Below are 142,996 nucleotides of genomic sequence, written 5' to 3'. Positions count from 1 at the left end.
CATACAACCAAGAGGGTTTTTTTTTTTGATAACCAGTGATGATAAGTACACCATGCCTTAAAACGTTCAACAGCTACAGTTTAAGGCATTTGAAGTACATGAACTCTGCAGGACAATAACTGCTATCATTTTGCATTACTCATTATGGACCAAACTGTCCAGTGAGAACCTTCTTTATACATTTAGGAAAACCTCCTGTTAGGCTCATTACAACTGCTTTGTTACCATTGTGCTGCTCTCCCAAAAGTGTTTCATTATCCGTAACCTTTAAAGATTGAGCTTGTAATTCTCAGTAATTTCCTACACTGCAGCATGCAAATCAAATGTTACTCATGTCCACCATTCTTGTCCTCTGGAAGACTACAAAAATAACGACTGCACTGACCTATGGTTTTATCCCATTAGGACACTGCTGTATCATCATCATAGCATCACACCACAGTTGTGTCTACAAGGTCGGTCCAATCATAGATGCAACTGTTAATGAAGTCTGAAGTAATTCTTGTTCAACAACAAGTAAACTGCTGTGATGGATTCCTGAGTAATTCCTTTTCTCCAGTGATGGATTCTAAACTCACCATTGGCCTGATTGTCTGCTGATACTTGGTCCAGGATTAATGTCAGACACAGCAGCACTCTGCTAAGCTGCACACAGATTCTTAACAGTGTCTGAGAGCTTTGGTCGACCAACTGAACATACTTCTACCACAAACTGAATGTTTGTCAAGGGGATGTATAACAGAAATACTATTATAAGTGATATCTTAGTATATTTTGAAATGTATCATGCAATTTACTACATTCCTGAAGTATAGCCACTGGACTGACGTTCAGTCAAAAGCAAAATATGCTCACTACTAAGGAGAATATACTGTATATACAGTCAAGTGTTAAATTATAGTTATTAGTAACTTCTGAAGAATGCAAATGTAAAGGTTTTATTATATTTCCTTCATAAGAACACATAAAAAAGTAAACTTTTTTGGAAAAAGAAGCAATACTTTGCTGATTCTTAAAAGCGAGAAAATGTAACTTTTTAATATCATATATATAGTCAAATATCACTTTGGTCTCTTACAAATAAAAGACCAAACTCCTAAACAACAAAACCATCCTGCTTAATACAGTTTACTCTGTATTTTTACTGCCACAGTCTGACATGGTATGGTATGACTATAGCTTAGGGTGGCTAATGTTAGCTAACATTTAGCATTATAAAGTAATTGACCTTTTGCTCAGTCTCCCCTGAATGGCAACTGTTTGATGATAACTTAGCAACCATTAGTAGAGCAACCATAAGAAGTAGAAGGACGTGGAAGTGTCACCACCTGAACAGCATTTATTTTCACGGTTTCACGAACATGCCTTAAGTCAATGAAAAAACTACCTTTCATGAGACGTTTCATGAAAGCTAAACAAGTCAATAGTGGTATTTTATGTAGCAGCTTCAGTTAATATTAATTATAAGAAGGTAGGCTTGATAATTGCAGTTAGCTAGGTTTATCTATTAAATTTGTTGGTAAAGTGAGCAACACTTAGTTGCAACCATGCTAGTGCACCTGATTTCTATGAATGGTAGCTGGCTCAACTAGATAACATGACTATCTTGTACGCCTCTAAACAAAAACTGAACATTATAACCTTCACGAAGGTACAATTGCATTAGTTTTATAGAAACGTGCCATAAAGTGTATAAATTAAGAGTAGTGGGATGGGATTTTATTTGCAAAGCCATACACAATCAATGATTTACATATTTATCACTTGGTCATCAAATTAAAAACTGCAACCAAACGTGAACACTTTTTTAGGTTCATAGGAACTTGTCCAATAACTTTTGGTCCTCTGAAATTGGCAGTCTGTCACATCAATCTCTTTATACATCTGAAAATACCCACAAATTTAAGCTGAGAGTTACACTTGAGGTCCATAGTCATGATATAATTTCAGATCTATGTCCTTTGATGTACTAACCTTAACACAGTTTCATCTTTCTGTACTAGTATCAGTTCACTCCAGCATTGACAGGCTCAACTCGACTCAAGACACAGTCTCTTTTGGGGCCTATGACATGGTCTGCTTCCAGTGGTGGAATGTTACTAAGTATATTTACTCAAGTACTGTACTTCAATACAAATATGAGGCACCTGTACTTTACTTGAGTATTTCCATTTAATGTAACTAATACACATTTGTCCAACAGCTTCAGCTTGGTTACTCTACTTTGTACTGCACAATGACTACTTTTACTTTTTATACTTAAAGTAAATTTTGCTGATAATACTTACATACTTATGTAAGGTTTTGAATGCATGACCTTAACTTGCAGCGGAGTATTTTCACAGTGTTGCAATAGAACATCAGCAAAGGTTCTGAATCCATCTACCATGACTGTCTGCTTCTGGCAGTGCAATGCCCTCATCCAAAAATACAAGTAACTGCAGTATTACGAGGGGTGATTGATAAGTCTGTGGCCTTCAGCAGAAGGAGAAGAGTTCTGCAGCTCTCATTACATGCATGTGCAGTTCAACTCTATTAGCATGCCTGGCGAACCCGCTTAATACCTACAGTAGTCACATTGCATTAATTCCAAGTAATATATTATTAACTGATTTTGTGGGGTTATAGGTTGAATGAGAAAAAAATCTGTTTAGGAAATTCTAACTCTAACATTCTCTGTAATGGAACTGGATCCAGATGCAACCATATCTCTGTGTGTCTCTATCTCGCTGTTTATTGGATTTGTCTCGTTTATTGGAATTGAGAAGTTTACACTCCAGGAACCCAGGAAAAGTTGTTACTCAAGATAGTGTAATGTATGCCAAAGTCAGTGGTTAGTCCTCATTCCCAAAGCGGTTAGAGGAATTCATTACATTAGATATTGAATAGATTGAATCACTGTTGCCACTGACTGATTCAGTAGATTTTAGCAGTGGAGCTCCTCACTGGTGACAGAGCTCTGCTGTCAGCTCAGCTGTGATTCACAGTACGTTACCTCCTCATTAAAAGTTTATTAAAAGACAGCAAACACCACAAAAATGATCATAATCTAATAAGTCTGTTGTAAACACCAGGCTGATGAGATTATATAGGTTGGTTTTGTACTGAACTGAATGTGACGGCGACCACAAACAGACTGAAAGTAGTTCTGAACCAAAAATCTGCTATCATTATCACTGTAAAGGTTGAGGTTGAAAGGCCTATTATGGCAACTGTAAATAAGCAGGGGAGGAGCTGAGCAAGGGTCAACGGCTACTTGTAGCCACGGTGGCTGCAAAAGTTACATAGGCTCGCTTTAAAGAGTAAAATTTCTTTTTGAATCTGGCTGGAATGAGGTGCATGGCAGGAAATAACAGAAATAATTGCAAATATAGAACAGGTAGAAATAATGACTTCAAGGCAGAGGGACAAAACAGCACTTGAATGAAGCAGTCTCTAAAATGGCTGGGGACGCATTGCAGTTTTAAATGTTCAGGAATCTTCAGGAATCATTTGTCTTTTTAAATAAAGGCCAGCCACAGCATGGTCAGGGCCATCACCAGCAGCCCTGACAGAAAGAAAGACATCCGGGAGTGCTTGAGCCTGGCCGGGTTTAGCTCACATGGGTTAACCAAGTTCCCCCCTTCATCTGGCACACTGATAGCCACCTTTAGAGCGTGACCATGAGCTTGATCTTCCTCCTCTTCCTCCTCCTCCTCATCATCATCATCAACCCAATCAACCTCACTGTCCTCCTCATCTTCTTCCAGCAGGCAGTCACGTCTGTACAGCCGTGGCCCCCCCGGCACTGGGGACAAACTACACGCTCTTACCTTGTGTCCAAACAGAGACTGCCTCCCTCGCTGTGCTCAGCAGCGGCAGGCCAAGAGAGACAGATAACAATGAACAGAGAAGTGGAATATGGTCAACTGACAGGAGACGGAAGAAGGGGGACAGAGGGATGAGGAAATGGAGGAAGGTGATACTGGAGGGAAGGTACAAGAAAGGAAGGCTCTGGAGGGTATTTAGCAGGGAGGGGGACATGGGTTTGTCCATGCAGTCCCCTGCAACTTTCAATAATGTTTTTAGAGGCATTGCCTGACAGAAGAGTGTTAACATACAGTTCATAATTTGCATAGTTACTCCATCCGCTAGCTTTGGGGAGCCACATGTAAGTGTCAAAAGTAAGCTCATACTCCAATTGTGACAAGGTTAATATGTTGGGTCATATGAAACTGGATAAATCTGGTTCTCACTTCCAAAGTTTCCGCTTCCACGACTACTACAACAGAATAAAGATTTTCAAGATTTACTCATCGCATCAACTTGCACCTTAGAGGCTGTTCAGAGGAACACAGGAAAATTCTCGTCTATATCAACTTGATTCACATTTTTGTAGCTATCTATTAGAACACTGTACTCCCCAAAGTAAAAAGAAAAAAAGTCTAACAGGGTCAGAAATTTGAGGCAGTCCAATCAAACAAGTTATTAGAAAGCTAGATTATGAATTGGCTAGCAATAACCTAAACTTCAAATAGAAGAAGAAGAAAATCATCTTTCCTTGATGTTTTGGTACAGTAATTACAATGACATATCTGTACAAGAAATATCTCCTGGAGAAATAATCCTGCAACAGAAATTTCCAGGTTAGCTGGAGCATATTAGCAGAGATATTCTGTTACTGTACCAGCCAGTTAATGAACTGTGCAGACAGGTAAGATAGTTAGTTATTGATATGTTATTAATATAATGATAACATCTAGTTTTTCAGAGGGATGCATTAACGAGCAAGTTGAATGCAACAGCTGCAAACCCTGCACTGTACGGCAATGCAGATTAAAGCAAAGCTGCAGTGGCTATAGATGGTTCCATATGAAACCAGCAAACTGTTGCATGGAGACAGACTGTGTGATCACAACCTACTCCTTTCACTTTCACTTTCAAGCAACTAACCATTTCCTAAAGCCCTACCCCCAAAGAGCAACTGTCCAGTCATAGTTAAGCAACTGTAACTAGACAAAGCAGATCAGATTTGGATTTGTCCACATAATGTACACTAGTATGCAATATGGAGCATCTAAAGAATAGGGAGGGTGTCTTCATCATAACCAGTGCATTGTGTTTATCTGCTCTTTGTAAAGTTAAGTAACATTGGCACAGCTGGATTACTAGCTTAGCATTAATACAACAGTCATGAGTTAGCATATCATTAATTAACGTAACACTACAACGTTACATGGTAACTTTAGTGACTCTCTCTGGCTATTTGTGGATTTGGGAAAGTTTACCCAAGACAACTTTACCAAACACATTGATTAAACATATTGTTTCTTTATATGTTGATTATATTGGTTTAAAACTTTTTTTTTTCTTGTGTGGCTCACGTAGCCTTTGCCACTGAATACACATTTAAGACCCTTTTGCTGGGTTCTCATTTTGCTAATCATTTTAGATCTTTAAGTCAGCCAAAACCATTGAAAAGGTCTCCCACAGATGGAGTTTTCAACAAGCTCACACGAGCTAAACAGTATAGCTAGAGCTGATGAAATCTGGTAGCCACAGTTGTCTATTCACCTGGAAAAATCTATAGTCACTGACTAAAAATGAGATGCCCACTTTCGAACAAATCAAGGAACGATTTTTTCTATTATGATAAATTTGGATGGCAAATCTGCCACTATTACCATTATAAACTGTGTACAGTGCATAGCAACAGTAGCCAAGGGAAGTGAGGCTTATTATTGTTATTTAACAATCATTTTTACCCAGTGTAAGTAAGCAACGATTGATCAGCCAAAGAAGGAGGAGAACTATCAACTGATTTATTACTGGCAACGTGCCCTACATCACAGGGTATCAAATGTTCATTTAAACATTGACACCCAATCATTAGTCACAGTGCGAGCACGGTTAGTCTGACAGAGTTAGTCTGACACTGAGGTGGTCTAGTCAGGCTGAACCTTTGACAGAGAAGTGGTGGAAGAAGGGGAAGGAAAGAAGGAGAGGAGGATGAGTGCACTGAGGATTAATAAATCTCTGCTCCCTGGTGGGAGTAGGACAGGCATTCTCTGACAGCTAAAATGCTAGCTAGTGCAAACCATTTTGGCAGTGCAAGTTGTCTAAATGCCAACAGGAAGGAAGAAACAGCAGAAAAACAGACTGGGCTGGCAAAACCATAATATGTCAGCTGCATTGTTTTACAATGTACCAACAGGCTGTCGATTATCTTGGCATCCCAGACTACAGGAACTGTGGAAAAGCTTGCCATGGAACACTTTTTAAAGTAATTCTGCACTGCACTCAGTGGGGGTAATGAAGTATTGCACACAAGGCAAGATCTGTGTTTAGCCAGCAAGAATCTAACAGCTCAGGGAGAATCTGAGAATTTTTAACTGGTGGATGGTGATGCAACGGAGGCTATTTCTATTTTTTCATCTCATGTGTCATCATAATTCCTAGCATTCAGCAATAATATGAAATTACCAAAAATTTTGCCTCGGGCTTTCAGCAAAAAAAGTGCCGTTACGGCTGGATTCTTGAGTATTAGAAAAAAAAAAAAAAAAAAAAGGAAGACGTCATTATTGTGCAGGACCCCATGTCTGGGTTAGAAACTGTGTCTTCAAGTTGTGAGAAGGGGAGAGGCAGGAGCCAGAGGGAGACAGCAGCAGGTCAGAGGAGTGAGATCCTCTCTGACCTTTAGTGTCTTTGTCTGATCGCACAAGTAAGGATGGTGTAGGCTGTGGGGAAGGGGATGAAATTGGTGGGGTTTTCACAAGGCCCCCAACAGGCCCAGACTTCAAACACGAAGGGAAAGGAGAGGACGACAGACGTGGCAGAGATACAAGACAAGAGACACAGAAAAACACATAAAGACATCCAGGTAGGGATAGATACAGGGAAGAGGATTGGAGGGCAAGACAAATGGGGGGGAGGGAAAGGGGGAAGGGGGGGTCAGTCCTCTGGCTTCTAATCATTGTTCCTTGGCTAATTTTTCCAGTGTTCTTTTGCTCTTCAGTTATTCACTGATCACACCAAGCACAAGAGTCATGCGAATCTTCATCTTCAGGATTAACCTAGCCATGCGATTGACTGACACCAACATCAAGCAGGATGACAAAGCTAGCAGTAGCCATTCACAGAGCAAAGGCAGTGATAAGGGGGGAGTGAGCTTAGGGTTAAAGGGGATGGGATCCAGGACGAGGCTCCTACAAAGGTGCCAGTATGCTTCAAACGAAGTGGCTGTCGGATTGTTGAACAGCTCTGAAACCCGCTTTCCCCAAGACCTTTCCAACTTCACCTCAGCGTGTCTTAGCAGTTTTTGTAACTTTTCCAAAACCAACTTCCTGAAGTGACTGGACAGGTGTGTTCAGTACCCAGTATTTAAAATCTCTCTTATAAGCTCTCTTTTTCCATTTTTCACACAACTACTTCTGTCACTTCTCTTGTGAGCAGCAAAATGCCCTGTTCTTGAAAAGAGATTGTCCCAAGGTGTCCACCCTTGTCCCCACTTGTACAATCCATCAAGTCTCTTCCCAAGTGCTGCCAATTAGAACATGTATAAACACCTTTGCCTTCAGACACCTTCAGGCAATACTCCTACAAACTGGCTGGTTTGAAGCATACTGAACCCTTTATGTTGCGGCTGAGCACAATCCGTTTGAAGTTGGAAAGCTGCTTGTTAACAGCAAGCCACGGCCATAGGCCCCCCCCGGATGCCATTCAATCTATTGCTCATGAAGAAATGCTGGACAGTGTTGACCTTCTGCAGCCCGTGCCAGAAAGCACCAGATCAGAGCACCTTTACCTCAGACACGCCACCAACTATTCTGTGCGCAGGTACAACTGCGGACATCCTCCCCTGCACACATACACACACACATGCCATCTTCACATTGGCAAAAACGAAAGAAAAAATCCTTAAGTCCCTCTGTGACTGCAGTTATACAGTAGTCATGCTAAAGCAGTGGAATGATATGGAGAAAGCCAACAGCACCACCAAATGGAGAATCAGTGTACAGATCTAGATGATGAAATACATTGTGACCATCTGCTATAAGGACGAACAACTACAACACATTTATGTTCAATACTACATTATGTATGTGTCTTACCCATAACATTCCACCATGCGGGTCCTTACATATTCAATTAAACATTTTAAAATAGTGGAAATATACACCTGAAGATCAGTGGGGGGGGTGGATGAGCAAATGTGGTCGTCTTTGTGGTGATTTGATTCATGATTTTTTTTGGGATTTGATTTGTTGCAGAGTTTTAATGGAATGGAAAGTAAATTTATGACCCTTAGAGGGATCTGTACAAATGATATGATGATGAAAATAATAAGATGATAATACAACTGGTGATAGCTCCCTACTATGAAATTTAATCACTGTCCCGGTCAAAGTATTTTTATATCCTGTAGACTTAGCTAAAGCTACCGTTAGTAGCATATAACCTGCCAGTTAGTTAGCTGGCATTCAAAGTTGCCTTAACTCAAGCTACAACTCAGGGTATTATTCAGTAAATACCATCGTTTAAAGGAATTGTCATTTTTTCTGTCTTTTTGGAAAAATCCTTGATTGACATGTTAGCGAGAGTCATGTGATGAGAATTCACCTGAATGCACCTGTAGCCTAACGTAGCACCTCTCAGAGTGGTACAGCTCAAGGCCCAGAACCCGAGGGAAGCTGCTAGCATAGCTACATTACATGGTAAAAGAGCTTTAAACTGACAGGGGGTCTATATGGATGACCTGACACTGTGGATGAGGTCGCTACTGATCAGCAGTACTGCTGCGGTGTATTTGCTCCTGAGGCTGTGGGACTCACCGCTGGTTGGAGCTGGCCGTTGATGCTCGCCGTGCGGAAAGGCGAGTTGGTGGAAAGACGCTTGTCCCACTCGCTGGGCCGAGGCTCTGGCACCGACTCCATGAAGCTTCTCTTCAACTCACTGATGCTAGTGTGGTGACGCATAATCTCAGTCTGAGTCTTATCCAGGTCCTTCAATGAGAACAAAGAAGTCAGGATAGGTAGGCAGAAGGGACAGAATGAGTAACAGAAGGAAATAAGTTGTAAGAACAATCTGCCATTCTTTCAATTTGCTGGCAAATTATTCTTTAATATGCAGTGTGGTCTTGAGCCTGTCTATTCCCACATGACATGCTTTTCAGACAAACCGCACAGCAGACTGAGCTGAGGAGAGCCTCCTGTGATCTGTGATCCACATTTCAGCCCGCTGAAGATCTGGTGTTTACAGCTAATTCCAAAATTTCCCTCATGTGGGTCATGATAACAGAAATGAAGCAGAAGGACTCCTGAGTACTGGTTACTAATAAGGCACCGGCTCACTGGTGCACAGATTATGGCCTTCATCAGTGCCACTGAGAGCAGACACAGAGAGGAGGCGTCGTGTTTCTCTGAAAAACTTGCATGTGGTGAGCAGGTCTGAGCAGGCGAATGGCGCACACATCCAACCGGGGTTAAGTAAATGTGTGGGACAAAGGCAGCATACTAAGGAAAAGGCAAGCTAGTCTGCACACTGAATAATCCAAGCTCCAAGCAATTACAGTCATTTAAGAACGTCTCATAGGTATATGAGACATAGGTGTATTCTCATAGATATTGACCTGACAAAGACCCTGAAGGTCGAAACATTGTGTCATTAAATTTCATCTTTTTTTTTTTTTGCAGTACTCAGCGTGGAGACTCGTAAACATAAATTTGCTCGTACTCTTTCCTTTGTGATCAAACAGCTCAACAACGACTCTGTGCTCAGCTTGCAGTCTGTAAGCCGGAAGCAGCGCCAGCTCACGGCCTGAAGCTAAGCTAGACCACACATGTCCTGAAGCTCCTGGAGATACGGTACGTTTATATTACAGTACGTTTATCGGCCTACTTCCCAAAATATCCCTCTGTTGTTTAATCATGTCCAGCCATCTGGAATAGCAGTGTGATGGGAGGCCACCAAGATGTGGGCTCAACAGGAGAAGCAAACACATACAGCACAGACAACTGAAGAGAGGGAGGTGACATGTCACATAATTTCCAGGCTGGGGTTGAACACAGAAGCCACATATGACGTGGCTGTAAAAAAAAAAAAGAAAAAGACACTAAATAAAGCTGCAGAGTTTTCTAATAATTAACTGTGGGTTCATCAATATGGGCGACCCCTCTTACATTACATGTGGTTTTTACTGCAGCTTAAAAAGGACTGAGTGTTATCAGGCTGTAATAAGTACATGTCATCCCTCTCTTCTGAAATCACTTGAACTCAGAAGCATAGAGCGTTAACACAGCACAGCAAAGTGGTGACAGTAAATCTGGGCAACAGTAACACAGAGTCACAGACAGCAAACACAGCACTGTGAGGGTGTTAAGGTCCATGTAGTAAAATTAATGAAATGAAAAGAGACTGGAAGGCCTCGGTGAATATGAGCAGCAGTGATCAGAATCTGTTAGTGACATAACTGAGACAAACACGACTGGGAAAGAGCAAAAAAAAACTTTTTCTTTTTCATCTCCTCTGACATTTTGACATCACTAGTCAAAGCGTTTTAGCTGAGGTTAGATCAGTAGTTTTTGTCACTTAGACTTCACGTGAAAAATCTCATTTTTGTTATAACCTGTCCAGTGAGAAACATTTTACTGCAGGATGTGAGGAGGCAGTTCTGCAGCTATTTTTGATTGTTTTAGGATTCGCAACTGATTCATCAGCAAGGCAAAGTTTGCGGTATGGCATTTAAAAGATGAAAGCATTTAGCAGGCAGGATGGGCCTAAGGAAAATACACTAGCCTGTTGCCTTATGGGAAGATCCAGTGATCCAATGTAATTGTAAGGGAAAGGCTGATACAGCAGCTGACTAAAGCATGGGCCCTATTTTCGTGGTGGTGCAATGACCAGCACTCATACAGTTTGTTAACTTCACTGACCCTGAAATGTGCTTTGTGCACCTGAGTAATGCACAGTGCACAGTGCACAGGTGGGGAGTTGGTTCAGATGAAGCAACACAGAGCGAGTTGTTGGTATTTCAGTGGAAAATGTGTCTTAGGCTGAATTTTGAAAATGTGCAGCAATGAGGGAATAAGACTTAAAATCTAAATAAGCCATTTTTAACTAATCATTCCTCAGCCAGTAGAGGCGTTTAAATCGGCATGAAAAATGAACAATTATAGTCTTTAAAGCAGGAACGTTGGCAAATCCGTCTGCATTTATCTGTAAATGAGTACGAGTGATTCTTCCAGTATCAGTCGTCCACAGCTGCTTCATACTGAATGAAAAGCTTCTCCTTCAGTTCATTAAACCCCTGCAGCCTCTGGAGGCAGCAAGTGCCATCACACAGCTGTCCACGGTGTTTACCTTTATTAAACCATGTGTAAATGACACCAGGCTGCTGCAAAGCAGTCCCAAACTGGTCCATCATGGCCCGGTATTCTGTTGTATAAGTGGGAGATTTTACATTTTATGACCTGATGTGAGTGTTTATGAATTTACAGTTTTTTTTTTATTATTTTATTTCCATCATCATTGTGCAAGTTGAATAAAAAGCCACAGCACCTGCCTCTGGCTGTGCGTTTAAGGTGCTCTGCATTCAGATCACAGCTGTTTCAGAGCAATGAGATCAATGATGCCACCTGCTGAGAGGGAATTTATTAATCCCCCCACACCTCCCCGTTTATTTTCCACCTCACCCGAGGTCTTTTGCACTCTGGACTTTCGCACGTACATGAAGCAAAATGGCAAAATAGCAGGTGCCTCTTAGAGACATGGGGTTATAATAGAGCCCTCGCTGAAAATAAGCACAGGCAATATATTTTTTACTTTAACACCAAGTGTATTGTGAGCTGAGCTTATATTTTAGACAACTTAAAACTTTCCCAATCGTGTGTTTCAGAGAAGGAAAATTTAAAACGACACAGACGATGTCAAAGTGAAGTGAAGCTACTTGCATGAGAGTCAGAGAGGAAAATGGTGCATGCCAAGCCTTTAGGGTTGAGCTGAAAACAAGGCGAGAAATGAAGAGAAACAGAGGCGTCAAAGCAAAAAAAAAAAAAAGAAAACCGACACCAAGTCCATGCAGGAAGGAAAAAAGAAAAAACGTGACAGCAAGCAACCAGAACACATATCTGAAAACTGAAGATACAAACCTCCAGCATTAAATTGCTATGTCTGATATAAATAGTTTCACCCTCAAGTTTCTTAGCTCTTTTCTGTGAAAAAAAAAATTGGGGAAAAAAAGGGGGAAGAGCTGGTGGTAAATAATGCAGCATCAATACAGATGTTTTAATATTTGATTCGCGATGGAATCCAGCGAGCAGCAGCCGACGGTGGCGATGACATGAATCACAAAAAAAAATTATATATATAAATAAAAATAAAAGCATCATGGGGTGCCGCAGCTCCCAGTGTGCCCAGCTCAGCCAGGGGGGTGGGGGTGGGGGGGCAGAATTCAGGATTCAGCCACACGCACACAGCAGGTTGTGTGTATGAGAAGCAAAGGCGGATACACACTGTGCTGTTTGTGTTACAGTTACATGCTGTGCATGCAAAGGCTGCTGCAGTGCAGTGTACAGGAGGAGGAGGAGGAGCATCAGTGTACGTCTGCTGGAGGAGTCACTTCAGGAGTTTGCAGATTAAAAAAAAAAAAACATTTACTATTTTCACATTTCAGCTTCTTCTTCTGTGTTTAGTTGAACTTAAATCCCTCCCTCGTTCTCTGGCTGGCAACAGATACATTCAGATTAGGTGTGTGTACAGGCAAAGGGGGTAAGACTGCAACCTGAAAAAAAAAACATACAAGGCCATTTGGCCACATTTTCATTCACCATCACCTACAGTTGCTATTTTACTGGCTAAAGCTTTGTGTTTGGACCACAGTGTCTAATGTCTGCCACGCTGGCCTCTCTGGTCTGTGTTTCCAGGCATAAGAACTCCATGTCTCCCTCCACTTACAGATCTGACTCTGACTCAGAGTCTGACTGTCAGACTGCAGCAGAGCTTTAACATCCAAATCCTGTACCAAAGCCAGTCTGCACCAGCTGCCTGGTTATAGACTCATAATAATATACTACTAATAATAATAATATTATAAACACTGTTATTGTAATGATAAACATAATAATTATTATTAATGTTGTTGTTGTTGTCTGGTCTTAATAATCCCAGAAACATCTGCAAAATCCTGGAGGGACTGATTCAGTCAGGACGAATGGGACTGATCCAAAACAAAAATGAACAGTGTGGAACATCCAAAGGTGTCCTCCCTCCAACAAAATGTTATTTTGTAAAATAGTATGTTTGCTTCTGGAGAAGGAGAAACCAAATTTCAAACCATAAAACATGTTTTTTTTTTTTTTGGTTTGTTTGCTTTTTTTTGGGGTCAAACAGCTGCAAAGAAAGAATAACAGCTTCATTTCTCCTTGGTCCAAGAGCAAGCTGTTGTGCAGCTGACAGGATATGAACACGCCTTCACAGGGAAAAACCAACATCCAGAAATCACAGAACAGTCAGGAGTTTAAAGCACTTTGGGCTCTCTGCAAAGAAAAAACAGCACGTCTGTCAGACGACAGAAAAGCAAATTAAAAGTGTCTTGATGTGTAACGTGATGCATGGATGAGGATGGTGAGTCAGCGACAACAACACCAGGTCGGGAGCATGCTAACCTTCCTCACTCGCACCATCTCCGTCTTTGTTTTGTCCTGAGGAGAGTGCTGCTCCCCCCCACCAAAGGAAAGACACAGTTACTAGAAGGTGCAGGCTGTATAGAATTATTTCAATCTCACTGTCTAGTTACTGGTTTAACTGGTTCAGACACTGCTTCAGTCTGATCATGCATCGAGCGAACAAACCTGGCTCTTTTTCTCTCTTTCCCCATTGGCCGCGGTCACAGAGGGGGAGTGCCTCCGCTCTCTCCTGGCCACTGTCTGGTAGCACAGACAAAGCTCACACATCAGGATCAGTTCCAGGAACAAAACCTTCCACAAAACACTCCTGTTTCCATATGGAGTTACAACAAAACCTTAAAACTTTTGGTGGAACGTCCTTTTCGTTAGCACTGGCTACAGTGACAACAAACTTGCTTAGTCTAACAGGCTCCATGAACACACAAACTTCATCACACAAGTTCATCATTCTTTTGCTTTCTTTCTGTCCACGTCCCTGATTTCTGATTATAGTGATGATAGTGACTATAGTGATGTAAAGGAGTGTGTCCACTACCTTGATTTCTGGAGTGGACTCCGGTCTGGGGCTGTGGCTCTTGGTGTGCTCTGCTGGGTGACTTTCCCTCTTTACCTCCGCCTTCCTGTCCGCAGAGCGGCGACCTTTTGGCGTGCGGCCATCGTGGTGGTCAGAGCGAGGCAGGGTGGGTAGCAGTGGCGATGGGGACGCCTCCCCCGGAGACACCGGTGACATGACAGGGGCGCTGACCGGACGAGTGGATTTGTTGTCGGGAGTGGACACCATGGCTGAAGTAGACAGAGAGGAATGTTTGAGCTCTTCGCCCCATCTCTAGCATCAGATGCCCCTTCAGGCGACTGTCACCTCACATGCTAACCACTGCAACACCATGTATATACTGTATCTGCCTGTGAGATTGATCATTTCGCTCATATTGTCATTGGACAAATGGACATTTGTCCAGTTCTTTGGTTTATGACCAAATACCTGTAAAACGAATCCCATTGCCCCAGAGATGTACTTTGGGTTCAGTGCTAATTAGCAAGTGTTGGCTAGCTAACGTGCCAAACTAAGATGGTAGCATACCTTCTAAACGTTAGTGTGTAAGCCGTGTCACTGTGAGCATATTAGCACTCCGATGTTAGCATTTAGCTCGAAGCAGCACTTTGCTTCACAGAGCTAACACGACTGAAGACCCTTCAGTCTTGTTGTCTTCATCCTGAGCAGCACATCTGGGAGATGCACTGCCCGATGGCACACAGCAGCACAACTGCTGTTTCAAATTCAGAAGGCAGCATCTCTTAGAGCTTTGTGGGGAAGATAACTACATCCAACTCTGACCGACTGTAAACCATGGAAATGGGAGAGAGAAACACGAAGAGAGAAAAAAAAAAGGCAAAAAAAAAAAAAGAAAAGGCAGATATTAACGACAAGAGGAGTTTCTGAAGACACTCTGTGTAGCTTAGCTTAATCCACCATGACTGGTCTGTGTTGTCAGCACGACTTGGGAAAAAAAAACAAAAAAAAAAAACAGATGTTGCTCACTAAGTACACAAGTTACATAATGCTCTGTTCCAGATGACAGAGCTGTGGGGTGGAGAGCAATGTGTGATCAGAAAGTGAAGAAGGCAGAATGAGAACAGAAGGAAAACAGAGGAACCAAAAGCTGAAACATAATAGACAAGAAGTTCGATGTAGACAAGCTGCTGCCACGTGAGCAGCATTGTTCGCATCCCTGCCTGTGCCTATTGTGAGTACCTGGGAGATGGAGCACGCACGTAAAGTGGGTTTTTAAAGCTTTTTTTTTTTTTGCTGATGCTGTGAGAGCAATAAGAAGTGGACCAAAACTGTGAAGCTGTGGACCAGACAGCTAAAATAATGAGCTGAAATGTAAAGCCAATGCAGAGCTTTTCACACTGTCACACTATTTTCCACATTGTCATCTGATGCCTTTTTATTATAACAATATCTTATCAATAAATTTGCTTGCCTTCGTTATATCACATTCACATTTACTCCCCTCCACCATTCAAGGGTTTGAAGGATATCTGAATAAAAATACGGTCGGGCCTGTCAGGCCTGACTCACTGACAGAGCTTACAGAGAACTGTGATCCTTCCTCATATCGACAGTGCTGCAGCTCCAGTGCGATGGCCCGTTTACTCATACAGAACATTGGAGATGAGAGACAATCACACTGGTTCTACTTTAGGACTAAAAACGAACTCAGTGGTGCAATTTTTACATGAGGGAAAAACAATATAGTGCCAATCAATCACACTCACTTTGCTTCTCTTGTTAAAACAGAAGCAGAGAGTCGTTTTCCACTACATTCAACTGCTTCAAGCAGAGCGGAGGAAAAGGCGAGGGCTTTAATGGAAGCCACTGGGACTTCATAAAGAAAAATGAAAACGAACACACAAACTTTAGGTTCGTGAGAGACAAGAGAGAGCGCCCATCTTCGTATCTGTACGTGTGGACACACAAAACCCACAGTCTGCTCTAACGTTCAGATGGAGTCAAAACGAGGCTTCAGCAGACTAAACAGACTAAGCAAGTTTCTTCCCAAATTAGGTTTTTAAGGAAAAAACCTCCACCCTCCCTCTTTCAGCATTTTTTCATTGCCAAAACAGACCTGAACACAATACCCACGATAAACCTATTCGAGAAAGCCACAACAAAGGCAGCCCCTCCTGCTGCTGAGGCCTTATATATGCTTTGGAGAACAGATTACAGTGACCAGTAACTGTCAGTGTAAAGTATATGTGGCTTGTGAATGTAGGATTAAGACAGACTTAAAAAAAAAACGGTTTAATTGTAGACATGTGGCACTAATTTCTGAGGATATTACCATAACACTCTAAAGGAACCTGAGTTAGACCACCAGGACAGCTGTGTTCTTAAGGTGGGACAGCGTACCTCCGTCCAGGCTGCGAGAGTTCCTCTTGCTGGAGGACCGCTGGAACAGGGGAGCCGGTCTGTCGATCAGAGAGCTCGCCTGTCTGGTCTGAGCCTGAGTCCGACCACTGTAGCGAAACTTGGAGCCCAGTGCCAGGAACTTCCTGGGAGTGGTGGCCATCTCGGTGGAGGTCAGCCTGCACTCAAAGAACACTGATGCTGATCATCCTGATCGGATCACACATCCTTCCGCCATGTGGACAAAAAGACTTAAAGATGCCCCACCTGAAGAAGGTGTGATGTTCTACACACACTTTCCACAGCTTCTTGGCTGCCTTGTAATTGGGTAGTTTGAAGCCGATGGCGCTCTCGTACTGTTCCACCTGTTCAAGAGCAAACCGGAGTCAGTGTTAACCAACGAACAACAGATTTTAGGGGTGGATGACTATTTGTTGATATGAAAACACCCGTACCTCCGATGGTCTTATTTTGATGAAGAAGCTGCTGCGTTTGTACGAGACCTTGAGGACCTTGGGCCAGGGGAAACGGTTGATCCTCAGCTTGTCTTTGTAGACCATCAGACCGCTGGAGCAAACCCCCAGCATGATGTCGACACCGTCCAGATCCTGGAAGAGATACCAAGAGAGATTGGAACATCCTTGCTACCGCCAAACTAGTATGCCTGAAGGGGTGGGGGGGTGGGGGAACTGTCAGACGACATAATTACAAATGCTAAAGATGCCGTGCATTAAAACAGGTCCTTGTACGAGTCCAAATCTGCTGGACTGATGACATAAATTTTACATTTGTTCAACTCTAAGACTTGTGCAAAGTTTTCCTAATAGCAGCTGTTAGCACGCGCCATGTATCTGCAGCAGTTGTTTTGTGATGCAGCTTCCTTGCACTGCTCACTATACTCCACAGGGGGGCAGTACAGTCCTGTAAAACATCTTTCCTTCTATATTTGGTTGAAGTCTCTGCTCTGATGCAAACAGATTGACCTGATTCCTGCTGTAAAACCTGACAAGTCACATGTCTTCCTGCTGTTCACGCACATTCTGTGATGCACGGCATTAAAAATACTAGCAGACAAAGCTGCAAACACATTGTGTGTGTCTGTGTGTTTTTTTTTTTTTTTTAGTTCCCACATCACACACACACACACACAAACACACACGTTTAACATTTAACAGCTGAAGAGTTGTAGCTTCTCACCTTGGCAGGGTGGAGGTCCACTCCGTACATAGAGAGTTTCTTGGCGTTCTCCAGGAACATCAGGTCCGCCTGGGCCGGACTCATTGACCTACAGCAACACCACAGCAGGAATCCAACAAAATCTTTGGTTACTGTGACATTTTCATGGAGAGCAGGGGAAGCTGTCCTTCCCCCTCGTCCCTGAGTCAAGACACCACTGGTAAAAACATCAATAGCCCCTGAGATTTTGGGTTATTTTGCTTCCTCAGCATGTCTACTTTCAGACTACTAGAAAGAAAATATCATTTAACATACATGTTAAGGTGTTTATTTTATTACACTTGGTCTGTCTGCATCTGTAGAGTTCTCTTTAATTCATTAAAAGTTAGAATTCTACATACTACTAATATGACAAAATGAAACAAGACTTTCGAATCTGGCTTCATCTAATGTTCAGATTTCTGGAGATTTATGCAAATCGGTGGATGTTGAATATGATAATGCATCATTTGCATATATAAATATAAAATTTAAGAAAACTTGTAATTTAAAAAAGTATGGTCTTAACATGAGTAATCAGCTGGGGGAAGTTTCATGGTGATATCTGTTAGATAATTTAGTTTTTTTTTTACCCCACTCACCTGCTGTTGAGTAATTTCATTTGTGCTACTTTCAACCTTTTCTTCAACTTTAAAAGTGAGAGTTCACTTCACTACATTTATCTTATAGCTGTAGTTACTAGTTACTTTCAAACTAAAAAGTTCTGCACACATCATCCTCTTATAAACCAAAGTGTAAAGTTATAGAGAAACGTAAAGTAGTATATTAACACACCGCCAGTGTTAGCGTTCTGACCTGTACGTATGGTGCAGCTCCATCATTTTGTCCTCCAGCTCCTTGGTCTGACCCTGGGCCATTTTCATGTCCTTGGCATAACCGCTGCTGTGCACCTCGGGGTCGTACTCGCCCAGCTCCGACTGCAGGGCGTAGGAGCCCAGCAGGGCCAGGGTGACGAAGGAACAGGGAAGGCGGCCCTGCAGGATGTCCTTCCGCAGCTGGAGACACAGGTAGTACCTTCAATGCACAAACAGGGATCACATGTACTATGTATTGAAATCCATTGACGTGGGTCATCTGTTATCTCGTTCATCTCTCATCTGCACATGCCTCTGTAATGTCTCATCACAATATGTTTGATTCATTTATTAAATGAATGAAGTAAAGTCGAGCAATCCTAATTCTAATCCCTGATGATTCATTTAAATTAAACTTGGTATAGAACGGGGAAAAAAATCCCATGTACTCCTACAATAACTGCAATGTTAAAATTCGCCTTCCTCATCTGGAGAAATAAATCTTTTCCACATTGAGCTTTTGATACGATAAACTCATGAGGTACCTTGTTATGTCCTCGGACAGCTGGGCTGGGTCCGGTGGGTAGAATTTCACATTGAAGGTGAAATTGAAGTCGGCACCTTGAGAAAAAAAAAAAAATGATACTGATGTATTGTATTGATGAAATAACTGTAAATTAAAATGTATTAGAAACATGTTACATAAAAAAAAAATCAGAACACAAGATGTATTTGTGGGTAAAGTTGAGCTCACCTTGCACCTGCCTACGGATCTCCTTGGTCAGGTCCATCCAAGTCTGATCAAGAAAATTACAGATGTCGGTTTGACATCATCAAACACTGTTAATCTAACTGTCAGTAACATCTACATACTGTTTAAAGAGCTGTTTTTTTTCTTGTCTTAATAAAATACTGAGGTTGGATTGTTGGGACTGATACTAACGAGTGACTGTTAGAATCCGGCTCACCTTCACGGTAGGCGTCTGCCAGATGGCCAGGCCGTAGTAGTCCTTCTCCAGGAGGTTGAGGTGGTCACACACCTTCATGAACAGCTCATGACCCGTAGCATGTTTCTGACACGTACACAGACAGAGAGGGAACGAGACGGTGGTGAGAACAGTGAATGGAGCAGTGGTCCAGTGGTTTCCTCCCTTGCAGTTCTTGCCGTTTATTATGTGTGTGTGTGTGTGTGTGTGTGTGTGTGTGGTCTGATTCTACGTAGATGGCTTCCATGTCTGAGGAGGGGGATGTGGTTGGAAGTGGCTGGGATTAGGTGAGAGTTTAGAGGTTGTTTAAAGTAGTCCCCTTAGTCTGGGTGAGAAGTTCATACAGAGGGTGGGTTTGGTCCATGGTGGGGGAAGTTCCAGTGGCAGTGGTATGTGCAGTCAGGGTCTGGATATTTTCTGCTCTTCAGGCTCTGTGCTTCAGCTCATTCAATTTGGAATAAAGTCATCTGAGTAGGCTTAAGCGCCCAAACTGATAGACCCAGGAGACCAACTCTTGTGGATGAGCACGGTGAAGAAGAAAACCCCTTTAAGACTGCAGCAAGCGCTTCTTGTGTTTCCTACTTTATTTTCATTTCTCACCTTTTTCAGAAACCACACACCTACACACAAATATAAACTCAAACCTCTGACAAAGCTGCTTGCCTGTACACCCAGTTAAAAGTTTTTATTCTGCAATAAAGTTTTTTTTTCTAACTGGAACTTTTGGATTATTTGCGATTTAACAAGTCACTTCAGGTGGTGGGCTGTGAATTTCCAGAACCTGAGTGTAGGAGAGAAGCCGCTGTCAGCCTTTCTTTTAACCAGGCTGTTGATGAGGAGGAAGCGTATGCGTGGGGTGCCATTGTCGTTGCAAATCCTCCTGTGGGTAGTTGTGGCTGAATGGAGATGGTTGTCGCAGTGTTAGTGAGGATAAGATTATCAGACATTAACAGGATGTGAAAATGTTATTTCCCCTTTCCTTCTCTAACCAGATGATGGTCTCAGTGAGTGTTCGAGCCATCCTACCTGTTTGCAGGGTAAGCAGTCCATAAAGAGTAGGTGGTATATGTTTAAATGGTAGGTGCTTGATGTTGGAATGATGTAGGAATCAGTAGAAAGGGTTGTTGTGTTTTTAGCCCTTGAATCGTGTCCTTTCCCACATCTGCCCATTTATTCTTATTCTCTTGATATTTCATAGAAACAAAAAAAAAAAAAGACCTGTAGGCAGGTATGAACACCCCATGGTCTGTCAAGCCAATGCTAGTCAGACCTGCAGACCCACTGGTCCAATGCAAGTCTCCGGCTGAGAGCGGCACAGACACTGGGAAACAGTCCACCCATCATGAGTGTCTATGTGTTCTACATGCGACTCACGGGTTAGAAGGAGTTTTATATAGTTTTGCAATTTTGCGAAAATAAAATTCTACGTAAAAAGGGGAGTGGCTTATATCATGAGATTCAGCTAAAGTCAGGGAATGTACACAGACATAAGGTTTCTGAATGTGGGAGATACAGGCCAAAACAGCTTTACCTTGATTTGATTAAAGCGCCACCTGCTGATGAACATATGTCATTTTTGCTCTCTGACATGTGCACCGCTCTCTGCCTCCCCTGAAAAATTTGAATTAAACATGTTGTTCTTACATCCAGCTCACACTCGTACAGAGTGTCATCCAGCAGGGTGACTTTGATCTGCATGGTCTTGGGTCGGCGGGGGGCTCTAGGAGCTTTGGCCTCCTCCTCCTCTGTTGTCTTCTCCTCGTCCTCTCCCTTGCCGCCTCCTTCAGGACCGGACTCCTTCTCCTTCTCTTGGTCCTCCTCCTTCTCCAGGGCAGCCGTCTCTCCTTTCTCCTTGTCGTCTTCTTTGTCCTTTCCACCCTCCTCCTCCTCAGCTTCTTTCTTCTCCACCTGGACAGCCTGACAAAGACAGTTTGATTACAACGCTGTCTCCACAGTCCCTGTGAGAGACTTACCGCTGAAGACATTCAAGTCAAACTGGCTGTCTAAAGTCTAAATGGCTGTAATGTAAATATGGACAGTATAAAGGGGTTTAATACTGGACAGTGTGGCAGAGACACAGAAAGAGAGCAGGAAGTAACAAGCAAATGATCTAGCCCAACTGTGGACTCACTGCTCAGGGCATGTGCTCCCATATGGTACGCAGCCTAACCATTTAGCTATTCAAGTGTGTGTGTTCAAGCACAGTATTGAGTTGTAGGTCAAGTCAGGTTTTGGTGCTCTGAGACTGGTCTGCCTGTGCTGTGTTTGTCTTATATCACCCTTATAAAGCCCTCACCGTGTGAACAGAACAAAAGAGCTTAAATAAAAAACAACCCATGTAAACCCTCAGCAGGGAAATCAATTCTAAAATCCAATTCAAATAGAAATAACACATTCACCTGGTAAAATCACTGCATTTTTCTCCCCCTCACATGAAAAGTACAGTAGCTGCTTATATCAATAAAAAGTATCAATGTGAGGATGGAGATCAGTGATCCAGGTTCTGGTTTTACTTAGTATTAGATGAAGCCCCCATCCTGCTGACAGGATCGAGACACAGCATACAGGCTGACCTGAGCCTCAGCACTGCTTACTGAGTGCTGATCCAGGGCGACCTCTCCCTCCGTCCTCAGTTCAGGTTCGGGGTCGGCGATGGGGGCTTTAGCTTCTTCTTCTTCTTCTTCCTCCTCCTCCTTGTCCTCCTTCTCTCCCCCCTCGCTCTCACACTGCGAGCGTCTCTTCAGGAGGGAGGAGAAGAGGCGGGAGAGGCCGCGGCCGGCAGAGTTGCGGTTGCGAGGCCGGAGCTGCTCCTCCTCCGGTGAGGGCGGCCTGGCGTCCTGGCCGCCTTCCTCCTGCTGCCTTGGCTTCTTCTGGTGACTCTCTGCCTCGTCTGTTGTCATGGCAACAGCTGCGGTGGTAGAAGACAAAACCAAGTTAAAGAACAGAAACAGGCCTGGATATATGATAATCCAGATAAACAGATCAAACATTGATATCAGTCTGGTGATTGTGAACACTCAGAGCATATTTTCTACTCAGTATGTGATTCACATTGGAAAATTAAAGGCTGAGACACGCTGACTTATGTCCCTAAGTCGAGCTCCAGTAACACTGGATCCTACATTTCCCATCATGCAACTCAATGGTGCCATTCCTTAAACCATCCATTTATTAGAAACAAACTCCATGACCCCAATTCACATAACACATTAAAACCTGAAATCTAAAGCCCATAACCCTGATGACATCACTCGAGTTTATTTATTTATAACAGCCTGAGTAGTCCTGCTCATGATGATAAAAAGTGGAGGAGTAGCCCTTTAACTTTTAAAGCCTTACTTTCAGTGTCTTATCTTTAAGAACATTCAGTAAACCGTCAGGAGGAACCAGGGTTTGGTTTTTGTTGGGCCCTACGCTGGATTAATTTCAGGACTGAGGCCAAAAGTGTGTGCTACCCACAACAAACAAACAACTCCATTATTTTATCTCTGTGTACAGCTCACACACCTCCAGCTGCTGCAGAGACCACGACACGTAGCGCGCAGACGACCGGGGGGAAGGTGCTCCTCCTAACAAGTTCACTATCACAAAGACGGTGAACTTGTTAGGGCAACACGGTGCTGCACGCTGCTCCAGACACACAGGTGAACATAAAGAGACACAGAGATGGTTTATGTTCCCTCTGAGCCTGCACTTGAGCACGCTGTGGTAAATTACAATTCCAGCAAATTGTGTGAACCACTGCCAGCAACTTTCAGACCCAGATGAGCTGTTACCAGGAAGCTAAAGCACCAGGGCATTTTAAACATTTAATTCTCTTCTGTGCGGCAGCATTTTAAGGCTACTGTTGATTTCATATCACCTGGATTTCAGTCACAATTTCCTTAAATGTCTCTGGAAAACCAATGCATTTGACGTCTCCTCCTTGACTGAAAAGTCTATTTTCAGTCCACGTGCACTGGAGGCTCTCGCTCTCTCTCTCTCTCTCTCTCTCACACACACACACACACACACACACATTAAACTGAGAGTTTAGGTGAGCACAGAGAAACTTTCCTCTCTTCCACAGATGAATGTGAAAATACCCAGACATCATTAAGGAAGAAAGAAAAAAAAAACTTTTTTGAGTGCGGAGCAACTCTGACAAACTGCCGATGATGCTGAGGAACCAATCAGATGGAGAAGCCCTACTGGCAGCCAATCACACGAGTCAATGACCACTGTATTTCACAAGTAGCAAAGTCCCCCTGAACCATATCAGCAGCCTGTGTTGTCTCGACTGCAACTTTATCCTTCACAGATTTTAAAAGCACAAGATGTAAAAATAACCTCCACCACTGACAAAGCTTGGCATCATCTCCTTCTCATCACACTATTTTATTGCCACAGGGTTAAAAACCCTTGTCTCACTCTGACCTGGTGCTAATGGCAGCACTAAACCCCAGAGACCGCTGGGATTCTCACTCCTCTGCTAAAACATGCATCATCTTGTCATGATGCGCTCCTTCTGTTCTCCGTCGTCCCCTCACACAGCGACGGCTCTTGGCTCGCGGCTGACGTGGCCATATGCGAGCTGACTGCTCACATATTTACATTTTACAACGCCTGCACACGGCCGATCCGCTGCAGCAGAGAAAGGTGGGCGGCTGCACGGGCTGCGTCGGCTGGCGGCTGAAACACCACAACAGTCGGGCATGCCGTTGCCGCGGCAACAACAGCCACGTCAGAGAGGAAGATTATCGAAGAGACACAAACATATGAAAACCTATGCAACAATAAGCTGCTTTAAAAAAAATAAAATCGTTGAGAGAAGAGAGGTGATCAGTTTTTTCTGTAGCTGCAGGGCTGCTGTCTTTACAAATCTTTTCCATCTCAGCGATAATGCAACACTTTATACCAAAACAACTGCTTTTTTTGATATATTAATTTTGGAAATAGAAATAGTTACTTGAATATTTTCTTATTTATGCTGTTTTGCAATTGTATTTCACTACATTACAGTTATCTGACAAGTTTAATCGCTAATTACTTTCCAGATTAAGATGTTATATGCAAAACATGAAATGATCAAAGACGCCTAACCGTAATAGCACGTGATGTGATATTACTGAAAATGAATGACATCAAATTGTCAACTTTCACCTTCAAACACAAAATAAATGGTGTTAGTAGTTAGCATCATTTAAACTAAACTACAGCTAAATGCTAATAGCTGCTAACGAACCACATCCATGACGCTAACACGCTCACAGTGACAATGAGTTGCTGTCAGCTGAGGAGTTAACTGAGGAGCTAAATATCATCTACGTACGAAAAAATTCATGGCAGTCCATGTAATAGTTGTTGACATGTTTCGATGTACGCCCCTTTTTTTTGTTCTGTCACGTGTCCACCAGGAACAGGTCTTCTCCATTTTTATAAGCGTACCTCTCTATATTAGCTCTGACGGACGTGTAATGCAGAGGCATTGTTTTTTTTCTGCAAGCACCTGTGTCATCTCCACAGGCGCTCGCTCAAACATCACAAATCTCCTGCCGTCTATGTTGTGTGACTATGAAGTTTTTCTCTCAGATCGGACAATATGTTGTATGACTAATTGTCTTAAGGCTGAGATACACAAAGGCAATACTAGTACAATATTTTGATGTATCATGGACAGGGTGTCACATTTTCCCCCCATAATTTAGGGGAAGGTCCAAAAAATGTATATATTCCCACAGAGAGCTTTGCTTCTTTATTTCATATGGTCCTTTAACACTTCCTTGTGTCAGAGGCAGATGACCCATTGTTGCCTGACATGTTCAGCACACTTAAGTCTCCTGATACGACACTTTAAGGTACACTAGCAGATTGAGGGTGGACACAAATCACAGCTTGCCAACACATGAAGTTCCAAAAGCTGCTGGTCTGCAGCCTGCAGCGCCCAATGGATGCTGGCACAGCCGCATAAAGAGCTGACAGGGCAGAGAAAATTGAAAGCTTGGGCTCCACAGCTCCAGGTGTCCTCAAGAGTGTGTAACCAGAACTGCACACAAAAATAAAGTAGTTCACGTTCCGGGGGTTGGCTGTTCACTCAGCGTATGGTCTAAGGCAGCAGTCTGGAGCAGGTGTCACACATAACACAAGAGTCTGCAGCTTTTCAGTCGAGATAAGCACTACGGCTCCTTGATATATAATTGTTGCCTGGTTGGTGAGATGTAGTCCTGGGAAGTAAATAATGTTCCCGTCATTAAATCTCCTGTGACAACCAACATGGACTTATGTTAGATCAGTTTGATAGATCAGAACACATGTAGTTTAAGTAGATGGGACATGGGCCTACAATATAACAGGTTATCTATAGTATTGGACAGTACAAAGGCTCTGATCAGAGCAGCACATGAACAGGCCCTAAGCATCAGATAGACCACACAGTAAACGGGATCCAAGGTGTCTCTGAGACAGTTCAGCACATAGTAGCAAGGTTTGACATCGGACATTGAGGGGCATAACCAAGCAGCTGGGATAGATGCAAGTACCATGAACCATGATGGGACATGGCACCAAAAATGGATGGCAACAAAGCTGAACTAAGATCCTGTGGGACTTCAGGTTCCAGACTGGCAAGCAGCTGCTGGCCAACCAACCAGACCACTACGGTGGTTGACAAGAAGAGGGCAACTTCAGCACCAGGGGCTGAAGGAACAACTGGAGCAGATGTGGAAGGTGAAGACCAAAGTGGTCCCCAGTGGAGTGTTAGGAGCTGTAACCCCCAAACTGGGAGAGTGGCTCCAGCAGAGTCCAGGTATAAGGTCTGTCTAGAAGAGTGCCGTCCTAGGATCTAGCAACATCTAAGATACTGACCCGAGCTTGAGGACGACACACATAAAACTGATATCTTAATTTTTTACGCCTTAAAATCGATATTAGCATCTGACTCAAAAATCATTCAGGCTGTGTTCTTGTTATGTCTTTGTGTGGTTTTCCTGTTATCTGCTTCTGCTTCCATACCAGCCCACAAGCCTGATTTTGCCTTATTAAAACACCACTGAATCAGCCTGCCTGTCTGTATCTGGGTCCTTCCCCTGTGTTCCAGGCCTCAGCCATGACACTCTAGAGCAAAACAGGTCACTCAAATTATTAGTAATCATCCTCTAGGGACCATGACTCCATAGCTACATAGCTAAATTCCATGGCAATGTAAAGACATCCAGATTTCTCTGTTTTTTTTGACCAATGGGAATGAAACCATCCCATTGGTCAAGGGTGGTTTGGGTAAGGGTCAAAAAAATGTTTTTTACACTGAGCTGATGTAAGGTCAGAGGTTAGAGATCCCACCCAGATGTTGACTCACTGTCTATCTAGTACACCTGTGTATTTTATCTTTCTTTATCCATCAAAGGCTCAGATAGTGGAAAAGATCTTGCCTTCAGTGTTGAGTAACATCCAAACCATCGACCTGATTTTTGGGGTCAAACTAAAGGAATGATGTGATTGTATTGTTTGTTTGACGTGGACCAAACAGTTTTATGATTTCCAATTCAGATTCTTAGATTTGGACTAAAAGTAAGGCTTGGTTCAGAGGTTAAAACTGAAATGCATTTGTGGAAAAGCAAAAAACATGCTTAAGCGTATCCGTGTTTCTGATTGTGCGGTAGCTCGTGTCAGAGTGCGGAAAGTGAGCTTAAGGACTGGAAGCGGCTTTAAATTTAATCTGGCCCTGTGTGGGATTAAAGGCTGCTGTGTGCTGATGTGGAGGCCAGAGGAGGCTGGATGTCTATCAGTTACGGGTGGACACCCCTCCCTCCTCTCGCCCACAACACACACACACACACAGTGCCGCTCCGCTAGCATGCGCTCTGGAAACAACCCAGAAACTGGGAGTCAGCCTGACCCAGATGAAATCAGAGGCAGGGAATATTTGATGAAAGACACAAGTGAAGGAAAAAAAAAAAAGCCCTAAAACACACAAAGAGCTGAACCACAGCAGAGCATCTGTGTGGGGAGAGGGCAGTACGGGGTCACGCTGCCAACTAGGCCCGAGGGATAAAGATGCTGGAGACAGGAGGCATCTGTGACAGCGATGGAAGTGATCAATATCAAGGCACAGCACAGCTCTGAACCCGCACAGTCCTCACAATGTCTTCATCCGCATCAAAATATCCTAATGATGTACAGACAATGCTTGACAATGCAATTTGACAGACTTAAACAAACCCAGAAAAAAGAAAATCCTCGTGGTCAAAGAAGTCAGTGAGCAAACTACGTTCGCGTAAGATGCAGGTCAAGCTCCAAAAAAAAAAAAAAAAAAAAAAAAAAACCCAAGGTCAAGAATGAACTTTGACACTCACAGAGTGAACGGGAAACAACAAGTATCACCTATTTGGAATAAACAACGATACAAGTAAAACAACTTCATGCCAGCACACACAAATCAGCAGTAGTAGTAGTAGTGCTCAGGTTGAGGAAGTTTTACGTCAGTGTCTGAAAGCCTGCATGATCTGCTTTGTTCACCCGAGTTCTCCGGAAATGACGAGCCGACAAACGCGTAGAGAGTGAAATAAATCAGGAGCGGAACGATAAATATAGACACAGGTAATGAGGCAGATGAGTCATGAAGACAAAACTAAGCACCCAACGTCCATCGATACTGCACACAGACAGGTGTTTTTGTTGGTTTAAAGCTGCTGCAGGTACACCACTGACATCTCAGACCATGAAAACATTAAGGAATGGGCCTTTAAGTCAAAGCTGCAGCTGGACTGAGGTAAACATCAGCGTCTCAGCACTGCGCCATGCTCGTACCAGCTCCTCCACCAGAGTAAAACCCCGTTAGGCCTCAGCTATCTCACATTAGATCATCTTCACAGTCACCTCGGGGGGGGGGGGGGGGGGGGGGGACACAACGCATGTTTGACATGTTTGATTACCAAAGGCCACTGACTGAACTAAACGTGTGAGAGCTGCAGTGATGATGGATATTACAGGAGCGAGTTCACACCAGTGTTTTCCTCTAATTAAAACTGCCATGTGGGTCAGTCCCGTCCAGCTCTGATGAGAGCTGTTGCAAGCTGAAAGTAGCTAATTCACAAAACACTCGACACTCTGCAGAGCAACTTAAAGGAAAAGCACCGTCCTTAAACGACCCGACAAGAGTGAGCCTGACGTCTGGGCAGGATGATTTTCACTCAACGGAAAGAAACGAAAAAAAAACATAGTGAAAAACGTAAACATGTTAATGAGGACGTGATGTGTAGGAGAAAATGACTGAAACAAGGAAAACCAGAGACAGAGACGTTACGATCGGGTGCTACACAAGAACGTATAAATATGATGATGATGATGATGATGATTATTAACAGCAGCTGAGTCCTACAGTCATCCACCTTCAGCACAAGATGATATGAATATTGCATGATGATATAAAACAGTATGAGGCTTTCCACAGCTTCAATTAGAAACCACTGGCTTTCAGACAGGCACATAAAGTGTAATAAAAGACATAAAAAGAGAAAACTATTTCATATATTTAAACTGCCTCATACACCAGTGTCCACTATAACTGACAACTCATAAATGCAGCAGTTTCCATTTTGACTGGGCCTCGTAACTAAGTACACAGAAGCAATCAGAGATGGCTGTAATTTGGTTCAGAGCTATGATCCTTATGAAATCTGTGTTTCCAAAATGTGACATAACATGACAGAAAACATAAGAGACTATGAAAACAACACGTCTCTTTTTTTTTTTTGCGGCTCCTGGATGATGAGTGAAAGCTGCTAACTTTTCCCTCTCCCTGCAGAACAAATGAAAGCACATGAAGTGTCCACGGCCAACAGTCTCCATGATGATTCTACAGTCTGCTGGGAAAAACAGATGACACCGACTAACGCCTGCTGCTCCCACTGGATCAGACACGGATAGCATGAAACCTGATTCCAGATGACTGATTAAGATGATTAACGCAACAATTAGGCCTATTCATTAAAAATAACAATAAATAATTTTTAAAAAATCACAAATATTAATGATTCTGTAATAATAATATGAGAAGTGTCGCTGTTTACAAAGAACTATCTGCTCTGGCTCATATCATCACAGCATCCCTGTATTACCACACATTATGTTCTAACAAATAATATTAATACAAACACTTTATTAAAGCTATTCCTGATTTTTCCTTCCTCGTCTGTTCCTTAATGAAAAGCAGCGCGTTTGACAGCGGGAACAATAAAAGGGGCGGTGGGTGTACCTGTCTGCAAATGGCGCTGAATGTGAAAAATGTCAACAAATTCCCTCGGCAGCGGCACAGCGTGATGTCCAGAGTCACTCACCCCGCTCTGCTCAGATCATCCAGCGGGGGAAACGGCTCGTCGCGCGAAGGTGTGCAGAGACGGTTCACGGCGCGCGGCTCGTGCCGAGCATCAGTTCATAAAGCGCTAATTCATCAACGTTATCAGGCGGCGTTTTAACAATGTGTTTAGGTTCCAGGAGCGAAGGCTGTGTCCGTGTGCTACGAGGTGCCCTCAGCGTTGTCTCACAGGCGAGACAGAGCAGGCGCGCTGTGCGTGATCCCTAGGTCAACCTAAAAATCTCTTTTCTTCTTCTTTAAAAAAAAAAAACTTGTTTATTACTTGATTGACTACAATTAATAAATTTATTTTTAATAAATGAAGCTCTTTAATTTGAAGACCCATTAGCTGTGAGTCACTGAAAGTCCAAATCACAGAGCTCTGAGTTTGGAATGAGCTGAGAGTAAAATAATGTTAAGTATAATCATAACCAATGAAAATCAATAGATGAAAAAAAAAAACTGTTTTAAAGCTAGTTTGCTGAAATCCACACAATTTGATACATTATTACTTCCAATATGATTTATAATAATGAATATAATGTAAAACAGTAGACCAGACCACCATGTGAAAGTGATTTTCTTTTTATCTTTGTGTGTACAAAGATTAAAAAATACACAAAAATGTATACAAAGATTTTTTTAAAAAGTGAACATTTTTCACAGTACTGGTCCTTTTACTTAGTGCTACAGTGATATATACTATGTACTTTTCATTATGTATTTTATTTACTGTACTGGTGCACTAGAAATATCAGTACTATCAGTACAGTGTTTTTTGTGCATGGTTATATTAAACAAAGGATGACACTGTACATCCAAACATGGAGGCCCATTCATTATTTAAAAAATACACTGAAAAACGTTCCCTTGCTCCCCACGTGAGAGCCCACAAGGCTTGAGAATTTGTGTGTATCTCTGACTTCACCTGACTGTCTCTAAATATCCATAATTTTTTGTCCCAGTGCCTTTTCATAATCGATTATATATTTTGTTGGGCAGAAACAGATGAACAGATACACAGACACAACCATCCTGTAAGACAACACACAGGGCTAAGACACCCTTTCACACACCCTTTGGCTCCCCCTTCTTTGTACAGCAGGGTGGAGCTTTGTATGTAATAAGGCAAGTGTATTTGTGGGATCAGCCAATGGGAGCAAAGCAGGGTGCAGCCTACTCCAATCACAGCTCTGGAAGCTGCTGTTCATGGCAGAGCTCCACCATCAGTAACCAAGGATCCCTGTGCCATAAAAATCAATGCCTCCATTTTCACTCAGCTATTAGAAACAGTGTATCAGTGAAAGAGCAGAGCTTGGATGGAGGTTGAAGGCATTTTAGGATTTATTTAGAAAGGTGTCGCTGTAGGCCCCCGCTTCTGTCTTTAACCGATGTAACGCCGTGTTTTATTCTATGGCAGCCAGTGTGGAGTGCTGAGAGGATTGGAGATACAATCCCACACGTGTTTGGGCACCAATCGTTACATAATAAACTGTAGTAGGCCCACATTCACAGGAGTGCATGTGAAATAAGGTTGTGTGATCTGATCCGGCATCACTCACATCCTCTAAATAATGAATAACAGTAACGCAACCTTTAATGACAGGGACAGAAACAATAATAAGGAGCTGGAGAGGTTGTTGTTCACAGTTACAAGACACTGCACAGCATACTCAGAGGATCAGAGGAGGAAAGTGCTCACATCCCTGAAGGAATCTTTTTTTTCTCTCATTTTGTGAAATAAAGCTCGTTCACATTCACAAGAGTCAGGAAGTAGTTAGCCAAGCTTAGCATAAGGACTGGAAGCAGGGGGAGACAGCTAGCATGGGTCTGTCCAAAGCTTAAAACAAAAAACACCTACCAACATCTCTGGAAAGCCCTATCAACACTATATCTGGAGGTGCTGCACATAAACACTGTCAGCTTCAGCTTATATGACTGAAAATCCTTGATCCTGATTAACGGGCAGGTGTTAGCATCCAGACACCCCTGACACAGGTGTTTGCAGTTTTAATTTCTAAATCTTAGGTAAAGACGGCAACAATGAGGCTTAGCTTACAACATGTTAGAATTGTGAAACTAAAAAAAAACTAAAAAATAGAATAGTTAAATAGCTGCAAAAAGACAACTTTGCAAATTGCAAAATTTTAAACCATGCTAAACGTTCTATATTACTTTGAAATCATGACAAGGAGAAAAGAAACTTGCTAGCTATGTTGAAAATGGCGGTCCACTGTACTTAATGATAATTAGAGCAAGTACTAATGAACCTTTGCTAAACAGCGGCCACTGTTGTTCATTAGCAATTAGCAATTTCAGCTTTGCTAACATCAGTATCAGCTGCTGGTTATACCAGACAAAGTAAAGCTGTGGCAGCAAATCTCCTGAGTAACAGTGTATTTCATCATGAATTCTTATGAATGAATCTTTGGTTTCCTTCTGAAATGTGGTCAAACTACGAAGCCTGAAAACATGGAAATACTTTTTTAACCATGCCTCAGTTACCAACGGTACTGAAGTAAAAAGACTTTCTAGCTGACCAAAATGAAAAACACAACATTTGAATCAGCACCAGCATGCACACAGAGACATGGCGTGGGTCTCCATGAATCCAGCATCATGGTTATAATCAGCATATCTAAGCCACTTTGGCTGCTTTTGTCTGGGGAGTGGTCTGTTCAGCAAAACGCCCCCTTTGCATCAGCAGTCTGTACAGTCACATCTTCTCACACATTCGCACACACACTCCTTCCCCCCATCACTACACAAAAGGCCACCCGTTGGCCCTGGCAGCCCCCTTCCCCCCCCTTCACTATCACTAGCAGCCCCCCCTCCATCCAGTGAGAGGAGCAGGTGCTAAACCAGACTGTCTGCTGAGGTGAAGTGACAGCATGGAGCACGGCGGCTCCCCAGAGAGGAGCAGAGAGAGAGAAGACCAGAATCCAAACACCAACACCCCCTCCACATGTCCAACCCTTCCCTCCCTGCAGTGTCCCACCAGTATGTGGACAAAACATTTAAAGTATAAATGATGTCTGGTGTAGAGAGGAGCCACAGTAAAGATGACAGCATTAGGACTGATGCATCATCCTTAGTTAACCTTTTTAACACTGTAACTCATGCTGCTCTGCCAAACACAGTCAAAACCCACTGAAATTTCAAAATAAGACTTATGAATTATGATAAGACTTACAGGAAAGTGTGTATAAAATAAAATGTATGAATATTTCCATTATCTCCAAATTAATGAGACAACCTTTTCAAAATGTGTGTATTGGTAATATTCTGTCAATGTGGTGGTGCATTTAATTTGATATTTGTCTAACTGCTGTTCTGCATGTGCTGAGTAACAATGGCTGAGATGTCTTTTGCCAGGAACAACTGCTACAGAGTTCAGGTGTATATGTATTTTATATGTATATATATATATATACATATATATATGTATTCACAGGTGGGATTTCACATCTTGAATGTAAGGTAAATCCCGTTCCCCCTGTGTGAACAAAGCAGTGCTCAATAAGCTTCTGCTCCCCCTCCTTCTTCTACTTGACATCTGCTTTGTGGCCTCCAGCTGAGCATGTGCTCTTTAATTGCCTTCCTCCACTTCCGCTCAATTAACGCCAGCGCCAGCGAACAACAACAGCCACCAGGCCAGTCGCAGCGCCACGGCAACAGCGAGCTCGAGGGGTGCGTTTCTGCCGAGAGGAGTCGAAAAGTGACTACAAGAGGTTTATTGTTCACCATAAAGCTTTAAGGGTCAGAGATCCCCTGCTGTGACGACACCGGGGGCTTTATTCTGTTGGAACAAAGATGTCCGAATCTTTGTGACATTACAGGTGTGCACAACAAAAACAAATTAAATTTTTTTTTAAATACCTGGAGGCACTGTGACCTCACGGCAGAAGCCGGGTCACTGTAATGTTACTGTCTCTGCTGTTACATCAGAGAGTATGTGAGCTAAAAATGAACTGGACCATCTGCTCCTGCTGCCTACCTTGCATTACATCAGCAGAAAGACGCTGCATGTATTCAACTAAATATACAGATGTGTTTGTGTGTCTGTGTGTGAGCCTGAACATGTGTCATGTACTCAGGACATATGACAGTGTAGTCTTGTCCCACTTGGGACTGCTACAACATCCAGCTTATTTTTAACTGTGTAAAGTTCTGTGACAGATGTGGAAACAGGAAAAAAAAATTGAATTTGTGGCCATGACGCACAGATGTAGTTTGACTGATGATGTACACAGCTTTTATCATTTTGTATTTGTAAAACACCCAACAGCACATTTGCTTCTTGAATACTTACAAGAGCTTGGACCTTACACCTAGATAACAACTGTGCTGAGCAGGGAAGCATCTCAGGATATTGGATCTGTGCTCAAACAGGCTGTGCTGCATGTTGCTATTCATTAGCCAAGAGCTCTATTGAGTGTGCATCATAAAGACTACAACGCCGTGAGCTGATGAAGACTTCATCCTCCTCTCACTGGGCTGATCCGTACAGTGTCCATCATGACTGTGGTTCATGAGTGTACATCTGCCTGAAGGCTGGATGTGAGTAAAGGCTCCGCTCTCCGTTGGATCAGCGCGTGGACATTTGATGATGATAATCCACCCTGAGTCAGAGACCACCTGTTCATTCATTTGTGCTGCCAGTCTGCCCAGACACACCGACAGAGGCCGTGCTCTGTGGAAGCAGCACTATGAAAACAAAGCCACTGCACTACACTACAGACAGACACGAGCTCTCAGAACTGTGTGAACTATTATACATATCATACAACTGAATAGCACAGATACATGTAAGCAGCATGTTCATCTTGTATCTGGTTTAGATGAACAGCTTTAGATACAGTTGGGTTGTGGGTTGATGATCAGCTCATGTCTCAGGTGTAAAGGACTTTCTAAGGTCAAATGATTGCATCCATGTAAAACCACAATCTCCTCATTACAAATAACAGTATAAATTAAGGAAATGGTGAGAAAGAAAGACATGAGTGAGGCCCCCAGGACCAAGGGCCCGCAAATTGCCAAAAACCCACTTAAAGAGCAACTTCACACCAGGTGAAAATAAAGTTAATTAATACTTAGCAGCAGCTGATCTTGCTGTTATCTACTGCAGTGATCTGGACATGTCCTCAGATTGTGTCTCCCGTACAACAAGGCACAAACTGCTAATGTGGTTATAACGCAGCAAATCCACCTGCTGACTTTGGAATCACAGTGCTCAAAATATCTTCCTGCACCTGTGCTACAATCTCCTCCTTAATATACCTCTACTCTGAAGTGGGATTTCAGTGCAGTAATCGTTTCCAAAGTGAGGCGACGTGAAGTACAGAATACGTAGGAACACGTGTGAAGACATGATTCATTATCACCACCGTGCCTCCAGGACCTCTCTGTCAGCATGAGCTCTTCGCTGACAGCACCGTGTCCCAATTTACACCTCAGCAGCAAGAACAGAGGAGCGGTCAGGTGAGTTCACCTCCACCCTGCTGACGCCGTGCTCACTTTACAACTGAACCTGAGTCAGCTTTTACTGAGCTAAAGTGGAGACAGACGTGTGAACAGACTCAATCACTGCACGGTAACGTGAAGTGAGATATGAGGTCTTTGCTCAACATGTCTGTAAATTCATACAGGAGTTTTAACCCAGACTTTCTCTCTTCGAATAGTTAAAATAGTTCATATGTGATGTTACTCACCATCATATCAGCGACCCGCAGTTCAGAGGACATCAGCAGTCGCAGGTCCAGGAGCGTGAAAAGGTAGACCAGAACACAAAGAAAAGAAACAGCACAGAATCAGTCACGACGCACAGATATGTTTCATACTTTTCCTGACCTCTAGTAGATCATCACTACTTTTCCCTACCTTACATTGCTGTTTTGTTCAGGTCTGTATACACTCTGACACTCTTCCTGAAGTTTCCTTCATGTTTAAGAGTTTGTAAGTTTTTTCTTTTTAGCCACATCAGTCTCATCAAAAGAAAAAGATGAGACTGATTAACGTTTAGAGTGTCCACCGCATTATGTGAGGCAGAGCGTCAAAAGTCACTGAGGTACGTCGCTCTGAGTCGTAGCCGTGGGAAGCAGAGGTGCTCAAAGTGTTGCTGCAACGCCTACCACCATGTGCCTGAAGCATATTTGTATCTTTTTTTTTTTCCCCTGCACACCCCCACCTCTAGCAGTTCCTGTCGCTGGTGATGTGTTTTAATTACTGTGAGCGGTGCCAACTTTCCAGATGGTTTCCTATAATATTTTATATAGTCAGCTACAGTGACTTGTCCGTAGGCTTATCAATGTGCTGTGACGGGAAGGTCTGGACCAGATCCAGACGGTCTCTCCAGCATTTCCAAAAATACCTTTTCAAATCCAGTATGTGTGCTGATAGTACACTTCTTAACTACTTCATGCTGTTTTCTTAATCTGATGCAACAAATGAAACAACCAAAAAAACAAATTCACCAGTCTACCCTTGAATTTCACCCAAACGTACTGTAAAATCAAAGTTAAATATTGACAAAATATATTCCAATATATTAATATACTGTCATATGTTGTAATTGGTTTAATAGGCAGCTGAACCACAGCATCCGATGCCTCTGTCCTACCACCTCAGCACAGCCATGTTTGTCTGAAGCCAGGAAATTACCAAACAGGCACAGCCAGCGGCCCGAATAAAATCGCTTTCACCCTAGTGCTGACTTTGCAACTGCAGGAAATTAATTAACTTCAACCCTGCATGAAAAAGCATAGCCCACTCGTTTATTTAAACGTAGCCACTCCATTGGTGCAGCAGTTTGCCAACGCACAGGGTTCTGGCTCAGTAAAAACACTGAACCAGCTAGTGACACTACAGGAAAAGTCAAAGAATTCCTATTATTCCTATTATTTCCTATTATTCAAATAAGTCATTCCAATTAGTGCTCTAGGGACCCTGAATGTCTGTAGCAACAGTCAATCAAGAATCAAGAATCAAGAATCAAGAATCTTTATTGTCATTATGCAAGGCACAATGAAATTTTGTACAGCAGCTCTTTGGCACAAATAGTAACATAAAAAGGCTTATTTAAAATCTATCTAAATAAGTATAAAATAGAATAAAATATAAAATAAAATAGGGATAAAGAATATGATGAACAGTGCAACAACATATAAAGTGACTGGTATGAATAGTCACTCTGAACCAATCATAACAGTCACTCTGAACCACAAATGTAAACCTCATGGTGGCACAACAGGAAAAGTCATGGGATCATCAAAGACAGTAGACAGAAGACAGACCAACCAAAGGACCAACCAACACTGCCATTCCTGGAGCCCCTTGCATGGCTAAAACTGTATGATAGAATTAGATTAGATTAGAATATGAGGTCTATAGTCTCGTGACTGACAGCCTGCCTCCTAGTCGGCTAACCTCCGGCCTGCTATCCTCCAGTTTGCCTCCCACAGAGACTCAGCTGCCTGACACCATGATTGATGCCCAGCCGGGGCCCTCAGCCAGACCCTGAGTTGGCTGTTCCCCCCAACATCCTGTCTGTTCCTGCATTGTGGGTTCCAGCGGAAACCTCGCCTGTTCCTGCATTGGGGGTTCCAGACAACATCCTGTTCTTGCATCAGGGTCACAGCCAACATCTCACCTATTCCCAAATCTGTTCCTGAGTGGGACATCCCAGGTGATGTCTCGCCTGTTCCCAAGTCCATTCCAGAGGCGGCAGTCCCAGCCTACACCAAGCCTGTTCCTGAGCTTGTTCCTGACAAGCGGCCATCCCAACCAATGTTCCACCTGCTCCTAAGGCTGTTCTTGAGACAGCCGACATCAAGTCTGTCTCCTGAACCCCAACTGGAAGCCCCTGCTGACCCCCTGACTGATCTCGACAGCCCCAGCTACACATAAACAGACCTCTCAGACCATCAGTCAGTTGTTGTCTTTACTGACAAAGTCTATTCCTGTCTCCTGCCACCACTCATTTTTCTCCGTCCCCATCTTCTCCCCTTCACCTGCCATTCTCCTTTTACCCACAAGATGTCCCCAGACTTTTTTTCCTGTTCCACTCCTTCACCTGATTTATATTTGTAAGAGCCAAACAGATGAGCTGTGATGCATTCAGGGATAAGTGTATTGCCAGCAGTGGAGCTGTAGTGCTCCCTGATGGACAAACAATGCAATAGCGACTGGCAATAAAATAATTCTAGTACCTGTCTCTGGCTTTCCATTATTTTAATTTCTTGTCACTTATTAACTGTTATAAATGCCAATACCGATTAATCTGAAATTAGCTCAACTTGACTCATAAAACTGGACCACTGCTGTATCGGTCAGGCTCCACAGCAAATGTGCAGATACCGATTAGAGTTACTACTAATAATACAGAGAAATACTTAGTGCTGAGGAACATTCACTAGAGCATCAAATCAGGATTAAACAGTTCCACTGAACACCCCCCCCCCCCCCCCCCCCACCCATAAATAATCACTTCCTGTTTAATTAACGTTTAATTACATCAGCCAGCTGTTTTAGGAAATTACTGGGCTTTGTTTTAAAAATGAAATGAAACATTTGTGAGCTGTTACTAAAGATTCAGGTCTTCAGTAGGAATGAATGGGTTCGGAGCTCAGGGGCAGACAGTACTGAGGCCAGAGACTGTATAAGACATGGACGTAGCACCCGTGACTTCACCCACTGGTTTCGGGGAGTCGGTTTTGTGACCAAACCATAGGCATTTAAGCTGCGCCATCTTGGATTTTAGTGGGAGTGTACTTTCCTTATTTAGCGAAGAGGCGGTTACTCTACGGGTCAGCCGGCCGAAAACCCAGCCACTTAGCTCGGAGCAACCGAGCTAGCCTAAGGCTAATCAGCTAGACTAACAAGCTAAGCGGCAGCTACACGCAGCTACATCCACCACACGCCAGTCCCCGAGTCCGACCCGACAAGCTCGACCCCGTATAAAATGTTTAATATTTACCGGCTTTCACCGCTGCCTCCACCCACTATCCACTTACAGCAGTACACCGCCGCTTACTGACGGAGCTGCTCTGTCCATGCAATGTCGGACTTTTTAAACAGAAAAATGAGACGAAATAAAATTGTAGCCTAATATTCCCACAATAAACGGACTCTGAGAGCACGGAACACACCGCAACAGCGTTCCTAACATTAGCTGCTCCGGTCCTCTATCTGTATCAGCAGCGACCAGAAATCGGCAATTAAGCTAGCGGCAAAATATGCTAATACATGCTAATTAGTGCAAACATCCAGGTAAAATAGTGAGAAATGTACTTACCGAAAAAACTGCAACACAGACTCCTTCGACGGTCGGTTAGTACAGTCCACACTACAACAAGCCATACTGTCACAAAAACCTATCCGGACATTGGCAAACAAACACGAACACTGCAGCCGCTGGAGCTAGCCGGAAGCCTCTGGATGTAGCCGCCTAGCCCAGCCGATGCTTTAGCAAAGAGCTAACTGCAAGAGCCTGTCTATGGGCCTGTCACTCTACGTAACCACGCCCTAAATTATTTATAAATAACACTAAAACGGTTGTGGTACAAAAAAAAAAAATCACCCCCCCCTCCCCACACTGCTCACGAAGGTGGAAACTATCAATAGAGACCAAAAACAAAAAATGTACCAGGCTGTAAATATGTTTTTTTAGGCTGTAAAGTTGGCTATTTTAACATGGGGGGGGGGTGTCAATGGAGAATTGCTCACTTCTGGAGCCAGCCCCCAGCGGCAGCCGAGGAACTGCAGCTTTTTGAACGCAGAAGTGATCCTCACTGCTGAAACCTACAACTCCCCCCCCCCCCCCCCGGTCACCAGATGTGCTACATTTGGTGGTGATGGTTTGGCAAAATTTGATATTATGGGCCTCAGATGCACGATAAGCATAAGACAGAAGGTCTATGAGCTGGACTGTCTTGAAGACCTGTCATTACCTGTCAGGTAAGACCCTCCTACCCTCATAGTACTGTTTTTTGTACTGAGAGCCTTTTGGGAGGAAGGAGGCCTACGGGTCATCAAAGGACCAGCCTTCACGGAGGAGGATCCAGCCCCCTGAACTTGGACTCAGCTTACTCGGATTAGAGTGATCCTTGTGCCTGCAGAGAGAGGCCTCAAAATGGGATCACCAGCGCCGGGCTTTCATCACAAACATTGACAATAAATATATTTTTGCTGAGTCTGATTCCACAGGATTCCCGCTCTGATGTCTGCAGTGCTTACATCTGCACAAACAGCAGAAACCCTGGGCTGTGTCTCTATGCAGGGTGGCTGGCCTATCAGAACCGTGTGGGTGACAGTTCAGGCATTTATCGTCTGCTGGGAGTGACTGTTCACCTCCACACAGACCTCATATCTACACAGAGACTCAATTCACTATAGAAATGACACCATTCAGAATCATCTTACCAGCGTAAACCACATTTCTTAAAGTTGAGGAACTTATTTCCTATTATTCTAATCGACTAACACACACCGACTAAGAGTAGGTTGAATTTACCAATCAGATGATTCATTTCTGCTCTTTGCTGATTGGCTGAACAAATGATTTTGGCTGATAATGCAATGCAGTTTGTTGAAAGCTTTCAGGACCAGATCCTCCCATATCAGTAACATCATGCAGCTGTGGCAGACTCATGAAAAATGCATCCACTACATGTGTATGCTTTTACTGTTATTTTACTGTCGCAGACCATAAACACAGTATCATCAAACAGACCACACAGCTGGATCAGTACCTAAAGCATCTACAAAATTCCCACAGATATTCAGCTGACCGCCTTCAAACTGCTGCAGCAGTTGTACGTTTACAGTGAATATGACACAGGAGCACATCACCTACACTTTGGCGAACAGTCACCAGTACCTGAGAGCCTGACAGCCGCTCTGCACCGCTTCTCCGCTGCCAGATGTCGGTCTCTTCCATTCGCCTCAGCTGGGTCGGATTTGGGCGGATAATCACACGGACATCACCTGCAGCTCACCATCGCATCGCACACACAAACACACACCGGGTCCGGTCCGCCCAAGCACCGCGGAGCCGCGGGGGAGTGGCAGCCTCGGGCTCGGGAAATGCTGCGTCAAGCTGCCGCTGTCAGACCGGAAACACGGAAGCATGAACGCAGCCTTCAAATACCCACAGACGATAATATGGGCTCACGCAGAATAAACACTCTGTGCTGATATAATGTAAATATGGACTGATATATGTGGCAAAATGATGGAGAGCTCTGTTAACTCTAACATTTGTGCTCAGTAGCAGAAAACATTATAAATACAGGTATATACACATACATGAATGCATACACATATAGAGTTGTACATATGATTTTTAAATCCATAAAACTGAGATCTTTAGAAATTTCTGCAAATTTAAAATGATTAGAAATTTAAAAATTTAAATCTCTCATTTACAAAAGTCTTCAGGACTTTGTAGAACCCTCTTTGGCAGCAGTTACAGCTTCCAGTTTCTTAGGTGAGTCTCTGAAAGCTCTGTACATCTATAGATTTGGGCAGTTTATCTCAGTCTTCCTGACAGATCCTCACAGGCTCTGTCAGGCGGGATGGGACGTGTCTGTGAACAGCCATCTTCAGGTTTCGGCACAGGGTTAGAGTCTGGGCTTTGGTTGATCCATTGAAGGACAGTTAGAGATTCAATTTTTTGTTTCATCTGTCCAACCACTTTACCATGAAGGTCTGACTGATGGAGTCCTGCAGAGATGGTCGTCCTCCCAGCAGGTTCTCTGATCTGTACAGAGGATTTTTGCTGTTGTTGCTATTTTGGTGTGTGTTTGTATGTATATATGTGTATATTTCGCTGTCCGCCATGTTTACCTTCATTAAATCAGATGCAAACATCACCAGGCTGCTACAAAACACACACATTAGACAGGTTTATAACTCGACACACTGCTGTTGGTGCGGGAGACATGGGATTATCAGATCCCTTAATCCTGTGCGTCACAGCCTCCTCTCCAATTAAAACAACAGCTCCTCATGGTTTGTTCCTGAAATGCAACATGAGGCAGACAATGATGTGTCTCCTTATAAGATATGATGTAATGATTTACAATGTGAAAGCTGTAGAATTAGGACTGATCGTATGAACTGCTTCAGCCTTCAACTGTTAATTGCACCAATTAACAGTTGAAGCCACATCATTTGTGCATCTGGCTGCAGATGTGTGGCCTCGTGTCTCCATGTCTCTAGCTCAGTGTGAAACATGAAATAAGAAAAAAAAAACCTATGAAAATAAGAAAAGATCACTGTCTTCCACAGTGATGGGCTGCACTGCTCCCTGCTCCCTATACTGAGCAGCTGTAATAATACATTAACTGTGTGTAAATATTGGGTCATCAATCAAAAGAGACATGAAATCCACCCGTACCAACCGAATGCCCCTTTTTTTTTCTCTCCTGTGTGTCTGAACACACAGAGTGGAGCCTGGTCTCTGCATCACCGCCTGCAGCTCTAATTCACAGTTGCTCTTATGTAACACACGAGACCTGCTGCTGCTGCTCCTTTTCATCTCAAATTCACCGAAGCTGTTTTTAGAGAGCAGCTGACTCTGTGCTTTCTATTTTCAGCAGCAGGAACAAGACGAACGTGCTGTGTATCTACAAAAATATACTTTTTGTTTATTGAAAAAGAGGCAAAAGTGCAATAGACAATGACTCACTTGCATCTCAGTCAGGTGGTTACAGTGAATAAAAATAAAAAAAAAAACACACACAAAGCAATATGGTACAGTTGCAGAACTACAACACTGTGTTAAACAAGTTGCATAAATTATAGTACAAAACTGTACACAGTCTTACAGTATTTACACGAGCTAAATTTGCCAAATGCTAAATTTGTCCATTCGTCTTTTCTTTTTTTTTTTTTTTTTAAATATACAGTAAATAGAAGTAACAGCAATTTTAGCCGTGTTACGTTTTTCACTGGTCTTTGGACCATACCGTCAGAATGGGAAAGACAAAGGACACTGAACTAGAACCAATCAGCAGATAGCAATCAACCTCCAGCCTCTGAGGACGCACATCTGTGTCCCAACAGACTAAAGAAAGACTAAATGTGTTGTGGTATTTTAAAAAAGCTAGCAAACCTAGCTAATGTCTGTACAGGTAGAGAGTGGCCATGTTGTCTTAACTTAAAGTCCCACTTTATGTAGTTATTTCAATAGCCTTGTTGAAGTGTCCTATTCATCCTTTGAGACTTTTGTCCCACAGTGCTATTTTTTTTTCTTGTCTTGAGATCACGACTTACGTCACAATGTCACCGTCGTTCTATCTACTTTCTTTCTGTCCACTTACTCAACATGCTGAGTCCTATGCAATAGAATAACATACAAAATGGCTGCACTGCGTCCTGGTCTGCTGTTAGTGAACACATATTTATCTTTGCATATGGTAATCTTTTCAGAGGTCTGACCCATCCCTCTATAATTGTTATATTAAATATAACATTTTGATGCAGAGAGTCTGATCTGGTCTGCTTCCATACTTCTTTGTCAGTGTGTTTGTCCACCAAATTGCATGAGTACCTTTACTGGCAGACTGGTCAGAAGGTCTGGGCGGCCATTGGAGCTGCATCTTAACATCAATTAAACAAAGGCTAAACTAAATCAAAGGAAATATTTCTTTCTATCTTTCATCTCGAAACTTGAACAGCTGAATTCTTTTTGTTTTTTTCTAATTCTGAGGCTGGGACTATATTGTTTGTAGTTGTGTCGGTGTTGTTTTTACAAAGAATCAACTTCCTCCTGATTCCAGCTGTTGTAAATCTTGGCAGGACTGGGGTCATTTTAAAGGTTCTTCTTCCAGTTGAATCACCTCACCTCAACATTGGGGTGATCATCTATACAGCTGCCGTAAAGCAAACCAACAATTCAGCAAGAAACTGCTGTTGTCTCTTTGAGAAGAAGGAATGACTTAGTGACTTATTGCTTTAAGACTAGATTACAGTTAGGCATGTGGTTGTAAGGGTAGAGGGTGGGGTTGGTTGAAATAAAAGGTGCAGTCCTGATTAATACATATGCCGTCACATATCATTCTCATAGTCCCCAATCATCCTCCGAGTGTTTGACGCCAGGAAGATGTCGTTATCTTGAGGACAGTCATGGTGGCAGGAGCAGGTCTTGATGAACATCATCTTCTTTGTGAAGACGTCTCCATCTGGGCAGTGGAACTCCACCTCGGCTGTGATCGTGGTGTGAGGCGTGCAGCAGCGATTGTCCGTGCAGACACCGCAGAACTTCGGTTTGTACAGCCTGGTGCTGGAGCAGCCCGACAGCTCAAAGCGCATCCCACGCTGGGCCTTTGGAGTCCGAATACATTTCTTCCCCTTCTGTGGGACACAGGCGATAATCAGTGATTTACAGGTCAGGATACATTTTATGACAGCGACCATGGCATCCAAAATAGCCATATGAATAACTGGATGAGTATTAATGGCACAGCTCTAGAACGCTCTAGACAAGACAAGAGAGACACCTCCTGTTGCACCTAGTTGATGAGCCATTAGTCCTTTATTGTCTGCACCATCCCAGAAATAAGTAAATGCTTCTTCTTTGTTGTCCTTCCATATTTTAGTAAACAAACTGACCTTGATTTCTTTCTCCTGTTGGCTGTTGCAGGGTCGGACCATGCAGATCCTGGTCTGTCTCTCCAGCTGGCAGCGCTGGTTGTCGTTGGTGATACGGGATGAGATGGCCATGCCACAGGTGGCTGAGCACTCACTCCACTCTGTAGTCTGGACTATACAATTATCTTTGGGACTCTCCCTTAGCGGCCCGTGGGGAGACGCCTGTCTGAAGACTGAGACAGGACTTGAAGAGGGCAAGGGGTGAATCTGAGAGGCTCCTACAAGAAGAGGAAGAAAGGAGAATGGACAAAGAGGTGCAGAGAGAGAAAAGAGATTAGTGTCATTATTGTTGCAATATCACTCCTGGCCAGCAGCAGCAGCACTGAGATTGAGATGATTAATCCTTAATCCGGGTTAAGATTTGTGGTCCAGAGTGAAATGTCTTGACAATTGTTGAGTGAATCAAAGAGTAATTTGAGAACTTAACGCCCTACAATTTAATATAGCATCATCATCCGGTCTCAAGTAGTCAGTCAATGTAAATCATGCGTCGCATCTTAACAAAGAATCATAAACTCATAGCAGTCGATGTGACAGAGGCGACTGACCGGCAACCACCGACTGGTAGTGGTGGTCCCGAGGTGTCTGCTCACACACCCACTCCTCACAGCATTTCCCAGGGATCTGGATTCGCCGTGGGTAGGGGCAGTCAGGGGAAGGAAGCCGGATGTCGCTGGCACACATTGGCACACAGCCGATCTCTCCGTTCATGCACACACAGTGGTGCTTACAGCTGGGCTGGAAGGACTCCCCGCTGCGGTAGATCACCCCGCCGAGGTCGCATGTCTGACCGTCCTGAGCTGTACACAGACAGAATACATGCAACACTGTCACTCCTTATTAATGATGAACCTATGGACTACCAGAAGATACAAATGATGATTAACAGGGCCCTGGTTTCCTCCAGACATGATGCTTAGAATTGAGTCCCAACAGTTCAGTCTTCAGAGACTTTGTTCCTCACAGTCTGTGAGTCCTTTAGGTTATTTTTTTCCAAACTCCAAGCAGCTTCCATGTGATCACCATCTTACCAAGGCCCTTCTCCCCCAATATCTCAGCCCGGCCGGGCTGCCTGCTCCAGTCCTGGTTGTTACAACATTCAGGATCACTAACAACCAAGTGACATCAATGGCATTGATAATGACCAACAGTAAATAAGCCTTTTGGATGGGAGGCAAAACAACATAAAGTATCTACAACCAAGTCCAGCTTCCCCCAATTCTACTCTTTTTGGAAAACCATGACCTGGATAACTGAGATCTTCACAGACAATGTCATTGAGATGATCGACTGTCCTTGTGGTCTGGTCAAAATGTGATCAAGCCCCAGAAACTACAGATGTTAGCTGCACCCAGTGTGCCTTCACCCATGAGAACAAGTCTTTCAGCCATCCTCACATAGGCTGCAATATTCCCATACACTGTGTGATTATCTGTCACTCCACCCCTGTCATTGCTATAACAGTACCACAGAACTAAGAAAGAATATTGGGTCACCTCACAGTTTGATGCTATGTCTCCCTCTGGTGCCAAACCTCAGCTATTTACAGATGAGGTTTTTTTTGCATTTTCTTTAATTTAAAGAATGTTTATTGTTAAAATGACATATTCAAATGACATTGTTAGTATCACAAGAAATTACTTCTTAAATGTTAAATGTTTCAGTGGTATGGGGGCAAATAAAGATGTTATATGGTGGTGTGTTTCATGGAGGATGTATTACCCATGCAGATGCCAGTCTCAGTGTCACTCAGCAGAGCGTAGTCACAGTACAGCTCCTTGTGATGGTCGCAGGGCTCCAGCAGGGAGCAGGGCTCACCCAGCTGCCTGGCGCACACCTTACAGCAGCCGCAATCATCCAGGACCAAGCTGGTCCCCAACGGGCAGAGCGGGGGCTCCGCGGGGCAGGCACAGGGCTGGGAGCAGTCCTGGGCCACTGTCTGCAACAAACACACAAACCATAGTAGGTTAAAACCCCATAAAACAAGTAGCAGCAGGAAGAAGATATATTTGAGAACAGAGCAAAAAGATGCTCTGCTCTACAAGACAAACGGGTACACAGCCATCTTCATCCAGACACCCAACAAACATGGCTGGGTCCAAAACCCATGAGGTCCTGCAAGTGAGACCTTTGTAACCACTGCTCAATGCAACACAGACCACACAACGTCCTTAAACATGTGAGGAAGGTTTCTCCTGTTGGAGGGCAGTGTTGTCAGGGATGTACTGAGGGCAATGTCCCTCCTGTCCCTGCCGTCTGTCCCAGTGAATTGCATCTAAAATCTTTTTAAATTGTATTCAGCCGGTGATGTTGAACCTGGGTAGCAGTCACCTGACACCTGACATTCAAAACCTCCAACACCAGCTTTGTATAGGACTAACATGACATAAATAATAAAGTATTTTTAGGAAGGAAATGGCACGTTGAATGCTTTGTGTGTATATGTCAACAGTAATATGAGTTTTATTGCTGTTGTTGTTAAACTTTTAGGTCAATTGGTTGTCAGTTGTTTTTTTTCAGATAAAGTCATGATATGGCAGATGTTGTTTTCCAGCCATCAACACAAAGGCTGTCATATTCCTTTGCGTCATTCTCTGATGTGCCACTTCAGTGGTTTGGTTGAATGAGCAGACACCTCCTCACCCTGTTCACCATTTAGTCAAGTTTAGTTTTTAGCATTGTGGTTCAGACACTGACAAACAACCTTTTATGACACTGAGACACAAGGACATAAACAGTATGAACATATCAACACGTAATTGAAAATATAATGAAATCTAATGGAACAAGTCTGTTATTGTTTTGGTCCAATTTCATGAGAATGCCACAAGATGGCGACACCAGGCTGTGATCACATGGTGGGCCCAGCAGACACTTTTCCCTCCCACAGTTCAGCATCAGCCCAGCGGACAGGGAGCAGGTTTGGAGGAACAAAACATGACAGCAACAGTGAAGTGTGGTTGTGGATGAACCAGCAGGAGCTCCCAGCATTTCAACCTAGATAAGCAACCCTGAACTTGTATCATCTGAGGTTCATGGTGTGTGACTGCACTGTAAGGTAATGACTCACATGCTGACTAAAACGCACATTGTTTGTTGAAAAAAGAAAAAGAAAAACTTACCAAAGAGATGATAAGCAGGAGAACGGAGAACGTGGCTGAGGTTTCTGAGGACATGTTTCTCTGCGGGCTGCAGTCCACTCAGTAGTACTGGTTCCTGTGGCAGGAGGCTCGCTCTTGTTATTCTCTCTGCAGCAGACTGATGAAGCCTGGGGAGGAGAAACTGGCTTAAATACCAACCCTGGTGGGTGTAGCCGGAGAAACGAGAGCCATGCAGCTCCTGCTCGGAGAGGTGAAAACATTCCAAATCAAACGGCCTCCTCACAGAGACGGCCTCCCCTGTCACATCATCAGATCACAGGGTTGTGCCAACCGACTGGGGTGTGTGTGTGTGTGTGTGTGTGTGTGTGTGGGTGTGTGTGTGGTGTGAATTTCAGGAATGTTTGGTCGCACAATCTCAGTAATGATTGTGGAAAATGAAGGCAATGTGTGCAAAACACTGACAAACTGCAGAGGACAGGCAGACACACACACACACACACACACAAAAGGGCGGCTGCTGTTCAGGAACTGTCTGTTTCCAGGATTAGACATTAAGAGGCAGAGGCTCTGTACAAGAGCCTGAAGACCACAGATACAAGTCCTCATGATCCAGAATCTCTGTCAGACGTGGACTGTAACACGAGTGCTTTTACATGCACACGAGGATCCTGGCTGATGTCTCATTCTGGTTTTGAGAAACCTGGTTTTGCTACCTTGAGTACTCCAGCAGTAACCAGGACACTCTTCTGCTCTGGTAATGTCCCAGGGACAGTCTGTGGGAGCGTCCTGTTGTCTCAACCTTTAATTCCACTTTGGCTAATTTACGACAATTCGATTATGTCCAGTCCTGTAACAATGAGACATTCACTCTCAATCAGTGAAGGATTGTTGTCCCTGCTGCTCCAAAATCCATCACACAGTCTTGAGTTCAACACACAGAAGTACTGGTTTGTTACCCGAAAGCCTCCTTTATGCTATACACATAGAAATTGTATAAACAGGGCAACAAATCACCAGAACAGGATAAAAACAATAAATCGAATTATGTTTCAATCCTAATACACCTCACATGACTAAGAAAGGTCGCACATGTTTTCATAAGAGTGAGGAAGGAACTGTTGGATATGGGTGAGGATGAAAACAGTGAGTCTTTGTAATGTGAGCTGGCAAACAGCTGCCTTCTGCACTAACCACATAATGAAATGTTATTTGTCTCTGTGTTCTCCTGCCACAAACATTACATAAAACCTGACTGCAGACTAATACCCGCCGTGCCCAGACAGGTGACTCGATGCCTGCTGGATGATGCGCGTCGAGGCCCTGGTGTTTGACCTGTAAATCACCATGGTTTGTTGTTTCCCACACTCTCTGCCATCAACTGTCCACCTATGAAGCTGTGAAGCAGGAATCATACAAGGATTCTGTCCGTTTTTGTTTTTTTTTTTAAAGTGGACTCTATTTGTGGTTGGTGACTTTTATGGGTGGACATGTTTCTTCTACATCTACCTTCAGGTCTAAGCAGGTTGTTTACAGAGACATACAACAAGATGTAATATAGAAGTATAGAAATTGGCATCTGATGGGTCTATTACTCAAACTGTCCCTTAAGTGTTTTCACTTGCTTGCAGAACTTTCAGTGGGGAGGGCCTTTCTACACAAAGGATAAGACCTTGTCAGTGAGCAGGAGGATAGTTAGTCCAGCCTTACATAGCTAGACTATGAGAACATCCCTGAAAGATCTCTCCTTGTCTTATTCTGCTGTTAATCGCTTCACTACTGTCTGTCCGTGGGGGAGTAAATCCCTCTCCAGGCTGCACCCAAGGAGCGAAAATCACTCCTCCGTCAGAGTAATGGCGGGTACTTTGTTGTATAACTTTCCTTGTTGATTAGCGGTCCTTTAACCGCGGCCCCTTCGGGTGTTCATGTGAACTGGAAGTGAAAACAAGCCACCTGACTCCACAGCTTGTTAGTCACAGCAGGATACGCAGAGTTAATTACATCCTGTGTTATGGTGCAACAGCTGAGGTGAGTGAAGGTGTTTGACTGGAATCAGAGCTCAGCTTGGTGCTTTTGGCTGCAGCTGGAGCTGGGTGACTCGGTCCAGCCGAGCCACTGAAACTCTGCTCAGAGCCCCGGTGCACACTTTTGTTGTTTTTAGTTTTTAGAGTCCTCTTTTACAGGAACTTGACTCGCAGTGAAAGTGAGTCAGTCGTGTTGTTTTTCAGATATATGATTTGTCCAAGGTTGGGCAAGGGGCAGCAGACTCATGGACGTAGCATAAGTCTCGTTTTATGTGTGTTGTTGCACTGTTAGTGGTTTAATTGCATTTTACATTGTGTTGTGCAGTGTTTCCACAATTTCCTGAGCTGCAGCGTGCAACTCAAACGCTCTTCTTGTTTTTCTGACAGACATCAACACACTCTGAGATTCCCATGAGCCGTCAACTCCCTCCTTGCTCTCACATCCCAGCCGATGTGTGAGGGCCGACAGGGCTTATCGTCCACTTCCTGAACCCTCCTGGTGAGCAGCGAGACAGAGGACCAGGTCACGACCTTACATCACTCTTTTATCTCAGCTGACTCGTATTTCCTGTGCCATGACCTCACCTGTTAATGCGCTGACTAATGTTATTCGAGCTAGATTAGCCCATGACCCAGGAGGGTGGAGTGCTGGGATGAAGTGGGATCGGGCCAGACCAACTGATTACATTGGGTAACTTTCCTGCTGAAATATTAGAAAATACAGGCAGATCCTTGGCTGTGGGTTTTCTTAACACCTGTCACCCTCAGAAGAAAGTCCGTGATATCTGCAGCCTACCCTGAACCAAGCATCGAGATTAGTTCATTATCAACTGGTCCGTTTAAAACCTTTTTCTCAATCAAAGCTTTATTGTTTCAAGAAAAATAGTTGTGGTCTGACTCTTTATTTTTGTTATGCTAGCAGCAGTAATGTCCATCCTTCCCTGAAGTCCAAAGCAAGATATCCTGCCAAGTACTAGATAAATTACCATGAGCTAACATGGCCACCGTGAGTAACAAAGGCGACGGGAGTTTTACCAGCTCTTCAGTTTCCCTTAGCTTGATACCAGCAGAAGGATACCAAAATGGAACTCTAGAAACAAGGACTGTGCATCATTACTGGACCAAAAATTCAAAACGTCTGATGGTTTTACACCAACTAAGAGCCCGGAAGCAAAAAAGAAAAAGAGTGATGAAAAGGCAATTAATGCCCACACCTTTGCCCGCCCTGACAACAGCCACACAAGGGACAACAATCCTCTTCCTGTTTCACTGCTTTATGTTCTCATCAAAACTCAATGAGCAGTATGAAAGACCAATACGCTGGCTTGAGAAACAACATGGATGTGGATCTTTTGAGCAATTAGGGCACCAATAACCATAAAACTCTGTTAGCATGAGAACATGTGAGGTCCCCACAGCTATCAGGACCAGCTCTCTGAACCTCTGCACTGCAAATTTATGTCAATATTTTTCACTTGCTCATGAACCAAAAAGGCCGCAAAACTGGATTCTGAACGATCTGTGCAAAAGTTGTCACACAGGGATTTAGGATGTGCTGAGGTGATATAACCGCTTTAATCTTTCATTATATCCTGATATTTATTATTTTCCAGTCTGAAACATGGGACAGTTGGGTTGTTAACCCCCTCCACTCTCCAGTCCGCTTCAGTTTTTGTCTTCACCTGGTATCACACATCAAAGTCTGGGGTCCGGGCACAAGGCTTTGCGGCTGTTTTTGTATAACATAATGAAATAATGAAAACAGGACTTCCAAAGGTGTGTCCCCGGGTCAGCTGATCCTCTGCTGGGAATGTTTCTGCTGATGGTGCTGAGGTAAGCGCCTGTTCCCATATCACAGATCCAACAGGTGGGTCACACCAGCATTTAAAACACAGATACTGATTCATTTCAGAGGAATCATTACAAAGAAAGTAAAGAAAAAAGTAAGAAAGAAAGTAACTGATGAGTCCATATGTGAGTTAATGTACAGTAATATTTCATAATTCCCCTCTTAAATCCAAAGAACTCCCTTTTCAGTTATACGTACCCTGGTCCCGCCTAACTATAATGTGCCACAGTGTACAGTTCTGGAAAGTTGGGTGGGTCATAGAAGTAAAGATTGAATGTGACATTTTCTATTTTCAGGTTTGGGTGAGATAGCAGGGAGCATGAGCCCCATTTTGGTGGACTTATATTGGCTTTTCTTTAATGCTGATTCTCTGGAACTTGCGTCAGATGTTCAGGAACACGCTGAAAAGTGATGCTTTTTATTGCTTGACATATTATTATGACAGAGCTTGCACAGCCCCCCCCCCCTCAAGAAAAAACACCCGAATATTTCAGCCGCTGAGCAAAAAAAAAAGAAAAAAAGAAAAAAAGAAAAGTGAACAGGAAAAAGTCCACCTTTTCCTGAGAGAAGGTTTGACTTAATGCCAGTGCCTACATTGCGTAATTTGTGTCGGCAAAGCTTTAAAACGGCAGAGAAACGGAGATGAGTTTCTGAGGTCCTGTTATTCTGCCCGAAAGTCTGGCCTCCGGGACACCTGCTGGGGTTACAAAAACACCTCGTCTTTAATGAGGTGAGGTAGAGAGCTAAAAATAGCCGGGACTCCTGGACTAAACCACAACGCTACCTTCCCTCTCTCTGTTCACTCAGGATGTTGTTTAAGTCTGGTACATTCCTTACACACTTAGCCAGCCTGCATATTTGCCTCTTCCCCTCTGTTTTATTCCATCCACCTTCTTGTGGCCTTAAGAACACTTTGTACCAGCTGTGGCCAGATGCTGCTCTGAAGCATCGTCTGCTAATATTTGTCACGCACAAATATGTTCTCTCAAATACCAGTTTAGTGGGCACACCTAAAACTAAAACGAATGCAGTCTAATCCAACAGTGCTCCAACAGCACTGCCACTAAACTTTGTTGTGAGAATGCCGAGAGAAAGCATATGACTTCAACCGTTCCCTGCTAAAAGTCAATGTTGGTCTGCATCACCTGCGTCCACCTGTGCTTGACGGCTACGTTGCTGAAATGCTAAGGCTCGTATACGTATGGTGTCCACGTAAGCCATGTTGCAGCTGCAGCGCTGCCTCTGCCAGCCCTATCTGTCTGTCTTCTGCCCTTATTACATGGGGTTATGTAACTGACTCCTTTAGTGCATCCACACATCTCCAGAGTGGTTTTTATTCAGCTCTTTTTCTCCTATGAGAAAGGAGGGGACATATCAAAATTATGAAAAAACTAAACAAACTAAAGCCCTTTTGTGGATTTGTATCTGTACTATGTGCCCCCCCTCCCCAACCTTTGAAATCAAAATTCCCCTGGTCAATATTAATGGTGTTTGTGAACTTTGGTGAGCCCCTGACTTTTCTTCTAGCACAGTCATCAGGTTAGAATTTCACCTTCTCCAACACTCTGGTTTATCTGTCTACCGGTTTTGGTTTTCTTTGCAAAGAGCCTCCCCGCCTCACGGAGCTGACTGCAAAGCTGTAGACTGTTAGTCTTGTTTAAAACCAAACCCTGATCTTTTCCTAACCCAACTGAGACATTTTGTGCCAAACCTGAAAGAAAAACTATGCCTTGAAACAACTTGGGTTTTATTTTTGTAGCTCAAGCCACCGGCACAGACGGTGCATGAAGATGGACATGGCGAGAAGCGACATCTCCCACTGGTTCACACTGGTGCTAATTTGAACGGCTTTACAGTCTGTGCCATCTTTTCCGGTTGTAGCCAGGACCTAACAGACTTGATGATGTGGTTCATGCTGTGTGTGGCACATGTGGGTCATCAGGGTGAACAGCAGTGGGCACATACTTACATACAAAGTCTCTTGCTTTGATTTCCTGTTGCAGGTGGGACTCTCTAACGCTGTCCCTGGCCTCTGCTCCTTCACCTCCACCCATATCCGTTGTGCTTATCCATTATGCTTGGGCGAGGAATCAAACCGGCGACCCTCTGATCTCTGAGCAGTCCAAAGCCACACTTTTCTCGTAACTGTTGCTAAATTAATCTAGCTAACGTTACGGTTTGTCAATGGAAGACTAAGCCAATGTGCCTTATACTCTTTATGCCTACATGACTGGTGTATTAATACAGATTCTGTCTGCACTGGAAACACATCTGATTTTCATAAGTTTAAAGCTAAGACACAGTGCTGCTGTATTTACCTGCGCCATCTGAACCTCACTTACAAAACTAGAATTAATCCTTATTTGTTAATCCTAATTATTTACCTCAAATTTATTTTAAAACCTAATCTCAGTCCCTTGTAAAGTGAATGCCAGCAAAAGTGTATATACACACGCAGGCAGGCACGCACGCACACACACACACACACACCACAGCAGGCCCCTGACATCCATGCTGTGCTAGTCCAGACGGAAAATGAAATATGAAAAGTTATGTACTGTATGCATATCAAGGTCACGATGTTGAAAGAAAGCGTCTGGTGGGTCGGATGCTGTAACAGCCTGACCCGCTGCCCAGGTCATCCCACCCCCTCAGGGGGGCAAGAATAACTCACGCAGGGAGTACGGGCTCTTACTGGTGACCAGAGTGTAATTTACTGGAAACAACCACTCCTCCATCCGCACCATTTCCTCTTCTAGTTTGTATTTTGGAAATGAAAGAGAGAAGCTGGGTTTCAGCAACGAACACAGTGCTGCTCTTTGTTAGGATTAATAAGGAATGAATAATAAGAAACAGAAAACATCCTAGTCATTTGTCAGCCACACAGCCTTGTTATTAAAAAGAAAAATAAATAAATACTGACACTGTGGTTAGAAAAATCCTTTTCTTCTGTTAGTGTTGCAGGATGTTTCCAATCATCTGTACCTAGACAACAAAAAGCAGCATACTGCACCAGTCCCAGGAAAATCACACTGGTACCAGATGACTTTTATATTCGAAACCAGTGTATGGTTTGTAACAGAACAATTACTTGCAATAGTTTAGGATGCATGTCTGTAAAACATACAGTAATGGACAGGTCACAGCTACCGCTAGCCATGGCGAAGACGTAGGCCAAGCTCACTACCTTACAACCATCTCACTCAGATCAGGACTCTGAGGCAGAGCCCCCCCCTGGGGACAGGGTATGCATATGCACTGCCTGTGTCTCAGAGCCATCAGAGACAGCAGAGACAGGTATCCCTGCACTGCAGCTTATTCATTTTTTACAGTATTACGCTGAGATAAACGCTTTACTGTAAGTCTTTAATTCCACAGTGACGCAGCGGCTGTCATCCATGTGCAAACCCTCATCACCATCACCAACCACTTAAATACTTTAGACAAAACAGTGCTATTTGAAAACACAAGGAGAGGATGAGAGATAGAAGAGAAACCTGGAAAAATCAACACGAGCCGAAGGAATGTTCTTTACTGCAGCCGTGCTTCTTGTTCATGACAGGAAGTGCCAGTCAAACCACAGGAATGCAAATAACTACAGCAGTCATGGTTTTCCACAGAGGGAGACCCAGAGGGAGGGTTTGTGTCTATGTGAGAAGGTTGGGGAGGGTTATTCAGATTAATATTCAGATGTACAGTCTGATGGACAGACAGAGACTGACTGGCTGATTCAGACTTAGACGGTGACAAGATACGAAGAAACAACACTCTATCCTCACGTGTCCCTTCCTGCTGTGCTAACCTGTAGTGGACGTGCAGCAGTAACACCCTCAACAGCAGCTCAGTCCAGTACACCAGGAATTATATAGTACATTCATATGAACCCATTGGCAGAGCACAGTTTAAGTCCAGTTCAATACTCAGCATGAAAATAAAGAGCTTTGACATTGCTGTTGCTGTAGCTAACAGGTGCTAACTGGCTAATTCTTGTAGCAGTTGTCAAATTTGGCGTGTTAAGAAGCAGAGGACATTTAACTGGCTGAAAGGTGAGAAAGAGGCAACTGCGTGATAAAAAGTAACATCACGAAAAGTGATATCTTGAAATGAAAAGAAATAGGTAGTTTTGGGAAAATGAATTAAGAAAGCAGACTTTTGAAAAGGAGAGTTTTGAAATAAAAATGTGTTGTATGTCCTAGCCTGTATACGGCGTAACTGAATGTACAGTAAATATTGTAGTAACAGCTGGCTGGCCCACAGCAAACTGCTTTAATGCCAATGCCAAAGGCTGACTGTTGTGTTTTGTTTTATGTTTTGTTCTTTTATTATTTTGGCATTGATAATGCCTTTGCTTCTTTAAAAGAAAAAGCTCGCTCTCACCTCTGCAGAAAACACATAGGGAGGCCTGTGCTGCCCTCTGCTGGACAACACTGAAATGCCACCTCACCTCTCCTCACTTTGCTTTCAGTGTTGTGAATTTAGCAGCTCATGAGCACAGATTTTGGTGTGGCACCAAACTGGGCAACCTCACTGTGATGACAAGACTCCAGGAAGCTGCACACACTCACTGCTGTTCTTGCCAAGTAATAGCTCCAGGATGTAACTCCCACTAACACCACCTCCCCCAAATCTTCATCTTTACATTTCTCTACAAAGGTGTTTCTGGGCATCTCCTTTCAGTTTTGGACACAGCCAGACGAGCTGTTTCCCCCTGGTTTCCAGTCTAAGCTAGGCTAACCACATCCTGAACTCCAGCTCAGCTTCACACAGGAGATATTCTCATCATCAACCTTAGAGAGAAAGGCAATAATCATATTTCCCACAATGTTGTACTCAGTTTTATCTACTGACACCACAATGCTTTCAAAGTGTATCAGGGTATGTGTGCCGAAAACACGGTTGCGTGGAGATGCCAGCAGAAAGGTTCCTTGTCCACACTGGCTGGAGCTGAGGGGTGTTTTGACTGCTAGGAGCTGGCAGAGGTAGACATGTACCCTTGAATTTCAACTGGAGCAGGTCTGAGAGGAAATACCGCTGGCACAGAGCGAGGGTAGACATTCCTCACCTCTGACAAGTCTGGATAAAACACTTCAGCACTGCCGCGGGCTGAAAGCAGATCAAGGAGGAGGCGGCGGGCCGACAGCACGGTGCTGTGTGTTGCCTTAAGCTGACAACCCTCAAGGACAAGAGAGGGGATTTCTCAAAGCAATCCCAAAAGGTTCTTTAGAGAGTCTGAGGTGGCATATCACATTGCCCTCCTGCCAACCCCGTTCTCTGTTTCCTGAGTGTGTTCATACACACCCAGACAGGAGAGGCCCTTGAAGGTCTTCCAGTTTTAACATTTGGCCCGTCTGGAAATAATTAAAGAGAGGGGGAAAAAAAGGTGGATCAGTTGGTCAGACCAATTTTTCCCAGAGTCCTCGAGACCCACCCAAACTCTGTACTCTTCGTACTCTTAGTTATTTCCCCACAATCCTCCCCGTAACATCAGTCCTCCTCTTCCCCTCCTCTGCATCGCACCATCTGTCTTGTCCCCAGCTCGGACAGGATTACTCATCAACGAATATGTCGTCTGTATCTGTCCTCACCTGTTATGATTTACATCACAGATTCATATCAAAGCCTCACTCTCATCCAGACTGAAGATGAAGGCAGAGGCTCTGGCTCACACTGGGCTCAGATGGTTGTTTAACATACATACACACATTATTACATTACTGTTATCATCACCATCATCATCATCGCCACCCCACTGCTTTTGGATGGTGGTGGTGGTGGTGGGGGAGTTATGGGAGAGAGGGTCAGTTGAGTCTTTGGCCCCAGCCCTGCTTTTTCATTCACTCAGTCATGTGTTCATTCATTTAGGTGGGATACCCCTGCCCTCCAACCGCAACCAGGCCCTCGGGAGGATCTCATTTTCATTCTTTCCCTCCTTTTCTTTAAGTTCCAGTTTTGGGTTAACCCCAAAATTTCTATAGTTGCCAGGAAGTGGAGGCAGACCACCCCACCCCACCCAGGCTTTCAGATGACTTCTTTATAATGAAATAAACTAACATTCTATCTGTGGGTCAACTGAAAACATTAATTCATTCTGGTAAAGATTTATGAACTAATTCATATAAACTTTTACTTCACTTTATTTTACAGGAGATGGAGTGAGTGAGCAGAATGTGGACCAGAGCGAAGGAAGAGGACAACAACCAAAAAAAGGGTCCAGTTGTTTTTTTTTTGTTGTTGTTTTTTTTTTTAAACTACCCTGGGATTCTTCATGTTGTCATCTGACTCAAGAGTCATGATGGAGAAGATTTCATGGCTGCTTTAAGAGCTGCTTCAGGGGGGACTCCAGGCATCTGTGTCATGTTAGAGATTCATGTTGATCGAGCACGGAGAACCAGGCAAGACTCAAAGAGAAGCCTGAACTGTTTCTTACAAGCTTAAAAAGCAAGTGATGGAAGCGCAGGCAGTGCATGCTGAGCACGCTAAACAGTTAAGGTGGTACACCTGTAGAATCTAATAATGACCTAATAATAACATTGTAATTAATGATTAGAAAAAGCATATTAGTGTGTCGCGGGCTGACGGTTGGACGGCCCAGAGGCTGGAGAGCAGAGGAGTAGGAGACTTTGGACGGAAGGCCCAGGGGCTGAAGTTCAGCAGGGCAGAAGAGATCAGGCGAACTGACTGGAGACTGGACACCTGTGTTAAGGTGGAAGGCTCCGGTATCTGGTCTCTCAACCCAAGAGTAAGAGCAGGCTGTTTGGGAGGACAACCAGGAAGCAGGACAGATGTACTTCGCCACTAAGGAAGGCAACCAGAGGGCAAGGAAACCTCTGCAGGGCCATGCTGCTGAACCACTGTGGATGGTGGCAGCAGCATTGCAGGCTCTGGGTCACTGGGCATCGAAGAAGAAGAAGAAGAAGAAGTCATTCACTGTCATACAATGAGGGTAGCCAGAGAGGGCAGGTACACACACTGGGATGTGTGTTTCCGGAGCAACAGTCAGAGTGTGCATTTGCAGAAGAGATATGTTTTCAGTCATGAGTATAGAGATGTCTGCATGTCCGAGCTTCATGTGGCTCTGCCAGCAGCTGATATGTGGACGCAGGACTCTGGGCGTCTTTTTAAAGTCTTGAGCCAAGTTTGGTCTCTGCACTGATCTGAGCTCAACACACACAAGCTCCCTACATCATCAACTAGGACCAACATCTGCAACCCATTGCACTTGTTAATTATCTGAGGTTGAACCTTATGGAAAATACGACACAAGACATGGGAATGTAAACAGTGCACAGTGGGAACTCCCATCTGAGAACAGAGTTCACGGTGTATTGGTTCTTATCAGGTCAGGAGTGCGCGATTAGATCTGATGCAGGACACATTTTGATCCACTTCACTGCCATACCACAGCACATGAGTACAGTATAGGAGCCACAGAGAGAACATGAGACCTGAGCAGGAGCTTTGAAACACACGTTCTGGATACAGTTTGTGTGAGTGATAAGACCGAGCTATAGTGGTCCAAGCCTGACCCCACCAGAGTCTGGGTCTTGCAGCATGCATCTTTTTTTCTGTGACATTTCAAATGAACCTTCACCAAGACTCCTTCCTGTTCCACATGGTGGCCAATAACTTTACAATAAGAAGACAAGGCATATGTTACTGTTATGTGACATAGTAACATGACATAAAATGACATAAACAGAAGAGGGCTAAGCAGGAACCGTGACCGCTGTCCAACAGGAAGTACATTATTTTGCTGCTGTCATGACAGCTAGCAATACTTTGCATTCAGCTGTAGAGTCATTGTTAAGTAATAACATTGATCGTTCCACATTAACCTCCACAGTATCCTGTGTCTGTTCCATCTGTCCAGAACGTGTAAACAGAAGGACAGCCTTTTTTTTTTTTTTTTTTTTTTGGCAAGTCATGACTGAAATGGACCGGTCTGCTTCTCTGTGCATTGGTCAGCAAACTATGCTGAATCTCAGAACATATTATTTTTACTGATGCTTGAGTTATTCTTATGCTCTGAACAGTCTTGTCCGATTCTCTGAGGTGAAAACAAGACATCTAATCCAGGATCCTGTGTACATGGACACACACAAAGACCCCAGCTCCATTCAACCAGCAACACAACTGGAGTTTTTCACCTTCCAGCAAAAGGTTCCTGGTTTTCCACTGATGCGTCAGTGTCCAAGTCATCCAGAGCCGGGCTCTGACTGCAGGAATGCGACTGACACATAGCTGTGAATGTTATGTACGTATGTCTGCACGGACAAAGGCTCCACATGCTCCTATGACTTCTTTGTGTCATCACACTGGAAAAGAGCAGGTGGAAAAACCGGTTGCCGTTTGCCAGCTGGCAAATCCCAATGTTTAGCCTAGAATGAAAAACAATGAGAGCCTGTAACAGCTTATTATGTGATCAGTCTCACTGGGGCTGTTGTGCAACTGCCAAGCTGAACCTGCTGTGCTTAATGTCATATGCTTCAAAACTGTAATTACAAGTTCCATTTACTGGAAAAAAATTTGGCAAAAAAAAAAAAATAAAATAAAATAAAATAAATATATATATATAGCTGGTGAAGCAGCTGGATTTGATTCAAGACTGGACATTATAGTAGAGAGTGTATGGTGGAGGCTGGAGGGGAGTCCCACCAGCCCTCTGCTCCGAGTCAAATATCCATATCTGTAACTGAACCAGACACCAGAAACTCCTTGTGCCAGTCACAGCGGAGACCTGTGAACTCCCCCGAGTTGTGAAACTCTTTCTACACCAGCGTTCTTCTTTCTCACGCACCTCCGGCAGCAGTGAGCCGCACCGATTACCTGCTCTGCGTGGTGCCTGCTGTGTATGTGGGGATGAAAAACCTGGAAGTGTACTGCCACCTTCTGGAGAATGTCCATTACTACTACTTCTCTACTTTACACAGTTTTTACAGATGGTTATATGTCTTTCTCTAACCTGGGCTCTTCGCACAGTTTTCTTTTTCAACACACATCTCAGCACAACAATTCATCTCACATTCAAAATAAACTGAACCTGCATTCATTAATTATTTGGTGAGTTCATCACGGCAAAGACCACAATTTGTGATTTACTGTCGTTTTGTACCGTTTATCCAAAACAATCAGACCAAACTCGCTCAAAAACCGATGGCAAGGTCCAGAGGAGTGTTAAAAGAGTTTAAAACATTTATTATGCATACTGTGAGGAGTCATAGAAATTCATTTAAATAGGTTTTGTTTTGAAGAACGGAGTTTCATTTTTGAGATACTGTCATTCATCATCCGGAACGTTCCGAGCAGAATATAATGCAGCACTTGGTAATATTTACAGACACGGATTGGATTTATATTGGTAATCTGTTAGAACTTTCATTTTACAACATGTATAGTACAACCACATGTGCCTTCACCACCAGAGGTCATGAGTCCCATGTAATGTTACTGTGAAGGCCAGGCAGGCCGGCCGAGGCAGAGCCTGGGGCACTCCACGCACTTTTTACATTAGCAGGTAACACGACAACAGGTAACAAAAAAAATAATAAATTTACAGTCCCTAAAAACCACAGATTTATTTACCTTAACAAGCAATGTTTTTTTTTTGTTTGTTTTTTTCTTTAATTTATTTTAATTTGCCTAATCGGAAATCATCATTCCCAATAACATTTTTATGTTTTGAAATACAGTGACAGCTAGTGTTAGTGCAGTAAATAAGACAAGAAATGAATGTGGCAAATTAAAGGAATCTCAGATTTGAAATCGCTCCACCACCTCCGTCCTACATTCTCTCCTTCATCTCGGGTTTAAGGTTTTTTTTTTTTTTTTGTTGCAGCTACTTTACAGAGAACGGGCTCGATCAGATCAGATGAGTGTGTTTTCCACGCTGACCGGCCCTCGTGTGTGAATTTACTCCGCTCACCTTAACCAAGCGATCGGCCTCTTGCTCTTTTTTTTTTGTGATTCCAAGCAGGTACTTGCAGGTGAGAGGGGGCGGAGTTAAATGGAGTAGTGACGCGTTGGTTGTGCGGAGGCATCTCACTTAGAGGCTTGCCAGATGATGATGCCGAGTATGACGAGAACGATGGAACAAACCATGGCCAGGATGCACATCTTCTTCCTAGACTTTTGCTGTGATGGAGAAGCAGAGGACGGAGGGTGAGTGGCGGGGACTTCACCGACTGACGGCGCTCCAGAGCGACTGCCTGCACACTCACCTGGTAGTAGCTGGCTCTCTGGAGCTGCTCTGTTCCTCGCTCTACATGAACTTCAGCGCTCTCCACGTTTGCCTCGATGCTATCTGCAGGGCAGAACGCACAGCGAGGTGAGCTAGTGGAGACTGTTCAGGTTTGTAGCCTCCACAATCAAACAAACAGTTTGTCTCCTTGTGCTACCGCTACTTACCAATCATTTCTCCCTGGTCGTGGATCATCACTGCCAGGTCCTTGAAGATCTGGTTCACATCCAAGATGTCAGACTGAAAGAAAAAGGCAAAAAGTTAGAACCAGCTGTGGCTGTAGTGGGAGTCTCAGGACATGACAGCAGATTTTAGACAGAGGCCTGCGTCCACAGTGGGGCAGGGGGGGGCTGGTAGTCCTCCGCTGTGTCCTGGTCTGTGGCGATATTAGAAACAGTGAGCAAAGACTGACCTCCAGCTGTCTGATGTTGGTTTCTCTCTCCCTTATGAGCTCCAGGTCCTCCTCTGTGATGGCCACTTCCTCTGTCTGGGTGGTCATCTGACCCCAGTCGTCTTGGCTTTACACAAACAGGACAACGTGAGCGCAACTCGAAAATACTGTGCCCATAACCTAAGGCTCAAATTATTCCTCAACACTTTCACACGTACAGTCTAAGTAAAGACTTTTTTTCTATGGCAGGTTTAAAACCAAGCTAAGAAACAGAGTGAAGCACAACACACATTGCTGTAATCTAGTTCCTCCTGCTGTGTCCATTTACTGTCACATTCCACGTGGCTAAATGAATTATTTTTCACTCGTTAAAATGAAATCACACCATGTTTTGATCTTAGAGTTAAAATGACTACTAACTAACTGACACTGCTGGGATGTGTGGGAATGGAAAATATCACTTGCATTAGAAAATAATAAATACACGGTGTCTGTCCTGAACTGCTGTTCAAGGAAACCCTGAACGAACGACAAGTCACTTACTTATCGAACGAAACAAGCTTTTCATCTCGAGAACCGTCCTCAGCCTGAAAGAGAAGGAAAAACCCATGGCTGTTAAGGTCAAGTCACCAAAAACGCAGATTATCGAGACTTAATCTGATGTTTCATCACTCATGAATGTGGTTAGGTGACTTCTTTACTGCCATCCTGCTTACTGATAGGCGGGACCCAGCCCTCGCTCTGGCTACTGACTCCTTTTCCCTCTCTGCCGCACGCCGCTGGACTGCTTGGAAGTTGTTGAGAGCTGCTGAGAAGTCATTCATCAGTCGTTCCCTCTGGATCTTTTGCTGCCTCTGGACACCACAGAGCAGAGGGAGACATGCGGTATATTAGACGAGTTGGACAGATAAAGGAAGAATTCAAAGACATAAAGAGGGTCACATCTCAGATTTTCTTAACTGTGCCAAAAAAAAAAAATGTAAATAAATCAAATTTACCACACCAGTTAAATCAGACTGTTGGAGAAGCTGTGGTGGAAAGAATTCAAAGCACTCGTGTATTTTTTTTTTTTTTTTTCAGATTTTAACACTAATAAAAAAAATTGTAGTTTGCTGTTCACATGAAACATCTGCTGATGTGAAGGCCATGCCTCACAAACATATCTCAGAAGATTAATGATCAAGAGCTGATTTGCTGATTTGCATAAAGCTGGAAAGAGTTACAGAGGGATCTTGAAGAGTTTCTATTTTCATCTGTCCACAGTCAGACAAACTGTCTATAAATGGACACACTGTAGTTCTGTGACTACTCTGACAGAAGTGGGCATCCCGCTGAGATGACTGCAAAGGTACAACACAGAGGCTCAGTGAAGTACAACAGGAAGCCCAGAGTAACAGCTAAAGGCTTTCAGGACTCATTGGAGCTGTTTTGTGTATTGATGAAACTAAGGTTGAACTGTCTGGGAAGAAAACGCAGCATTGAGCTCTGCATACCAAAATGAAAACATCATCCTAACAGTGAAATATGGTGAAGGGAGCATCAGGATTTGGGGCTTTGCTGCCTCCTGGACCTGGACAGCTTCCCATCATCGAAGGGAAAATGAATTCCCAAGTTTATAAAGGTACCTTACAGGATAATGTCAGGGTGACTGTCACCAGCTAAAGCATCTTAGAGAGACGCTCACAGCAGACATCTTAACTGAAGCAGCTCTGTGAGGAATTTCATGAACAGTTAACACAGTAATTCCAAAGGGGTCACATACTTTTTCTTCCCATTGTAAATCAGATCAATAGGAGGGAATCTTATTTACTGACAGTTTACTTGATTCAAAATTGTGCAGTGTAAACAAATTGAAATCTGACTTGTTCTGTACTATTGTTGGGAAAAAGAGCACAGCACCTCACTGAGATAGTAAAGACAGGAAAGTGTGACTGCTGATGAGCCAAGGTGGACTTTAATTGCTGCTCACTGGTTGTTAGTCATTACCACAGAGGAGACTTTGCTCCCAGCTGATATTCAAATGACATTTACTCATTTTCTGCCACTCCATTACAACAGCTGATGAGCCCTGAGCGTAGTCTGTGGTTATATCTTACAGGGGAATCTGGTGAGCATTTCACTTCATTTTCATAAAATGTACAACTTCAGTCCAAGGTTTTTTTTTTAATTTTCAACAGTATGTCTGACAGCACAGCCAATGGGGGAAACCTGAACAACCTCTCGGCTACTGGGAAACCATAGAAAAAGTAGACCATGCTAGACTGACACTTACTTGCTCTGAGGGTGACAAGGGCAAAGGGATGGATCCCAGCTCTTTCAGGTGCTTATTTGTTTCTTTTGCCAGTTGGTTCGTGTAGTGTTGTATCTGTTGCCTGTGGAAACACCAGCAGTTTAGAATAACTAAAGACTGTACACCTCTGTAATACCTGTGACAATACAGTGCTGTAGTGCTGGTCTAATTTAAGTAACAACCTATAACTGTTTCAACATGACAATGACTAAGCAAAAGTAAAAGAGTGTGTCTGTGTGTTTGGCAGAAAGAGAACAATATGGGAGTTAGAGGAGATGAAGCTGATACATACAGACGATCCTGGAGTTCACTGGTGTCCTGTCTGGTCCCCAGCTGGTTCACCATGGTCTTTATCTGCGCAGCTGTCATGAGAACAAGAGACAGTGATAAGTCTCAATCCCGTAATGGAGGAACTCATACTGTCATTAGTTCTTTCGTAGGGATGCACCATTACTATTCTAACAGCAACTTTGACAACATGTTTTATTTTCATCAGATGTTCCTCACTTTATGACAACATGATTTCAACGTTCAACTTTGTGTTTTCCTGAACAAACACAGCATTGTCACACATTTCACTTACATGTAACCTGTAACACATTTGGTGAACTTCAATACCACACAACATACAACTGTAGCAGAATAACTGAAATGACGTGATCATATTTCAGTGCTGTCTGTGAGGACTAAGCCTGTTTCTGTTTCACTTACACTATGAGACACTGAGGTAGACAGAACAGAATGCCACACAGAATGGCCCCGGAAGGTTCAAACCCTGGACCTCCTTGCTGTGAGGCATCTTTGTGGCCTGATGGCTGAGATGTACCCCACATACTTTATGTTCCAATGAGATGGATAGAGAGGTGTGCATCCAGCGGGAAAGCCCAAACTCACAAGGCAATACTGGAAACTCTGGTGTATGAAAAGTAGCTCATGTTTGTCCCAAAAGTCAAGAGAAGTCAAGTAAACGGGGTCTGAAAAGTCTGTGAATCTAGTTAGCAACACTGTCTGTAAATGCTCCACTGAAGACATAATAGAAACTGTTCATGTCAATTCATTTTGAAAGAGCAATGGTCAAAGGGGAAACGTGTTTGTGGTCCAGGTTCAGCACAGTGAGGCAGACTGCAGCCTGACACAGCATTCTCCATCGTCATTCCTGAATCAGTTAGTGAGTGAGCAGGTTTATTTGGCTACGGCCACAGTCTTGTTCACGCTGTAGCAAAAAGAGCTACTGTTACAGCAGGGAAGCAGTGAAGCACTTACTGTTCTGTGTGATCTTCTGGATGTTGGAGCTGCATGTTTGTATGATGGTGTTGAAGTCCCGTGGGACAGGGTGGTAGCTCTCTGCTTGGCCGTATGACATGTCTGCCAAAATGAGCTTTTGCCTTTGGAGTTGAGCTGCAGACACACAGAGGAAAGTTTCTGCAATTAGAAACCATTCAACTGTGTTTCTTAACAACTGCCATGTTAGCTATAGCGTTTGAAAAGACAATACAATGGCAACTATCAGGTGGGCCCAATGTTGACCACTTGTTCAAAGAACATCATCTGCTGTAAACTAATTGACATCCTGAGACAAGAAACTGTGGAGAAGTGTTTTACAGTGAACGTTAGGTTTCCAAATCTGCTGTTTACAAAATGACAGAGCAGCTTAGTCATTCTTCCTACATGCCACATAGTCCGATTACAGCTCCAGAATAATGAGCATTTTATTGTTTTATTGACGGGAGAGATTAACCTATATTTATCGAGGAAACCTGGTCCGAATAACAACTGCTAGCTTGCCAGCAGTTAGCCCGCTAACGCCGAATCATTCAAGCTCACTGACACCCAATATCGTGTAAGACATGATATTTACTAAGCCATAACGCGAATGTATTTCTAACATAGTTTGTACACACATTGATGGTGTACACATAAAAACAATTAAGCCCAACTCTCATCTTTCTCTGCTTAGCTACCGAAAGTTACGGGAGGGTGTGCAGTCTTTGCTCAGCTGTTAGCTTTCTAGCTAACGGACGTTAACTTGTCAGCTTTTAATTATTTAGGATAGAGTGGCTATCTTGACATAGCTAAGCCTGTTCCTCACCAGGTACGACTTAGCGACACACTATATTGACAATAACACTAAAGCGTCTTATTTTAAAAAGAAAACGATATACTTGCTTATTTGGCTGTTCCAAATGGACACATAGGACTACTGTTTTCCGTTATGCCGTAGGGATATTACCCTTCCTGGTCGGTGACGTTATCGCGTAATGTCTCCCGTGTTGGGACGCCTGCGCAGAAGCAATGCAGGCCGTTAGGTTAGCTCTGACGTTAGCAGTGTAACAGCTGATTGGTTTAAATGTTGGATGAAGAAGTTGTATAGACACTTCTCATTTTTTGTTTAAATGGAGAGATTTTGATTAGACTTTAGGTTTATTCTGTTAACAGAACCAGTGTTGTCTGGTCCATGGTGATTTTTTTTTATCAGTGAAAGATATATTCAGATTATATCACAGTTTGAATAGACTGTAGATAATCTATGATAGTCTACGATAGGGATATCACTGAGTTTCTTAAAATAACAATGTGCATTTATTAAGCCCTCACTGTCTAAATATCTGACAGATCAGTAATGATAATCTGTTTGACTAATGTTTCCAGTATATGAATCAGCCAGCCCAGACTTCATTGCAGGACTTATCCCTCTAAACTAAAAAAAAAAATCAGTTGGGTGGAGGGATTCTCTGAATGGATTGGTTAGTATGAAAATGATGTGAACCATATACTGTGTCTTGAACTGTCCAGGTTTGGTGAGCCTGTTCCATCAGCAAGACGTTACTAATGAGCCTGCGTTGGACTGTTGGAGATAACACTTCAAGACCTGAGTGAACTGTGTTGGGAGTGTCAGGCCTGGTCTGTGTGTAGACTGATGCTTTTTGTCTGGCATGTCACTGCTTGTAGTTATCAGCCACCACTCTGAGCCTCAGTGGTTTCCGGTTGCCCAGTGAAACCCAACACTGATGAATGGGAAGCGTGACACCTCTGGACAGGATCTGAAGGGGGCCAGCGGAGTGTGTTGTGACAGGTTCGGTTACTGCGGTCAGTGCGCTCAGTTCAGGAAACTCTAGTTATTGATCTCTGACACAGAGAAGAGCTCCGGATATTTGGCCCACATTCTGTGAGCAGAAGATACCAAGCTTTGTAGCGCCGTGATATTGACGAGTGTTTGGTAAATTAGGTATTTTAGATGAGATTGGATTAGATTCAAGACAATGAAAAGCAGTTAGCATCTAAGCAGGAGTGGAAATGAAAAATGAGTTACAGATAGGTAAGGGATATGTAGATGTATGATATCATCTGATACACATTGGTTTTTTTTTTGTTAAATTGGTAAATAAAAATTGCAAAAGATAATTCTCTGATGTACAAATGGAAAGGAAGGACACAACTAATTTGGGAGACACAAAGCACACAGCTACTCTTATGCATGGAGTCCATTTTATTTGAATATTCTATCTATTAATATCACCAAAAAAATCCTTCAAATAGAAAACATCACATAGAAATGCCATGTTATTCAACCGTACTGTTGAAGGAGCACAGCTGCTCCCTACATCAGGTTATTCTGGGTATTAACAAGACAAAAACTCAATCAAGTATTACAGTGAAACCACAAGGCATTTGGGTTGTTTTGTGACACACAGTCTGTACAAATGACCCCAAACACAGTTACTGCATTTATCAGTGCGGCTGGAAAAAAGGTAGATCCAAGGTAAGAAAGTGCAAAAAAGTCTAACAGGGCTTCAGGTCACTTAGACCACTGGGGTTTCCACTGAGGATAATGAGGAACATGCCTTCAAACAGTGCTGACCGGCTCAGCCCTAAACGAGCAGTGCTGCGTGTGTGTGTGTGACAGGACTGCTCATTAAAGCCGAGGCAGCTCTTCCACAGGTTTAGCAGCCACGGTCCTGCTTTCACCATCTTTCTCCTGAGCAACAAATCTTCCTCTCAATGTCATAACAAACACGCACAACTAAAACAAAGGTAACCCTCAGTGGTATCTATAGGAAACAAAGTGCAAGAATGTGGTCGTCCTCACCACGGACACGGATATAAAACACTACTGTAGGTAAGTACACTTAGATCATGGGTGCATGAGAGACCAAAGATTTTAGTATTAGATCAATAAGATTTTGCTAAAACGAATGGACGTCCATTAAATTAAACCATATTCATGCACAAGAGACCACAAAAATTTAAGCATTCAGTTATTCTTAGGGTGAGAAAACCTTGTGGGGCAGCATTTAGTTTAGCCTGACTGATACACGTCGTCACATCCAGTATCCCTGGCTGATTTAGCTTATCACAGATCCGAAATCTCTTAATAAAAATCACATTGCTCCGTTAACTCACAGCGCCTCACTGAGCAACAAGGTTAACGTTACCATAAGGCAGCTGCATTTTTAATCATGTTCATGAATTATGGTGTTTACCACATTTGAGGGGAGGTTTGAATTTTGAAAATAAAGACTAATAAATAAGTACAGAAATCCCAATGATGTAAATATAAACAGCCTCGCCACACACGTGTCTGAGCTGTGCGTGCTGCAGTAACTCTAGCCTATAGCCTGTACGTCAGGCGGTCATGGAATACTCCGCACCCACACTCTCCCCCTCTAAACTGCACGAGTCATGCACATAAGTCAAACACCACGCCACCCACCCAATTCTCAACCTGTGGGAAACACGGAAACCAGTTCTCAGAGGGCTCTAACTTTATGGGATATTAAAACTCTATTTGCTAGTGTAGCTACTGAGAGACTACCAGAGAGAAAATCCTCCCAAATCAGAAACTGTGAAGTTTAAAAAAAAAAAAAAACTAAGTTGGCACCAAATGCTTGGTAAATTTTTTATAGAAAAGTAAAAGTAAGGTTGAGTAAAAAGTATCATTTTTTGTATTGATAAAGTAATAGAGGTATTGTACTGGCACTGGTATAGAAAATGTTGTCAAACTTCATCCAGCCCTAAACGCAGCACACTGAACTGATTCTCTCAAGTCTGCACTACACATGCAATACAGCACACCGCACAAGTCGCACACTCGGCTAGCATGCACACGGAATGGTGGTGGTGTTGAGGGATTACAGGTCATGGCTGGCAGTGTGGTGACAGCTTTTATTCAGGTCTGGGTTCAGGTTCGTGCAGGAAGCGGAGCAGGCTCAGATGATGGTCTTCAGCTCCTCGTCGGTCAGCTGGTTGACCGCCATGATTTTGGTCAGCTGCTCGGCGTACCTCCCCTGGTCCTGCATGAAGTGTGGGATGCGGACGTTCTCCATCTGAGCCACGGCTTTCAGGCGGTCCAAGTCTTCGAATGAGACCTGAGCCCACGGGGAAAACAAGAGCAACAGATTCAGCCACCCTGTGCACCGCAGAACAGAAGTGAAATTATGAAACTATGATGACGACTGTAATTTTTGATGTCTTAAGGTTTTTGGTGAGTTTTATTGTTTGATGAGAGCTATTTTTGTGTCTTGTGGCCTCAAACCACTGGTGTTGTAAAGCTTAGTTGCTTAGTTAACAAATGCATCAGTCCTTAAATCCTGTGCAGCATCTACAGCTGGAACACTGGTCAAACATCAGTGGCTCCAATGAAGCATAAGAACACGGTCTATTGCATAAGCTTTATTCAGCCCTGCTTTCCATTTATTTTACTCTATGTCTGAACCTCAACCATCCTCTGTGTAATTAAACCTTTATTTCATGTGACATAATATCATAAATGATAGTACCCTGCTGAAATATAGAAGTGTGATAGAAGTGCTGTCAGAGAAGAGATCCACAGGAAAATCAAACAAAAGGGTCTGAATGTTTGGGAGTGGCCAAAAACCCAGGAAATACAACTGACTGGGGAAGGCAGACAAGGAACTGGTCAGTCAGCTGAGGCCTGATCTGTTACTCTGATATGGAACAAATGTCCACAAGGAAGGAAGCTGTCTCTGGCTGATCCAGAAAAGATGGGAAGTGCCTGGCAGTGGAGGGTATCACAGGCACAAGCAAACTACTGGTATTTAGTACCATGAAGCTGTTGTGAGTAAGGCGGTGGTGGTAAATTCAGAAACTCTGAACTGGCAAACAAGTTGAGAGGTCTCGTTCGGGAGTGAGGGTGAGATGGAGAGTTATTATTCAATATGGCTGCTGCACCGACCCCGAGAGAGGCAGCTGAGACGCCTCACCTTTCCAAGAGCCATCAGCAGTGGGAAGTTGATCTTGTCTCTGTATCGCAGGATCTTCAGGATGCCGTCCAGGTAGACCTGGTCTTTACTGAAGCACCCTGCAATGTGAGAGGTCAGAGAAGAAGAGCAATAAAACTTTGACGAGTATTAATTTTGACTCTAAATTAAACATGTAATCAAGCCAAACATCTTAAATCTTGTCTAATGAAAAAGCGACCTGGCTGTGCTGTGTCGATCTGGCCTCTCTTGGCTCTGACACAGTAGTCCCAGCGGGTGTTGGGGTCCTGGACGAAGCGTCCCAAGTCGTGGAAGAGCTGAGAGAAGGACATGTGGCTGGCCTGGTAGACGGTGTAGTAGAGCAGGGCAGCGCGCCACAGAGTGGGGTCTTTCCTGAACAGGACGCTGTGGATGCTGGCCAGGCCCTCCTCTGTGGGGTTCAGGGGCTTCAGGTTGTGCTTCTTCCTGCCCACGCTGCTGCTCCACGGCTGATGGCAGTTGTTGATGCCGCGGAAATAATGTGTGCCTGGTGGAATGGGACAAGGGCTATTTATATAGTTACTTTCAAATTCAAATTAAAGTCAACTTTATTTGTAGCAGCATCAATGTCACGATCTACTAACAATATTTTAGTAAATACTGAATGACAGCCAGTCGGACCTGTGATTACGTCAAATTTCCCATTTCTCTGGTGACCTCCAGTAAACCCCACATGAAGCATTACGCTTTGTATGAGAACTGCTGTACCCACCAATCTCATGCCTGAGCATGCCCTCCAGCCAGTGCTCCCGTGCAGTGGAGATGTTGATGGTGAGTGTGGGTCTGCTGTTCACGACTGTCATGGAGGCTCTGGACAAGAGGTCATCTGTCACCTGGACCACGATCTATCAACACAATATCAGAAACAGAATCATTAGCATTAGGAACCACCAACCCAGACACGACAGCCCCACAGTACAGTTGTGCACAGTGTACAGTTAGATGTTCCCATTACTGAGCTGTAACAGAGTTACTATAACACTCATATGGTAAAAAATGACTCATATCCAAAAAAAGGAAAAAGCTGTTGTTATCGCTGCCTCACAGTTTTTCATCAGCACACCATGTCTATTCAGACTAACACCTATTTGTGCTAGAGACACAAATCCTTGACTATATTTTTGTAAGGTCCCGTTTTACATAAGCCAGTCATTTACACTATTACCTGCAGCAGATTTCTGAAATAAAGGGGTAGGATAGTTGGCCTACTGCTGATGATTTTAATGGACCTGAACTTATGAAAAAGCGACCTGTGACCCAAATTAGAAATGCTAAGTAGCTGTCCTAAACTTCTTCCTATTAGATAAATAATCTATAATCTATCTAATAAGATTAAAAATATATATATATCTTTGCAGGCTTTGTGAATCAGCATGTTTGCTGCTGTATTTGTTCGCATTAGATGGGGCAGACGTTGATGTCACTGGACCCCCCCCCGCCCCCGCCCAGGAACGACTGGGAAATGCTGCTGGAGTTAGAATGTCCAGGTCTTCAATGTGACTGCACCTCAATGCCCCCCCCCCCCCCGTGGAGTTCAATCTGACTGAAATAGAGCAGCTGTCTGCTGTTCAGGAAATGCTGATTGTTCATACTCTTATTCATATACCTACAGGAGAAATGAAGAGCAGGAGCAGGAGGGATGCAGCACGGAAGGCAGCAAATACAGGACACGGTCAGGTCTGAAGCCTTATTATATTATTGCTGAAATATGTTACATGTCACATCATCTACACTGGACAGTGTCACAGTGAGTTTGTTGGGTGGATTCCTTCCTTTCACTCACTTGTATTTTCGTTCTGCTGTGTAGTATGTTTCAACCCATTAGGCATTTGCCACACAAACACGAGGTGCGTGTATACGTGGTGCGATGTGTTCAGTGGAACATTATTAAGCGGGTGATGTAACATGTATTGCTTGATGTTGTTACATAAACACAAGTCCACAAAGGCAAACTGGTTTTGATGACCTGAGTGCAGCTTTTTTTTTTTTTGCAAGGTCTCTGGTGCCCTCCAGTCTGCTGCTCTGTACAAATCCACACAAGACACAGACTGCAGAGGGCAGCCGCAGAAACACCAAAACACCAGGCTCCAAATCACTGCCTCTTCAGCTCTCTTTTACTGTGTGTAATATGCTCTGCAGTGGGACCTGCCAAAACTGTGTTGGTGGGGAAAAAAAAAAAATCAAAGCTACAAATAATGTGCAAATAAACAGAAACTTATCTCCTTCGTGATGAAATCAGTCCTGTGCGCTCTCACCTCCCCCATGCATCCTTCCTTCTCCATGTATTTCTTGACATTCTGCCAGATGCGACTCTTGGTGAGGAGGTTGCCTCCAGTGACCTTCTCAAACTTCTCATAGCTGCCATATCGCTGCAGGGCGAGCTCCATGATGTGCACGGCCTGTCAGAGATGAGAAACCCGTGATGTGAAATGCTGCCCGACACTAATGACCGGCTTTGACATGTTCTGTTGCTGATGTTTTGGAGAGGCGGGGTACCACTCAAAGTGGTAGTAAAAGATAACTGCAGATAGATAACTAGTCATTCTGCTTCAGTTTATTGTCACCATTTTACCCTTTTAGTCTTCAGACTCTGGTTTCTGGTTTTAAGTCCCATTCTTCTAGATGGGAACATAAGAGGGGGAAAACTTACTAAATGTCACAGACTGTTTTGACTTACAGTATCATCACCTCATGAAGTTATTATGGCTGTGCAACCAGTTTCCTATTTCCACAACCAGACATAGAGTACAGTTAGCAGTCAACAGTGAGCTGGAACAATCCTGAAATGCTGTGTAGAGCGGAGGGGAAGTGGAGAGTGTGGTATTCTCTGTGGGTTCAACACTATGAACCAACCATTTCACATTCTACATAGTCATTTGATCTACTGCTCATATACAAATATGCATTAGTGGATTAGAGTCATTTAATATTATTTATTATTTCATTACCTGAAAAATAATCAAACTGAAATATATAGACTACTACTACATGTTTTTTTTCTAGTGCCATTATCCTTATTCTGTCAGGTTTTCCAAGGATTTGTCAGTGCTAATTACTAGAAATTGTCAATTAATTGTTTCATTGCAAAACTTTGGACTTTGAGGTCGTCTGTTATAGGTATTGGGACTTTTTCCCACCTAAAATGAATCAACGTAGCAGCCTGCGAGGAAAACTGCCAAAACATGCGTTATTAAGCATTTTGATAAAGGTTAACTGTTATAGATGCTCTTGAGCTCACGTGGCCAAGTGAACCAAAGAATTGAATTCCAAACAGGTTTGGTGGCAACACAGCCTTACCTGTGTCAGGAAGCGATCTGAGGCGTTATTATGCCGTGCCAAAACAAGCGGAGAGACGGGGTTGCTGTACTCAAACTGCGGGTTGTAGCAGAACTCCGACTTGAAAAACTTGGCCTTCTCCTTCTCCACATTAGATGGCTTGATGGCAGTAAGGATGCAGAGCTTCTTGGCGTTTTCCACTTCCCGTGTGATTGTCGCTTTGTGCAGTGAGGGAAGTTTGGTGCGAGGTGAGTTGGAGACGCACATCTTCCTGAGCTGTGGAACTGTACGAGGGGTCAGGCCCATCGTTTTGCCCACTACTGCGATGTTCCGTGCTGGTTTGGGGAAACTGGAGAGGACGCAGTTTGTCTGTGCAGGCTTTCGGCCACCTTCTTGAACATGCACCTTTTTAAAAGCCATGCCCGCGTGGTTTCGTCTACCAAGTGTGGCACCACATTTCACGGATGTTTTTGGCCTCTTGTACAGGGACTGCTTTGGCTTCTCCCACTCGTCCTCCTCAGCCTGCCGCAGTATGCTGAAGCTGCTGGAGCCAGAGCTGAAGAGGTCTTCAAGGACACTGGAAGAAATCTTCTCCAGGTATACTTGGCTTGGACTCAGTGCCTTGTTGGAAGAGTTTAAGATGTACTTTTTGGACATTTCTACTTCTGGCCAGTGAAGCCTCTCTGAAATAAGTAATATGAGAAAACATTAATGGAAGATAGTGAATGTGTCTACTGATCACTGCAGAATCACCTTCACATGCAGACCTTTTATAGATAGCTATACAGATAGACTAATCCTCTTATCAAGCCAGGATAAAATTAGATCTCTTCCAGTGCCAAGCTAAAAACACACACACACACACACACACACACACACACAGTAATAAATATATGGATAGCATAACCTCTAATCAGTGTGATGAACAGTGTCTTTACATTTCTGGTAGCAAACTAACAACTGTCTTTTCCCACTTCTTTTTTTTTTGCTTCAGTCATAATGACGTGATCTGACTCAGACAAACTTAAGTTGACTTCTCCTGGACTACTTGTTATGTCAGCACTCTGTGGCTATGCACAGAGTCAGTTTCATGAGTCAGTATCCTGCTATCAGAGAGGGAAATTACTCTCATCACGTCTCCAGAGCCGAACAGCACAGCACAGCACAGGAGTCAGCGAGTGCAGGGCTGCGTGCTTTCCAGTAAGGCAACCTGGAACACCATCACCCTAAGAGCTGACTCTGTGTTCGGACAGGAGCGCTGAGGCATACAGCCGCAGACGTGTCTCCACAAACTAATGACCTCAGCAGCACAGTAATGATTGTAGCTTCATTGGTTTGTTATGTGCTCAGCCATCTAATCAAATGCTATTACCTAACACATCAGCACCTATCTCATCATTCAGCTTCAACTGAGGCTACTATCACATCACTCTGTAGCCAAAGAAATAATCCCATTTAGTGAATCACTAGAAGTTTTACAAAGTTAATCTAAGACATTTCCAAGCTAGTTACTGTATCTGAAATTAAATTTATGACAGGAAACACCTGTCCTGAACCTGGATGCAATTCAACTGCAAAATGAAATGAATCAATGCACAAACATCTCCATCTCATCCATCACCATCATTCATTAAAATATCAAAGCACTACTATTAATTCAAAGCATCTGATTAGCAATAATAAGCATGATTCAGCACAGAGAAAGCCCACCAGAAATCAGACTGCCATGGGTCTTCATTACACAACCGCGCATGATACAATAAGCACTATGATATATATATATATATATATATATATATAAAACAATGAATAAATTCATATTTTCTTTAAATGTTTTTTTTAATGTTTTAATTAGATAATTAACAGCTAACTGGAGCTCATACTGAGCTAACACGTAACTGATGCTACATCAGGAAAGCAGAACAAACTGAAACGACCACATTCAGTAATTAATGCTCCATGTTAACATTCTTTATTAATCCGTTAAGGAGACAAACTCCCAGCTAACAGTCACAGGAAAATAAAAAGAAGCACCAGACAAATGAAACATTACCTGTTACTTTTATTGACTCCAGCATCCTCTGTTAAGGTGCCCAGCTAAACCTAAAAAAATATATACCACAGAGCTGTTCGAAGAATACTAACGTGACTGAAAACCAAAGTTAACCTAGCTAAATTAGCCGGCTAATCTTGTCCAGGTAGAAACTTAACGATGAAGGCGAGTTACCTGTCGCGACTCCGTATTTCAACACGCAAAAATTTATATTTCAAACATGTTAGTGGCTATTTTCTGAGCTGACACTACACGTCCAACCCACGACTGGTTCCCATCCACACTGACAAAAACGGACCGAGCTGTCTCTGCATTGACTGAACTGTTTCCATGGTTTCGTTGTTAGCTACGCAACACACACACACACAGGCGCTCATGGGAAATGAAGTCCATCTGAGCCTGAAGGATGTAACTCAGTGCGCAGGAAAAGGGGGCTGATAAGATCTTTGCTCCCATGTCAACACTGAACAACATGTGATCTCTGTAAACATCTACTTATAAGTCCAGAAATCATTTGTCATGTTAAGGTTGAAGGATGAATAGTCTTTCTCAGACATAATTACAAATCTTATAACTAAACTGTGTCGTTTTGGTTGTTTTGTTATCTCTGGAATTAAGGTGAAACATAATGACAAACACATTTATTAGCCAATATACCGTATGTTAGTTGATCACAGCTAAACTGTGAAGATTTAAAACATAATGTTTAACCATACATAATTGGAAAAACTATCAGTCAGAATTAAGTTTGGATTAAGTTTATCTGTAATGGAACAAATTGCTTCAGATGTTTACTTTCAATTTTGATCAAACAAATAAAAAACAAAACAAAACAAGTATTATGTCATTTTAACTCCATAGTTCATTACACAGACTGTAAATAAAACTCAAATGAGAGCACAGGAAATGAGTAATCATTTTGTACGACTTTATTTTACAGTTAAAGTAACTGACATGTGACTATAAATTCCACCTTCCCTCCCTCTGCTTCTCTTCTCACCCTCTTTCAATTACTCCTCTAACCATCTTCTTTCCTTCATCCTCACCGCTCCTCTTCTCCATCTTTAGTTACCAATCTATTCTTCCTCTATCTCTACCCCCCTTTCCTTTCCTCTCTCCCCCCTTAACCCTCTACCTTTCCTATACTCCCCTACACCAAACTTAATTAAAAGACTTCTTCTGTTGATGTGTTTTTATAAAATGTACAAGAACCGGTTTAAAACACTTTCTGTCATTTCTCTGAGTAATAAAGGTGCTCCAAGACCTTAGCAACTCATACCTGTGCCAGGCTGATATTTTTCCATATTTTCATGCCTGCTGCAGGTTGAACCTGGTCCTAACCAGGTAACTAATGTGGAGGAGCTTGCTGCTGAAGGACACCACCTGACAGACCCAAAGTTTCTCCACCAAAGACATTTTTTTATTCCTGTGTTTGAGACTTGCCCCTCACAGGATCATTCACTGGCCTCCAGAGACTCCTAACGCTTCGGTGTACAGGCGGTTTCTTGGCACACAGTGGGACCAGATCGTACAAAAAGGATGCTAAGTCCACTGTGGAGTTTCCAGTGGGCTCCATCACAGTGAAACACATCAAACAGTATATACGCTCCAAAGATATCCCCTTTCACGATGCCCACAGCTGCCTCCACATCCCGAGCATCTTCATCGATTTCTCTGACAGATTTTTCCCGTGGTTTTGTTCGTCAACAAAACCACGGGGGCAGTTTCCGGGTGTGGCTGACAAGGGGAAGGCTTGGCTCGTCGATTCTGATTGGTCCTCAAGCGATTCCTTCAACAGTTGGAGTCTGCGCAGTAGGCACAGCGCGGAAATTCAAATTTTGAACAGAAGTTGTTTTGTGCAAGAGGGGAAGAAGAAGGGAGAGGAGAAGCTGAGTGCCTCATAGCTCGCCTCGCGTCGTCTTGTTTTTGTTCTCACAGTGGTGTACAAGACTTCTGAAATAGCCAGTTGTTCATAGATATTACTCGAGAAGGGATTAAATCGCCCAAAATGGATCCATTTACTGAGGTGAGTCAGCCGGCTAACTTAAACGTTACCTAACGTTAACGTAGATGTATCTAGCTAACATAAGGTGGAGTCGATATAGCTGCGTTGATGTCACTTGCTAATGCTAACTCAACTAACGTAGCATTTCTGTTTTGTTACAGTGTTATTACATACATGTTAGTTACTGCAGGAGACCTGTATATTTATTTCGATAGTATTTAAACGCGAGCAAAACGTACCAACGTACAGGAATTTATGGTCATATATTTAAGTAAGGTCAATGAAAACCTGTCACGTGTTGTTTCTTTGTCTTGTCCATCGTCAGCAACCACAAATTTATGCTAAAAGTAAAATAAACTTGTGCCTTCAGCTTCTAAAGGCAGTATATGTAGTTTTCTTGATGTTTGACTAACAGGTATGTAATTTATTCAAGCAGCTGATCGACTGGCTTCTTATATAGTATTATGACACTTATATCCATGTGCTTTATCAGTTCACTTAACCAACAACACACGGCAATCAACGTTATTCAAATGAAACGACGTTGTCTCCATTTAAGGCAATGGAATGTGTCAGCACTGGCATTTATCCAACACTTGGCTTAACTGGAAATTACTGGAAATGAATCTGGACTGAATATCTGATAACAATTATTGTTACTCAGTTGTCTGCAGAGTTTGAAATTTCAAATCCTGGAACCACAGGCGTGGGGGTGGCGGCTCATTCCTGAGGAATGCTGCAAAATGTGACATCAGGTTTTCCACAGTGCCTGGAGAAAGTGCATAGGCGTTGCTGCAAGAATGTGTTGGGGCTTGCACAGTAAATCAGACTGTGTGACTGGCCATGTATGAGGCCAAGGGGAGGGAATGTCATATAGAGGAGGAGGGCAAGCAAACAGAGGCCGTTTTTATCCTGGGTGGAGAGGGGCTGTTTTGCGTGACTTAGGCTGTTACGTTGCTTGTTAAAGTCGCCCATATAAAGAAGTCTGAGTTTCAGATTCTGTGCTATGTTGCATTAACAGAACATACACACCGTTATAACTTGTAAAAAGTTTCCAGCTTGTGATGATTTTATTCTTTCTGTCTTCTGTGTGCATAAAATAGGCACTGTAGTAACAATTTAACTCTTTTTATTTTCCCTAAACAGAAACTGTTGGAGCGGACCCGGGCTCGCAGAGAAAACCTGCAGAAGAAAATGGCAGAGAGGCCAAATGCAGCAAACAGACCGATGGTCAAAAGGCCCAGAGAGCCACTGGGTGACACCAATAGTGTGCTCAGTGAGCCAGTCATTGATAAAGGTATGACCATGTTTGTTGTATTGCTGTACTCTAACACTCGTGGGTCTGGGTATCTTTCCTTATATTTTTCTACCATTTCCTGCCAGTCCCACAGGTGTCGTCTAAACCTTCTCCGTCCAAGCGCCGGTGCTCAGGGGAAAATGTCCAGCCTGCAGCTGGTGAAGAGAACCAAGAGCCTATCATGACACGCCCTGTGGCTCCTATGCTCTCGGATCCTCCTACAGACAAGAAACCTCCAGTGGGGCCGGGAAGCAGACTTTCCTCCTCCCAGGGGAAGACTGATGCCCGGCCTGTTGTCCAGTCTCAGCCAGGGCAGCTGAAACCTGTACAGCCAGAGCCAGAGAAGATGGCTGTCACCCCTGCTCCTGATAATCTGAGCAGCAGAGAAGCAGAGATGATGCCTGCCAGTCCAGCCCTCCAGAGGACAAAGGAATATGCAGTGGAAGATGCTGCTCCATGTGCTGGTGGCATGAAGTCACGTCTACAGAGGCTAGCTGAGCAAAGAAAATGTTGGGATGGAGATAGTAAGAATGTTTTCTGTGCTGTTTTTTTGTTTAATTTATTTAGCTTCAAGAAAATAATTTTCATCACGCAGTCAGTATTTTAAGATGCAATCTAAGATCAAAGTGTAAACACAAAAAAATTGCACAGGGTTAGAATCTGTTGTGACTGATGTAACTGTATGACAGGACTTTTAATGCATGAACTAACAGTTATGATTAAAAAAAACCTAAATTAATTCAGAGCGAGTTGACCTGCCTGTGTCCAGTAGGGCCACCACTGTTAGAGCCGAATTGAACATATTATTACTTTTCAGGTGCCTCTGATGAGGTTCCAGACAGTACTCCCCTATCCCCGTTGAAGAAACAAGCACAGGTCCCGCCAGCTGTTGTCCCCTCCGTGTCCTCAGAAGCTCCACTAGGGAGACGAGGCAGACTGGCCAATCTCGCTGCCACCATTGGATCCTGGGAAGATGACCTAAGCCATGCTAATATCCCCAAAGAGAATGCAAAAGAGAAGCCTGGCACAGCTGTTCCAAAGTCAGGCATCAGAGGTGCCACTGTGGCTGCCAGCACTAAGCCAAGAGCTGCTGAAGGCCACGCGGTGGACAATTCAACTGCAATCAACAAGTCCACATTCAGCTCTAGTCGGGTAGGTTTACCTGGCATTGTCTCGTCCTTGAGCAGAACCGGTTCTTTCTGTTACTATATGAGCTGTTTAATTTGACTGGTTTATAAATTTGAACACACACTGCAAAACAGCTGAAACCTTACTTAATGTATGTATGTATGTTTTTCTTTTTTTCCAGCCGGCTGTGTATTCTCCTGTCAAGTCCAGCCAAGTGGTTCCCCCAAGCCCTCAGAAAGCTGACCTTCCTGCAGCCAGACCAGCACCTCAGTCAGTGGTCAGTCCTCAGAAGAGTTCCAAACAGGGGATGACCTTCACCTCTTGTCCTCAGAAGAGCTACAACCACGGAACAGCCTTCCCACCCAGTCCTCAGAAGGACGGAGCCTCCTCCTCAACATCTGTGCCTCAAAGCCCCCTGAAGAATAAGGCCCTCTCCAGGGATCTCAAACCCACTGCCAGTCCCCAGAAGCCAGAGCTCCGTGCCAAGCCTGCTGTTGTTGGGCCCACTGTTCCCCAGGAAAAGGCCACTCCTGGAGGTCCTGGTGAGTCAGTTTGCACTTAGGGAGATAATTCAAATGTGCTGAGTCAGACTTACAGAATTACTTTGAAAAACATATGAAGTTGTATTGCATAATGTTATTCATCAAACTGTGTATTAATACAAAAATGATATATTAAATTTAGAGCAGACCATGTGATAAATTTCCTCTACATGTATGAAAGAAAAATGCTGCTTCCCTTTACCAGCAGGTGTCAAATCTTTCCTGGAGCGCTTTGGAGAGAGGTGTCAGGAGCGTAACAACCCCAGTTCTCCAGCAGGGGGCACTATCCAGGCCAAGACTCCCACTGTAACTCCATCAGTCACACCAAACACCAGACTGGTACAGGAGAGACTCAGAGCTGCCCAGGCGTCAAACACAACCACCGCTGATCTGGCCCAAAGACAGAAGATGGTAGGTTAATGTTCCAGATACTATTGTGCATCCTCTTATTGTGATTTTGTTTAACTTTACGATAGCAAAATAAAAAATTATGCCCCACATTTCAGGAGCGTGAGTCTGAGCTGGCTCAGATCCGCAGTCGCTTCCAGAAAGGAAACAATATGTGGAAAAACAAAGATGAAGCAACAGAAAGCGACAAAAACTCTGATATCAAGGTTGGCTGACAAACCTGTATCCAACAGACAAAATATAAAGTTTGACATCTCACAAAATGGTCTTCTCTTCATAGCACCGACATTATATTTAACAATTCTAATGTCTCTTCTTAGGAGCAGCTTGTCAAACCATTGGAGAGTGAAGTTGTCCCACGTGAGCCACAGGATGAGATGTCTACTGAGAAACCGGATACACCCACCATGTTCACTCCACCAGGTACCCCATGAGATTTCCCCATGAGAAAAAAAGATGGCTTTGAATGTCACAGCGAATTTGAGAATTCACTAGTGTGAAGGTAGAAATGTGTCTGCAAGTGAGTCACACAGATTATGTTAAATAGCAGGTCATGGTTTGGTGGTCACGACTCCGGCACCAACATCCAGTCCTCTGAAGGTGGTTGCCCCAACTGTAGAGACGCCAACTGCTGAAATACCACAGACAGAGGAGGTGATCACGGAGATAGAGTCGAATGTGGACCAGTCCATCAACTCCGCAGTCATCAACGAGCTGTTTGATGGAGTCCTGGAGCAGAGCGAAGATCAGGACGAGGATGAAGATGAGGAGGAAGATGCTTTGAATATCTCTTCCATGTCCCTCCTCACTCCACTGGCAGAGACTGTGGCTGCTGTGGTGAGGAGTCCAGGGGAGAGAATGATGGTAGGCACCAACACCAACGTCTTTCTGCCAGTGTCACTTCATCAAAGATTTCCTTTTTGTGGACGAGGCAAACAACAAACAGCTAAATTAGAAAATAACACATTCTTCGTGTCTTTGTTCAGACCTCTACTCCAGCCAGTTCATTCATTATTAAGAACAAGACTCCAGACAGCGACGCCAAACCCAGCAAGTTCCAGAGAGCTAACATCATACGGACTGCCTCCTCAGACAGCGTCGAAGCCTCAGATGAAGACCATAAACTGCCGTACAGGTGAATTCTCCCATGTAGCACCCACATAGATGCATGTTAAAGTTGCCTGTCCTGATTGTCGCATTAAATGTGAATCTTAACATGTATATTTCCTTTTGTGTGTGTTAGCATTGATGCGTACAGGTCCACCAGAGTGAAGGAGACAGAGAGACCCAGTGTGAAGCAGGTTATTGTGAGAAAAGAGGATGTTTCTCACAGAGCAGAGGAGCCCAGAGGATCCAGTCTCTTCAGTATCAAACAGAGGATGAAGGTTTGTTATAAATACATTCAAAATATGTAATTTGCTTAGGACTGACCTACAGACAGGGTGAAAAAACAGTTCTCACCTTCTGAAAATACACAGCTGTAGCAGTAGAACGTGTCCGAAACAAGTTTCGAACAGCGTGGTAAGGCTCGCCGTCTGTGTGACAACCAATCACTGTTCTTCTGTTCCTGTAGATTCTGACGAATGAGATCAATCTGCAGCAGACGGTCATTCATCAGGCCAGCCAGGCCCTCAACTGCTGCACCGACGAGGAGCATGGCAAAGGATCCCAGGTGGAGGCTGAGGCAGAGAGGCTGCTGCTGGTCGCAAGTGAGTTCATCCAGATAATACATGTGTACATGACTTTAAGGTACGCTTGCATATGTAGGGTTCATCCTGCCCTTGCTGACACTAACTTACCCTCAGGCAGCAGATGCTCTGAACTTTGCCATGTTTCTCTTCAGCCCTCAAAAGTGGCATTTGGTGACTCCTAGTGGTCGTATCAAAGCTTGACTTTCCTTTTCCTTCTGACTCAGTGGAGAGGAGGGAGGCACTGAGGGCAGAGCTGGAGCTTCTGAGAGGAGGTCCAGCAGGACAGAAAAAGGCTCCTGCCGCCCCAGAACCCACCGGCATGTCCGCCTCCAAGGGCTCCATCACCCTGCAGGAGCTGCGCCTGCCTCTCAAGGCAGACTTTGTGTGCTCCATTGCCAACAAGCCAGGTAGGAATGCATATAATTGTTTGTTTTCTGCAGGCATCAGCTCTCTGACTGATGGTCATCATTGTACATCAATATTTCTGTCTTTTCGCAGTATCTTAATAATGATTAACAATAATGATTTACATAGAATGATTGTTATTATGAAAAAATACAATCTTTCTCATACCTTCAGAGTCCTGCTAGTTTTTGGAAGTTACTTATGGTTCTGCCTCCTGAGGTTATCTGGTTTTAGTCACTATCAGTGTATTCACTGTGCTGCTGGTTGTCAGTGTTATACTTTCTGTTCTGTATTTCAGAGTCAACCAAACATTCCTTCTTCATCATGATTCGGGCTGGAGCAGAGAACACAGTGGCCACTCCGTTGGCCAGCACACACCGAGGCCTCAGTGGAGACACCCTCACCTTCCCCACCAAGTTCACCACGTAAGTCAACCACCCCTGCTCAAATAAAAGAATGCACACCATAATTATGAGTCTATGTTGAACAGGGAACACAACAAACTCCTGATTTCTTTATGCTGTTGTGCATATGATTATGTTTCTGTGTCGGGATTGACACCTCTCACCCTCTTCACATTCAGATCTGATGTCTCCAGTGACTTTGTAATTGATATTGAAGTCTATGGACTGGTAAGTGTCTTTAAAATTCTTTGACCACATATGATTTGTGAAGATACCAAAAATCTCTTGTACCTTTTAACTCATACTTCACCTACGATATTCTCTTACACATTCATCTCTCATCTCATTAAATTAAAAGACTGGGAAACGTCGGAAAAGTCCTCGGTCAGAAACCTCAGCACTATTGTTTCATTTCCAATACGGATGATGCATCGCTGAGTGTCTGCAAATACTAATACAAATCAGATTCTGCTTTGTCGCCCCATTTATCTCAACTAATTTATTAATATGTCTTAATACGCCATGTTTAGGTGCAGAAACGTGACGTCTGCAGTGACAAGAAGAAGAAGCCAAGCAAATCAAAGGTAAATCCCCTCTGGGTTTTTTTTTTCTTAACAAATGGAAAACACACTGCCAGTCTGATGGAACATGCATATTAAACGCTCGGTGTGTGTGTGTGTGTGTGTGTGTGTCCAGATAATCTGGAGACGTGTTCATGAAGGACATGATTTGTGTATGTCGGTATGAGTAGTTTCTGTATCACATCCCTCACTTGTCGGTGGGTGTGCACCATGGGGTCACAAAGAACGTCACTCCTGCAAAATAATTTCTCTGCTCGCGTTCAGGTGGTTCTTTCATTTAACGGAAAGGAATGTTAACTGACCGGCACGACACATATCACTCTGACATATCGTTCATTCAAAGCAGAGATTTATTGTTTGTGTTCTTTATTTTTTCTCAGGCTATCACTCCAAAGAGATTCCTCGGCATCACTGTAAGAATTTCAAACCTATTTTCTGCTGCCTAACAAACTTTTTTTTTGTTCCTCAAGAATTTAAAATTTAAAATTAACTTGTTCTTTTTTTCCTTTGTGTCTTGCAGAAAAGTGGACAGACACCAGGTTTGTCAAAATATGAATAAAATCAGTCTAAACAAAAGTTTGTACTAATGAGCCAAATGAAATGAACCTTCTTTACCCTGATGACAGGGTTATGTTCTAAGACGCTACACAGCTGTTATCACTGTCTGAGTAGTTCTCCCTACAAATAACCTGTCTCCCTGTCTGTAGTTGTGGCCAGTCCGGGAGGCCCCAATGCTGTCCGCACCAGTAACTTCGTCCTGGTTGGATCACACAAGCTCAACCTGTCCTCTATTGGGAAAAACAAATTTCCTTTGGAGAAGGTACAGAAGCCATTAGTGCCATCGTTAGATTCTCCTCGTGTCTTTCCACATTCACACTCTCAGAGCACTTTAGCTTTCACCTTTCTGCATTGCATATGTGGCCGGCCTTTATCTGAAGACCTAATATCGGCATGAACACGTAGCTCACTTGGATCACAGTCAATGTGTCCAGGCTTGTTCTCATAGGACAGTATGTTCTGCCTGTTCATTCATTCTCCTGCCTTGATATCTTTCTTTTAGATCAAATATGAAGGATGTGAAAGAGAACTACTCAGTGGCATGTTTCATACCAAGGTTACTACCTGCCTTGTCTGTTCTTTCTTTTGTTCTGTTTGTTTGGGGGGAGGGTGAACACACTATAACTTGATATGATAACAAATCTGTTCTCATCAGGGGATGTAACTTGCTTTCCACTTGTCTGTGTTTGTCAGGTGCTTTTAAGCACTCCAGGAATTCAGTTCAGTGTTTCCTTGCATTCTAATCTTTGTTTAACCGTAACATGTATGTTAAACATTTTTGAATTTTCAATTTTGAAGGTTTTCATTAAGTGTGTCTCCTGTAAATTGAAGGTGCCGTTTCTGTGCCCCCTGGAGGGCCACGTCTACCTCAAGATGCAGTGCGAAGTTGGCTCAAAGGTGGAGGAGAGGGGCTTCCTGGTGAGTGAGAGCAGGCCACGGCTGGACTAATGCTGACTGATGACTCATGAATGGATGTGCTGCAATTTGAATCACTTCTGTTTTTAAACCCCAGACAATGTTTGAAGATGTTAGCGGGTTTGGAGCGTGGCACAGGAGGTGGTGTGTCCTGTCGGGGTACTGCATCTCCTACTGGACCTACCCAGATGATGAGAAGCGCAAGGTTAGTGTCATTAAAGAGCTTCTTTATTTGGAACTGGAATACAATGATCCACTACTTAAAATGAACACTGGGCGGGGGTGTAAAGTGGGGTCGGGGGGGGGCAGTGACCCTTTTCCCTACTCCCTACCCAGAAGTGTTTTTGGGTGTTGTGAGGAAAATTCACCCGCTTATGGATGTTGGGTTTTTTGCCTTCACTTACACTGATTGTCAGTTTTGGTAGTCTAGTGACCCCCAGAGGGGGGGAACATATGGTAAATTGTATGAGGTAACTATGTTCTGAAACTGGGAATAGATCATGTTGGATGGGGACAGGCCATTCTCTGGGCCAAGTCAAATTCTTGGCAGTCACTATTTACAGACAAGAGACAGGATACATGTTTGGTGGCTGTAAATAGCAGGAAACTTGGAAAGTGCTGGCCATTCTCAGTCAGATTACTTTCTTGGCGAAAGGTGTAATTAACAGGATGTTATTGTCAGCGTGTGCCAAATAAAGCCATTCAAATCCACACGTTCAGCCTCAGTTGCTTCTTTGGGGGAACCACGACACTAGCACCCTTGCTTGTACCACACCCACCTTCAAACATGGCCTTCATTTTGATCTCAGCTACACACCTAGACAGTTTCATGACTGCATCTTACACAGCTGTGACACTATCATGGTTGCATTTCTCCCTTGACCCTTTGTTGTATTTTTCTTTTTTGACAGAATCCCATCGGCCGTGTAAACCTGGCTAACTGCACCAGTAAGAAAGTGGAACCAGCCAACAGAGAGTTCTGTGCCAGACCAAACACATTTGAGCTCATCACAGTCAGACCACAAAGAGAGGATGACAAAGAGACACTAGTCAGTCAGTGCAAGAATACCATGTGTGTCACCACGTAAGTACCCATTATTACTATGCATACACATATCCTTATATGCCAATTTAAAAAGAAAACACTCACTTTGCATTGCATTTTTTTTTGTGTGTGTGCAGAAATTGGCTGAGTGCCGACACTAAGGACGAGAGGAATCTGTGGATGAAGAAACTGAACCAGATCCTGCTGGATCTGCGTATGTGGCAACCAGACGCCTGCTACAAGCCACTGTAAACACTGCACTTTGTCACAATTAGCCCTGTTATCTTTGGGATCGTCGGCATCAGTGACACACGCAAATGCTAAGTGCAATACAGTATGAGAATTGTTAAATATTTTTTACTTGTGGTTATTCTACAGGAGATGGTGATCACACACATAAGTTATAGAGCCGAAGTAAATAAAGCCATATGTTTGAAACGTTTCAGGACAGTATTTTTGTGCAGGAGTCTGAGTTGGACCCTGTATTTTCTACATTTCTACACTGATTTGAGGACTTTTTATGTTAATTCCAGTACTTAGTGTGCTTGACTCATGATATGTGGCTTTAACTTATTTGGTTGAATTGCAGAAATCAATATATAAATGGTGTTGAAAATACAGATGAATACAAATTTGAAGCACCACGGTTTTATCACTGAATGAGTGCTCTATATTTTATCCTGCATGAGAGCACAGAAGAATGCTGATACTTCTGGTAAGGTTTCACTTTATATATATATAGATATATATGTTAGCTTTTAGGACTTGTGGCAGGACTTTCAATTGTTTTTTTGTTTTTTTCTTCATTGCCACGCACAAGTTTTTGAATCATTTTATTCCCCAGCTTTCATTCTGTTTGCACTGCTTTATCAATGTTTGTGTAACTGTTTCAGAGTGGAAGCTAAGGTCTGTTACATACTCTGTGCTACAGGATGACCAATGCTGATGTTTGACAGTTTAAAAACATCAGATGCATTTTTGACAAGGATCCCTTGAATTTGTAGATAACAGAGTCGTGTCCACCTATTACCAAAAAAAAAAAAGGTCACTTCTCTGTTTTGGAAAAAATGTAACAGCAACACTTTCTGTAAATGACCTTAAACACATATTCAGCTTTCCTTTATCTCAGTTTATTAGTTACTGGCCAACATATACACTGATATTGATCTATATTTTTTTTATATCAGCCTTTCTAAAAAAAACCCAAACTAAATGCAACAGCATGTTTTAGACTGCATCACCTGTGGTCTGAAAGAGTATGTAACAGACAGTGGCCCTGCAGGTGTATGAATTTTTATTTCATTTGTGTGTAGGTAGGAGATTAAGCTTTATCAGCACGTTGATAATGAGCACAGATTTACATCACCTCACAGATTTGTTTCTGCATACATTCTTCATACATTTTCCTCATGAAGAATAGGAGTGAGCTAGAAATATGAGAGCTTCATCATTTACTTTAACTCAAGTCCTTCAGTTGGCCAAGTAAATGTGGATCAATGAGACTGCAATAAATTCCTGCTTGGACCAAAATGGATCCGGTTACTAATGGTTCTTATGTCCTTTTTTTTTTTTTTAAATATTATTTTACTGATCAGAAATATTAAATGGAATCTTTAACTGTTGATTTTGAAGTGGGATGTCTTTCAAATACTTGGCTGAACTCTGAGTAGATGCAGGGCATGATTATACATAAAACTGCATAACATATGCAGTTATCATCATTGCCGTACATTAAAACTGGACTGGACACTAGTTTTACATTTGCATGTAATGTATATGCTCATAGTGACAAAGCCACAGAGAACTGTCATCCAGTCCACACATTTTTTAGCTCATTGTTTTGGTTGATTTCATTGAAGAAGAGATACTTGCAGATTCTACTCACTGTTGCCACTAACACTGTCATGGAAACCAGTGTGTATTCGTGAATGCCACGACAACAGTAGTCCTGGAGATACATCGGTATAAGATCAAGAATGCAGCATGTACAGAGTGCCCCCCATGGAGAACAGAGCTGGAAGCCAAGATTAAGAAAGCTTGTAGGGGCATTAGTTTGCTAACAGAGGTGCAGATGGGTGTCATGGGAGACCAGTCCTAGGTGGATAAAAGGTGGCATGATCTACTCCCTCTGTCTGAAGAAGCTAACAGCACTCCATGAGCAGCTGACGGCCCAAACGACAGGCACTCACCCAGACTGATTAACACAAGGCTGACAGTCTTGATCACGATGGAGCTCCACAAGGGTACAATGCCTTCCAACTACTGTTTGATAACCTGCCTCTGCACAACACGGAAGCTCCCCTCAGGCATCATAGCAGCCATGTTGAGTAGGCACACGAGTCAACACATGAGCAAAGCTCACAAGGGCAGTCACCCAAGACTCCAAGGTATTATTATTAACACGTGTCAGTACAGGTACAGGTGTGAAATGCACCCAAGTCTGATTGAGCACATGTTCAAAATCTCAAAAATTTAAAGGCCATCAGAATCAACAATAATCAATATAACAGACAGGACAGGCAGAGTTCTGTCAATACACCAACACCAGAAAAGTAGCATTACACTAAAACCTGTCCTCAGTGGACACCAGCCCATTACACAGGATAACCAAGGAAACCATTTTCCATTCCATTTCCATAGCAACTCCCTTGTATGTGGAAGCTGCAGTGTCAAACTGGCAGGGAAAGACCTGTGGACTATACCCTTCAAAATAAAGTGTGATGGAGTAAATGCATAAAAATAAATAGTTTAATGTGGGATTTGTGGGAAATGAAAATAAAGAAGCTGTTCAGTCATCTTAGGAATTTACTGAAATCAGACTCTAGTTTTGTGATGCCACCATGGACTGTCTGTCTAAACATAAAGAGCAGCCACTCCTGCAGGTGATGCAACAAAACTTACTGTTGCAGGCATGAGGCTGCACCGTACCACCAAAATAACTACCGTGCAGCCTTCAAAATAAGATATTTTACAGCAAATAATATCAAGCTTTTTAGAATTAAAGTAAAATGTGTAGGAGCGAAAATAGAGACCTCCATATATATTAAATATAAATATAGAGTTAAAGCACTATATATGTCTTCATTTTTTAAACACCTTTAGCTGAAATTATCAGAACATTTTGTCCTTTCGACAGACTACCTATACTATTATTACAAGAACTGTATGTCCACCAAATGTGTTTAACAGCGGCGGTTTTAATGCATATACAATATATTCATATTCATTATTTTATAACGAATGTAAATGTTATTTTAAGCTTTAACATAATTGAAGCTCCGTTGTCGTTGTTTGTAGGTACGCTCTTATTTTGAAGACACCATAACTGTTTCCGGTTATATATATTAATTGTGTGTCTTCACGACAGTGTGGCTGCGCGTGTGATTTGAGGAACAGGGTAAGTGAGCTTGGTTTCAATGTCTGCGTTCGTCCGTTTACATTGACGACATAGGTGGACAGAAATACTGACTTTGATTTGCAGTGAGTTTGGAGCAGAACTCTGCTTCCAAAAAACTTTTTCATTTTAAAATTTCCTTTTATAAGTTAGCAGTTAAAATGTGCACTCATACTGAGAATGACTGTCGACTAATTCAGAAATAGTCGGGTGTTTGTGAAAACTCGGCGTGTATATCATCCACCCAACAGCAGCAGCAGCAGCTGCAGCAGCTCTGAGATCTTGCATCACCAGGGTGTTTCATCCACGCTGCTAACCTCCGCCCGCCCGGGCCGTCCGGTCGTGAAACACCGTGAGCTGGAAGAAGATGGTGCTAAGAAAAGGATCGGCCGCTCTGAAATTATAAAGCAATAAGTGCTGATTAACCTATGCCGAGTTGAATAATTTAAAGTGATGATTTATGAGAGCTATGTAACGAGGTTGTTAGCGGTTAAAGTTTTTGCCCACAGCGAAACAGACTTTTAATTGGTATTATTTTTAATTGGAGATCGGCGTTAGGTGCACTTGACACATGAGAGCGGGACATACTGTGACGTTAGCTACAAGAAAACTATTTAAAATATTTATTTTTTCTACCTGGATCGGGTCCAGTGTGGTCTACAAACAGAACAAAAGCGTTCCACTTATCTGAAACTCTTTGGTCTCTGGATAATCTAGTCCAGATTTGACCAGTTCAGTACCAGAATAAAGGAATCTGAAAGTGTTTTTACAGGCAGCGTCAATGTGTAATACGCTTTCACAACAGTAGGAGGAAAACCACAAACCGACTCATCGAAACCTGCAGGTTCACTTCAGCTCGATAACTCTGAGCAGTTTGCCACGGTTCATAATCAGTTACACTTTAAAGCTCATATTCAAGTGTTCAGTGGTTTTGCTGAGCATTTTATACCATTAATAACTATGAATACTAAGGGTTCTTTATGTAATAATAATGTAACCCTGTGTGTTAGTGATAGGTCAGCAGTCAACAGTCCTTCCTCTAACTTGGCCCTCAGAGAGACTGGGCCCTGCTCTCATGCCTGTGAAGGCTCATTGTGGTGGTGGTGAATGAATGAAACTGTATCCAATGGGGACAAGAAGTCACTGCAGAATAGACTGATTCTTTTCATGCACAATGTGTAAGCGATCCTCTATAACTCACCAACTGTAGAGGAGCCAAAACAAGCACACTACTGAACGCGCCCTGTTTCTTGGAAACTTAAGAAGAGTGTAAATCTGTCTCTCTCTGTTCTTCTCTGTCCATCTTCCACAGCGCTGAGATGTGTGGTATCTGGGCTTTGTTTGGCAGTGATGAGTGCCTGTCAGTTCAGTGCACTAGCGCCATGAAGATTGCCCACAGGGGCCCCGACGCCTTCCGCTTCGAGAACGTCAATGGCTTCACCAACTGCTGCTTCGGCTTCCACCGGCTGGCCATTGTGGACCAGCTGTACGGCATGCAGCCCCTACGGATCAAGAAGTTTCCCTTCTTGTGGCTCTGCTACAACGGAGAAATTTACAACCATCACGCGGTGAGGAAGTAGGGTGTCCAACACTTTGGTCCAGGTTGACATTTATCAGCGGCTGTTGGATGAATTGCCATCAGTATATTTGCACAGACATTCACGCTCCCCATAGGATGAACAGTACCTGTCAAACATCAGCATGTGTTGCCACGGCGATTGAAAGTCACTCATCACTTGGTTCAGTTACTGTGAGGAATCCACTTTTGAATTAAAGGAGCTTTTATTGTGTCATTGAAAAAACAAAATCTTCTGCTGTAATAGAACAACATGCAGAGAATGTGAAGTGTCAGCAAGAATAACGTGAGTTACAAGATTAACCCTGGTCTCACTGAGACGTACGCCCATGCTAAAATAATCTGGGCTTTGTCTAATTCAAGGGATGAATTAGAATCACCTAAATTAACCCCCTGTATTCTGTGTCTCCAATGTCCTCTCAGCTGAGGAAGCAGTTTGAGTTCGATTACCAGACTAAAGTGGACGGGGAGGTCTTGCTGCACCTGTATGACCGCTTTGGCATTCAGAAGATGGCGTCTCTCCTGGATGGTGTGTTTGCTTTCGTCCTGCTGGACACCGCCAACAGAAAAGTCTTCTTGGGAAGGGACACGTACGGAGTCCGGCCTCTTTTCAAGCTCCTCACAGACGATGGATTCCTTGCAGTCTGCTCAGAGGCCAAAGGTAATGGGCTCGTTTATTTCACCCCTCATGAATCTGGCTGTTTTTTTTTTATTACTCTTGTGAAACACGTTTTACAACTTTACAGCGCTGCTTATTTTGTTATTCTGATCACAGGCCTCACAGACATTACCCATGCGGCGGCCACCCCAGCCAACATTATCCCTTTTCTCCCGGGGCACTTTGAGGCCTTTGATTTGAATCTGAATGGCAAAGTTCAGTCTATTCAAATGGAGCAGTTCCACCGCTGCACACAGGAGCCTGCTCACGCCACCTGCAACCCTTTGGAGATACTACCTACAAGTATGGAACTGCTCATTGTTAACTAAAATGAACAAATAAATATTTTGAATGGCAATTAAAAAAAAAAAAAAATGAATGTCTCCACAGAGTTTGATGAGGAAACGGTGAAAAGCAACATCAGAACGCTGTTTGAGAGCGCTGTGAGGAAGCGTCTGATGGCTCACAGGAGAATCGGTTGTCTTCTGTCAGGTAATGCAAAGTTCTGCCCTTTTTGCCTCCTTTTTACTGTTAGCATACTTTAGTTCAGTTCAACAGGTGGGAATAAAATGGTTCGTGTCAGTGATCCTCCTTCATGTGGTCTACTCTAAAGGGGGTCTGGACTCGAGTTTGGTCGCTGCTACGCTGGTGAAACTGGCCAAAGAGGAGAAGCTGCAGTATCCCATCCAGACGTTTTCGATCGGGTCAGAGGACAGTCCAGACGTCATCGCTGCTCGCAAGGTCCGTTTTCACGTCACGTAACCCCCCCCCCCCCCCCCCCCCATGACTCCATGCTTTTTTTTCTGAGCTTGATGTGTTTGTAGTCAGCTGCTTTGTGTTCACCAGGTTGCTGCTCACATTGGAAGCGAACACCACGAGGTCAACTTCACCGCAGAAGAAGGCATCCAGGTGGTAGACGACGTCATCTTCCACCTGGAGACCTACGACATCACCACCATACGTGCCTCTGTGGGTGAGTTGGCTTCAGCAATCGTGCTAAACTGCAATTAGACAAACAAATGTGATGATCTGCAGTTGTGTTCTTTTTTTTTTTTTTTAATAATTAAAGTTGGGGGCAATGAAAATCAAGCTAAAACATAGCCACAGCTGAGGCCTTATAAATAGGTTTACCCCAGTAACTGTGGGCTTGTCTGTCAGCTGACCACAGCGCTCACCGATGTGTCTCACAATGCTGACTCACTGCATTCCTTTTTCCTGCTGATGTCCCTCTTTGAATCGCAGTGGAATTCAGCAGCACTAGTAACACAGTCAGGAAGGTCAGTGCAGGGGAGCTGCAAGCCTCTAAAGGATGATAGATAACAATGAAAATGTCAAATCTGTGAATACAAACCGACCACAGTGCAACTCTGAAGTCTGATACGAGCCCAGGCTGTAGTTAGAGGTGGAGCTGAGGCCACTGGTTGTGTTGGTTTTATTATTTGATACTTCATATGAACATCTCTAGGAACGTGTCGCCTTTTATCAGCAGCTGTGGACTCAAAGCATCTTGGGAAATCATAGCCACCCCGTGGTGTGTTTATGTTACACTACATTCTTGTACGGTCTCCTTGTAACGAAGCTCCTCCCTCTGTTTGTGCCACTGCAGGGATGTACCTGATTTCAAAGTACATCAGGGAGAAGACAGACAGCGTGGTGATCTTCTCTGGAGAGGGATCTGATGAGCTGACTCAGGGATACATTTACTTCCACAAGGCAAGTCCTCCACTAACCAGTCACAGGACCTGAATCAGTCATGCTCAGGTTTGATGAGGGGCTCAGATCCGCAACTCAGAGACACTGATAAAAGGTTCAAACAGTCCACCTTTATTTAGGCTGGGTGGACAAAAGCAAAAGGCAGGTGAGTGAGGGGACCGCGACCACATCTGGATGCTTGGCGAGGACCCCGGAAGGACGACAGCCAGTGGAGAGCCGACAGTCCCACACCCCTCCAAAGGACCAGCACAGCCCAGTCATGAACAGCAGCACACACCACACTGGACCAGGAAGAGGGGACTGGTCTCTGGTACAACACACAGCCCAACAGAGTCCAGCCAAACAGAGATCAGCTGACCAGAGTGCCACCAGGTGCCAGGCCTGGAGAGCACATATCTGAAGTAGCATACCATGCTGCAGCCTGGCCTGGCTGAGGACATACCATCCCCTGAGATGCAGCCTACTTCTGCACAGGAAGCGGTCAACCACACTCAGACAGAAGAGAGAAGAAGCAAGTGCTGCAACTCTAATATAAGATTCTTGGTTTGACCAAAAAAAAAAAATCACAGGCTGCTTCTTGCTCCTTAGTTCCTGATTGTGTTCTGTCCTTTTAGTGAATTATAGTTGAACTGAATTTAAATTTGAACACTGATTTACTGGCCTTCATACCTGAACTCCCTCATTACCAGGCTCAGGGTAATGTCCTGTTAGTGGGAGATTTAAATGCCAGAACAGTGTGTGCCACAGCCTGTGGCCGCCTCCCTCCTAAAGTCTAAGCTCTGACGGCTGTATTTTCCTCCTCCAGGCTCCAACCCCCAAAGCAGCGGCAGAGGACAGCGTTCGGCTGATGGAGGAGCTCTACCTGTTCGACGTCCTCCGAGCCGATCGCACCACTGCTGCACACGGGTACGTCACCGCTTCACTTCACTCCCCTCCTCTGACACCTCTGAAGAATGGCACTCCAAAACAAAAATTACACAGCGACGTGAGAGAGATTTGAATGAGTTCATGAGGTAATTACAGAGTAAATACATGGAAACAGCAATTATTTGCCATTTATTGCCTCATTAAACAGCTTAAGCCATCCATTGATTATTAAAATCACTGCTCACTGGTCTTCTGCTGATTATTTCAGCTCTGCTAAATGCGAGGACTCTCTCTGTCTGTGAATTCTGGTGGCAGTGCAGTGTTCATTTTCAGTAGCCTGGATGAAATGTCTTGTCTTCCATTGAACCGTGTGGAGGTGAATCCCTCATAATGATTGAAGAACATCAGTAGTCGCATGAATTATTCATCATAATTACAGCAAAATGTGATTCATTATACTGTAATAATAATGAGCCTGGACGGCTCGGGCTGAGAAGAAGGAGAGAGGATGAGGAGATGTGAAAGCGCCAGATGTTGGCGCTCAGACCCCCGGCAGGAAGTAGATCACTGAGGGAAGCGATCCTGTGGATTAGATGCTTCTGACACGAAGGAAACTCCTCCAGAGACTGAGACACTGGTGGAGGTGATGAGGAGGACTGGAGCTCGAGGTTGGGACGTCCACTTAGAGGGAGACTTCTGATTGGAGGGTTTGATTGGAGAGGATCCACAGCTGAGGTGGTGAAAGGGGCAGAGGTGGGTCATGAATCATGAAATGAGCTGAATGACATCAGAGAGAGAGAGAAGACTCTGACAGTCTGACAGCTTACGAGTGATTGGCTGAAGGTGAGCGTGTCAGGTTGGGTTTAGATGAAGATGAGATATTTTTCAGCATTCGTCTGGACAAACATTCAGCGACAGAGTTTGTCTTCTCTCCAGGGAAAAGCCAACAACAACCGTCGTTGACTCTCTAAATGTGTGTGTGCTCTCGTCTTTCAGCCTGGAGCTCCGAGTGCCTTTCCTGGACCACAGATTCACAGCGTACTACCTCTCCCTGCCTGAGGACATGAGGATTCCTAAGGTCAGACGGTCTTTGCAGCTTGCAGATGTCTGATGTCCCACAACGGGAGCTGATCTTTGGACGCAGTTTTCTGGCAGTGAGTTGAATGAATAAGGTATGTTGTGTGTCCTGTGCGAGCAGAATGGAGTGGAGAAGCACCTCCTGAGAGATTCCTTCAAAGGACTCAACCTGATCCCTGATGAGATCCTGTGGAGGCGTAAAGAAGCCTTCAGCGATGGTATGATGTCATTGAAGAAGTCCTGGTACACCTGCCTGCAGGAGCACCTCGAATCTATGGTATGTGTATATACTGTAGGACAGAGACCAGCAGGACGGGATCTGATAAGGTGATCCGACCTTTCAGATCCCGAATCCTGTGACTGATGAACTTGCGTCATAAGTTATTTGGAAAATTTGAATGAATTTAACTTGTTTCCACACATGAATGAAGTCTTCACCTGTAGTTGGCATGTAGTCTGGAAGTCCAGTGTCAGAAACTATGTGTCAGTCTCCTTTCTGGGCTCCATGAATTGTGGATCTGGACAGCCCCTCTGCAATCCAGACTCAGTCATTAAGTCCACAGGAAATCAGGATGTTTGGATCCAGCTTATGACAGTTAGCTGAACTCAGTCACTTAAAGGTCCACGCTCTGCTCCGTCTCCTCTCAGGTGAACGACGACCAGATGGAGAAGGCTCACAAGACGTTCCCTCACAACCCTCCGAGCACCAAAGAGGCCTACTACTACAGACAGGTGTTCGAGAAGCACTATCCGGGCCGGGCCAAGTGGCTCTCCCATTACTGGATGCCGCGCTGGATCAACGCCAGCGACCCCTCGGCCCGGACCCTGTCCATCTACAAACCCGATAAAGACCAGTGATTGGCTGGAGTGTGTCAGTCAGCTGTATGTTAGTCTTCTTTGTTGTATACTATATATGTCATACTTAGCTTTACTTGAACTCTGATCACATTTAACTTAGTAGGAATTAGTTTGCTTGACCCTTCGTGATGTGACAGAGTTCGTCAGACTCAGATCCAGCTTTGCGCTGTCAGACCTACTGTCTTAGGGAGTTAGGAGTTCAGCATTGTCGTGTGTGGCAGCTTCCTTCCTCTGTTCAGCTTCAGCGCTGCTCTGCCCCGAGCTTAGCTCCCAAACTAGTTCAAAGATCTGCTGATTAAAATTCAAGCAAAACTGTTTTAGTCAGACGCCCGTGAAACAGAAGCCGGAAGAAGGCGTCTGAAGCACGTCTGCTGTTTGGCAGCTTGTCAGGCGTCGACACCGCGGCAAGATGTTAAACGTAGCAATAACAGATGTTGAAGCAGCTTGATGGTCCTGATTGACGCTGCAGTTTGTCTCGGTGCTTAATATTCATTTAATGCTCTGTTAATGTGCTGTGCACGCAAGGAAACTAATTTGTCCGACCTTAGTTGAATCATTCGACCAATTCCAGCTCCACAGTCCACCTGTACGGCACACACACACACACACACACACACACACACACACGTTTAAGAGCTGAAGAGTTGTAGTTTCTCACCTTGGCAGGGTGGAGGTCCACTCCGTACATGGAGAGTTTCTTGGCGTTCTCCAGGAACATCAGGTCCGCCTGGGCCGGACTCATTGACCTACAGCAACACCACAGCAGGAATCCAACACACATCAAACACTGATTAGATGATCTACGTGCCATGTGACATTGATTTGTGACGGCAAGCACAAAGGCCGTCTACACACAAAGGCTTTTCAGCTGTGCCAAGAACTATTTAGTTATCTTTTATTATTATTATTTTTTATTATCATTTGGTTTTATGATCAAGGACACAATAGTGATAATCAGGTTCTGTATCATCCTCTTAAATCCAGAAGTGAACAGGTTGTTAAAGGCCTCGGAGGAGAAAACATTTAACACAGCCCACATAATGTGTAAAGTTATGGTCTGAGTGTGGGAGGGTCACAGTATTTACAGTGTAAATAATGTGTGGCCTCATAAACGAGCATCGTGTACAGTGATAAATATATTTTAATAACTGATAACCGATCCGTTCATCTGCCCGTTTGGTGAAAGGACCTCAGTTGTTTTTAATGTGTACGTGTCAGTTTTGGGTTAAATGAATTCTGCTAACACCAAAAACACTGATGCTCCATCGTGTTGCCTTCTTCTGTATATTATGCAATTTGTGTGAAGGACATGTTGACAGTTTCTCTTGGTTCTCATGGACAGAGGTGAGTCATATGTGAGGCCTGTCAGTAAAACTTTTCACACTTATTAATGTCATCTCTGCTGCTTGTTCTTTTTTTTTTTTTTTACTGGGTAGCAAGTCTTAGGTTTGGAATGGCTATGCAAACAGACAGTGCGTTACATTGGAGTGATGATAGGTTTTATTCATATTGCTCATTGCTTGTTTTATGGGCTGAGAAATGAACCAGTGAGAGTGAACTACAGTCAGCGGATAAAGCATTATCTGACAATATACTGCAGTGCATCAGCACTAACTACAGTCTGAGAGTCTCACACTTAACAGAGTTTGCTCTGTACTGTCACCTCTGTAGTTTTGTCCTCTCCCTGTCAGCATCATCATCTGCCTCTTCTTTTCTACTAATTGTTTCTGTTTCATACTAAAATAAAAAATAAAAACAAAATCAGCACTGAAATGGGTTATGTTGAATTTGTGTGTGTGTGTGCAGCACCTCTGTCTACCACCAGAGTGTGTCCTTTCTTCAGCCCTCAACGTGTTGAACAGACACACACACACACACACGCTGTGCATCACAAGGAATTCACCACCTGCAAGCTGAAGTTGAACCAGTAAAGAAAATAATTTTAATATTTGTCAAACCACTATAACACACAGGTGTCTTGTCATGTCAAACCATGTGTCCAGGTGCAGAACATGATGGCCAAAATGAGTACCTGTCCCAGTGTCTTCTATTTATAGAACAATCAGTTGCAATTAAACAGTAATGAGGCACTATACAGTGACTTTGGCAGTGTCATTTTCAGCATACCTTGGGGTACAGCCTTGCTTTGATGGCCCACGACGACATTTAGTCTTTGTGTCATGGCAGATGGTGGAAAACGCTCACAGAAAGCACTAACACTGACAATGAAGCCCCTCATCCCCAACCGCCCACCCACCCACCCACCCAATCTACCCCCTGCTGGGACAAATGAAACAGGTACATGGCACAGGTACAGCACTGCTACACCACTACAATGTGGAAACAGAATCATTTTATTGGACTAACAGCTATACATAGTTTGGAGAAACTGTCTGGTGTCCCTCCTGTGGATGAGGGATGGCTAAGATGAGAAGCAGGCAGGTGAAGAGGTGACGCTTAGCGGCGCTTGTCATACGTCTGTATTGTGCTCCACTCGTAGGACTCTGCAGAGGGAGAGAGCCTGTTAGCTTCAGCACACGTTACTGTCTCCGGTCCGTCTATCGCTTTTCAAAATAAAATAAAAACTACCAGTAGAATAGAAGTGAACTTAACTTACCTGGCTCCTCTTGGCTTCTTTTCCCCATCAGTCCAACAAAAGAGTTGACTTTATGCCCTTCAAAGAGAAGATAGTTTAGTTTGGTGCAGATCATTTGGACCCGTGGTTTCTACAACAGAACCACTGCGGGGTTGGGGAAATACTGAGTGAAACTGAGTTGAATGAATATGATTCATGTAAGAGGAAAACATCAGGTATTGTGACGTCTCTGCTTCCTCCATCACGATCTAACTACTGTTTCAAAGCTGTCTCCACATTGCCAGGATCAAACTCTGCCACAGAAGCACTAACATTTAAATCAAATGCCAGTTAATTAATTAACTTCACTGATTAATCAATTTTTTTTTTACCTAAAGTTGTTTTTAATTTGAAGACATTTAATTTAGTGGCTCCAAACGTTTTTGGCTCATGGATCTATACAGGTGCTCTCTTTAACGAATGAGGGATTAGTCCTCATCAGGCTGTTAATGGGTCTGAGGAGGCAGAGGTAGCAATTCAGAAGAAAGAAAAGTAAACAAATTAAAGCTGGAAAAAACTAAATTCATTGTGACATTTTTCTTTCTTGTGACTCCTCAGGTTTATCATGGGGTTCCTGGAAACCACTGATTTAATCTAGAAAATCAGAAACAGCCTTGATTTTCCAGAAACCATACCACGGATATGACCTCGGTGGTCTCCACCGTCCTGTTTGCAGCCTGTGTGTGGACTGGAACGTGCAGATTTCCCTACTTTGACTTTACTTAAACTGAACTGAGCTGGGTTTTCTCAGGTCTGCAGTGACGCAGACGATGTGATGGACAGCTGCATCGCAGACTGACTGCGGCGTCTGTCAGTCACAGTAATGTAGGACTGGACTGTAACATGAGCCTGAGGAGGAAAAAGGGGGGGAGGGGCAGTGTTGAACTGGATTGAATTGGGGCGTTATAAAACTATAGAGAGCCCTGAGGGAATACCTCAGATTACAAACATCAATATTTGCATTAGACTGATGAGAGTCAGCTGTAAATGTATAAAATTTGCCCTCATCACTTGCCCTCACCTTGAACATACTGGAGACATAAAAAAATAAAATCTTGTGCTGTGTGTATCAGTGTGTTAGTCTCTAATATTGTGTGTAAGAAAACGGTGAGTGTGTCCGGGCAGAAGGAAGCCTCGTTAGAAGTGAAGGGTAAAATGCGTAGCTCCTTCTATCCATCACAAGCGTAAACAATCCAATTTAACTCCCAGATGTCCTTGGGGCATTGATCCCAGCTCTCTCCCCTCTCCCTAATGATGACTGACTTATAGTCATAGCCTGCATAAGAGGAATAAATTAGATGTATATTTACTTATGCTGCGCTGTGCTGCATCCCTGAGTGGGTGACTAATTTAGCCAAAAAAAAAAAAAAATAACAGAGAAAGGGGGGAAAATCCCCTCCTGCTCAATCCTTTCTCCTCTGCACCCTTTTATCTCCTTCCTCTTCATCACACACAGACGTCTGCAGCTGTTCACCTCCTCCCTCACTCACAAATTAATGTGGCTCAGAAGAACAGCAAATACAGTAAAGGTACAATAATCAGCGGCTGCTGTCAATTAATTAAACCCTGTGAAACTGTTTGTTCTTAACCAGCGACACAAACAGAAATATTCTACTTAATTAGTAATAATGTGTGCAAATCTGAGAGGATTAAATTTTAATCACTGTGCACACACTATTCTGTCTGAATGCAAAGAGCTGACCCCTTACATTTTCAGTGGGAGTGAATTTATAAACCTTTACTACTGAAGCAACGTTCTGGGAGGAAAGCTCGCTGACTCCGTGCTTACTTTTTTTTTTTTACTGCCAGATGTCACTCAGACAATGTTGTGAAATTTAAATTACCCAGAAAGCCTCACAAGTTCATTTGATTTAGACAAATCAAGGCTGATTCCAGTATTTTTATACTACTACTACTACTTTTAGGCTCTGGGAGGACATGTTGGGGAATAAAACTTACAGAGAAGGTAACTGAACTGATAACTGAATAAATAAGAATTTTTGAGAGTGTGTTTTTGATGTCTGCTGGTGTTGTGGGGAACACATGAGCACAGCACATCTAAAATCCTGCCTACGGCCCTGAACAAGATCATGTCTTGAACCCACTGGAGAGCCTTTGTTTTTTTTCGGCAGACAGTGATGAAGGATGAAGCCGTACCAACCAGAAATGAGGTATGAGAGATAATGAGAACAAATGCTTCCTGTAGGCTGAAGCAGTGACACTCACCTAATGAATTATCATATTGAATCATCAAGCTGGAACTCCTCTACTTGTTCCAGTAAATATGAATGATTTCATCGTGATTGTGGAAGATGGACATGCAGGTAGTATGGACACTAACACAGAGGAGTTAGGGAACATCACTCTTCTTACTGACTTCTGCAGAAAACGAAATGAATTCATGTGATAGTACTTACTTTTGCGGGTGATCTGTGCATTTGCTGTACGAGAAAAGACAGGAGAAAGTTTAAAAAGCAGGTCCACAGAAGGAGACAGAAAGTGAACGGTACTGAGCGTGAGCTCTCACCCATAGAGCGCTTCCCCATCAGGCCGATGAACTGATGCGGCCGCGGCTTTCTTGTCATCCTCAGGAGGATTTCTCTGAATGGGTCGTTGGGAAGCCAGCCGTCCTGGGGGGGGGGGTGCAAAATCTCAATGAATGAATTACAGAGACCCGCATAGGCTATCATTGTACAGCCCCTGCATCTAACGTAGCCTGCCACCAAAATGTTTTGTATACACACAAAACATTTTAGGGACCAAATGGAGCAATAACTGCGAAGTGAAAAGGTATTTAGTCTGTTCACAAACTGCAACTTCCTGAATACACCTTAATGTGGAATTTTTCTCACATTGTTATTTCCAGGCATTTTTTTTCTCCTGTCCTCTTCTGCTGATGAATTTTAACAATGCCAGAGACCGGACCTGACCACCACCACATAATCCACACAACCCTTCAATTTCAAACTTTCATTAAGCGCTTCTATTTCCATCTCTGGGTCTATTTCTAAATCGTGCATTAGTCTGACTGAGATGTGGTCCTGGGGGGCCAGTAATGTCCCTGCACACTAAGTTTTAATGATTTATTGTAGGCTCATTCGTCTGCAAAATGGCCCCGGCCTACTGTTTAAGGTATTAGCTGAGTAGCTTGGCTCGTTTCCAGCTCGCAATGTCAAGCACAAGACGTGTGTTTCATGTCAATGGGGATCGTTTGGGCTTCAGCTCCTACTCTTCCGAGCACTTAAGGATTTATTCAATTTCCTGTGCGATGGCTGTTCTGAGCACCGCAACAATCTTCATCTCGGGTGTGAGTCTTAAAACCTTATTTCCATTCATTAGGATGAGACAGTTTCTCCTGTTTTGTGATACAAATCAGATCAAATCAGAAACTCAGAATTTTTCAAGAGTCGGTTGTAAAAATGATTTCACCTGAAGTCTACTCATGCATTCATTTGCTGTATTCCGTGCAGCTCAAGATACTGACATGTATTTGTGAAAATGAATGAATTCATTAAACTGTCCCCAGAAAAGATGGAATTACCGCCTACAGAAAAAAAAAAAAAAAGTCTTTTCATGATTCATCGTGATTCATTGTTGTGGCACAGTGTGACACTGTGCACATGTTTTTTGTTGCCTATTCTTAAGTCTAATTAGTAATTAGTACCAATCAGTCATTATGGCTCATGGAGAGAGTAAAGAATTAGTTTATTTAAAAAAAAACAAAAAAACTCATCATTAAAAAAAATACTAACCAACAACAAAATATGTGCACCAGTTTTTTGGTTCTCTATTAAGTTGATATTATAACCTGCAGGTCTAAGCTCTAATGCTTTCTTCCATATCATTATTATTGCTCAGCTTCATGTACAGAAATGCAAGGTACTTATAAGGTTTAGATGTTTTACTGGGCTACTACTGAGTTTTTTATAAGCAAATATCATACTATAAATAAATGGATGTTGGGTATAATCTTACCTCAATAAACTCCTAAGTAAAACACGCTGAACACACACACAAACTTACCTTCTTTCATATTTTTGATTAAATAAACTTACAGTAAGCTAGTTGGAGGAAACAAGCAGGCTATTCATTCCTTAGACTAGAAGCCACTAAAAAGAAATAAGGGGCATTTCTGAATGACTGAGTGGAGGTTATAACTACCTGAATTTGATTAGTGCTCGTCCAGTAGTCAGCCTCTTCTTTTGGCTCGTTTTCCTCGCAAAAAACTTGAGCGACGGCGAAAAAAGCCATTAAAACTGGCAAAAGGAGTAACTTCATGATGACGAACTTGTGTTTTGTTTTGGGTTTTTTTTTTTTTCGACGCAATAATAAAACAATAAAATTCAGTCAGGTGTTACTTTTGTACTAAAATAACCGTCGACGACGACTGCAAAACAAAAAACAAAACTAAAACTAAAACTATATAATCAAGGTTTTAGGCACGAGCAGCAGCAGCCGTACTGTGCGCGCACTGTTTCTCCCCTTAGAGCTCAACAGTAGTCCATAGTGCGTGCGTGCGTGCGTGCGTCAAAAAGCTGTGCCGGACTCCCGCAGCTGTCTCCAAAGCTCGAGCGCTCAGCCTCTGCAGTTACTTCTCCGGTCTCGTGCGTCCTCCTGTCCACAGAGGCTTGCCCGCGCTCCTATATAGCAGCCTGAGCAGTGTTGCTTAGTAACGCCATTACAGTAGCGTGAGTACTTTTCGGCCAGTCACAAGTTTAATCAGGTAAAATGATACTTCAGTTTAGTTACGGTTACCAGTCAAAGCACTTTTATCATCGCGGACTGTAAATTATGTGCGTCACCGATCTGTTCTCCATCTTATACTGAGGCTACATTTTTTTTTTTTAATCATAAAGATCCAGTAATTTAATATAAGCGAGCTACTATCATTCAGCACTCAGACTGAGGCCAATGCTGGGCTAATAAAGGTCTAAGGTCTATTTTTTTTTTTTTCACATCAGAAAATTCCACTTTGTAGCCTCATAATGAATGGGTCTTATAAGCTTTTAGTTATTTATTTATTTATTTTCCACCGTCTATTTACCTGAAAGAAATTTAGAAATTAATTTAATCTTATATTTTACAGAAATTAAAAAAGATGCATCTCTAAAATGTCAAAATCTACATATAAAGTATATAAGCATGTAATGCTCTAATGATACCTTAAGTAAAAATCAGTGAAATGATTCGTCCAGTGATTTTAGTTACATTTCCTCAAGCAGTCGTCCCTCAAACATTATTATTATTATTATAAACATTATTTATTTTCGGGTTCTGTTGACATAGTTAACGCAGATACGACCTGTAGGTACACTGAAAACGGGGACACGTAACTCACTGAAGGTGGGACACGTAAGACGCAAATCTTTGATGACGCACTTGGCGTTACGTTGTTTTTACGCTTAACATCATGAAGTCCTGCAAATCTAGATTTTAACGATATTAATCCATGATATATCGAACTTAGCGAAATCTTACACACCAACTGCCTTTTATATCTATATCTATATCTATATATCTATATATCTATATCTATATATCTATATATACACACAGTACTCCCACAGCTCAAAGGAAATGCTGTAGGAAATGTGCACCTCTCCTATCAAAGCCTGAATGAGAAGAAGACGGGCGTGTGACCTGAGGGTGCCACTGATTTCCATCACAAAAGCTGTTTTATAAGTGTAGGATGTTCCCGATGAATAGAGGACCGCACTGCTACACCAAGTTCGGTGTCCACACACCTCAACAAGTGCTTGATTTGCCCAAGTGCCTTTATTCCATTAACAATAAGTTCTTTTTTATTTACCCATGTGCTATTGGCAAATGCAAATGTTTTCCCTGGGGTGGGAATGGACTTCAGTCTGTCTTCTGTGGCAAGTGTCATTCATCTATTTGTTCAATTAATCCAAGGTCCAATAACACTTTACATAAACAGGAGTATTTTTGAAGGATGCTTTGCATTGACTAGCTCTATTTGACCTCTTTATTCTGTGGATGTTGTTTATTGTATTTTCTGGAAGCTAAAAACAATGGATTCAAACCCCCAAACATGATTAGATTTCCTTTTCTAAATTCCCTTCATGCCTGGTTGTGCAATTCATGTGACACATAAAGTGAAGAAGTCCAGTTGAACTTTAGGTTTGCACTAATATTCATTACTTATCTTTACCAGGGGGGGCTCCGTGGTCACAGAGCCACTCTGGACTGGAATTTAATCATCATCACAACTGCGACAGCTCATCCGATTAACAGACGGAAGGGGGAGGTGAGGAGAGAGCTGGAGAGAGAGCGAGAGAGAGAGAGAGAGAGAGAGAGAGAGAGAGAGAGAGAGGTGATGGAGCTGTTGGAACCATGAGAGGGAGTTACCATGAAGGAGGAGGATTGAGAAGGAAGACGTAGGAGGTAAAGAGAGCAGGGTGCCATTGAAGTTGGGGCAGAGACAGATAAACAGATATGCAGATTATGTAGGGAGACATGGACAAATAGGACATGAGTCCACTGAGACTGAGAAGCGTTTGCAGTCGTCACTGCTGCACGGTTAATACGATGGGCTGGATTGCGTAGTAGGTCACTGTGGACACTAACTTTGATAAGGCATCCAGCAGCAAATGGGACTCTGACATGCTGATATAATGCATGAATACATTAGAGCAGAAGTCGATTTTGTACATGGAATGAATCCAAAGCAGATCAGTTGTTGGAAGAGAGGACTGAGTCAAAGCAGCACTGTGCCAACAGTTAATGCATTTGCTTGAATTAGAAAATCCCCAGGGTTAACAGGGATCCCACCAAACATTCAATTTATATTTCAATTAAAAGCGTCTGGAGCTGTTAAAATATTAAGTATTGTGAGCAGGAAATTATCGCAAGCCGTTTTTTTTGATTTTCAGTGAAAATTTGCACAGAAGTTAAGCCCACATCTGCTTCTCAGTTCAAGTCGCCATGTGCTGTCTGTAATGTAATATACGACATTGCCAAATGAGAGAAGGAGGTAATTAATTTTACTGTAATGACACTGTCTGGAAATTAATGTGGTGATAATTTATTCATGTTAAAATGTGCGGTACCATTACTAACTCTACGAGACTTCATACCAAACTCTCAAATCATGTTTTCATTCTTTCAAATTAAAGATGCTGTGATAACTTACACGGGGGTCATTTTTCACTGTGGGTATAACATGCTCACCAGATATTTCACAACGGGAGCTCACGCAGTTCGTTTTCCAGCACGTGAAGCTGATAGCAGCGATCGATATGAGCTGAAGCAAGAAAGTCTTATGTAGATTTGCAAGACCTGAAAGAAGGCGTTCTGTAGGAGGCTGCAACAAGTCATCCGAACTGAGCAACTAAACAGGTTGTTTCTCCCAACGTGACCCAGCTGATGGCTCCACTGTACACACATTTCAGATGTTTGAGTTGTAAAACAGACATTTCAAGTCAAGTCAAATTGTATCTATACAACTCAATATCACACAAATTTGCCTCAAGGGGCTGAACAATCTGTGCAGCATCACAGCAACACACTCTGTCCTTAGGCCATCGAATCAGACAAGGGAAAACTGACCCCCCCAAGATCCAAAACATCTGGAATGAGGCACTGACAGTCAGGGGAGAGAGAAAGGTCTCAGGGTGGACTATGGTCCAGCACAGAGAGTCTCAGTGAAAAGAGACAACAAGGAGGAGAAATAGAGGGACAGAGAAAGACAAAGAGAGAGACACAGCCTGGACTCTCATGTGGTTGAGGGAACAAACAAACAGAGGGTCAGAGAGAAAGTAAACAGTAATCTCGTCAGCAGGGCCACATAGATCACGTACATACTGGGTTTAATAGATTCACTGAGACAGAGACAGACCTGCAGGTGGGAGGATGCTAACAGGTACCAGTCCTGAAGTATAAAGAAGAATAAACCTCTGACTAAAACTTTAGGCATAACAATGAGTTTGAAGTTTAAAGTTTTAAATGCTTCACTGGAGTCAGACAGTCTGATGTCAGCAGGGAGGTTGTTCCAGAGGAAGGGGGCATGATGGGAAAAAGGCTCAGCAGCCTGCTGACTTCTCTTTAACTCTGGGTACAGACAGGAGCCCTGCGTTCTGAGGGTGAAGAGCAGGTCATCATGTGACCAAAAGCACCTTAAAGTCTGATCTGACATGGATAAGGAGCCGATGAAGAGAAGCTGAAAGTGGTGGAATGTTATTTGTTAAAAATGTTTGGGGCCAGGGGCCAATGACCAGCATCCCAGTTTGACCTGGATCTAGGAGCAGGGCCAGGAGGTTTTGTGCAGGCCTCTGATCTGATCATTTGTGAAAGGTCGCCTGCTTTTACAGGACATTCAGCTGAGAATCTTCAGCACAGCAGAGGAGATTAATTCAATAGCTGTGGATAATCAGAGGGCCAAGAACAGAGACCATAGTTTAGTATCGTTATAGGAAACACACCATTTCTTTAAGTTAACCATGTAGGTTTCCAGTCAGTCTCGGAGTATGCAGTGATCACCATTTAACCTCTAACCTTCACAAATGGTTTATTTTAACTGTTCAAGACCTAAAGAAATCAGATGAGCTAATGATTAAAAAAAATGCAAAGATTAGAGAAGAGTCTTGTCTCTAGCTAGTTCAAACTAGCTGATTGAAATGTTTTTGCATAATCAATATTTTTTGACAGGACAGCACCTATGCAATGAGACAGCCTACATCAATAGTGTCACTTCTCACCTTCTACCAGTTGATAATTGCTCATTTGGGGGAGCACAGCGGTCACAAACACAACAAATATATGATTATACCGCTGTTTCTCGCTCTTATTTAGAATCTCATGTGTATTCACACAGGGCAGTGCGCTATGTTGGACTAATGCATTTTTCTGCTTAAGTTTCTGCAAAAAACACCCCATGGGAGTCCAGCAAGGAGGTCAGTAACCCTTGTGACATCAGGTATAGGCCATGTGTGATGCTGTGGTACATCCCAGGAGGTGTAAATGAACTGAGCAGGATTTATTGCTCACTAAAACTACATTCAGCCACATGTGGCTCCATAAAGGCCAAAATATTGTTGTCACTTATTTTATAAGTTTGCTGAGCACACAAGCTCTGTTCTTACATTATCTCCTTTATTTCACATTCATAAAACTTGTGTATCTTCATGTTTTGGTGTTAGCCGGTAAAATCAGTCTCCTGCTGGTGGAAAGTCAATTACTTTGATTCAAATAAGATAGTGAAGATAGTGTATACTACTACTACTACTACTACTAATAATAATAATAATAATTGTAGCAGTGGGTGTTGAGCAGGAAATGAAGTGCTTTACTCTTTCACATACTGGTGTCCAGGGGTCACCAGGGGCTATTAATAAGTAATAAGTCTCCCAGCAAAAGACTAATTAAATCTCACCACTATTTAATTCCCTAGATGTTTGATTGGATTATAACCCTAGGAACAAAAATATCAGATAAATGCCAGATACAACCTGCTTCAGGAGCACATAGTGAGAATGTGTATGATTTACTGGATTGGACTGATCAAATTTGTGTCCTGCTACTGGTGCAGCCTGAGGAGGTGTTCTTTTTTTTTTTTTTTTTTCCCCATCTCTCAACACTTTGCTCCAGATGTCTTGACCACTGCTGACCAGTCTGATGTAAGGTTTGCTGTGGATATTAATGGTCCCCAGTGGATGGTTCAGGGTGTTTGTGCTGAGTCCCTGACATTTGGTGTTGCACCACAGTCAGGATAAGATCTCTATGTCACTATGACGGATGTCACAGGGTGGGAGGGGGTTGTTAGTGTCCATATTGTCTGCCCCTTATATGCTATTTGGTTTGAGTCAAGGTCAGGTGTGTGTCAGGTCAGATGAGGAGTGAGAAGACAGTGGCATGAGGATCTGTGGACTGTTTGAACCTGACAGCCAGGCTTCCCTGTAAGGAGTTAGCTACGCCTCCGGGAGGGAGCTAAAGTGAGGGGGATGGAAAAGGGCCAAAAATGAGGGAAAAGAGACACAGATCAGAGAGTGGGAGTGAGAGTGAAGGTGTTCAAGATATAAGGAAAATGTCACAGTTTGAAGAGGAACGCAGGTTTAAAGCTTAAGGATACAGACTGATAAACCCCCTCAGGCAGTCGGAAGAGCTAACAGATGAAATGGGAAATTGAAAATGATGCTGATCAGGCCCGTTGAATGTTTTATACCAGGCCAATGGGGCCAGTTTAAAGAGTCTGACACAGCTGTGTTGTTAACATTCAGACAGGAAACGGTGCCAACAAGAATTAATCTGGGATACTTGAGCTTTCAAGTGAATGTGATGGGACTGTACACATTGTCATGGCTCAGGGAATCCAGTGTAACTGTGGTAGAAACCATGTGGCTTCCTATAGCCCAGTGATATCTAGGTCTCTGTGGTTAACAATACAACAAGGCAGAATATGGAAAAGCAGAAACTCCTCACATTTAAACAAGATGTTTTAAGCGCAACTAGAATCCAAACAAAAAAAGGTCAGACATCGTTAAAGTTATGGTCAATTACTGGGGGAGAAAGGCTAGAAATGAATGAGAGACACTGAAGAGGGAAACATGGAAATAAATGAGGATGATCCTTATGCAATGAAATGCTTGGAGTTTGGTTCCACATTGCCAGTTTGTAGATATATTTAAACCACAGGTGTCGTGTATTCAGGAAACATAGCTTTAAGCCTTGTTCAGACTTTGTGGTGCCGGTGTTTTGAAAGTATCAGACAGGATCGAAACGAGAAAGCAGGAGGAAGTTGTGAAACGTATGTGAGATCTGATGTGCAGCATCAGAGGCTGAAACATGAGTCTCTGCTAGAATAGGTGATAGTAAAGGTATGAGGAGACAGATGAGAGAACGTTGTACATTTCTGTCATCTCGTTTGAAAATCAGCATCAAGGACCTGGAGGAGGTTGTGGGGCAGATAGGAACACCAGACGTTTGGATAGGTGATTTGGCTTGGATAGGCAAAATTATGTTTCGATTTTTGAAAGCTTTGAAAAACAAAACAAAACAACAACAAAAAAAACAAAAAAAAAAACACTGATTACAGCAAGGCAGCCTGGGAGGAATTCTCTGATAAGTATGGTAAAATGTAAACAGTGATAATAAATGAATGGAATAATAGCATGTGTGAAATGTTTAGATGCATTGGACTGCATTACTATAAAGATAAACTCAATGTTTATGACGACAATGTCAGAGATAGCACAACATCAGCTGGAGAAATATGGGCAGTAGTAGGAGGAAGAGGTGGTCGCCACATGTGATCTGGAGAAGGCAAAAGTGTGTGAAAATAAGTTTAAGGCTGTTCTAAGTGGAGTAAACAGTGGTGAGGTAGCTATAATGAAAAAGCTTTTATATATATATATATATATATATATATATATATATATATATATATATATATATATATATATATATATATATATATGGGAGGAACCCAACCCACTCCCTGGAAGCAAGTAGTGATAGTCCCAATTTTAGAATGAAAGAAATGGAGAATAAAGAGGGAGTAGTGATGGTATGACATATGACATGTTATGGAAATAGGGGCTAATAATAAAGCTGTATAACGATGGGGTATGAGGATGTGTGCTTAATTGGATTCGGGACTTTCTGAGCAGAGCCAGGTTGGGCATATTTATTCTAGTGTGAAGGGTACTGATAATGGGACACCCCAGGGAAGTGTAATTAGCCCAGTATTAATTCACGTTATGATAAATGATACACAGTTCTGGCGTCTCCCTTTTCTTCTGATGGTGAAATCAAAAGTAAACCAAGGAGGAGTTCTAGATGCAAAAATGAACACAAATTTACATCACCACTGTTAAAATATGAGAAAATTAAATGTAGACTCTTCAACATTAAATCTCTGTCATTTAAATTTAAATCAGTAAATGATCTAATATCAGATCATACTGATTTACTTTGCCTTACTAAAGCCTGGTTGTGTCATTTGCCTAAATGAATGCTTTATCTACTCCTATTTACTATTTAATTACTATTAGTTTCATTATTAGTCTTCCAGTTATATTTATTAGTTTTATTCTTATCATCATCATCATACATTTTTATGTAGAACCAACATTGTGCTATGTTCTGATCCCCTTCCCATTCTCTCTCTTTCTCTCCCAACCGAAAAGATGGAGGCAGATGGCCGCCCACCCAGAGCCCAGCTCTGCTCGAGGTCATTGTGTTTCCCATTAAAAAGAAGAGTTTTTCCTCACCACTGTCGCCAAGTGCTTGCTCATGGGGGAAATGTTGTGTCTCTGTAAATAATATTATAAAGAGTAGACCCGCTAGACCCTGCTCTTTATGAAAAGCCCTGAGATAACTTCTCTTCTGATTTGGCGCTACATGAATAAAACTGACAGGACTTCACTTGACGATGGGGACAAGCTGGAAAGGAGGCAGGAGTATTAAACAGACGAGTGAGCGAATGACGGGAGCCCTAAACGAAACAGCTGATTGGGGAGAAATATGGGATTTAAGATTTCAACTGGCAATTTGAAAGAGTTGAAGAATTCAGATTCTTGGGAGTCCACTTCAATGAAAGGCTTGTATGGAAGAAGCACATAAGTAATGTTGTGAGCAACTGTGAATAGGCGGTAAATGTAATGTGGTCCCTTTCAGGGAGTAGATGGGATGCTGGGCACGATACACAAACTAATGATCTACAGAGCAGTGATAACAACACTACATTATGAGTGTTTATGTTATGGAAAGGCAGCCAAATCAGCTCTTAAAAGATTAAACGGAATACAAGCAAAGGCACTGAGAGCATGTTGTGGGTCCCTCTCTACAACCTCAGTTCCAGTGTTACTTGTAGCGATGGGAAAAAACTCCCCCTGGGAATTCAGACAGCAAAACTGGCAACACAGTGTGTAATTAATCTAACGGGGACATCAAGGGGAGCAAAGCTAGTTCTGGAAAACACATGGGAGTTTGTTCTTTTCTGCAAGTTCTACACAATCCATTGTCATGTTTGCCCATCTTTGCTAGATCCCACACTGGTCCACAGTGTCCCAGTCTTGAAACACTACTATTTTGTAAAGAAATGTAGTGACGACCCTTCTTTTCATTGCCCCACTCTCTTTGCCACCCATCTGTTATGTTACTTCCTCTCAGCTGTCCCAGTACACACGCTCATGTCTTTGTCCGTCTTGAGTGCTGCCTCATTCCCTTCCACCCCGACATGGCCACGGTACCCAAAGGAACCCCTCAGACCCTCCAGGCTGGTCAGCCTTATCCAACAGAACCAAAAACTCCACCACAACCTCTGACCAGGCTCCTAACAGGCTCTCTCTGCTTGACCTCCTTTAACCACTGTAGTGCCCATATCATAGCTGTTAGTTGTATTATAAGAAACTGACTCCACTTCACTTCATTGTGTCAGGTCAGTTCACATCCTGTTCAGTTGCTGTTTTACTGAGAAAAGATATATATCTCTATATCTCTGTATCTATCTATATCTACATCTACAGAATATTTCCAATGGCATTCTGGTTTTCATCAGCTTTGGCATGGGGTTAAGAAATTCAGGAAGTTTTCTGGTTGTACTTTTTGTAAAAATGGCCTGTGATCAAGATTTAAGATTTTCTGCCCAAAAGCTACTCTCTTCCTTTGTGGCTGAATTGCTTTCGGTGATGAGAGTTTGGTTGCATGAACAATGCTGTGACCTTCTGATGGAGTTGGCCCCCCTGGGCTCCATCTAGATAATGGATACTCACTTGTGGGCGAGTGGCTGATGTGAAGGGAATATTGATAACTCGCTGTCTGAGATGAGGAGGAAACAAGCTTCACCACAGACACTGGTGTTAAAATGCTGCACAGAAAGGGTCCAGGTAACCCATTTTTGTTACGTGACTTCAAATATTTTACAATGGAAAGTGACAAGAACGTGAAGAGAAAACTGTCAAATATTTCTAAAGAATTTGGTGGAAATTGTTGAGGGATAGGAAGTGTTTACAAAATTTTTAAAATGTCCAATTACTTTTACAAATCTTGGCACAGATTTGAATCCACTCTTACTTTTCCCACCATTTATCTGGGTGTGGGTTACAGAGGCAGCAGACTAAGTAAGATAGCCCAGACTTGCCTCTCTCCAGCCACATCCTTCACCTCTTCCTTGGGGATTCCGAGGCTTTCCCTGTCCAGATAATATGTAATCCCTCCACCGTGTTCTTGGTCTGACCCAAGGTCTCCTCCCAGATTGATAGACCTGGAAATCTTCCAGAGGGAGGCAGCCACGGGGGCATCCTAATCAGGGAAACCCAAAGCTCTTTTTCTTACTTTGAGCTTCTTCTGAATGTCTGGAACACCTCACCCTGTCTCTAAGGCTGAAGGGAAACTCATTACAGCTGCCTGAATTCACAGTATCACTCTTTCAGTCAGTAGTGAGGGCTGGAACATAAATCAGCAACTGAGAGCCTCAGCCTCAGCTCTACACCATGACAGTCTAGTACAATACCCACATTACTGCTGATGCTGCACTTGTCTTTATTTGTCATTTAATTTTGGCAGAGGGGTTTGAATGTCCCAGTAGGAACTGTTTCTCCCAAGGCAAAGGCATGACAAACATACTCAGCGACCCCCCCCCCCACTCCCCCCCCCACCCACACCACCCACACACACACACACACACACACACACACTTACTTCTAATATTGGAATTGGGAGTTCAACAGGGTTAACAAGACCGAACCCACATGCAGGACTCAGAGACTAGCAAGTGCAGAGAAAGGTTTGGCTAGCGGGGGGGGGGGGGGGGGGGGGTGAGGCTGCTCTCGGGCTGTGGCAAGGAGATGAGTCGACCTGAATTGTTCCTATGTTCCAACTTGAACAGGAAGACCAGGTCTCAGCTCCCCTGGGAGCTTGTGCTGGTGGGCAGACTGGTTTGCATCAAAGTTCAGTCAAGCTCAGTCCAAAGGGACAATACAGAGCCACTGTGGACCTACCACCCACAGCAAAGGCTGTATGGTGTGCTGCAAATGGGATGGCAGTTTTGCTAAATCCCTGGCTGCAAAAACTACCTGTGGAAAGGACACATTTGCACATCAAAAAAGTCTGTGTCTCTTTTCAGAAATGTTCACCCACAGATTTAGATGCAGGTTCTCTCCGTACACGTTTGCTGATGATTTAGCCACAGTCGAATATTGTTCGCCGAACACCCAAAAAAGACTCCCACAAGTCAAGAGTTTTATTAGAGTCAAGTGATGTAAAATGAAGTGGCTGTGCTTGGCCATCAAGCACTCAGGAGAGCCAGGAGTGGAGTTTGCTTCAGGTGTGAGAGGCGTTTGAACAAATTGATGAACAATTGTCATCTGTACTTGACACATGTCGGCTTCAGTTAGCTATTGTCATCCGCTAAATGTCAAGTACTGTAGAAGAGGAGCACGAATGCAGCAGTGGGGGAATGAAATCATGTGGGTCTTACTGGAGTGGAAAAAACAACAATAAGTTTTTTTTTTAACCTGTTTCACAAGTAGTTATACACACACACAAAAATCACATACACAAACACTATATACAATTTTATGTTTGAAGGTTGTGAGGACTTTTTAATTTTCTCAGAATCGACAAGAATGAGTCACACAATGTGAAGTCTGCAGGAACACGATTTCATCACTCATGTGCCCTTCAACACAGTGCACACATGTACACACACACACACACACACACACTTAATAAAGCCCCTATGGGAATAAAAGGAATCAGCATTTGAAAGCTGCCTGAGGGTGAATGCCTTTCAGCAGCACTGAAGGCTCAGTTTAGAGGAATTTTAATCACTGTGGTCCAGATGGGACACGTCAGCTCTAATAGGTGGCTCTGCAGGGCACTGTCTCTTTGCCACTTACATGAACCAGTTCTCACCTCACACCTCCCTTCATCCTGCTCTTGTACTCCTCTTCAAATTGTGCTGATGCAAGACCACAGAGATGCTTCTGGGTTTGTCCCCCGTTAACAACTGTATCTAAATGAAGGGTCTCAGCATTTGTGCCTTAATCAAACTTTATGTGTCCATCTTTCTGTTTCCATGGACTAAATGAGTTTTATAAAAACAGTGCTGGGTAAGTATAAAGCTGAGCAATGCATTTATCTCATAGGTTTTACTGGTCTGCATTTTATTATCAGTGGTTATGTCTTGGCAGGATTGCACTGCAATACCTATATTCCTGGATTGAATTTGCAATAATTATAATAAAACCACATATATATTATGCGTGAATGTATGGATTAAAGCCAAAGGCTTCTAATAAACTTCCAGTGTAGTATAAACTAGAATAATACTTTCTAGAAATTGCTTACAGAAGAAATCAAAGGTTTTGATCCTGTTAAGGCCCACGCAGGGATTCAGAGTTCAAAACACAGATTGGACCTTGTAAATCATTGATTTATTTAGTAGATATTTGCCTTTGTTCTCTCCCAGTGCCCAGTATTCTCTGTGCTGCAGCTACTTTTAACCATGGAAAAACCGTGTGCCACCTCCATGACACATGGTGTCACCAGCTGCTTCCATTCACCTGCAAGCACTGAGCCTCACCAGGAGGGCCAAAGGCATGTGAGAGTCACTCTATATTCGTCAGTGTAGGCACAGCAACCAACCAACCAACCAACCAACCAAACAACCAACCAACAGTAACAGGAAGCCTTGCTGGTTTCACACAGCGAAATGGGGTGTACCTTCAGCTTGGTAGCTTGGTTGTACAGTATGTTCTAACCCATCACCAAGCTGTAAGTTTTGCTAAAAGAAACTCAACAAGTCGGGTCTTTTAATACACAAACTGAAACACTGTTAGTTATTTTCCAACAAATTTGAAAAAAAATCCCAAGGTATATTCAGTTATTATAACTTGAGAATTTGGGTGTTAAAGGGTTAGGGGTTTAGGGTTGGTATCAATCATTTTTGTAGAAGAATAAAATGAAAGCTCATTGTCATCCCATTGCCAATAATCAATAAGAACAACATATTTTAAAACCAAAGAATAACAACATCGCTGGTAGTCAACGAGTTACAGAGGACACAGAAATAAGAATCTCCTGTGTATGCTATCAGCCACAACCACAGCTCAAGTTAGTTTACCTACGAACCAAGAAGTCGCCAAACCGGAAATGATGTCATCACATGATGCTGGAATTTTAAAACTCCAAACTGTGGGGATAACAATGGACTTCCCAACAGTGCCCCACCACCTTCATCATCAAATTAAACAGTAGTTTGAGCGAATTTCTTCCCCAGTCAAAATCCTTCAGTTACTGAGCAATCCCAGATCACTGTAGTGCCACATACTGCATTTAATATTATAGAGCAATTCAATAACAATAGATATTAACAATAGATATTAATATTAGCTGTTTGTAGCAACTTCGCAGTCCTAAGAGTCGCTGAGAGACAGAAGGATGGGCCCTATTGTCTGACGCGCTACCTAAAAAATCTACTTCGAACCTAAATTTAACAGTTTATTAACAAACAAAAGATAATCAACTCATGATAACGTGCTCCAAAATATAACCAAAATTAATCTCAGTGATCAAAGAAAATTAGCGGTCAACAAAAAATACGGCGTCCCACCCGCTCTCTCTCTCTCTCAAACAAAAAAAAGACCAACAGGTGATATCAACTAATATACACGCCCATAATCATGTGGCCCACTAACCCCCCAACCAACATGATCACATAAACAATATCCTAATAAACAAAAAACCAAACAATATCCCTTAACCTTACTACTAATAGAAAAATACATAATACATTCATGGCTCCTACATACCAGCCCCTAATTATTAGGTCATCATACATAATAATTACCCATATTTATATTAATAGGAGACATGATTCGCTAGAAGTTCAACATTTAAAATCCACAATTCACATTTTGTCTTTTTTCTTCTTCTGTCATAAGTCAGTAAAATCAAATGTCTCTGACAGTCACAGTCCTTTTTAGCCATCATTCTGTGGCATGTATGTCAGTCAAAATAAAAATCAAGATGGAAATCAAAGTATCACTATGTAGCAGTCACTGCTCCTCCAGCTTCAGCTTCCTGTAGTAGGCAGATCTTTGTTATTGGTCGGTCAAGGCAACTGCTCTTTGTTTTAATCTGGACCTGATGCACAAATCCTCTTCTGTCTGGAAAAGTTTGTAGAACTCTCCCCATGATCCAGGAATTTCAAGGTGCTGTGTTGTCCATGACAAACACAATATCCCCTGGGATAATGTTTCGCTTCACTCCAGACCATCTCTGATGCTCCTGCAGCTGAGGTATTCCTTTACCCACCTTTTCCAGAATAACTCTGACATGTATTGCACCGGCTTCCATCGTTGTCAAGCATACACATCAGCTTCCTGAACGTCTCCTGGTGGTAAAGATGGCACAGTTTTCAACAGCAGCAGATGGTTTGGTGTTAGTGCTTCCAGGTCATTAGGATCTGTGGAAGCTTTGGTAATTGGCCGGCTGTTGATGATGGATTCCACTTTATATAGAACAGTGTGAAGACCCTCTTCATCTAGATGTTGAACATTCAGAGTGGAATTCAGAACTTTCCACACAGATCTGATTAACCTCTCCCAAGGTCCTCCATGATGTGAGCCAGCTGGAGGGTTAAAGCTCCATTTGATTCCCTCCTGAAGAAGTACATCATTAATCTGTGACTTCTCCAGCTCCTCCACTGACAGACAACTTGAAACTGTCTCTCCTTTAACAGCGTCCATATACTTCTCCCACAGACATCTTTCCTGCAAATCCAGACCACTGTGTCAAATCCATCCTTAACTTTCTCCTCTTCAGGCAACGAGCCAAGAGCCATTTCTTAAATCTCAGATCCAAGCAACAGATTTCCTCAAACCAGTCCAAGAGGAGAAGTAATTGATCATGTGACTCACAGCATCAACCTCCTCTGCAACTTGTACAACATTCACTGCCACAGTTTTCTTGACTTCCGGGTCTTCCGCTGAAAGTTCATGAACATCATCAGGATTAACAGGCCACACACTCTCAGGTTGAATGAGAAACTGGGGACCTGACAGCTATGTCACATTCTTCAAAAATGCATCCACTTTCAAACCTCTGGAGGCCACATCAGCTGGATTATGTGCAGTGTCTACATACCTCCACTGAGAAACCTGTGAAACCTTGAGAATATCTGAGACTTGGTTGGCAACAAAGACTTTGAACCTGGAGGTCTCATTCCTGAGGTACTTAAGTACAGAGGTACTTAAGTCACTTTTAGCCATCTTCACTTGCATTGCAGAAATGGTGCAGCTGTGCCCTTGTTGTTTCTCCAAGGTCTGGGGGCTTCAGACATCTCATGACTTTAAAGTCCTCCAAGCGACACAGTTCATGCAGCCAATGCATCCACCTTTCAGCCACTAAATCAGGTATGATGTCATCCCAGCCGAGAGCTCTCCTGCATAGATCCCTAAGTATTTTCTTAGCTGACAACACAACAGGGCTCAGGATTCCAAGAGGATCGTAGATGGAGCTAACAGTTGAGAGAATTCCTCTCCTGGTGAGTGGTCTGTCCTTGATCACAATCTTGAACTTGAAGGCGTCTAACTGAATACACCATTCCAACCCAAGCACTCTCTCCACAGATAGCTGACCTTGATCCAGATCCAACCTTTTCATATCCTGGCCTCTGTGATGTTCAGGTATCGCAACCTGTTGTCTTATCCATTTTGTAAGCTGGAAGCCACCTTTTGCACAGATGGAGACAAGGTCATGATAGAGAGATACTTCCTTTTCCTCCGAAGCCACTGACACCAGACAGTCATCAACGTAAAAGCAATGAAGAACCATGTCCACCACCTCTTGACTGAACTGTCTTTTGTTATCCTCTGCACATTTCCTGAGTGCAAAATTGGCACAGCTGGGAGAGGAAGTTGCCCCAAAGATATGCACCAGCATCCTGAAGTCAGTGAGATCTTGATTTAAATCGCCATTAGGCCACCAGAGAAACCTCAATAGATCTGCATCTCCTGCTGTTACTTTAACCTGGTGAAACATGGATTCAACATCTGCCATGATCACCACTGGTTCCTTCCTGAATTGGGTTACCACTCCAATTAGCAAACTGGTCAGATCAGGTCCTTGTAGAAGCTGAGCATTGAGAGATGTTCCTTTGAAACTCGCTCCACAATCAAAGACAACTCTGATCTTCCCTTTTTTTGGATGGTAGACACCATGATGCGGGATATACCAGATTTTACCATTGCAGCGTTCCAGCTCCTCCTCAGGCACCCTCTCTGCATAACCTCTGGTGACCAGATCATTCATGAAGGCTACGTAGTCTGCATGGAATGCTGAGTCTCTCTGCAGCCTCCTCTTCAGGTATGAAGCACGCTGCTCAACAATTTTCCTGTTGTTTGGCATGTTGAGGTCCATGTTCCTTAATGGCAAACTAATCTGGTAATGACCATTCACAATTTTTGTTGAGTTTGTGACCAGTTCCATAAACTTTTCATCCTCTCTTGATGTTCCAGATTGTTCATCCACACTGCATTCAGGGAAATCCATTTTGAACTGCTGCAGCCAAAGTTCCTCCAAATTCACAACTGAAACTCTGTTTACCAATAACTCTGGTTGCTCACAATCCAGTGCTCCCTCACTTTCCACTTTTAGAGGTCCATTCACAGTCCAGCCCAGCATTGTCCTGATTGCATAAGGTCAACCATTTACACTGCGAATGACGTCCAGTGGTTCCAAAGCCTCTGGAACATTTGTCGCAATCAGCAGCTCAACATCTGCATCTATCTCAGGCAGATGCTCAGATCTCAAATGAGGCCATCCATGAAGATCCCTTTCTGTTGGAATATTCCTCCTGTGAACAGGCATACGCTCCTGAGTATAAGTCTTGGGCAGTTCACAAAAGTTGTCACCTTCTAAACCAGCAACCTCCAGTCCTGAAACAATGTGATCTCTTTCCTATGAGGCCTAGTTTGCACATCAGTGCCTCAGTGCAGAAAACTGCTGTACTCCCTTGATCCAGAAATGCATATGTGTTAATGATCATGCTGCTTTTACTGGACTTAACCTGCACAGGAACAATAGGGAGTTTACAATCATTATCATCAGCCCCGGGGAGCCCACTTGACACCAAGGTGCTGTCCACTACCACCTCTGGTTCCATTTTGACTTGACTGGAGTTATTTTCCTTTTCCTTTGGAGGAATGTGAAGTATGCTTGGATTTTGAAGACCACATTTTACACAGGAAATCTGTTTTCTGCAATCTTTGCTGATGTGTCCAATACACAAACAGCCGAAACAGACACCCTTTTCTCTTAAGAATCTAAGAAGCCTATCTTCTGTTTGTGGGTTCTTTTCTCCAACTGGGGGCACGAATCCAAAGTGTGTCCTCCTCCACAGCAAAGACATGTCCTCCTGGCTGTATTTGCTGGCTGAATTTGCTCCTTTCTTTTAATCCCTGGTTGTGTCTTGTTCTCCATAGAAGCCACAGTGGTGGCAAAACTTGTTCCTTTGGCTCCAGAACGAGATTGTGATTTGAATTTGTTCATGCCTTTATTAGTTGTCACTGAGGGTGCATCCTGTATGTTCCCCAAGACTGGATCAGTTAAAATTCTCACTTGTCTTTCAATAAAATCGGTGATATCACTGAATGTAGCTCTCTGGTTGTGTCTCTCTTGCAGTTCACAGGCTACAGTTCTCCATTTGTCTCTGAACTTGTAAGGCAATTTCCTTATAATGGTAAGCATGTTGGCAGGCAGATCAAGCTCATGCAGATATTCAACTCCTTCCATGGCATTAGAACAGCCTCTAAGGAAAAGGCCATAGTCCTGGAGAGCCTTTATGTCTTCTGTCTTAATAGCAGGCCATGAAAGAGACCTTTCCATGTATGCAGAAGCAACTTTCTGTGCATTTCCAAAGTGCTCACATAACAAGGCTTTAGCTTTAACATAGCCTCTTTCTGGGTCAAAGTGTTGGCAACTTCTCACCAGTTCCTTAGGGTGACCCCTAGTGAAATGTTCCAGGAAATAGAGTCTGTCACTGCAGTTCTCTGTACTTCTCTCCACACCATTCCCTAAAGCTTTCATAAAAGCATGATATTTTAACGGATCCCCATCAAAAACTAGGATTTCTCTTTTTGGTAATGATGAGAGGCATTGCATTAAGAGTGATGTTATTTCATTTTGCTTTCTCATGATTTCCAGCATACTGTTTTGATTGATTGTTTGATTGTGATTGATCTGTTGATCCAAATCCTGCAAAGTGTATCCATATTGACTTTCTGTGACATCATTTGCATGGTGATTCACTGGATGATGTCTGGGTTCCTTAACTGACACAGGCTCATACTGAGTCAGTGAAGATGCAGTTTTCCCTGTATGCAGTCATGTTTAGCTTCCCTTTGTTTCTCTGGCATTTGTGGAATAAAGGAATTTGCATTAGCATTGAGAGCTTTTGATTTTCCTTTTCCCAAATACGAGTTCATTTCATCAGAACACCTTGTGCAACTCTTTCCACTAAGGATACTCTGTGACCTTAACACATTTAATTTTGCCATGTGTGCTGCAATGTCTTCATGTCTTCATCCATTTGAAGCTGCTCCTTTTTCCTTTTCAGACATTCCTCCTGTTCCTGTTTATCTTTTAGCAGTTTCTGTCTTGCCATTAATGCTGCCAAGTCAGTCTCAGCCTTCAGACGTGCAGAAGAAGCAGTAGAAACAGCAGACTTTCTTCTAGTAGAAGAGTTTTTGCTTCCCACATTTGACACACTGTCATTTGGTTTTACGTCATCTTGCATGTCCTCTGTGCTGAGTATTGATGCAGCCTGAATTGGAACTTGAGGTTCATCCTCTTTTGGGCATTGAAGCACTTCCTCATTTATTGCAGCTGGATCAGACTGAGGTGGGTTGGGGATGTTATGTTGTTGTGATTCCCCTGATTGACTCAGCCAATTCATAACATCTTCTTTAAATTTCATGATGCTGGAAAACCATTCATTTTGTCTGTTTTGTTCATCCTCCATGAGCAAAGGAATCAAAACTTCATGTGACACAGTAGCATTTTCACAAAGTTGTTCTAATTTTTCAAAATGGGGCTGAACATGTGAAACATTTTCCTTTGTTTTCATAATAGACTTCATTTCTGGTATGAGTGCTTTCATTTTATTCACAATGATTTTGCGTTCATGTTGAAGCTTTTCGATTTTATTTGCCCATGGCTTTGGCTGTGACTTTGCTTTGTCTTTTCCCACACTCCATTTCAGCAGGATTTAATTCACTCATTTCCCTTGATTTCCTTTTGATTGTTTCTCAGCTTATGCATCTAAAACATATCCATTCCACAACTTGCAACATCAGCATTTATTTACACGTTTCCTCCTTTAATTTCCGTTTGATTTTCCATCTATGTATTCTTTGTGCATTTAAAACACATCCACAGACAAAAGCAAAATTTATCCAACACAGACCATCCACATTGAACACAGCAGCGGAGCAACATCAACTTTGGAGACAGAGCGCTGATTTACATCATTTCAGCTTCGGAATACATTGCGTCGAAGAATCCAATGCTCCATCAACCAGACAATCGTTCCCAATGAACAGTCAGCAGTTAATATACAAGCCGCGATCCTTCCATCAACCAGACAATCGTTCCCAATGAACAATGGCGGTTCTACATTGAATTACTCCCTAGGCGAGACCCCCTCCGAGCGCCCCCCACAAGCCTAACCCTAACCCTAACTCCTAAACCACAAACAGCCCCGTTTTATTATAACAATATTTATATTATAACAATCTCCAACTCCAACACTGCCAAAATAATTTAGAAACAAAGTTATCAGAACTTAAATAAATATACTCTATATACATAAAAGTGGCAAAAATATACACAATCACACAACAGCAGAGAATAACAATAATACAATATAAAAATATATAATTTTATATTTTAGAATAATAAAAAAAGGAAGAATATTCATTCTGAATAGCACAAATCCTTCATCACACAAATGAAAACACACTAAAGTAAATCTAATTATAACACTATTGCACTAAGAGCAGCAAACAAAAACAGAAACTAAAACCTGAGCTTTCTGGCCTTCCTTGATGCAAAATCATCAATAATGTCATCATACAAAATCTGCTCCCCAACTTTGATTGATACTGATGACAGCAAGGCCAGTGAGTCCTTCCTGAGACATGGTTGATCTCAGGTACGCCCCACTCCTCCTTCCCCTCCTCACACAGCTTCTGAGCACGGCACCTTCTCAGCAAACAGGGGGCACCTGCAGCTGCAGGGGGCGCCAATGTGCTCATTCCCCACACAGTAATATGATAGATAACAGAAAACCGCAGATTATTTATTTATTTTTCACGTGGTTGTGCCAACCCCCATGTGATGCCGCTCCGGGCGGCTGCCCGGTTCGCCCGCCCGGTTCGCCCGTGCCAAAAACCACCACTGCCAATGAACAATCAGCAGTCAACATACAGGCCGCAATCCCTCCATTGATACGCGGCCTCCACGCGCACATCCACAGGTGAGCTCACCTGGCAGTAGTTCGCTTTGACAGCGGCTACTTAAACTTCACTTTCACAACCAGCGCCTACCTCCATACTTTATCTCCGGTGTCTGCATTTCATCTTCTTCCTCTTTTAGTCCTCTTGATTTCGGCTCCGTTGCTCCGTCAGATGACTGTGACTGAGACCTAAAAAATCCACTTCGACTTCGAACCTACATTTAACAGTTTATTAACAAACAAAAGATAATCAACTCACGATAACGTGCTCCAAAATATAACCAAAATTAATCTCAGTGATCAAAGAAAATTAGCGGTCAACAAAAAATGCGGCGTCCCACCCGCTCTCTCAAACAAAAAAAAAAACGACCAGGTGATATCAACTACACGCCCATAATCAGGTGACCCACTAACCCCCCAATCAACATGATCACATAAACAATATCCTAATAAACAAACAAACAAACAAACAAACAAACAAACAAACAAACAAACAATATCCCTTAACCTTACTACTAATAGAAAAAATACATAATACATTCATGGCTCCTACACTGTTTATGGTGATAAGATCCTTTCATGTAGGGAAAGAAGATAATGATAGGGTAATTGCACAACTGTATTGTTGGTACTGTGACAATATTGATAAGAATACAGGAAATAATAATCAAATGATATCATGATAAGAATAATAATAGATTTACAGGAATAATTAATATTTAGGGACTCAATAGATGAATAAACACGGGTTTACTCATTTTCTGTGAGCTTACCTGTGTGAGCTGTGTCCTCATGTACAGTGACACATTATGGTTAGGGGTTGGGGGGTTAGGGTAAATCATCTCATTGTCAGGTAATTATTGATACTGATATGTCCAGCTACATAGTGGCTATATGTTATGCTTGCTGTTTGTCTTTGTGGTCTTTATTAGCTGATGTCTGTTATCTTCCTGTACATCTGCTTCTGACCTACTGACAAACATGAGTCACATTCTCTCTCTGTGGCTCGTCTCTTATACTGATCGACATTATGAACTAATTAATCACATGAATGAATACAGACAAAACAAATCATGTTATGACTTTTTTTTTAAAACTCACGATTGACTAAATGTTATTGCATTATTATTTTTTGTGCCTTTCTAGTTCATTTTTTTCTTTCGATTTCATTATTGCTGTTATCATCACAACGTCTCTGTCTGTCAATCATAATTAACAGCACAGAGCCAGTTCTGTGATTTGTTGCTTTGGTTTTGAATGAGCAATCCTGTCTCACACAAATTACGTTTCTGTACAACTACACTGCAACAGCAAATACATTTGTAGGAAACGTAGTGGGTGGCTGGATTATGTTCAGAGCCCGTGGTTTTTTTTTTGGAATGAATGAAGCTCTACATTAATTAACAGCATCTTAGTCGCCGTGAGGTGGTTACAGAAAATGGTTCACATCCTACATCATATATATATATATACTGTATATATACTGTATATATACATATATATTTTTTGTCATCATGGATTTTTGTATTGATAAAATAACAAAATAAGAAAGCAAAATACAGAAAGAGGCCCAAAAAAGTTTTTTTTTTGGGTAAATAAATTCTGCTGAGCGGAGCTGCACTGAACAGAAGCACCTGTGGCCTGTCTCATTCTCTCTGCTGTTTCTACAGAAGGCCTATCTATTTATGGCTTCCCAGTCTGACACCTGTTACATAAACATATCGAGTCTCTGTGAACTATTCGCGTATTAAACCAGACCAGGAGCTTTCCCTGACCTGAACCAGGTGCGCTGAGTGAGTCTGAACAGAACCAGAAAACACTTTAATAGTGCTGGAGTCACCACAGGTGGATGCTGAACTGTAACAACGGATTTTCTGGAAGAAAACAAACATGTTGTGTGTGAACATTAAACTGACACGCTCGGTATCTATGTATGTGCAGCCTGTTGAATACATAAATTAACAACATGTGAGGTTTATAGAAATGATTTTGAGAAATAGCAATGTCTTACTGTTACAATAAGAAGCATTTACTGTTGAGGATGAATAATTTATGATGTAGTAATACACAGGTGGCAAATTAAAGGAAAAACCTGCAGAATGAGTGGAGAAACATAATGACATCTCCATCCGCAGAGCACGAGGGGTCACTGAATGGTTTGATGAGTATGAAAATGATGTGACTCATATGCTGTGGCCTTCACAGTCACCAGATCTCAACCCAGTTGAGCACCAATGGGAGAACTGAAGCAGCTCTGGCAGGGCGTGGCGGCCCAGCATCTTACTGAGACACTGTATGTTGGTCTCTCCTTTAATTTGTCACCTGTTAGTGAGACATGAATTACAGCGTGAAGATGATGATGTTGTAACATGGAAAGTTCCAATTCACTTCTGAATGCATGACTCAGACTCTTCCTTCCATATTCCCCTGCCAGTTTGAATGACTGCACTGTTGAGTGAAGTCACTCTGTTGTTTGGGGGTGGGGGTGGGGGGGACAATGACGAAGAGGACAAAGCCCAGACATTATCAATCACGCTCAGACAGGGAAATACGCAGGAGCTCCCCCGGCCCTACTACCACTACAGTGAGGAGACAGTGAGAGTAAGAGGGTGGGTGTGGTCTTCATTCAGCACCATGCTGCCGCAGTCTTTAACTTAATTAACAAAAAAAAAAACCTCCTGCGTCAGAATGTCTAAGTGCTCCTGTAACAGCACTTGACAACCACTTTTAGTATTTTGGTTCTTAAAGGAATGAATGCTGTTTTACCTCCTGACGCATTCTCAGCATTGAACCCTGTCAGATCAGGATGAAACACAGGCTGCATACCAAGAGTGCTGTGTCCAATCTGGGTAATGAGTTCAGCACTGCTGCTGCTGCTGCTGGCTGCAGGCCTGTTCGGGATGAATGGTTTTCCTGGACGATGCCAATGCATTTTCTAAAATTGTCATGTAGGATTTGAATGGGCTTTTAGATATGGAGGCGGCCAATTTCATTCATTCATCCTTTCATTGATTCAGTAAGTCGTTGCTTTTAGTGCAGCCGCTCCCTAGTGGCTGTTAAGAGGTATGGCAGACAGAATATACGCTGGTCCCAGATCAATGACTCATCCTTTCTGCAACACTAGTAAACTGCTTTAACTCCACAAAACTGTGAGTCTTAAGAGAATATACAGGAATGGGACAAAATAATAAGGACATGTGACACTATAATGTGATCCAAAACAAAATCTATGAAATAAAGGTGATGCTCATAAAGTTCATTCTGTGTTGAAAATCTTCTGATTCAAATCTAGTAAACAAAAAAGGTTGTGTATGGGTGTTGCTGCATTGGACTGCATCCACAACACAGGAGCTTATTTGGTCCACTGGTTTTAAAGGATCATGTGTATTAAACCTAATCACAAATTTGAAATTGGCTTTAAATTATTGTCAATGACACTAAATGTGAAAAAACAAATAAGCATCAGCCAAAGTTAAAAAGTTTAGAGAAACTGTATTTAGGCACAGAGTTGCTTTCAGCTGAATTCAAGCATGATAACATTTGATGAACGTTAAGTACAGCTGAGGCTGATGGGAATGTAACTAACTCTGACTCAGTGATGGCAATCCATCCAGTTAATGTTGAGACATTCCACTTAAAGCCACAAATACGATGGTAGCGCTAAAGGAAAAGTCACCACCAAAGTCATAACACACTGTGTGGGAACCATGAATGTTCTCCAGATGCTGCGCCAGTCTATTCAGTAGCTGATGAGATTTTCACAGGACATGTGAAATTCGACTCAGACGCTGAAAAGGTCCTCAGACATCAGGGGATCACCGAAGTCATTAGAACTCATCCTCTTTGGATCATGAATGTTCGTGATAAAAATTTCATGCCAATCCAACTAAGAGTTGTTCAGATATTTTGGTCTGGACCAAAATGGTGGACCGACCAACTGACGGACATACACTGATGCCTCCTGGTGGCTTCCTTGAGGTTTTCCGGTCATGTCCATTTTGGCACGTCTACCTCAGGGTAGACCCAGAACATGCTGGAGAAGCCTGGGAATCTGGGAATGCCTCGGGATACCCCCAGGAGGGGCTGGAAAATGACGCCACAGTGACCTGACTCCGGATGAGTGGCAGATAATGGATGGATAGAAAAACAGAGAAGTAGAAATGATCTCGTGTTCTTGGCGTGAAAAAGTGGCAGACACTGAGAACCCTTTTTAGGTTTCACATGAAGTAGCACTGATTTTAAATGTTTAAATGATTGGTTATATCTTTCCTTGGTATTAATACGATCAATAAGTGGTCTCTTGATTAATTATGAACAAATTACAAATGATTATGCTGCACTTAATTAGAATTACGCACATCACATGCATCAGAGATCAGTTTATAGCCTGCTGTCCTTGCTCGTCAAGGACATCCACTCACCTATCATTGCAAATACTAAAGGGTTTTCTACTTCTTCTTTTTCCATGTAAAAATACATGCTATGTTAAATTTACCCTTTTCTTTATGTGGACACAGGAGAAGGCAGCCCTCTGGAGTATTTGGTCTTGAATAGTGAAGAGGTTTCTGCCAATACCCGATTAAAGACGCTGCTGGTCTTTGGCTCCTGAATTCTTCCATCTTCAAGTTTTTCTGTCAAGGCCATTTGTTCACATTCAATAAAAAAAAAAAAAAAAGAAGCATTTTCTAAATGCTGCAGCGTGACTTTCATTTCCAGAAGTGCCATTCCACAGGCTGTTTTCTCTGCATGTATCTCAGCCGATGGTGGTGTTTTATCATACTGTATGTTGTCAAGATGCAAAGTTTGGAACTGAAACATTCTCCATCTTTATGATTCGTTATAAACATTGATCAGTTTCTTTTGTTTACCTTCAGATGTGTTGTTCTGCTGCTTCTGACAGCGTCAACATGTTTTAAGAGGATGATGTATACAGTATGTAGATGACACACTTTGGATTAAAAGAGGACTGTGACATTTTGGGCAACTATGTTTGTTGCTTACACAGAGTCAGATGAGAAGGTTGGTATCAGTTTCATTTCTGTGTGTCCCATTTCAACAAGTGTCCAAGTGAAGTGTATTTACTTTCACAGTTCAGTTTAGTGTTGAATTAAAATGAACGAATTAAAAGAAAAAAACAACGAAAACAGAAGTACAGCAGTGGACTTTGGCAAAAGACAAATTACTTTCCAATTTTGTCCACTTTAAAATAAATTTAAAACTTAGTATGGAAAAGCATGGTTGAAGCTACACACACACTGACCTTACCTTACCTTGGAATTAAGTGGCTTGCACCAGTATTTTTAGGACATTAACTCCAGAAGCAAATAAATAAAACCACAGATAAAACACTGACAAGATACGCTTGGAGATTTAACAATAGTTTTACTCAACGTTGCCTTTCTAGATGACTTTGCAGTACGACAAAAGTTTTTACCAAGCCTTCTACATTTGCATGTGTAGAAGTTAATGTTTGATTTACAGGATTAAATAGATTAGATGGATGCGTCTATTCGTGGCGTACGTGTCTATTCATGGCGTACGTGTCTATTCATGGTGTACGTTTCCAGTCAATTCTCCGGACCCTTGTAAAGCTTTATAACAGTATAACATGAGCTCAAGGATTTAGCTATTCATTCTACAGTATCAATAGGAAATGGCTTTTCGGTGAGTAAAGTGATTATCGTGGGTGAGTGGCACTTCAGTGGAGGCCTCAGACATAAAGTCTGATCTGCTGTTGGCTCCAGGGGTATTTCCTCCTCTGTGTTGATATAAAAAAACTTCATTTCCTGGTTGGATGATGACTTGGAGCAGAAGGCAGCAGCGCAGGTCGACTAAGTAAAGCTACCTGAGTTTAATAGTTTAGTTTGGGACCTGTAAAGAAACGATTTACAAGGAAGATGACAGGAGGGATGGGGTGAAGGGTAATGTAGATTTACGACTATAATGAGGACTTCTATAACTCATAAAGGTTTATCACTTAGCAACGGAAATTACTGTCCTTGTGCAATTATGTGTTTATCACTTGGTGGGTCATTGTGATGGCCATTAGAATTGCATCTACAGAGGATAAACCCTCGCCTGGTCTACGTGACATTGCGTTCCATTTACTGTACCTCCTCCACAAGAACCAGAAACAGGACAAACAAACCTGTTTAAGTTAGAAATCACGAGATCCACTCAGGCTTTACAGTTTGAACTCTACTCCTGCGTTCTCGCCTTCAAACATTAAAACATATATTAAAACGAATCAGCCCCTACATCTTGTGTAATGCAAGATCCATCGCCTGATCATGATTGATGATCAGTATCAAACCAGGAGCTGACACTAAAAGCTTGTGGTGTGTTCTCCTTGTTTTCATCGAATAAATCCACAACACATTTACCAGCCGACAGTCATGTGAGTAGTGTCAGGAGAAGAATTTACAGTGTCAAGTAAAGCGTTGATTCACATGAGATATTGCCCCGGTAACTGACTCTGTTCACTGTGGAAAATCAAAAAGGGGGTGAAATAAAACCTCTGGATGATCTCACTGATGTTGTGATCACATGAATATTCATGAAGTCAGCAAGTTAGTGTCATGTCAAACAATCACGATCCTGATGTTGACTCTGCTGTTTTGCTAATGAAAGGCTTCAGTGTCTCTCTGATGGAAAGAGTGCTGTTCTTCATGATCATCTTTTCATTGTGTTTTCATGTTATGCTGTAATAAAAACAATTGGGAACACACACACACATATATACAAATGACATTTTTCAACAAATACAAATTGTATCTTGCATTTTATTTATTTATTCTATCTGAGCCTTCAGATCTTAGGTACAGCTAGTTAGTCACATAGCTGCTAATAAGCCTCACAGCCTCTAATCCAGTTTGGCATTTACGTAGATCTTCTGAAAACATTTCATATTTCAATCCTCCACATTGTATCAGAAATGAATGCTGACCATGTTACTCACAATCCCATAATCCCAGCCATTTGAATGTGTGAGCTTGAGTATTCATGACTTAGTGCACACCGTACACACCTCATCCCTCTGCACACAAGCTAAACGGCTCTCCGTTCTTTGAAGTGCACCTCAGTCTCTGTTTTAATTCTAACCAAGGAGCTTCATCCACTCCATCATGCCTTTCTTTCAAACCGCACACTGAGAGGCTTACTACGTGCAAATATTTCCTCTGGTTTTACTCTGCATCACGGAGAAATGCATGGGACCATTGCTAAAGGCTAAAAAAGATCTCTGAACATGTTTTCACAGCTTAAGACAAACAGATCAGTGGCACCGCCGTGTCCTTGACTTTGAGATCCGATTCAGAGAATAGATACTGTAATTTCTGCAGCTGAACTCCACTAAATTTATTGCAATTACATCCCTTATGGAGTAGTACATTGTGCACTGACAGTAAAAGAGCTGTTAAGAGCCGCACTCTCTCCACAACAGGATAATTACAGTGACAAGAAAACATACGGGAGTGCCCTGCTATTTTTGGCCCTATTGTCTGAAAAAAAAAAAAAAAAAAACCATTTACATGGATGTCACAAAGTCCAAAGCACTGGGTTGTATCTAACTGGAACTGCAGAAAAACTCATCTTTGGCCATTTTTGAGAGTATTGATACAGTCTCATTAACACAGAGCTCCATCTTTCCATTCATTGTAATTAACAATGTTTTTTTTTTTAATGTAGTTACTATTTTGCTGCTGCAACGACCCACTTTCCCTCCAAGGAGCATCGCAGGCTGATGTGATTTAATCTACTATAATCCTTTTATCAAAGCGTGAGCCTGAATGACAATGTTTTCCTTAAAGAATCAGGAGTGGCGTCAGCACAGTGATGCTGGTTGAGCTGATTCTTTTCCTTAAAGGATCAGCTCAACCATACCACAGCTCTTGATAGTGGGAGAGATATCAAGCCATGTGGGTTCTCTGATTTTCCTTTTAAATTCCAAAAATTAAAACTGAAATGTGAAGCATTTAAAGAAAAAATGGTTTGATTTCCATTTTCTATTTTGTGTAACAAACAACAGCACCTACATTACCCACAATGCAACTCGGTTGCCGACAGTTCAGTAGGAGGCTCATCACTTGAGGCAAATTAATCAGACTTAACGAGCTACTAAAGGCTTTCGCTAATTAGCATGAAACACAAAGCCAAAACAGCCAACACAACTGTGATATTTCGCTGCTCCATAGATTTGTTCTCCACCAACTGCAGAGAAAAATATGTGTCTCTTTAGCTGCTAAAAGCTCCACTATGTTCACCGACGATCTCTACACACCAACACCCACCACCTTCACTTTTCTGGCCAAAAAAACCAAAGCGTCCAGAACTAACAACGTCAGCCGTCAAATTTCTTGGGTGTGGTGCAGAGCAGCACAGAGATTTTAACTTATCATGGTCATTATTTAAACCTGTGCCTCTGTCAACCACATTTTGAGGTATTGCGCAGAGAGGGGTCTGTAAATGCTTCTAGCAGGTCAGCAGCTACAATGCACGGCAATGACTTCCACCACTTCCACTCGTCCTCACACTACCAGATGGTGACTCAGTGTCATGGAGAATGGAGCTGGATGGAAAAATTCACAACTTCATTAAAAAACTAGCAGCTTTTCTATTTGAAAAGCTCGGTATTGTGGGTGCATGTCCAAGGCTGCAGCCCTTACATCAGCGTAACCTTGAAGAGTGGCCCACTTTCACACCGTCAGTGTCAGTCCTACACACGGCAAGAATAAAAATCCTTCAACGCAAGGCTTTTTGTGAGACCACACGCGACCTTCATCCACGCTTTTGCAAACTGAACAGGGGGTGTTGTAAACAGAACAAAAACCATTCGTCCAGAGGTGCTTCTCAGGGTTGGTCGCAATTTTGTAGAACTGAAATTAAAGACATTTTGTTGAGAGCACACACAGAGACAACCATTTGGTAAAAAGAGGAATGAAAAATCAAGCTGCAGTTAAATTCAGAATAGTCCAGCTCATGGTCAAAGAGAAACCTTGTGGACTGAAAAACAGTTATTCATGTACTGAAGTGTTAATAGTTGTACAAATTCTAAAACTGATTAAATACTCAGTGCCTGCTGATAATCTATCAGAGATGTGACACTGTTGGGGGCGGGGGAGCATTTTGCTGGCATGGTCTGTGAAATATCTCTATGTATAGATCCATACATTTTCATACTCATCAAACCATTTGTGTGACTCCTTGTGTCCTATAGATGGGGGGGGGGGGGCATCCTGGTAGAGACCCCTCCCATCAGGGTAGCGGTGTTTCATCATAGGATAAAGGTGATCACACAGAACGACTTTCTAGCAGTGACCCCTCCCTCTGAAGGACGGCTCATGGGTTCTTTTTAGAAAATATGGTGAAGGATGATCACGTCCCGCAGTGACATCCTCAGTCACCTGATGAAGAGCTGCTCTTTTGTTTGTCTTTACATGTTGCACTTATGCACGAGCATCACAGTCATCAAATGAGCTCTGTGGACCTCAGTCTCTCACCCTGTTTACTGACCTTAGTCCCTGCTCCTGTACAGACACTGTCCAGCTGAACAGTCTGTGTCACTGAAGCGTCTCCATCTGATCGTTTCCTCTCACCATTTTGATACGAAGTTAGAACCACCTTGTGATGTGATCATACACAGCCATGACACCAGTCAACATGTCGATGTTCTGAACCACTCAGTGCTCATGTAGTCATTACTAGCCTGGCTGGTAATCGACTGGGCCTGCTCAGCATTTTTTTACATGCCACAGAGCATTATGGGATATTCATTGCTTAATTGACCCATGCAGTGAACCTCTATGGAAGATTCTATGTTGCTCCACTCAACAACAGCTCCCTGGAGCACACTCTCAGCTGACATCACCGGCAGACGTCAATGTTGGATGCTTGTTGATGACCAGTATGTGGCCCCCAGGGGTGGGGCTCATGTTCCCTATAACATTACAAAAGTGAAGGCTACCCAGTATACAGCGAGTTTCCCTCAAACCCCTCCCACTTGCCAGATCGTGGTTCATCAGGTCACGCTGTTCCCTGTACTAACAGAAAAGGTTAAAGGTTAGAAAGTTTAAATTCTGCTGTTTAGTTGTGCTACTACAACACATAATCATCAAAACTCTTTAACCAGAAAACTTTCAATAAGGTCTGACAGGTGAGGTGATTTCTGCGATTTTTATTTCTTATTTTTATTCACTTTAAAAATAGCCCCTCTCATTCTCTTCACCTTTACACCTTGACACTTGCTGCTGGAAGGTTTTAAGCATTTAAGGACAATTAGAGGCACATTAGCTGTAATGGCATCTGATGAGGTTTTACCTTTTTCTTTCTGAATATTCTCTGTGGATTACTGTCAGGCCTCTGCAAATTTTAAAGATGCCTCGGTGCTGTCGGGTTGGAAATGCGCACAGCTGATAATTACATCTAATATCTGTCTGTAACAGGCAGAATTTTTTAATGTCTCCTGTTCAAATATAACGTATCGGGCCGTCGTGAATGGAAGGACGAGCTTTACGTTTTGAGTCAGGCGTCTTCAGTTTCAAACTTTTTAGGGAATAAAAGAAGTGTCCACCAAACTGATTCAAGCTTGACAGGGACTCCTCTCAACTGCTTTTAATAACAGCACCATGAATTAAAACTGAGTTGCAATATGATGGGTACATTCTGTCCCCAGTCACTGCTTAAATCCCAACAGTTGAATTTTTAATGTAGAGTTGTTTTTGGACTTGAGGTCTTGTCTGCAGGGTGGGAACCTGTTAGTCTGTTTCTTCTCCTCCTTTAATTTTGGAAACAAAGAAAGTCACACGAAAGTCAAGCTAACGGCTATTTCTTTATTTCTGTGGCGTTAAAAGTTCAAAGATACGTCACTCATGACGGCAGACATTAAAATCGGACAATTACGGTGAATTACATTCAGGCCCTGTGTATTTTTTGTTCTTGTTGGTTTTTGTCAAGTGGCATTTCATGCAGTTTTTTTTTTTTTTTTTTTTTTAACCAAGTTCACAACAGGGAGGTGACAGGAAATGAGGGAAGTGAGAGGCTTGCCAAACATACTGCAGGTAATGGCCATCATCCTCATCCTCATCCTCATCATTCTCCACTTCCCGTACTTAAAAACAACAATGAACAGCACCTTGCGTAACATCTGTGAGAGTCCACACAAAACCTTTAACTGACAGAAAACTTCAACGAGCATCCTACAGGTGAGATCTATTCTTTATCTGAAGAGAAAAGACTTAAAGGAAGAAGACTAACTGGTTGGTTTGGCAGGTAGGTATGTCTGATTAACTTCCCCTCCTCCAATAATGAGCAGAACACAACAACTTCTCTGGGCTTTTCTATGGAAACCATCAGGGACCATTTCCCACACAGTGGATGAGACGTTCAAGCAACTCTTACTCTACATTTTGCCTCCCCCCAAAAAAACAACACTGAGTATCATCATCATTTAAGGCTCTCTTGATATCCCTGTCTTTGTATATCATTGATTAACTCCCCAAATTGGAAATAGTTCATCCTCTGGGGAGCAGGAATGCACTCAATAAAGTTCATACTAATCTAACCATTAAAAGTAGAAATTTTGGCCGGATGGTGATGCTAGAGAAAAGCTTGGGGGGGGGGCTCTGTCGGATCTGGATCTGATTATTTAGCTTACTCCTCTAATATCACCTTTGGGTCTCTTCGACCTTTTGATGATTGGTTGCTAATCGATGTAGATAAAGGTCAAAGGTCAGGAATCTGGACTGAGGTGGGAAGCGTGTGAGTGCAGGCTAAAAGGTCACCTCATGGAAAAGGCTTTAACTCTGACTTAAACTGTGAAGTAAGTTAATTACAAATACAACTGGAGACCACATGATGCTACACTGGTCAAAAACTCATGAATGTTGGTTCTCTCACCAGACTTTCCAGGTATCTGCAAATCTTTTAAGACGCCAGTGTGATCAAATGCAGCTTTCATTACCCAGGAGAGTACAGTTCAAACAAGCTGTGACAGTAAGATTAACAAACCAGGGCAAGTCGCATCTTGACTGCTCGCTGCAATGGTTAAACAGCAGAAGGTGCAAACACCATCATGAGTGTAACGTCCCCTGAGAAGGCTGTTGCATTACAAAGCAGCAGCACAGTGTGCAAAGTGTTCGTCACCAAGACTGAATGAAGACCGCGTGCGTACAGGAGCTGACGCTGCAAGTGTCAAATAAATGTTTGTTATTTCCTTTCATTTGTCTCATGATTCATTCTTTCATAATTTCAGTAATTAGAAATACAGTTTAATTCAGCCGCACTGTTAATGAATCCTATCAAGGATCATTTGAACTTTTCTGCTTTCTTACCATAGCCTTTCTGTCAGCTCCAACCAGTATTTTCTCAGATCTGAGACCAGCCATTCGTCATATGTCAGCATTTGCACTCGTCAACAAACAAAACGATCCCTTTCAAACAGAGTATACCCTGAGCCACAGCGTGCACGAGACGGTGCCGTCGGCCCAGCTTACGCATTAGTCAGAGGTGAATGTGGACTAATAAACATTCTGTTCTTCTCTCTTTTCAGCAGAATTCACAAACAGCCTTGTTTTTCAGCAGTAATTCAGACACTCGCGGGTCTGAGGACATCTTTAGTCTGGAGACTCCTGGATTCACGGGGGTGCTCACTCTGTTGTTTAGTCACATCGCATCACGCTGAGAAGGTGACAGTATAATTGCAGCTACATGGCATCGAGTGGGCGAACACTTTGAAAGTTTTTCTTCTCTGTGTCCTCTGTGTCAAAGCGTGCATTTAGCCTCCCTGCTCCCCTACCGCACGCCATGCTGCAATGAAGCGAGCCAATGAAAGATGCTGCGAGAACCCTACTGGTGTACCCTGATCCCCTGCATGCTGGGATGATGGAAATATTCCTCATCAGTCCTTCAGCAGCTTTTAGCTCAGCTCAGTCTGTTGAGGGGCTGAAGCCAAAGCCAAAAAAAAACCCCCAACAACAAATAAAGGCCATTCCCAGACATCTCTTAATGCCGGAGCAGATGAATTTTAATCATCATAAACAGCAATAGAAAGAACACAGTGGGAATACATCACGGTCGCCCAGAATAGCAAAGTCCAGATTTGCAAAGACTGTCTTCCAAAGACACTCTTTAGCATCTCAGTCTGTTGATTCTCAGTTACTCAGCCTCAAAATGCAGAATTTCTGTCTCCTAATTTAGTCAGAAATAAATGCAAATCAGGTTATATCACAAGCAAGCTTTCTAAAAGAGCAACCGCTCAAGCTAATGGCTCTTCAATCACTTATACTGCATATGGAAATTGGAAGTCCTCCAAGTCTGGTACTCTTGAGGAGGAAAACTTTCTTATGTCCTTTGTCTAAGGAACCATGTTCATGTTTTGGGGGGGCGGCCTGCAATATGTTTTTCTATCTCACCACAAGGTCATGTGAGCAGTTGTTCACATCATGTGAGTCCTCTGTGTTATGGAATTGTAGCTGTTCACATTATTTATTTTTTTGAGCATTTTCCGGAGTCAGGTTGTACTGCCAGAAAAAGTCATGGTTATAAAACCAGGATTTTAGCAGCAGCAGCAGCCTGGAAATGTCTTGAAGTGTCTGCTGGTTAACATGGATCTTAATGGGCCACGTTTCAGTCTCTGTTCCATACTTGTTCCACTGTCTGACACAGAAACAGAGAAATATGAATGAGAACAGCTTTACTGTGGATTCAGCTGAATTCAGCCGAAACCCCATTTGGTGACCGCTTTAGAAACTGTCCAATCATCTATTTTACAGCCGAATTGAAATGAAATTGCTACTGAATCTTCAGATTAAAGCGCTTTGATTTCTCTGACTGCTGTTGTGTAGCTGTTATAAACACATTCCCTGTTGAAAACGCTTCGTTTAGTCTCAGCTCAGGTATCGTTTGTAGTACTGCTGGGGCTGTAAATCAGCGTAAGCAGCCAGAACTTCCTCTGTAATCTCTCCACAGCGAGATACACACAAACCACTGACATTAAAGATTCAAATGAACAAATCCACCTGTGAGAGCAGCAAAGCGGTTACACGGGGCCTTTTATCTACATTTCAAGTCTTTGTTTGTTGGATAGAGGATCGAATCTGACCTTTGCATAAATCCCGTTCTGCTTCTTGCGCTAATCCATCGTGTGAGACCATGGCGCCTGTGGGAATTGAGCAATCATCATTACAATGGCAAGGGGGGTTCTCCTTCCTGTCGCATGTCTGATTGTGTTAACTCTGCTGAAATATGGAGCACAGATCGATGGGGAGGTGCTGCTCTGCATCTTCTATCAGCTTTTATTCCAAATCAAAGGGAGGAAAACTTTTAACTTGTTAACTTTATTCCACTTTAGGGTAAAAGTGGAATAACAACTAACTAACTTTCTTGAACTGATGAAAAAAATTTATTATTATTTGGTGCGTCTCAGCAAAATAAAAAACATTGTGTGTATCCTCAAGTCTTATGAAACGTGTACATCACTGATTATTAATTCAGTAGAATGGCGTTAAACTGATGGCAGGAGTGTGTGTAGCAACACTGGCTCGTTGTGTGCACATGATACAAACAAACAAAACAGGTACACTCACATGAAAAGACTGCGTCATCACACTAAAGGCTGCACTAATTAATATTTTTTATGCAAACAAAACTGTGTGTAATCAATTCCAGACCCGACTCGGCCTCACTCATTCCTATAAGACACATGATCTGACCAGTAAGCTAATCAAACATGATCTGAGTGTGCAGTGGGGCAGTAATAGCAAAAACTGTAGGGGCACACAGCGAGGAACCGAATGAAATGTTTAAAAAGAAATAAATAAACTGATGAATAAAAACAGAGCGACGTGTAGGTTGCACAGGAAGACGCACCCTCCTGCGTCAGTCAATTATTTTCAGTTGTTTCCTCCTGCTCAGACCGACACGACAGCACAGACATACACACACCTCTACAAAACGGTGTGTGATAAAACGCACAGCTGGCACAGCGTGGAAGCCTTCATTCATTATTTAAATCTTCCGACATAAAACTAGAATTTAACGAGGGAAACAGAGAGCTGTTCTGAAAGATTCACACTTCGTACTGTGAGATCGTTTTTTTTGGGACACCTGCAAATCTTCAAACCAAACTGCGTCGTTTGCATAACTCCAACATGCATTTGTATCCACCAGCAGCTGTACGTCAACCACCTGTTCACTTCCTGTGTTGCTACTCATCTTTAGACACCCACCAAAAAAAAAAAAAAAAAATCAGGGGCCTGAGGTGTTAGGCACATTATCCTATAGCCACAGAAGAAGCTCTGGGCTGTCCACAGCAGACTGTGCTCCTCTTGTCACATCTTCATTCACTCAGGTTTAATTTTCCAATCAAATCTCCCAATCACAGCGACGTCGATGAGTAACAAGCCGCCGCCTGACACGCTGCCTGTCAACTTGACTGAAAGCCATCAGTGGTGCTTTTGCCAGTCAATTTTTGGTGACAATGAGCAGGCGCTGCTTGTGTCTGGAGTCCAAAGACCCCCCCCCATACACACACACACAAACACCCCGAGCCGGGCCCCCGATTTTCTAAGCTCATCATAAATCAAAGAGATTGAACGTGAACCAAAAGAAAAGCCATCACTTCACTGACAATAATCACTTCCTCAAAGATGCTTACAGAACAATGCCTCAGTGAGTCTCAGGACGTGGCTATTTCTGGGAACTAATGCAGAGTTCATTCTGAGGATGTGAATGATGACAGTGCGGTGATGGACATGTACTGTGTCTATTTACGTGACTGTGATTGCTTATGTAACGTTTCTCAGGCAGCATCCTTGCTTCAGGATCAGTTGTCACATGGCGCGGCATGTATGCGGGACATCGGGCGGCAGGTGCTCTTGAATGGGTTACTCCCATGACATTTGTCAAACTAAAAGAGGGATCAGAAATCTGCCCGGTGTCTGTGAGTTAATTAGTCTCAGTGGGTTTTCAGTGGCTGCTCAGATACCAGGGTGAATCTCTCTTTGATGGGCTCAGCTCCTACTGAGACCTGACCTTTGACTCGGCTTCAGTCTACATTAGGTGGTACAATTAGGCTCTTATATCTGCAATTGTCCATTGATGAGAAGAATAATGGATTTTCTACATGCCGATATTTTCTACTTATTAATATAATAAAGATAAATAAATAACAAGTACATTTTAGTGTCTATTCTGTTTTGACTTGTTGAAAAATCCGATTAAAAGTCACTGCACCCCATAAAAGTGCAAAAGTGTTGGTGGAAAAGATTCACTTTTAACATTATTGCTAAAAGTTCAGGTTCAGCATCAGCTGCTTGACATCCACGATCTTATGTCTGCAATACAGAATGTGAGTAAAGTTACCGAGGAGAGGTAGAATGGACTCGTACATTAATAAATGAGTTGCAGATAACCTGCATCCGTGATAACATGTACACAGAGAACAGCAATGGACCAAGAAGACATACATTCCAACATGACAGTGTCAAGGTTAGATTTTTTGCAGTAGAGGCTGAAAAACAACAAATCCCGATGACAAAGAGGAAGACAGATATCCGGGTCGTAAAACCACAGAAACATCTTTTAAAAATCTTGTGGATAAAATATCTAAGGAGAGGAGGAAGGTTTCGTGCCATTAATCATCCTCAGTAGGTCTAACTGAGCTATAAGATTAAATTAATTAAAAACCTGGGATGCCTTACTGTGCATTAAAACAAGCTGAGATGACTCACATCTCTCATAGGAAGAGACTCAAGGTTACAGAGCCCTGCTTTCCAAGAGTCTGTGGTCCTAAACAGCAACTTGGGGTTGTATGGGATTTGTAATCCTGTTGAAATTCAAGTACGATTTTCTCAGTGCTTGGAGATCCAGTCATCGTTAAAGTGTATGTCAATAAAAGTCAATAAAATCAAGTCAATAAAAACAAATGGAACAGACAAAGTTGACATATTGACTTGGTTGATTCTCAATGTCAAGCACTGAGAAACACACAAGAAAACTTTCCACGGCGGCTAACGGCAACTTTTGCCGTTAGCCGCCGGTAGCTTTTGAGCGGAACAGTGAATGAAATAATTTTTTGCTTTCTTGCCAACGTTAACTAGTAAAGATGAAAAGGAGGCAACACATCCTCTCATTCATCACTGACTCTTCTGACTGCGTCATTATTTGCCATGTATTTGCACAGTAACATGACAAAGCCAGTGTGTTCAACGCAAACGAGCTGGTGCTGCATCCACAGCTGCTGGAGATGAAAGTGATGACGCTGAGCTTTCGTTTTCACAGCCTGTTAGATGAGCTCGACAGAACCTGCAGAAAAAGTCCTCATTTGTTAAACATCTGATTGCTAGGTTTGTAAAAATCAATCAATCAATCAATCAATCAATCAATCAATCAACCAACCAACCAACCAACCAACCAACCAATCAACCAATCAATCAATCAATCTATCTATCTATCTATCTATCTATCTATCTATCTATCTATCAATCAATCAGAAAATTGAATCCAAAGTGACATCTCAACAACACTTGTTTTGGATGATCAAGTGTCCAATTTTCTGCCAATGGACTTATAGATTATTCAACTAATTGCTTCAGCTTTACATGTTTATACTGATAGGCAGCTTAATCTATAACGAAGAATTATATTTTATAAAGTCTCCGTATGTTTTGTAAGGAAAATATCTTAACTTGTATAGTAACCAGTTACTATCATGAATGCAGGAGGATGATGGACTGGGTTAGAGATTACAGACTCTGAAGTGACTATTACACACAAAATCAGACAACTAATAAATAAATAATAAGCGTATTTAAATTTATTTTGGTAAATGAGTCAGATAATTCATGTGAAAATCAAAACCGGAGATGCAGGAAAACAGGACCAACTCTGTGATGTGAGCCACTAAAATGAAATGGTCTAACTCACCAAAAACAGGATCCAGAAAAGAAAAAAGAAAAATAAACACAGATTGACTTCAAAACATAAAACTATATAATTTATCACAGGAAGCAGTAAAAGGCATTAAGCCTGAGTTTATTCGTACGGCACTTTCTAACAACAAGGCAATTCAAAGTGCTTTACAGAAAACAGGAAAAAAAAAAAACATTAAGAAATGGAATATGAGGCAATTCCTAAGCCACATGTAATGTGACTCACAGTGGACTGCGAGGCTGAACTCTGCACCTGTTCAATGGACTGAACGTACCAACAGCTGTGTGCAGAGACTTTGAAGGCTGCTGTCACATCTGTACCAGCCCTGGGCCTGTCAGACTGTAAGAGAGGCTTCACTCATTACCGCCCTGTGGCTTTTTTATTCTTCTAAGCTGCCTCCCGTAGCGCGGGGGGAACTCCAGCTTGTTTGTGAGCTGTTGCTGCCACGGCTATCTTAATTGAAAAGTCAGCCCCCATTGTGACGAGTTCCACATGTAAAAGATTTTGCATGTTCTGAAAATTTGCAGCATCCGGCACATGACAGCTGCTCGTGGTTATCAGGCTACAAACTGGACTGTTGGGTCTAGCTCTGAAACGTTGAAACGTTTGGTTGATACAGTTACAGCACAAACTCCCAGTCTGCCACCAGTTACTGAGGTATGTGTTTGGTGTGGCTCAGCTCACATCTGGTGTACAAATCCGACATTCAGCTCTCATTTACTCGCTCCATTTCCAAAGGTAACGCGTTAACAGACGCCGCTAAATCCCTCCTCCATGTGTTGGCTCACACT

General features: G+C 42.9%; 7 protein-coding genes across 16 annotated transcripts in view; 2 read left to right on the top strand and 5 right to left on the bottom strand.

Moving 5' to 3' along the window:
• Positions 1-22,488, bottom strand: part of epb41a (erythrocyte membrane protein band 4.1a) — a 35,369-nt gene extending 12,881 nt beyond the window's left edge. Inside the window, exons 1-16 of the mRNA XM_041052951.1 lie at positions 22,162-22,488; positions 21,233-21,505; positions 19,571-19,675; positions 19,357-19,399; positions 19,148-19,223; positions 18,604-18,822; positions 17,770-17,857; positions 17,028-17,180; positions 16,840-16,937; positions 16,576-16,751; positions 14,197-14,444; positions 13,827-13,901; positions 13,641-13,688; positions 12,126-12,188; positions 11,928-11,975; positions 8,811-8,981 (exon numbers count right to left, since the gene is read on the bottom strand). Of these exons, the coding sequence (XP_040908885.1) occupies positions 8,811-8,981; positions 11,928-11,975; positions 12,126-12,188; positions 13,641-13,688; positions 13,827-13,901; positions 14,197-14,444; positions 16,576-16,751; positions 16,840-16,937; positions 17,028-17,180; positions 17,770-17,857; positions 18,604-18,822; positions 19,148-19,223; positions 19,357-19,399; positions 19,571-19,675; positions 21,233-21,505; positions 22,162-22,488 (2,211 nt within the window). The remainder of the gene's footprint in view (positions 1-8,810; positions 8,982-11,927; positions 11,976-12,125; positions 12,189-13,640; positions 13,689-13,826; positions 13,902-14,196; positions 14,445-16,575; positions 16,752-16,839; positions 16,938-17,027; positions 17,181-17,769; positions 17,858-18,603; positions 18,823-19,147; positions 19,224-19,356; positions 19,400-19,570; positions 19,676-21,232; positions 21,506-22,161) is intronic.
• Positions 22,489-42,768: 20,280 nt separating this feature from the next.
• On the bottom strand, positions 42,769-47,823 carry ccn2b (cellular communication network factor 2b). The gene is made up of 5 exons (XM_041053951.1): positions 47,693-47,823; positions 46,293-46,509; positions 45,119-45,370; positions 44,532-44,788; positions 42,769-44,273 (listed from the first exon to the last, which is right to left on the bottom strand). Exons 1-5 carry the CDS (start codon positions 47,744-47,746, stop codon positions 43,968-43,970), a joined length of 1,086 nt encoding a protein of 361 aa, XP_040909885.1. The 5' UTR covers positions 47,747-47,823; the 3' UTR covers positions 42,769-43,967.
• A 13,636-nt stretch (positions 47,824-61,459) lies between these two features.
• On the bottom strand, positions 61,460-66,718 carry stx12 (syntaxin 12). Of its 2 annotated transcripts, none has more exons than XM_041054079.1 (10): positions 66,622-66,718; positions 65,723-65,857; positions 64,752-64,821; positions 64,442-64,541; positions 62,886-63,023; positions 62,713-62,756; positions 62,191-62,296; positions 61,946-62,018; positions 61,759-61,841; positions 61,460-61,672 (listed from the first exon to the last, which is right to left on the bottom strand). In XM_041054079.1, the coding sequence occupies exons 2-10, from the start codon at positions 65,820-65,822 to the stop codon at positions 61,580-61,582; spliced, it is 807 nt and encodes a 268-aa protein (XP_040910013.1). In that variant the 5' UTR covers positions 65,823-65,857; positions 66,622-66,718; the 3' UTR covers positions 61,460-61,579. The 2 variants fall into 2 exon arrangements, with proteins under 2 accessions (XP_040910013.1, XP_040910012.1); XM_041054078.1 differs by having other exon boundaries at positions 66,626-66,718.
• A 2,786-nt stretch (positions 66,719-69,504) lies between these two features.
• On the bottom strand, positions 69,505-76,348 carry si:dkey-222b8.4 (uncharacterized protein KIAA0895). Of its 3 annotated transcripts, XM_041054260.1 has the most exons (8): positions 76,220-76,285; positions 76,046-76,095; positions 74,014-74,675; positions 72,972-73,115; positions 71,429-71,561; positions 70,898-71,203; positions 70,681-70,778; positions 69,505-69,825 (listed from the first exon to the last, which is right to left on the bottom strand). In XM_041054260.1, the coding sequence occupies exons 2-8, from the start codon at positions 76,068-76,070 to the stop codon at positions 69,667-69,669; spliced, it is 1,527 nt and encodes a 508-aa protein (XP_040910194.1). In that variant the 5' UTR covers positions 76,071-76,095; positions 76,220-76,285; the 3' UTR covers positions 69,505-69,666. The 3 variants fall into 3 exon arrangements, with proteins under 3 accessions (XP_040910194.1, XP_040910195.1, XP_040910193.1); XM_041054261.1 differs by lacking the exon at positions 76,046-76,095 and having other exon boundaries at positions 76,220-76,348; XM_041054259.1 differs by having other exon boundaries at positions 76,046-76,310.
• Positions 76,349-77,923: 1,575 nt separating this feature from the next.
• On the top strand, positions 77,924-88,646 carry anln (anillin, actin binding protein). 6 transcript variants are annotated; one of them, XM_041053032.1, is made up of 24 exons: positions 77,924-78,071; positions 79,197-79,347; positions 79,434-79,871; positions 80,165-80,499; positions 80,657-81,017; positions 81,226-81,428; positions 81,524-81,631; positions 81,746-81,848; positions 81,973-82,289; positions 82,412-82,560; positions 82,669-82,810; positions 82,999-83,134; positions 83,341-83,523; positions 83,820-83,946; positions 84,105-84,153; positions 84,456-84,509; positions 84,887-84,919; positions 85,027-85,045; positions 85,214-85,326; positions 85,567-85,620; positions 85,896-85,982; positions 86,077-86,184; positions 86,891-87,063; positions 87,162-88,646. In XM_041053032.1, the coding sequence occupies exons 1-24, from the start codon at positions 78,054-78,056 to the stop codon at positions 87,274-87,276; spliced, it is 3,576 nt and encodes a 1,191-aa protein (XP_040908966.1). In that variant the 5' UTR covers positions 77,924-78,053; the 3' UTR covers positions 87,277-88,646. The 6 variants fall into 6 exon arrangements, with proteins under 6 accessions (XP_040908966.1, XP_040908967.1, XP_040908963.1 ...); XM_041053033.1 differs by having other exon boundaries at positions 81,223-81,428; positions 81,976-82,289; XM_041053029.1 differs by having other exon boundaries at positions 81,223-81,428.
• Positions 88,647-90,380: 1,734 nt separating this feature from the next.
• Positions 90,381-98,931, top strand: asns (asparagine synthetase). Its single transcript, XM_041053037.1, has 12 exons — positions 90,381-90,421; positions 91,731-91,986; positions 92,418-92,655; positions 92,770-92,955; positions 93,043-93,144; positions 93,266-93,393; positions 93,499-93,625; positions 94,259-94,365; positions 95,171-95,271; positions 96,229-96,310; positions 96,431-96,586; positions 96,958-98,931. The coding sequence occupies exons 2-12, from the start codon at positions 91,738-91,740 to the stop codon at positions 97,165-97,167; spliced, it is 1,686 nt and encodes a 561-aa protein (XP_040908971.1). The 5' UTR covers positions 90,381-90,421; positions 91,731-91,737; the 3' UTR covers positions 97,168-98,931.
• A 524-nt stretch (positions 98,932-99,455) lies between these two features.
• Positions 99,456-124,490, bottom strand: tac1 (tachykinin precursor 1). Of its 2 annotated transcripts, none has more exons than XM_041053678.1 (5): positions 124,372-124,490; positions 102,330-102,432; positions 102,220-102,243; positions 99,785-99,841; positions 99,456-99,671 (listed from the first exon to the last, which is right to left on the bottom strand). In XM_041053678.1, the coding sequence occupies exons 1-5, from the start codon at positions 124,375-124,377 to the stop codon at positions 99,625-99,627; spliced, it is 237 nt and encodes a 78-aa protein (XP_040909612.1). In that variant the 5' UTR covers positions 124,378-124,490; the 3' UTR covers positions 99,456-99,624. The 2 variants fall into 2 exon arrangements, with proteins under 2 accessions (XP_040909612.1, XP_040909611.1); XM_041053677.1 differs by lacking the exon at positions 124,372-124,490 and adding an exon at positions 103,964-104,377.
• Between the last annotated feature and the right edge of the window lie 18,506 nt (positions 124,491-142,996).

Source organism: Toxotes jaculatrix, chromosome 13, assembly GCF_017976425.1.
Source record: "Toxotes jaculatrix isolate fToxJac2 chromosome 13, fToxJac2.pri, whole genome shotgun sequence".
In the NCBI taxonomy this organism is placed as follows: domain Eukaryota; kingdom Metazoa; phylum Chordata; class Actinopteri; family Toxotidae; genus Toxotes; species Toxotes jaculatrix.
Note: the sequence above shows the minus strand (reverse complement) of the source record. Positions and strands in the feature narration are given on the sequence as shown.

What these genes read in the sequence shown, in the direction of transcription:
- ccn2b (XM_041053951.1), bottom strand. Translation starts at nt 47,746, where the DNA reads ATGTCCTCAGAAACCTCAGCCACGTTCTCCGTTCTCCTGCTTATCATC. An exon ending in TCCTGCTTATCATCTCTTTG is followed by an intron (nt 46,510 to 47,692) that starts GTAAGTTTTTCT and finishes TGTTTGTTGCAG; the next exon opens with ACAGTGGCCCAGGACTGCTC. An exon ending in CTACCAGTCGGTGGTTGCCG is followed by an intron (nt 44,789 to 45,118) that starts GTCAGTCGCCTC and finishes CTCTTCTTGTAG; the next exon opens with GAGCCTCTCAGATTCACCCC.
- stx12 (XM_041054079.1), bottom strand. Translation starts at nt 65,822, where the DNA reads ATGTCATACGGCCAAGCAGAGAGCTACCACCCTGTCCCACGGGACTTC. An exon ending in CCTTGTCACCCTCAGAGCAA is followed by an intron (nt 63,024 to 64,441) that starts GTAAGTGTCAGT and finishes TGTGGTGTCCAG; the next exon opens with AGGCAGCAAAAGATCCAGAG. An exon ending in CGACCAGGGAGAAATGATTG is followed by an intron (nt 61,842 to 61,945) that starts GTAAGTAGCGGT and finishes TCTGCCCTGCAG; the next exon opens with ATAGCATCGAGGCAAACGTG.
- si:dkey-222b8.4 (XM_041054259.1), bottom strand. Translation starts at nt 76,070, where the DNA reads ATGCTGGAGTCAATAAAAGTAACAG. An exon ending in GGAGTCAATAAAAGTAACAG is followed by an intron (nt 74,676 to 76,045) that starts GTAATGTTTCAT and finishes TACTTATTTCAG; the next exon opens with AGAGGCTTCACTGGCCAGAA. An exon ending in GATCGACACAGCACAGCCAG is followed by an intron (nt 70,779 to 70,897) that starts GTCGCTTTTTCA and finishes CTCACATTGCAG; the next exon opens with GGTGCTTCAGTAAAGACCAG.
- anln (XM_041053029.1), top strand. An exon ending in GTATCAAACAGAGGATGAAG is followed by an intron (nt 82,811 to 82,998) that starts GTTTGTTATAAA and finishes CTGTTCCTGTAG; the next exon opens with ATTCTGACGAATGAGATCAA. An exon ending in CAGATGATGAGAAGCGCAAG is followed by an intron (nt 86,185 to 86,890) that starts GTTAGTGTCATT and finishes CTTTTTTGACAG; the next exon opens with AATCCCATCGGCCGTGTAAA.
- asns (XM_041053037.1), top strand. Translation starts at nt 91,738, where the DNA reads ATGTGTGGTATCTGGGCTTTGTTTGGCAGTGATGAGTGCCTGTCAGTT. An exon ending in ACGTCATCGCTGCTCGCAAG is followed by an intron (nt 93,394 to 93,498) that starts GTCCGTTTTCAC and finishes TGTGTTCACCAG; the next exon opens with GTTGCTGCTCACATTGGAAG. An exon ending in GATACATTTACTTCCACAAG is followed by an intron (nt 94,366 to 95,170) that starts GCAAGTCCTCCA and finishes TTCCTCCTCCAG; the next exon opens with GCTCCAACCCCCAAAGCAGC.
- tac1 (XM_041053677.1), bottom strand. Translation starts at nt 104,080, where the DNA reads ATGAAGTTACTCCTTTTGCCAGTTTTAATGGCTTTTTTCGCCGTCGCT. An exon ending in CGAGCACTAATCAAATTCAG is followed by an intron (nt 102,433 to 103,963) that starts GTAGTTATAACC and finishes CCCCCCCCCCAG; the next exon opens with GACGGCTGGCTTCCCAACGA. An exon ending in GATGGGGAAGCGCTCTATGG is followed by an intron (nt 102,244 to 102,329) that starts GTGAGAGCTCAC and finishes TTTCTCGTACAG; the next exon opens with CAAATGCACAGATCACCCGC.